At 38.5% G+C, this 144,179-nt stretch overlaps 2 pseudogenes; both read left to right on the top strand.

Annotated features, from left to right (window-relative positions):
* The first annotated feature begins 64,525 nt into the window (after window positions 1-64,525).
* Window positions 64,526-91,478, top strand: LOC117694645 (uncharacterized; annotated as a pseudogene).
* Window positions 91,479-116,789: 25,311 nt separating this feature from the next.
* LOC117694285 (iron-responsive element-binding protein 2 pseudogene) lies at window positions 116,790-126,758 on the top strand (annotated as a pseudogene).
* Window positions 126,759-144,179: the final 17,421 nt, after the last annotated feature.

The following is a 144,179-nucleotide window of genomic DNA, read 5'->3' as shown; positions in this document are numbered from 1 at the left end:
GAATCCCTTAAGTTTAGGTGGGTGATTTGGGTCACTTGATATGTTATGGTTATTTTCTAGCATGGTAAGATATTTTGTTTAATTGTTGTATATTGATAGAAAATTAAGGTAATTTTATCTAATTACTGTATACTGATAGAAATAAAAAGTTGTTTTGTATGAGTTATTGTATATTAAATTGAATTTAAGGTGTTTTAGTTACAATATATTAATAAAAAATTAAGTAGTTTTGTTTAAATCACTGCACATTAATTGAAATGTAAAGTTGTTTAGTTTGAATTATGGTAATTAATTAAAATTGAAGAGATTTGTTTGATTATTGTATATTAATAAAATTTAAAGTCATTTTGTTTCAATTAGTGTATATGCATAGTTTTTTGTTTAATTGTTGTAAATTAAATAAATTTAAAGTTGTTCTTTTAGAAGTATTCTCTGGTTTTAGAAAATTAAAGTTATTGTTTAGTTATTGTATATTAATAGAATGGTTTGTTTAAGGATTGTATATTGATAGAAATTTAAAGTCATTTTGTTTGAATTATTAAATAAATATTAATAGAAATTTAACTTTTTATTAATTATTTTACATATGAAGTGGAGAGTTCTAAGGTCTTTGGAATGACAAATGATAGTTTCTTGGGCACACAGGTGAAAGGATATTTTGATAAAGTAGCCAAATTAAGGAACCTTTCACTGAAGCAGGCACAGGTGGAAGGATATTGTGCTAAAGCAAAAAGTAAAAGGATGTGTGATGTTAAGAAGAATATAACAGATGCTGGACTATTCGGTGTGGTATTAGTATGCCTTGACATTTCTTAATGGTCATAAGTTCTTCTGACCTTATAGATAGAAACATACACACACAAGCACACAAATCTTCTAGTGGAGATTCAGTGGACTTCTTGTAGCTCCCACATACTTGGGCCATTTGTCAGAGTGATGTCAGCTGATACAGACTCACATGGAATTTGGCTAAGACAGACTCACTTGGTATTTGGTTGAGGAGAGACACATGGGAAGACACATGGTGTTTAGAGAGAGTATAAATATGACTCAACTGACAGTGATGGTGGCTTGCATACCTAGATTTACAACACCCCCTTGGTCTCACATCTTTTTCACTGATCTTCACTTTATTGAGATAGGCATTGCAGACAACTTCTCCTTGCATTCCTGCTGCTGTAGGTTAATCCTGATGACATGTGCCAATTCAGCGGGAGCCTGGAAGCTTTTACTGGCTCTTGTCACATCTGCTGATTTCTATTAGCTATCCTGACACTACTAACTGTATTATTGGGATATATCTGGGCAATGCAGATTAGATTTGCTTGCTGAACAGGTGCAATTCTCCCATATCAAATAACATCTTGTTTCCACTACCTCTGGTGGTTGGTGAGATAAAAGGAAGGTTAAAGCATTTAAGAACCCTTATTAAAAGTAGGTTTTGAAAAATGTAAGATAAAAGGACATCATCAGAAAATTGTATCCAAGGCTGGATACATGCAGGTAAGCCTGGCAGGGTGATGCAATCACTGGAAGAAAAAGAACTATAAGGCTCATTTTACTGATGAGCATTCTGTCCACCAACAACAAAGACTGGGAGTGTAGAGATGACAAAGGAAGTTGAGGGATAGAAAAACAATTGAGTATGTTTGGTGCAGAAGCTGCAAGAAAGGACCTAGGACTAGGATAATGTGCATGGTATGATAAGTAGTGGTTTTGGGGAGGAGTTTGGACAAAGATTTTGAGAAAAACCTGTATCCAGAGTAGGCCCTTAGCATGCTGAGAGAATTCTGCATGCAAAATTAAGACTTACTGTGTATGTGGTGATATCTGTAACTGTTTCTTCCAGTATTAAAGAGAGATAATGCAGGTTCAGAGTGTCAAGAAATATTCTGAACAATGATGATGGCACCTGAAGGGCCTGAAGGGGTGGTTCTGTTGTACGCACCAACTAGAGACAGTGGCTGGTCTTTTTCTCCCCACATATTTGTAACAGTACTGTTGTACTTAATTTGGGAAAAATATTATAGTGAGAGGGCAAGATCTTACTATCCATTGCTTAGGTAACACAAGTCATGTATCAAGGAAGATACCTGGAAGCAAGAATTGAAATAGATACAACTAAGGAATTCTACATATTGCTTTGCACTCCATGGGTATCCCAGCTTGCCTTCTTGTACAAGAACCACCATCCACAAATCAACAAATCACACTGATCGCTCCACAATGGGAGCTCTCAATAGAATTTTCAATAGACCTTTTCATGGACTTCTCAATGAAGTTTCTTTCTTCTCAGATGAATCTTGATCATGTGCTGTTTACTTAACACCAACAATAATTGTGATGCTCTATCAAACCAGGCAGAAAAATTATATAGAATGGTACACATGGCATTAAATCTGACAAAAATGATGTAAGATTTCAGGATTAATAGCATCCTGAGAAACAGTCTGAGAGGCTGCAACCTCTGCAATCTGGGTTATAACTGGAAGTCCAGAATATGCTTCTAAAGAACTGCAGTCTGGGAGTGTATACACAGAAGAAATATGCTTCCATTTGGGAATACTAAACAGGGAAGTCCAGTGGCAAGTGCTCTGTGACCAGGTAGAGGTCTGGGAATATGAGAAGGCATTGAAGGGCAGGGTTAAGACTTGCCCACAAATGACAACCATGTGCAATCTGTGCATACTTAGATAGGCCATGACCCATGGGTACTACAATTGTAGACTCACTACTGGGGGAACTTCCCAGGAAATTGGTTGCAGAGCCTTGACCCTAGAACAAAGATGGAAGTGTGAGAAGGGCACTAGAATGCAAATTTCTCTACATATCATCATACAAACCAAGTACATGGCTTGTCTACCAGGGAAATGACTGGAACTGTAGAGTTGGTGAAGTAAGCTGGGAGTTAGAGAATATATTGAAGAACTTAGAAGCAGAATCTCAATGACTGGAAAGAGCCTTGGGGTTTTATACATGGATATGGATAGGAGAGACTCATGGAATACAGACAAAAATATTAAGAGAATTCTGTATGCAGAGTTGGGACATAGCATGTGAGAGTTGAAAGGTTATGTTGGTTCTTCAGGAATTCAACAGAGATAGTACATAAGCTGTGTGACCAGAACTATCCTGGCTCTGTGACAATGACACAGGAAAGAAAGCTGTAGGAGAATCCAGAAATAATAGCCAAGGGCTGTTCTGTATGTCTCTCCATAATGGGAACATCACAGTTGGACTTGGTTCTGGGAAAACTTATGATAGTAAGCAGGAGACAAGCTTCACTGCCAATCTCTGCATGAACAGAATTAAGGAATCACCAAGAAACTTAGAGGCAAGTGCAGAAGTACATACAACTAGGCAATACTACATAATGTTTTGCCATCAAGAGGTATCTTTTTCATGTTTTTATTGGATATTTTCTTTATTTACATTCAAATGTCATCCCCTTTCCCAGTTTATATATATATATATATATATATATATATATATATATATATATATATGGGTCTGGGAATAGGAGAAGGCACTGGAGGGCAAAGGTCAGGCTTGCTCACAGAATACCCATGTGAAATCTGTACATATTAGGCTCCTGCCAATCAGACTTTGGGTACACACTAATCAGGTAACTCACAAGAAAATTGGGAGCAGAGCTGGGTGCCTGAAGCCAAGCATGCTTGGTTGAGCAGGAAATTGAAAGGCAAATTCTGTAGATTGTTTCATGCAAGACTGAAAGTGAAGAGATGGCAAAGGAACCTGGAGGCTACAGATAAAGTGAGGAAGTTAGATGCAAAAGTTGCATGATAGGAGATATGGCTGGGGTTATGTGCACTGTATGGACAGCAGAGTTTTGGGGAAGCTATTCAGTCAAAGGTGTCGAGAGAAATTTGTATAGATACTCAGTCTTTAGAATGTGTGGGAGGAGTAGCTATCATGTTTCTTCAGGAATTTAACAGAGACAGTGCAGGATATGTTTGATCAGAACTATCCTGGCACAGTGATACTGGCACTGGAAGGGGACCTTATTGAGAGGTCAACAAGAGTGGACAATGGTTGAGCTGTCAGACTTTCAATATTGAAAACAGCACAATAGATCTTAATTCTGGGAAAATGTATAATAGTATGCAAGGTAGGACCTTTACTATCACTGATAAACCCAAGGAAAGGAGTCAAGAAAGAAACCTAGAAGCAAGAACTGAAAGACATACCATCAAGGAACATTATATAATGCTTTCTACACTGTAAGTATCTCTACTTGAGTTCTTGTAGAACTCAGAACTAACTACTAAAGCTGAGAAACACACACAAGAGACTACATCCCCATAGAAATCATTGCTCAAGGGAGCTCTCAGAGCAACTTTACAGATTGCTTCATGGACAAATGTTTTCAAGTGACATTCCTGCTTTTCATATGATGCTTGATTATGTCAAGATAACACAGTACGCACCAGCATGGTGAGGATGTATGATAAATGTCAGAAGTATGTGGCACCATGATCCACATAGTCAATCTGATGAAAAATGATATAAGATACCAATGTAAGTAGAATCCTGACCAACAGTCTGAGACACTCAAGTTCAGGCAAGGTGTGACAGAACTGGAAGTCCAGCAGATAGTATACAGAAGCACGGTCTTGAAATGTACACACAACAGATCTGGACCTGGATTTGAGAATACAATACAGGGAAGACTTGTACAGGTGTTCTATGACATAGGGATGGCATGAGAATAGGAGATGGCACTGGATGACAAGGTTCAGGCTTGCCCAGAAATTACACCTTATGTACAGTCTGCACAGACTTAGCTAGGCCTCTTTTTATCAAGAATACTGTTGTGAACAGACTTATTGGTAAAAATCTCCTGGAATTTGGGTGGAGAGCTGAGTGCCCTGGCAAAAGCACAGATGAATTAGGAAGGCACAGGAATGAAAGGTCTGTAGATCCAATAATACATAACTGGTACAGGCATTGTCTATGTGTCTGTGCACATGTACATAGAATCTGTACAAATATATCACATTCCCTATCTTTCTTTGAAAAAAAACTTCAAATTACTAGAAAGATAAAAATATACAAATTTTTTGGAGACTGGATTTGTGAGCATGTTACTGAGTATTTTTACATCAATACCAATGACAGCAATTTGTCTAAACTTCTCTTTCTTTTTGAGTCTTCCTATATTTTCTATACCAGGGAAACAGAGAATTTGGCAGTGTTTTTTTTTTTTTTATTTCTGTTTTCAGTAGTTATTTGAGGACTAATGGTATTAGGTCTTCTTTTAAAATCTGATAGATTTCAATGCTAAAACCTTGTCTGATCATATTTTGGTTGGGAGATTTTGATGACTTCTATTTCATTAGAGGTTATAGAACTATTTAAATAGTTTTTCTAATATTGACTTAACTTTTGCAAGTTATATCTAACAAGAAAATTGTCTATTTTTAAAGTTTTACATTATTGTGTATTAAACATTTTGAAGCATGAACTTATAATTCATTGAATGATGTCAGTGTCTGTTGTTTTATCCTACTTTTCATTTATGATTTTGTTAGTTTGACTATTGTCTCTCTGCTTTTGAGTTTGCTTGGATAAGATTATAGGCATACATTTTTCCTACCTACTGGAATACAGATTAAAACTCTCCTCTATTCCTCCACCCTTTAGAGGTTGTGGAAGAGAAAAGTTATTAGGATTTAGGGATTACTGGACCTGCTTGTCAATAGTCATTTGGGTGCAAACTCAATCTTCTTTTCAGAAGTTAATTCCTGTATCAAACACCAAACATAAATCAACATCTACCTTTCAAATGTCTCGGCAAACACATACCTGACACAAGGCAGCAGTTGTAGTTCAATTATGAAGAAAGTACAAGATCCCCAACCTGCCTGAAAGGGGAATCAGAGAATTGGCAAGATACCACAGGAATTCCAGGTGAAATTCTTTGGTTAATTTCTCTCAATTGCTGTGTTACAAGAAAAGGAGCTCAACAATACTATATAAGGCATAAAAATACATGCATATTTTTAGCAAAGAATAGTGAGGTGGAGCAACCCAAACCAATGTTTCAGCTCCCACAGTGTTGGGGGGAGGGTCATATTTATACTCCTGAACCTTGTACTCTTTCATGTGTTAGCTATAGCAAAACATCCCTTCCCCTGTATCTTATTTAGGAAATCATACCTTTACCTGTGTGCTTTAGCAAGACATCCTTTTACATGTTTGTCCCAGGAAAACATCATTTGGCATATCTGACTTTTAAAGAAAGCTGAAGGTTTCCACTTCATAAGGGTACTTATATTTTGTTGTTTTTCTTAATAAAACAACTGTGTTTTCTTGATTTTGAATACTCATCTCTGTTTCTATTTTGTTGATTTCAGACATCAGTTTCATTGCTTACTGCCATCTACTCCTCTTCCTTGTTTTTAAATTTCTTATTCTTCTAGAGTTTTCAAGTATGCTGTTAAGTTCATCATAATATGAGATTTCTAGAATTTGTTTATGAAGAAATTCTCTTAGTGCTATAACCTTACTCTAAGCACAGCTTTGTGTTCCATAGGTTTGTGTATGTTGTGTCTTCATTTTCATAGAATTCTCAGAAGTCTTTCATTTATTTTTTCCCTGACCCACTGATCATTGAGTAGAGAGTTGTTAACTTTCCATGATTATATGAGCAGTCTGTAGTTTCTGTTGTTGTTGAAGTCTAGCTTTAGTCCATGGTGATCAGATAGGATAAAAGAAGTTTTATCAATTTTCTTGTATCTGCCGAGGCCAGGTTTGTGACAAATTATATAGTGAATTTTAGAGAAGATTCTTGGATGTGCTGAAAAAAGCTATAATCTTGCCTGATAGAGTGAAATATTTTGTAGATATTTTTAGATCCATTTATGTTATATCCTTTGTTAGTTTCATTATTTCTTCATTTAATTTGTGTATGTATGACCTTTCCAATTTAAAGTTTTGTGTATTGAAGTCTTACAAAATTAATGTGTGGAGTTCATGTGTGATTTAAGCTTTAGTAATGTTTTTTTTTTTTTTTTTTTTTTTTTTTTTTTTTTTTTTTTTTTTTTTTTTTCAAACATGGGTGCCTTTGAATTTTGGGTATAGAAGTAAAAATTAAGATGTTATCTTTGTAAATTTTTCCTTTGATGATTAAGAAGTGTTCTTTTATATTTCTTTGGTTATTTTTGGTTTAAAGACTGACTGTTTTGTTAGATATTACCAGCTTTAATTTTATTATTGATTTTAAGTCCCAATCACTACCCTAACTCTAGGGGACCCCACACACAATGCCTCACACCTTCCTTTGCCTCTTCTCTGCAGAAAGGTTAGAAGTCAACTATCATTATCCCTCCCACCCTGAAACAACAAGTCTCTGCAAGGTTAGGTGCATTCTTTCCTTTTTTTTGAGACAGGGTTTCTCTGTGTAGCCCTGGCTGACCTGGAACTCACTTTGTAGACCAGGCTGGCCTTGAACTCAGAAATCCGCCTGCCAGGTTCATTCTTTCCGAATGAAACCAAAAAGGGAAGCTCAGCGAAAGGAACATTTCCAAAAGACAGGCAAGAAATATTGGAATAGCCACCCCTTGAGTTGTTCATGGCCCACTTAAAGACTGAGCTGCATATCAGCCATATATGTGTGGGGAATCTAGAGCCTATATATATGCAATTTGGTTGGTGGGTCAGAATTTGAAAGCACCGACCCAGTGGGTCTGCACCCTTGTGGAAACCATATCCTGAGACATCCCAGAGAGGCCAGTGTCCTTAGAAAGGCAGGTAAGGTCAGTCACACAATGCCCTAATACCCAGAGCCACAACTGAGAGCAGAAAACTCTCAGGACCCCCTTTCCCAGGCACCCAAACCCTGCCCCTGCAGAATACCACTCCTCTTCTGCCCCCTCTCTGGATCCGGTGGCTGGAGCAGACACCCAGTGGGTCTGCACCCTTGTGAAAACCATGTCCTGAGACATCCCAGAGAGGCCAGTGTCCTCAGAGAGGCAGACACCCAGTGGGTCTGCACAACTGTGGAAACCATATCCTGAGACATCCTAGAGGGGCCCCCAACCTCAGAGCAGGGGACACCATACCCAGAGACATAGTAGAGGCGCCATGGAACTCAGAGCAGCAGACACCATATCCTGAGATATTTTAGAGGAATCACTGCACTCAGAGCAGTGAACACCTAGCTGGTCTGCTCTCATGAAGACACCTTACCCTGAGACATCCTAGAGGAGACACTGCACTCAGAGAAGCTGGAGCTCAGGATCACAGGATCACAGAGACATCTGGATCCTGAGGAGTGCTGACACAAGCAAGATAACTGGAAAGTCAGTCTCCAGTGAGAACCAGTGAGTGATGGTAGCACTAGAGTTAACCAAATGTTGAAAGGCAAGCAAAATAACGTAAATAACAAAAACCAAATTTACTTGGCATCACCAGAACCCAGTTCTCAAACCATAGCAAACCCTAAACACCATATCACACGAGAAAAGCAGGATACAGAATTAAAATCACTTCTCATGATGATGTTAGAGGTCTTTAAAAAGATCATAAATAACATTCTCAAAGAATTTGAGGAGAATACAGGTAAACAGATAGAAACCCTTAAAGAGGAAATACAAAAATCCCTTAAAGAATTGCAAGAAAACACAACCAAACAGGTAAGGAATTAAACAAAATGGTCCAGGATTTAAAAATGGAATACAAACAATAAACAAATCGAAAAGGGAGACTACCCTGGAGATAGAATACTGAAGAAATAGACCAGGAGTCATAGATGCAAGCATAATGAACAGAATACAAGAGATAGAAGAGAGAATCTCATGTGCAGAAGATACCATAGAAAACATTGACACAACTATGAAAGAAAATGCAAAATGCAAAAAGCTCCTAACTTAAAACATCCAGGAAATCCAGGACACAATGAGAAGGCCAAACCTAAGAATAATAGGTATAGATGAGGGTAAAGACTCCCAAATTAAAGGGCCTGTAAATATCTCCAACAAAATTATAGAGGAAAACTTCCCTAACTTAAAGAAAGAGATGTGCTTAAATATATAAGAAGCCTACAGAATCCCAAATAGACTAGAACAGAAAATAAATACCTCCCATCACATAATAATCAAAACATCAAATATACAAAACAAAGAGAAGATACTAAAAGCAGTAAGGGAAAAAGGCAAAGTAACATATAAAGGCAGACCTATAAGAATTACACCAGACTTCTCACCAGAGACTATAAAAGCCAGAAGATCCTGGACTGATATCATACAGACCTTAAGAGAACATAAATGCCAGCCCAGACTACTATAACCCACAAAACTCTCAATCAATATTGATGGAGAAGCTAAGATATTCCATGACAAAACCAAATTTACACAATATCTTCCCACATATCCAGCCCTTCAAAGGATAATTGGTGGAAAACTCCAACAGAAGGAGGGAAATTACAATGTAGAAAAAACAAGAAAATAATCTTCCAACAAACCCAAAAGAAGATAGTTTCACCAACATAATTCCACCTCCAATAACAAAAGTGACAGGAAGCAACAATCATTTTCCTTAATATCTCTTAATATCAATGGACTCAATTCTCCAATAAAAAGACTATGCTAGCAGACTGGATACATAAACAAGACCCAGAATTTTGCTACATACAGAAAACACACCTCTGTGACAAAGACAAACACTACCTCAGAGTAAAATGATGGAAAACAATCTTCCAAGCAAATGGTCCCAAGAACCAAGATGTAGTAGCATTCTAATATCAAATAAAATTGATTTTAAACCAAACATAATCAAAAAAGATAAGAAAGGACACTTTATACTCATCTAAGGAAAAATGTACCAAGATGACCTTTCAATTCTGAACATCTATGCCCCAAAAGCAAGGGCAACCACATACATAAAAGAAACTTTGCTAAAGGTAAAAGCATACATCACACCTCACACCACAATAGTGGGGGATTTCAACACCCCACTCTCAGCAATAGAGAAATCAAGGAACCAGAAACTAAATAGAGACACAATCAAACTAACAGAGGTTATGAACTCTCAGCACCTCATGGTACCTTCTCCAAAATATACCATAAAATTGGTCACAAAACATGCCTCAACAGATACAAAAATATTGAAATGGTCCCTTGTACCCTATCAGACCACCGTGGACTAAGGCTGGTCTTTAATAATGACAAAAACAATAGGAACCCACATACACATGGAAAGTGATAAACGCTCTACTCAAGGATGACTTGGTCAAGGAAGAGGAGGACACATCATACCAAAACTTGTGGGACTCCATGAAAGCAGTACTACGAGGATAACTCATAGCTATAAGTAACTACAAAAAGAAACTGGAAAGAGCATACACTAACAACTTGACCGCACACCTGAAAGTGTTAGAACTAAAAGAAGCTAATATACCCAAGACAAATAGACAACAGGAAATAATCAAGCTCAGAGCTGAAATCAACCAAGTAGAAACAGAAAGAACTATATGAAATATCTACCAAACCAGGACTTGCTTCTTTGAGAAAATCAAGAAATAGGTAAACCCTTAGCCAGACTAAACAATTTGCACAGAGACAGTATCCAAATTAATAAAATCTGAACTGAAAAGGGAGACATAGCAACAGAAATTGAGGAAATTTAAAAAATCACCAGATCATACTACAAAGGCCCCCCACCAAAAAAGTCCAGGACTGGATGGTTTTAGTGCAGAATTCTATCAGACCTTCCAGCAAAACCTAATACCAATTCTCTTTAAACTATTCCACAGAATAGAAACTGAAGGAACGATACCCAATTTGTTCTATGAAGCTAGGACTACACTCATACATAAACCACAGAAAGACCGAACAAAGTAAGAGAACTACAGACCAATCTCTCTTATGAATATTGATGCAAGAACAAGTCAAAACAATCATCCATCATGATTAAGTAGGCTTTACCCAGGAATGCAGGGATGGTTCAATATTCAGAAATCCATGGTGAATTGATCATAATGGATGATTGTTTTGATTTGTTATTGGATTTTGTTTGAAAGAATTTTATTGACTTTTTGTGCATCAATATTTATAAGAGAGATTGGTCTGTAGTCCTCTTTCTTTGTTGGGTCTTTGTGAGGTATGAGCATAATTGTAGCTTCATAGAACTAATTGGGTATTGTTCCTTCTGTTTCTATTCTGTGGAATAATTTGAAGAGAATGGGTATTAGGTCTTCCTGGAAGGTCTGATAGAATTCTGCACTAAAACCATCTAGTCCCAGACTTTTTGGTGGGGAGACTTTTAATGACTGCTTCTATTTCTTTAGGGGTTATGGGTCTGTTTAGATGGTTTAGCTGCTCCTGATTTAATTTTGATACTTGGTATCTGTCTAGGAAATTGTCCATTTCATCCAGATTTTCCAATTTTGTTGAGTATACGCCTTTGTAGTAGGATATGATGATTTTTTTTAATTTCCTCAGTTTCTGTTGTTATGTCTCCATTTTCAGTTCTGATTTTATTAATTCAAATACTGTCTCTGTGCCCTTTGGTTAGTCTGGCTAAGGGTTTATCTACCTTGTTGATTTTTTCAAAGAACCAGCTCCTGGTTTTGTTGGTATTTTGTATAGTTCTTTATGTTTCTACTTGGTTGATTTCAGCCCTGAGTTTGATTATTTCCTGTTGTCTACTCCTCTTGGGTATATTAGCTTCTTTTTGTTCTAACATTTTCAGGTGTGCTGTCAAGTTGTTAGTGTATGCTCTTTCCAGTTTCTTTTTGTGGGCACTTAGAGCTATGAGTTTTCCCCGTAGTACTGCTTTCATGGAGACCCACAAGTTTTGATATGATGTGTCCTCATTTTCATTAAATTCTAAAAAGTCTCTAATTTCTTTCTTATTTCTTCCTTGACCAAGTCATCATTGAGTAGAGCATTGTTCAGTTTCCATGTTTATGTGGGCTTCCCATTGTTTTTGTCATTACTAAAGACCAGCCTTAGTCCACGGTGGTCTGAGAGGGTACTAGGAATTATTTCAATTTTTTGGTATCTGTTGAGGCCTGTTTTGTGACCAGTTATATGGTCTATTTTGGAGAAGGTACCATGAGGTGCTGAGAAAAAGGTATATTCTTTTGTTTTAGGATGAAATGTTCTATAGATATCAGTTAAGTCCAATTGGTTCATAACTTCTGTTAATTTCATTTTGTCTCTGTTTACTTTTTGCTTCCATGACCTATTAATTGCTGACAGTGGGGTGTTGAAATCTCCCACTTTTATTGTGTGAGGTGCAATGTTTGCTTCAAGCTTTAGTGAAGTTTCTTTTATGTATGTGGGTGCTCTTGCATTTGGGGCATTGATGTTCAGAATTGAGAGTTCATCTTAGTACATTTTTCCTTTGATGAATATGAAAGTGTCCTTCCCTATCTTTTTTGATTACTTTTGGTTGAAAAATCCAATTTATTTGATATTAGAATAACTACTCCAGCTTGTTTCTTGGGACCATTTGCTTGGAAGACTGTTTTCCATCCTTTTACTCTGAGGTAGTGTCTGTCTTTTTCACTGAGGTGTGTTTCCTGTATAAAGCAAAATGCTGGGTCCTTTTTATGTATCCAGTCTGATAGTCTATGTCTTTTTATTGGAAAGATAATTCCATTGATATTAAGAGATATTAAGGAAAAATGATTGTTGCTTCCTGTCACTTTTGTTATTGGTGGTGGAATTATGTTTGTGTAATTATCTTCTTTGGGGGTTGTTGGAAGATTACTTTCTTCATTTTTATAGGTTATAGTATCCCTCCCTTTGTTGGAGTTTTCTGGCAGTTATCCTTTGAAGTGCTGGATTAGTGGTAAGATATTGTCTAAATTTGGTTTTTTCATGGAATATCTTGGTATCTCCATCAATTTGATTGAGAATTTTTCTGGGTATAGTAATCTGGGCTGGAATTATGTTCTCTTATGGTCTGTATGATATCACACAAGGATCTTCTGGCTTTTATAGTCTCTGGTGAGAAGTCTGGTGTAATTCTTATAGGTCTGCCTTTATATGTTACTTTACCTTTTTCCCTTACTGATTTTAGTATTTTTTCTTTGTTTTGTACATTTAATGTTTTGATTATTATGTGGAGGGGGGCATTTCTTTTGTAGTCTAGGCTATTTGGAGTTCTGTAGGCTTCTTGTATATTTAAGCACATATCTTTCTGTAGGTTAAGAAAGTTTTCCTATATAATTTTGTTGAAGATATTTACTGGTCATTTAGATTAAGAGTATTCACCCTCATCTATACCTATTATCCTTAGATTTGGCCTTCTCATTGTGTCCTGGATTTCCTGGATGTTTTGGGTTTGTAAATTTTTGAATTTTTCATTTTCTTTGACAGTTGTGTCAATGTTTTCCATGCTATCCTCTGCTCATCAGATTCTCTCTTCTATCTCGTGTATTCTATTGGTGATACTTGTGTCTATGACTCCTGATCTTTTTCCAAGGTTTTCTATCTCCAGGGTATTGTCCCTTTGTGATTTCTTTATTGTTTCTACTTCCATTTTTAGATCCTGGATGGTTTTGTTTAATACTTTCACCTGTTTGGTTGTGTTTTCTTGCAATTCTTTAAGAAATTTTTGTATTTCCTCTTTAAGGGCTTCTACCTTTTTACCTGTGTTCTCCTGTACTTCTTTGAGAGTGTTATTTATGTCCTTCTTAAAGTCCTCTATCATCATCATGAGAAGTGAGTTTAATTCTGAATCCTGCTTTTTGGGTGTGATGTGGGTGTTCAGGGCTTGCTATGATGGGACAACTGGATTCTGATGATGCCATGTGACTTTGGATTCTGTTGCTTATATTCTTGCACTTGCCTTTTACCATCTGGTTAACTCTAGTGCTACCTGCACTCACTATCTCTGACTGGAGCCTGCCTTCCCAGTTATCTTGCTTGTGTCTGAACTCCTCAGGGTCCAGATGTCTCTGTGATCTTTTAATTCTGAGCTCCAGTTGCTCTGAGTACAGTGGCTTCTCTATGATGTCTCAGGATATGGTGTCTCCATGGTGGAAGACCAGCTAGGCGTCTGCTTCTCTGGGACACAGTGTCTCCTCTAGGATGTCTCAGTATCTGATGTCCACACAGGAACAGTTCAAGCAGGTGTCTGCCACTCTGGGTTCAGTGGTCCCTCTAGGATGTCTTGGGATCTGGTGTCCACACAGGGGCAGACCAGATGGGTGTCTCCTCCAGGCAGCAGGCCCAGGCAAAGAGTGGAAGTGGAGTGGTATTCCACAGGGGCAGGGTTTGGGTGTCCGCTGCTCTGGGTTCAGTGGTCCCTCTAGGATGTCTTGGGATCCCACAATTCTTTCTTTAGGCAACTATTATGCTTATACCTAAACAACACAAAGACCCAACAAAAAAGGGTACTGCAGATGAATTTCCCTTAGCAATATGAATGTAAAAATACTCACTAAAATTCTCTTAAATAGAATCCAAAAACAATTAAAATAATCATCCAACATGATCAAGGAGGCATCATTTCTGGGATGCTTCATTATATAAAAATTCATAAAAATAATCCACTCAATAAGCTAACTCAAATTTTAAAAAAACATAATCAACTCATTAGATGCTGAGAAAGCATTTGACAAAATTCAACACCCATTCATGATAGAAGTCTTGGAAAGATCAGGAATTAAAGGTCCATACCTAAACACAGTAAAACTAATATACAGCAAATTAGTAGCCAACATCAAACTAACTAGAGAGAAACTTGAAGCAATCCCACTAAAATTAGGGACTAAATAGGCTGCCCACTCTCTCCCTGTATTTCAATACAGTTCTCTAATTCCTAGCCACAGCAATTAGACAACAAATGGAGGTCATAGAAAAAATTGAAAAGGAAAAAATCAAAATATCACTATTTGCAGATGATATGATAATATAATTAATTGACTTCAAAATTGATTTTCTAACAAAGAACACCTAAACCTGATAAACAACCTCAGCAAAGTAGCAGGTTATAAAATTAACTCAAACAAATGAGTAGCCTTCCTATGCTAAAAGGACAAACAGAGTGAGAAAGAAATTTGGGAAACAGCAACCTTCACAAAAATCTCAAATAATATAAAAAACTTGATGTCACTCTAATCAAGAAAGTGAAAGATTTGTATGACAAAAACTTTGTGTCTCTGAAGAAGAAAATTGAAGATCTTAGTAGATGGAAAGTCCTCAAATACTCATGGATTGGCAGGATTAATATATTAAAAATGGCAATCTTGCTGAAAGCAATCCACCGATTCAATGCAATCCCCATCAAAATACACACTCAATTCTTCATAGAGTTAGAAAGAGCAATTCTCAAATTCATTTGGAATAACAAAAATCTCAGGGTCACAAAAATTATTCTCCACAATTAATGAAGTTATAGGGATATTACCGTCACTGACCTCAAGTTGCATTACAGAGAAGTAGTGATAAAAATAAAACTGTATGGTATTGGTACAGAGACAGGCAGGTATATGAATGGAATAGAAATGAAGACCCAGAAATGAACCCACACACCTATGGTCACTTGATCTTTGGCAAAGAATCTAACACCATCCAGTGGAAAAAAGACAGCATTATAAACAAATGATGCTGGTTCAACTGGCAGTTATCATGTACAAAGATTCAAATCAATGCATTCTTATCTCCTTGTCCAAAGTTCAAGTCCAAGTGGATTTAGGAACTGCACATAAAATCAGATACTAGTAGAAGAGAAAGTGGGGAAGAACCTTGAACACATGAGCACAGGAGAAAAGTTCTTGAAGAGAATACCAATGGCTTGTGCTGTAAGATTAAGAACTGACAAATGGGACCTCGTAAAATTGCAAATCTTCTGTAAGGGAATGACACTGTCAATAGGACAAAAGAGCATTCAACAGTTTGGGAAAAAGTATTTACAAATCCTACATCTGATAGAAGGCTAATTTTCAATATATGCAATGAACCCAAAAAGCTGGACTCCAGAGAATCAAATAACCCTATTAAAAAATAGAGTGCAGAGCTAAAAAAATTCTCAATTTGGGAATACTGAATGGCCAAGAAGCACCTAAAGAAATGTTTAACATCCTTAGTCATCAGGGAAATGAAAACCAAAACAACACTGAGATTCCACCTCACACAGTGAGAATGGCTAAGATAAAAAACTCAGGTGACATCAGATGCTGGTGAGGATATAGAGAAAGAGGAACAATGGTACAGCCACTCTAAAAATTAGTCTGGTAGTTCCTCAGGAAAAATGGACCAACATTGTATTAACTGAAAACTCAGCTATATCATTCCTGGGCATATGCCCAAATTGCCTCAATATATAACAAGGACACATGCTATACTATGTTCATAGCAGCCTTATTTATAATAGCCAGAAGCTGGAAAAACACAGATATCTTTCAAAAGAGGAATGGATACAGAAAATATGGTATATTTCACAATGGATTATTAATCAGCTATTAAAAACAATGATTTCATAAAATTCTTAGGCAAAAGCCTTAAACTAGGAAATATAATCCTGAGTGAGGTATACCAATCACAGAAGAACACACATGGTATCAACTCCCTGAGAAGTGGATATTACCCAAAAGCACAAAATACCCATGATACAATTTACAGATTACATGAACTTATAGAAGAAGGAATACCAAAGTGTGGGACCTTCAGACCTTCTTATTAGGGTGGACAAAATACTCACAGGAGAAAATATAGAGATAAAGTATCTAGCAAAGACTTAAGGAAAGACCACTCAGAAACCTGCCAACCTGGGGATCTATTGCATACACAGTCACTGATCCAAGACATTATTGTTGATGCCAAGAAATACATGATGACAGGAGCCTGATATACCTGTGTCCTGAGAGGCTCTGCCAGAACCTTACAAATACAGAGGCAAATGCACACAGCCAACCATTGGACTTATCATGGGGTATCCAAAAAAGGATTTAAAGAAAGGACTGAAGGAGCTAAAATTATTTGCAACCACAAAGGAAGAACAAGAATATTAACCACTCAGAAACCCCAGAGCTTTCAGGGAATAAACCACCAACAAAACAGTACATATGGAGAGGCTCATAGCTCTATCCAGATATATAGCTGAGAATGTCCTTTTCACTCATCAGTGCAAGGAGAGGCCCTTGATACTGTGAAGGCTCCATGCCCAGTATAGGGGAATACCAGTGCTAGAAGGCTGGAATGTGTGGGTGGGTGGGTGGGGGAACACCATCATAGAAGCAGGAAGAAGGGAATGGCATAGGAGGTCTCTGAGTGAAATACCCTTTCTTTTCTTTACATTTAAAATGTAAATAAAAGAAATATCTAAGAAAGAAAGAAAGAAAGAAAGAAAGAAAGAAAGAAAGAAAGAAAGAAAGAAAGAAAGGAAGGAAGGAAGAAAGAAAGAAAGAAAGAAAGAAAGAAAGAAAGAAAGAAAGAAAGAAGAAAAAAGAAGGAAGGAAGAAAGGAAGGAAGGAAGGAGAGAAAATTAGAAAGAAAAAGCTCATGAAGGAATAGCATGGCAAGTCCTAGCCTTGGGAATAATGGGTTGGCATTCAGGGAAGTCTTCCAGAGAATGTCACCATGTAAATCTGGTGCCAGGTCAACACACCAAGAGGTACCGATTGATAGTGAGATAGACCAGGTGGAATTATCTCTTGATGCTCTCCCCATAGAACACAGAGTACCACAGTGCTGTAGAACAATGACCAGAGTGGTCTTGGTATATTCTAAATTAGATTGTAGGATCAAATTCTGGAATGATTGGCCAGTAGCACTGGTGTGCATTATGACTATGCAGTACTCTTAATGTCTGTAGAAAGCAATGGAGGAAAATGATCTGGGAGATTCTTTCCAGATATATTCATCCAACCTAGGACTGGACAGTGTACAGAAGGTCCAGATTGGCTTTTGGGTAGACGATTAAGAGGAAAACAAGGTAGAGTTGGTGCAGGATTAGAAATTACCCTCATATTATACTGTACACACTGGCTTGGTTTTCAAGGGATCAACAAAGAATTCCACTAAAAGAGATCATAGAAAGGAGGCTACATGTGGGAATGTGAGAATGATGGGAGCAGCTAATGCTCTTAAGAGTATTTCAGTGGAAAAGAATTCTGATCCCTGCTGGCAGTCCTAGGCACTGGATAGCAGAGATGAACAGATACATGTGGTGCTGTGGCACTAGCCAGGCAAAGCATCTCTGTGACAACAGATACACCTGGAAGACAAGGAATTTTTCTGAGAGAAAACAACATACAAAATTCATTAATACAATGTGCTGAATGATAGTTGACTATGGAATTAGCTGTATGAGTGTAGTTACCCTGGCACAGGAGATTTCTTTAGCACCTCAATAATTAAGTCCAGTAAAGATGTTATATCATCAGAGCAATATGGCCATGGAACTGGCAGCAGAGGATTTGAGGACAATCATCATACCAATGTATTTTCTGTGTCTACAGTTATGAGTTGACAGTGAAGCAATGGCCCAGGTAGGCATGGTTCCGGACATGACCAGGGAATGAATGTTACCACAGTTGATGAGTGACCATGAGATTTAATCCCTGGACAATGTGAACATCTGTGTCTAGTTAGGTTAGGATCATTCCATCTGACACATCTGATGGGAGGTCTGTGCATAGACAGCCAGGCTTGGAGAGAGAGTGCACATTGTACAGGAAGGATTATATCTCGGGAATTCAACATGGAAAGCCAGCTATGGTGGTGTGAAGGAGGTTAGTCTTAGTAGGCTCATAGACTTGAATTCTAGGTAACAAGAATTTGGCACTGTTAGAAAGGGTGTCATTCTTGGAGGAATTTTGGACTTGTTAGAGAAAGTGGATCATTTTGAGATGGATATTGAGGTCTCACATGCTCAAGCTATGCCTACTGTGGCTCATAATTTCCTGCTTCTGCCTGAGGATCCAAATAAACACTCACACCTACTTCTCAAGCATTACTTCTGCCCACAGAACACACCCTTCTGTCCATGAGGAACTAGACTAAATATATGAACTTAAAGGCAGGTGAAATTAAATGTTTTTCTTTCTAAGGGTTGATGTATTTCAAGAACTCTCTACCAGCTCTAGAACTGCCGACAGGTTTTGCTCTAAGTTTGGCTCTTTCTCATTGCCTCTCATTTGCTAAAGCATTAAATTACATTCTGAAAGCAAATTTCCAATGTCTGGTCTCTTATATGGATAATGGATTGCTCCTAGGAGTGGTTACCAAAGTCCAACCTCAAAAATAACAAGGTCCTGTGTGTTTCCTTATATGCACTTAGAGCATTCTTGGTAGATTCTTGGGCATACCTGAAAATGCTCTCTGTGAATCCAGAGATAGTCACTGGACATTGGAGATGTTACAGTTGTGCTTGGCTCAGGAGCTCACTAGGAAAGTCTGCACAAGATTCATGGACATAGCTTTGCCTGGGAGTATACAGATGTTGCTGGCACATAGGTCTTAGAGCTCGCAGAATTCAAAACAGTACTAGAAATATGCAACAACAGCTAGAAGCTGACAAGTTGAGATGGAGTTGGCAGGCTTTGGTTTTATAATAACATCTTGAAAATTGTGGTAGTAGCTTAGTGACCAGCTGTAAGTCGGGTAGAATGTAGTTATGAGACTGTAATAGGACATTATGGGCAGACACATAGGTATAGCCAGAATATCATATGGCATCTGATTGGAAATGCTTCAGAAATTTCTTGACTGAGCTAGGTCTGGGAGGATGAGGAAGGTTGTCCCACAATTCCTTGAAGCTCATATGGCAAATATGGCAAGAAAGGTGTTCATTCAGAAGTGAATGTGGGAATAGACAGATGGTGCACACAATCTATATTTAGGCAGTATGGAACAGAAATGCAAAGGTAGGACTTTTACAGAAAAGGTAGCTTAAGGACAATAAGGACGGTAAAATTGCCCTGGATTTCACAAGGTAAAAATTCTGTAGGCTTTGATCATCTGAAGCTGAACATTGGAGCATCTGAAGCATGGACTGAAGCTGGAGGGTGTTTTCATGTCTTGTCATCCATCAAAATGGCTATGCAACCTGTGAATACAGATTAAGAACATGAGTGGTTGAGATGGTGACAATTTGCTTGTTTCTTGGTGAACGGGCTTCAGAAGCTTTACAGAAGATTTATGACTGGAGTTAGGGCTGGTATTTAGTGGTACCCAAGCTCTAAAAGAATGCCTCTAAGAAAAGCCAATCTTTCTTCAGAACATCTTGATCTAAACCTAGACTTTGTCAATGGTGCATGAGAGCTCTTCTTAGTGTTTCTGTCATAGAAAATTTTTACCTGTGTTAATCTGAGGAATTGACCAGGAAAATCTGAATGCTTACAAGTAATTGGCTTGAAAAATAGCCCTGACGTGTGGTTGTGGTTCTTGCAGAACCTTCCAAGAAAATTTGCTTTAGGGTCTACTTGACATTAGACAACCATGCAATGATGGTTCTGAGTCATTGGAGCTCAACACATAAGACCCAAGTAGTATACCCATGAAAAGAGAGCTAGACTTTGAGTATAAAATTGTCACAAGCAGGCTTGGTCATGGAAGAAATACCCAAATAAATCCAGGCTACATTTTATGTGACAGGAGTTACAGACTTGACACAAAGGAACTACACTTTAAACAAAGACTATGATGACAACAAAATGAAGCATATGCATGTTCGGAAAGAAGAATGCACAGAGCATAAGTTGGTGAGTATTAGTCAATAATAAACAGAGAAATGCAGTGCAGGTGCTCTAGGACCTAGGGAAGGCTGGTCATAGGACATGTCACTTGGGGGACACTTTCAAACTTGCTCACAGAGGAACCCCATGTGTAATCTGCACAGACTTAACTAGAACTTTTTCCATTAAAACTGGACAAACTTCTGCTCAAACTCACCAGGAAATTGGGTAAAATGCTGGGTTCCTGAAGCCAAGCTCAATAGGGAGAAGAAGACACTGGCACCAAAGGTTGTAGATCTGTTCATGCAAACCTGGTACACACACTATCCATAAAAACAGGACTGAAATGTTAGAATGGCACAGGAAGCTGGGGAAAAGAGAACCAAATGAAGTACTTAGATGCAAAAGCTACATAATAGAACATAGGCCTGGGACTGTGTGCATGGTATGGATGGGAGAGATTCAGGAAAGCTACTCAGGTAACAATGTTGAGAGTAATCCACATCCACAATTAGGCTTTATCTTGTTGGGGTTGAAAGGACATCTTGGATCTCCAGAAATTCAAGAGGCAATAGAAAATGTGTGTGTGACCAGAACTAACGTGGAACAGTGATGATGGCACTGGAAAGTAAGGTTTGTGTGAGCACACCAACAAGGGATAATGCATGAGATAAATATATATGCACTTATTGGGAATAGCACAGTTGTACTTAATTCGGGGAAACTTACCATATTAAGCACATTTCATCACTGAGAGAACAAATTTGGGGAGTCAAGGAAGAAACCTATAGGCAAAAAGAAAAGCACATAACACTAAGGAATACTCCATAATGCTTTGCCCACAACAGGTACCTCAGTTTGGCACTTGTACAACACAGAACTACTTCTGAAAGGTGGCAACACTCCAAGAGGCCTCCAAACTACCTTAAGAATCATTACTCAAGGAACTGTCAAAAGACTCTTGTACAAATCATTTTGTAGGCAAGTGGTTTAAATTGAGGTTCCTTCTCAAATGATTCTAGATTGTGTCATGTTACCAAAAGACAGACAATCATTGTGAAGCTTTATCACACCTGGAAGAAGAATGTGGCAGCATGGTCCACAAGGTCCTGAATCTGATGAAAAAAAAGAGGCAAGATTCCAGTGGTAATAGAATAAAAATATTCTCAGATTCTCAAAGCCAGGTAATCTTTGTCATAAATGGTGATCTAGCAGATAGTTCTGGAGAAGCACTGTCTGGGAAGATGGAAATAGCAGAATTGAGGTTTTATTTGGGAATTCTAAACAGGGAAGTACAGGGCAGCTGCTTTGTGACCATGGTGATGCCCAGAAATAGAAGACACTCGAGGGCATAGTTCAGATATGCCAACATAGGAAACTCATGTGTAATCAGTAAATGCTTAGCTAGGCATGTACCAATGTAGACTACAATTGTGAACTCACTACTTACTGAACTCACCAGGAAATTGGATCCACATATGGACAAGGAAAGCCAAGTATGGAAGGGCAAGGAGGGCAGTAGAAGTCCAATGTCTGTAGATCTCATCATGGGTAGAGTGTATGTACCCTGTCCATCATAAATGGGACAGAAAATGTAGAATCTATCTAAAGAAACAACAAAAGATGTTAGATGCTAAAGCTACACAATCTCTTCTATACCTGGTGTTGTTTTCATGGTGTGGACAGGAGAGATTCAGTGAAACTATTCAGGCAAAGATGTTTATACAAATGTGTATCCAGTGTTAGGTCTCACAGTGTGTGGATGGAATGGTTACTTTTGTTCTCCAGGAATTCAAAAGAGATAACACAGAATCTGCATGACCAGAAGTATCCTGGCACAGTGAAGATGCCACAGGAAGGGAAACTTCTGGAGAGTACACCAACAATGAACAATTATTGAGCTGTGTTTCTCCCAATATAGTGAGGAACTGTGGGACTTCATTCTGGAAAACCTTACCATAGTAATCAGGGCAAAACCTTTACTGTTCATTACTGTGAGTACACAGATCAGGAATCAAGTAAGAAATCTATAGGCAAAAACAAATGAAGATGCCACTAAGAAATACTACATAATGCTTTGCACTCAATAGGTAACTTGTCTTCCCTTCATCTACAACACAGAACTACCTCCTACATCTTGGAAACACCCATAGTGTGCTCCACAGTACCATGACAATCATGACAATCCAGTTAGCTGTCAAAATGCTTTTTACATACTGTTTCATGGAAGAATGTTCACAGATGACTCTAGATTATGTCACATTAATACATAACAAGCCATCTTGGAGAGGCTCTATCACATCTAGTAGAGGAATGTGGCAACACGTTCAACATGAGATGATTCTGATGAAAAATAATGCAAGATTTCAAGGTTAATAGAATGAAGAAAAACATTCTGAGAGTCTCAAAATCAGGCAATTTGTGTCATAACTGGTAGCCCATCAAATGGGTCTAAAGAACCATGATCTGGAGTTGTACACACAGAACAGTTTTTTTTTTTTTTTTGAGGAACACTAAAGAGGGAAGACCAGAACAGATTTTATGTGACCTGCAGGAGGCCTATGAGTAGAAGATAACGCTGTAGGGCAAGTTTCAGTCCTTCCCACAAAGGAACAACTGAACCTTTTTTATGTATCACCTTGTTCCCATGTATCATCTCCACAAACTTTGCTAGACTTGACCAATGGTGCTTACACTTGTGTACCTATAACTGAATTACTACAGCTGATACAGACTCACATTGAGTTTTGATATGATAGATTCACATGGTGTTTTTCTGAGGAAAAAAACAATGGAGAACATGTGCTTTTTCCAGGGAGTATAAATACAACTTAATTGACAGTGACAGGGGCCTGCATATCTAGCTTTACAACACCCAATTCATCTTGCACAATTTGGAAAACAAAGGATTACACCACATACCATTTACACACACTCAGGATTTCAATGGGCACCTGGTTTTAAGTTCTGAAAGGCTGATTTTTAATAACACGTTTATTGGAAATGATGTCAATTAGGGAGAAATCTGAACAAATTAAAGTTGATAATGCTTCCACATATGTACCCAATAACATGACATGATTCTTTGCATATTATAAGATAAAGCATGTTACTCCTAAAACACACAATCCCACAAGACAAGCAGTTATAGAAAGAGCCAATAATACATTAGAGGAAATGCTGACTAAACTACAAGAGAGAATAAAACCCTCTGGAACATACTAAATAATGTTTATTTAGTTTAAATAATGTTTATTTAAATAATAAATTTTCCTAATTTTAATGAAAAACAAAACAGCTGCTGAGAGACATATGGTTATCAAAACCATAGAGGAAATAAACCAACCTATATACTGTAATACTGTAAGGATATTTTGACATTAAAATGGAAACCAGCAATTTTTTAAGGTGGGGATGTGATGTAGTTATGTTTATATATCTAGAGGGAATAAAAAATATGTTTAGCAACAAAACATGTAAAGATTATATCTGACCAATGAATTGTCTTACCAGCTGGGACAGGAATGTCTTCTCAAAGAACATAGCCCACGTAATTGAAAGACTGTCTCAGTTACTGATTTATCCAAAGTTTGCATGCAAATTAACTTCAAATGGGCTAGCCCTAATGATTAATCCCACAGAGACTGGATAAACACAGAGACTGGACAATAAATGCAACAGTTACTTTTTTTCAGACTAACCATCATTTTCCTTGGAAACCAAAAATGGGAATTTCTTGCCCCAATTCATCAGGAAGCAAATATATATATATAAGAATGCCATCATCCCAAATACTTAAGTTGGGGTGAGTGATTTAGGTGACTTGATATGTTATGTTTGTTATCATCTAGGGTGGTGGTTTGTTTTGCTTAATTATTGTATATTGATATAAATTTAAGGTCTTTTGCTCAATTAGAATATATTAACATAAATTTAAGGTATTTTAATTATTGTGTATTAGTAGAACATGAAAATTGTTTTTTTGAAATATCATATATTAACAGAAATGTAAGCTTATTGTTTACTTGTAGAATATTGATAGAAATGTAAGGTTTTTGTTTACTGTACATTAATTGAAAATTTAGGTTTTTGTTTAACTATTGGATATTAATAGAAGTTTAATGTCATTTTGTTTGAGTAATTCCAAATTTATAGAAAATTAACTTTGTTTTGTTTAGTTATTGCATAGTAATAAAAATTTAAAGATGTTCTGTTTGAATTAATTTATATTAAGAAAAATTTAGTGTTTTTGTTTAATTATATATTGATAGGAATTTAAATTCTTTTTGAGTTAGTATATATTCGTTGAAATTTAAAGATTTACTTTCATTATTGTATATTAAAATATATTTAGGTTGCTTTGTTTAAATTATTGTTACTAACAGAAATTTAGGTTTTAAACGTATATTAATAAATTTACATTCATTTTGTTTAAATTGTATGTTAATAGAAATTTAAAGTCTTTTTAAAATTAGTGTATATTAATAGAAACAAGTTTTTTGTTTAAGTACTGTATATTTATAGATCTTTTATTGTTTTGTTTAATTGTTGTATATTGATAGATATTTAAAGGTGTTTTGTTTTACTGCATAGTAAAAGAAATTGACAGCTTTTACATAATATTGTATGTTAACAGAAATTTAAAGTCATTTTGTTTGAATTTTTGTGTATTAATAGAAATTTAAATTCATTTTGTTGGAAGCATTATATATTAGTTGAAATTTAAGGGTTTACTTAAATTATTGTATATTTGTAGAAATTTGTTTTTTTAATTATTTTATATTAATAGAACTTTAAATCATTTTGAATTATACTATGTTAGCAGCAATTTATTGTTTATTTATTATATGATAGAAAATTAAAGTTGATTTGTTTTATGGTGTATTAATAGAAATTTATAGCTTTGTTTAATTTGCATATTCATAAAAATTTAAAAACATTGTTTGAATTATTGTTTATTAAAAGAAGTTTAAAGTCATTTTGTTTAAATTATTGTATATTAAAAATTTAATATTTTTGTTGAAGGATGGTATATTTATAGGAATTTTATGTTTTTGTTTAATTATTGTATATTAATGGAAATTTAAAGTCATTTTTTAAATACAGTATATTAATAGAAGCTTTAGGTTTTTGTTTAAATATTGTATACTTACAGATATTTTATGTATTTAATTATTGAATATTGATAGAATTTTAAAATCAATTTATTTGAATTAGAGTACATTAATAAAAAAATTAGTGTTTTTTTATTACTGTTTATTGCCGAAAATTTAATTTTGTTTTGTTTTATTTTGTATAAATATGGATTTACAGCATTTGTTTAATATTGTATATTAAGTTATTTATTAAGTCATTTTGTTTGAATTATTGTATATTAATACAAATTTACGGTTTATGTTTATTTAAGTATGGTATATTTATAGGAATTTTATGTTTTTGCTTAATTATTGTATATTAATGGAAATTTAGAGTCAGTTTATGTAAATTATAGTATATTAATAACAATTTAGTATTTTTTAATTACTGTTTATTGACTGAAATTTAAATTTGTTTTGTTTTATTGCATATTAATTGAAATTTACAGCTTTTGTTTAATATTGTATATTATGAGATATTTATAAAGTCATTTTGTTTTAATTATTTTATATTAATAAAAATTTAAGGTTTATGTTTGTTTAAGTATGGTATATTTATAGGAATTTTATGTTTTTTTAAATTATTGTATATTAATGGAAATTTAGAGTCAGTTTATGTAAATTATAGTATATTAATAACAATTTAGTATTTTTTAATTACTGTTTATTGCCTGAAATTTAAATTTGTTTCATTTTATTGCATATTAATTGAAATTTACAGCTTTTGTTTAATATTGTATATTACAAGATATTTATAAAATTATTTCATTTGAATTATTGTATATTAATGAAAATTTACATTTTATGTTTAAGTATGGTATATTTATAGGAATTTTATGTTTTTGTTTAATTATTGTATATTAATGAAAATTTAAAGTCAGGTTATGTAAATTATAGTATATTAATAACAATTTAGTATTTTTAATTAATGTTTATTGCCTAAAATTTAAATTTGTTTTGTTTTATTGCATATTAATTGAAATTTACAGCTTTTGTTTAATATTGTATATTATAAGATATTTATAAAATTATTTCATTTGAATTATTGTATATTAATAAAAATTTACATTTTCTGTATATGTATGGTATATTTATAGGAATTTTATGTTTTTGTTTAATTATTGTATATTAATGGAAATTTAAAGTCTGTTTATTTAAATTATAGTATATTAATAAAATTTAGTATTTTTTTAAATTACTGTTTATTGCCTGAAATTAAAATTTGTTTTATTGCATCTTAATATAAATTTACAGCTTTTGTTTAATATTGCATATTATGAGATATTTATAAAGTCATTTTGTTTGAATTATTTTATATTAATAAAAATTTAAGGTTTATGATTAAGTATGGTATATTTATAGGAATTTTATGTTTTTGTTTAATTATTGTATATTGATAGAAATTTAAATTCAGTTTATTTAAATTATAGTATATTAATAAGAATTTAGTATTTTTAATTAACGTTTATTGCCTGAAATTAAAATTTATTTTGTTTTATTGCATATTAATTGAAATTTACAACTTTTGCTTAATATTGTATATTATGCAATATTTATAATTTATTTTATTTAAATTATTGTATATTAATAAAAATTTACATTTTCTGTATAAGTATGGTATATTTATAGGAATTTTATGTTTTTGTTTAATTATTGTATATTAATGGAAATTTAAAGTCCATTTATTTAAATTATAGTATATTAATAAAACTTAGTGTTTTTTAAATTACTGTTATTGCCTGAAATTAAAATTTGTTTTATTGCATCTTAATATAAATTTACAGCTTCTGTTTAATATTGTATATTATGCAATATTTATAATTTATTTTATTTGAATTATTGTATATTAATAAAAATTTATATTTTATGTCTAAATCTGGTATATTTGTGGAAATTTTATTTTTTTGTTTAATATTGTACATTGATAAAAATTTAAAGTCATTTTATTGGAACTATTGTTTCTTAAAAGTAGTTTAAAGTCATTTTGTTTAAATGATTGCTTATTAATAGAAATTTAAGGGTTTTGTTGAAGTATAGTGTATTTATAGAAATTTTATGTTTTTGTTTAATTATTTTATATTAATAGAAATTTAATTCAGTTTTTTTAATTATACTATGTCAGTAGAAACATTAGGTTTTTGTTTAAATATTGTTTATTTATATAAATTTTATGCATTTGTTTTATTTTTGTATATTGGTAGAAATTTGAAGTTAATTTATTTGAATTAGAGTATGTTAATAAAAATTTAGTGTTTTTTTAATTACTGTTTATTGCTTGAAATTTAAATTTGTTTTGTTTTATTGCATATTAATTGAAATTTACAACTTTTTAAATATTGATATTAATAGATATTTATGAAGTCATTTTGTTTGAATTATTGTATATTAATAAAAATTTAAGTTTTATGTTTAAGTATAGTATGTTTATAGGAATTTTATGTTTTTGTTTAATTATTTTATATTAATGGAAATTTAAAGTCAGTTTATGTAAATTATAGTATATTAATAACATTTTAGTATTTTTAATTACTGTTTATTGCCTGAAATTAAAATTTGTTTTGTTTTATTGCATATTAATATAAATTTACAGCTTTTGTTTAATATTATATATTAATAGATACCTCTACACTCATTTTGTTTGAATTATTGTGCATTAATAAAAATTTAAGGTTTAAGTATTGTATATACATAGAAATTTTATGTTTTGTTTAATTATTGTACATTAATAGAAATTTAGTCATTTTTTTGAATTAGAATATATTAATAGTATTTTAATAGCTTTATTTATTTTGTATTGATAGAATTTTAAACTTGTTTTTTGTTGCATATTAATAAACATTTATTGTTTTTGATCTATTTGAACTATTATATGTCAGTAGAAATTTAATTTCCTTTTTTAAAATTATTGTATATTAATAGCAATTTTAGGATTTTTAAAATTATTGTATATTAAAATTTTTTATTTGTTTTGTTATTTATGTTGTTCGAAACAAAAAAATCAGTTTGTTTGAATTTCTGTACATTAATATAAATTTAAAGTTCTTGTTGAATTACTGTATGTTAATAGAAATCAAAAGGTTATATTTAATTGTTATATATTGAGAGAAATTTAATGTTTTGTTAGACTGCTTTTAACAATATTGTACATAAGCTATTTATTTAAAAAGTGAAAGTTTTTATATTTTTTTTCTATTAAGTATAGATCATTCATGTTAGAGAAAAAGAAAATTCTTTAACATAAAGGAGCATATTAAGTGGAAACTTGTGGGTTCTTTGAAAAGTCACTTATGGCAAATAATGATTGGATGGGTTACACATGTTGCTAAAACAAACATGTGAAAGTACACATGATGTTAAGATGAACCAATGAGATGGTAGATGATGGTGGATGGTTTTGCTTTGCATTGCCATTCCTTAATGGCCACCATTTTTGTGATGTTATAAAAGGAAAACACAGAAAAAAATTTTGGCAATATTATAAAGACTTCTTGCTGCTTTCACATACTCAGACCAATTGTCAGAGTGATGTCAGACTCACATGGAGTTTTGCTAAGACAGGCTTACATGGTGTTTTGCTGAGCAAAAACCCATGGGACGATATATGATACTTGGAGGAACAATAAATACTACTCAACTGACAGTGAAAAGGCCCTTTACAACACTGTTGGGCTCACATCTTCTTCACAGCTTTTCACTTCCTAGAGACAGGCATGGTAGAAAACTTCTGGCATCCCTGCTGGGCCTGGTCACTCCTGCTGACTCATACCCACTTGGAAGATGCCTAGATGTTTCTAATGGATTGTGACTCCAATGCTAGTTGGTACCTGCAGTGACAGAAGGCGGGGTGAGGTGATCACTGTAAAGAAAAGAATATTTAAGTCTCATCATATACAACTGATGAGTACTTTGTCCATCAGAAAAAGAACTGGGAGTGTAGAGATGACAAAGAAAAGTAGGGTCTAGAAAAACAATTGAGGACCTTAAATGAAGAAGCTGAAAGATAAGACCTAGGCATGAGATTGTATACATGGTAAGGAAAGGAGAGATTCACTGAAGTCATTTAGACAAAGATGTTGAGAGGAATATGCATTCATAGTTAATCATGAGTGTATGAAGTGGAAAGGGTATCTTGGTCTCCAGGAATTCAACAAAGGTAGTGCAGGATATGTCTGAATAGAAGAATCCTGGCACAGTCATGATGGCACTGGAAGTGGAGCTTCTGGAGAGCACACCAATAAGGGACAATGGCTGGTCTGATTGTCTCCCTATGTAGGGAACAGTACAGTTGGGCTTAGGTCTGGGGAAACTTACCTTATTAAGTAAGGCAAGAGATTCATTTTCCATCACTAAGGGAACACAAGTAAGGAATCAAAAAGGAAACCAAGGGGCAAGAACTGGAAGAGACTCCACTGTGGAATACTACACAATACATTAGACTACCTCAATATCTATGCCCTCGTCTGGTACAACCAGAGTAACCCAAAGTTTGGCAACACCCATATAGGGATCCACACTATCCTAAGAGTCATTCATCAAGGAGATCTCAAAGGGATCTTCTACACACCATTTCATGGAGAAATAGGCTAAATTGAGGTTACATCTTCTCAGGTGACTAGAGAATGTGACAAGATAACACAGCACAAACCATCATGGTGAGGCTCTATCACAAGTGGCAGAAGTATGTGACAGCATGGTCCACATAGCACTGAATCTGTTGAAAAAATGATGCAAGATTACATGGTTAATAGAATTCTGAGAAAAGGTGTTAAAGGATCAAAGCCTGGCAATGTGTGTCAGTGCTGGAAATACAGTCAAAGGGCCTAGAGATATATGATCTGGGAGTAAGCACAGAGCTCAATGGGTTAGTATTTGGGAATACTAAACAAGTAGCCCAGTGCTGGGTTTCTGGAACATAAGATAGTCCTGATAATAGGACAGAGACTGGAAGACAAGTTTCATTCTTGCCCACCAAGGACACCCATGTAAAACCTAGACATACTTAGATAGAACTCCTACAATTGTGGTTGTACTTGTGGACTCACTATTGGAGAAAACTCATCAGGAAATTGGTTGTAGAGCTGAGTGCTTCAATCCAAGCATGTTATGGTGAGCAGGAAACTGGGATACATCTTCTCTAGATCTCTTCATGAAAGTCTGGTATGTAACCTGTCCATAAGAAACAGGAATGGTAGTGCACACATGACAAGGTAAGCAGGAGGCTAGAGAAATTATTGAGAAAGTTAGATGAGGAAGCTGCATGATAGGTAGGAAAGATGCCTTAGGTAGTATGGAAGGTGTGGACAGGACTGATCCAGGGAAGCTGTTCAGGCAAAGGTGTTAAGAGACATCTGCATTGGAAGTTAGTACTTAGTGTGTGGGAGTATAAGGGATATCTTAGATCTCTAGGATAGCAACAGAAATAGTGTAGGATCTATGTGACCAGAACTATCCTGGCACAGTGAAGATGCCTGTGACAGATAGCTTTTTGAGAGTTCACCAATAAGGGACAATAACTGAATTTTATATCTACACACACTGGGAGTATCACAGTTGGGCTTAGTTCTGTAATAGCATACCATAGTAGCAGGAGAGTAGCTTGATTGTTGATTTGAGAAGCTTTTAAGTAGCTTGATTGTGAGAGAATAGAGGTCAGGAATCAAGTAAGAAATCTAGGGGCAGGAAAAGAATTGGATAACATTAAGGTGAACTGCATATTACTTGGCACTCCATTGGTATTTCAATTTGACTTGTTGAACAAGCCCAAATGACCTCTGATGTATGGCAACACCCAAAAATGTCTGCACACTACCATAAGAGTCATAGCTCAAGAGAGCTCTCAACAGGCTTTTCTACATACCATTTCAAGGAGGCATGTTGTCAATTGAAGTTCCTTCTTCTCAGATGAATCTACATTATGTCACATTATTATAACACAAACCATCATGGTGAGGCCCTAACATTCCAGCAGCAGAAGGTGACAGCGTGTTTCCTATGGGATTGAATCTGATGAAAAAATGATGCAAGATTGCAGGGTTAATACAATCCTGAAAAACAGTCTAAGAGGCTCAAACCCAGGCAGTCTAGATCAGAAATCCAGTAAATGGGTCTAGAGCAGCAAGGTCTAGGAGATTGTACAGAGTAGAATTAGGGTTGTATTTGGGAATAATAAATAAGGAATGCCAGTTCAAGTGCTCTGTCACCTGGCGGAGGCCTGGTAATAGGAAATGGGACTGGAGGGCAGGGTTCAGACTTGCCAAAAATGGAAGCCAATGAGAATCTTGGACATACTTAGGAGGCCCCCTGCCATTGAGACTCTACTTGAGAATGTACTACTGGAAAAACTTACCAGGAAGTTGTATGCAGAGCATTTTGACTGAAGACAAGCATGGAAAAATGAGCAAGAAACTGGAAGGCAAGGGTCTGTAGATCTGGTCTGGAAATCAGGTATGTGCCCTGTCAATCTTGAAAAGGACGGGAAGCACAGAAATCACAAACATATCTGGGGTCTAGCAGACCAAGTGAAGAAGTTAGATGCAGAATTTACAGGACAGGCCCTAGGCATTTGTATGTGTGGTATGCACAGGAGAGATTCGGGGAAGGTATTCAGACAAAGAATATTTTTGGAAGAAATCTGCATGTTTAAGCATTATCTTGGGTAGTGGAATAGGTAACTTCAGTCTCCAGAAATTCAAAAGAAATACTGCAATATCAGTGTGACAAGGACTATCCAGGGACATGGAAGGAGAGCTTCTGGAAAGTTCACTATCAAGATAAATCGCCTAAGCTGTGAGTCACCACATATTAATAACATCACTGTTGGTTTAATTCGGGGAAAACTTACCATAGAAGGCAAAAAAGGAGATTCACTTCCATCAGTAAGAGAACAGAGGTCAATAACCAAAGAAGAATCCTAGAGGCAAAACTGAATTAGATACCACTAAAAAAATGATACACAATTTTTTACACTCCATAGGTACAATGGAATGCCTTCTTATAAAATGCAAAACCACTTCCCAAAGTTTAGCAACAACCACAGAGGGATCCACACTTCTTGAAGAATCCCTACAAATGGGTGCTTTAAACAGGCTTTTCTACAGGCAATTTCATGGAGGAATGTTCTCAATCAGGGTACCTTCTTCTCAGATAACTCTCGATTCTATAAAGGGGACACAACACAAAGAAAATGGTGAGGCTCTATAACACCTGACAAAAGAATATGGTAGGATGGTCTACATGGTACTAAATCTGATGAAACAATGATGAAAGATTACAGTGTTAATAGTATCCTCACAAACAGTCTGAGATCCTCAAACCTTAGCTATCTCTGTCAAAGATGAAAGTTCAGGAAATGTTTCTAGAAAAGCTTGGTCTGAAAGTATGAACAGAGCAGAAATGGAGTTTTATCTGGGAATACTAAAAAGGGTAGGCCAGTACTAGTGTGATGTGATCAGCTGGAGGCCTGGGAAAAGGATGTGGCACTGGAGGGCAAGTTTCAGACTTGCCAATGTAGGAAACCTATTTGTAATTTGAACATATTTACCTATACCCCTTCTCATGAGTGCTACAATTGTGGACTCTCTACTGGGGAAACAAAACTTTGAGTTGGGTATAGGGTGTGGTAATTGTAGTGAAGCTAAAGAGTAGCCTTGGTTGTGATGGTAAAGGTGTGTATACCAGATATATATCAGATACATCATCATCATTCATACCAGATACCTTCCTGTCCATCAGAAACCATATTGGGAGTGTAGAGTTTGCAAAAGAAACAGGGAACTAGAGGACAAGTGGACATAAGAAAATATATGATAGACATAGTCCTATGTTTTTGTTCATGGTGTAGACAGGAGAGATTCAGGGAATCTAATCAGGGAGATATATTGAGTAAAATATGCATTCACAAGTAGTCTTTAGTATGTGGGGGTAGAATATAACAACACATATAGTATAGTATCTGTTTGACCAGAACTATCCTGGAATATTGACAATGGCATTGGAAGGGGAATTTCTGAAGACTTCACCAACAAGAGACAGATCTGTAAGACTCCACATTTGAGAACAACACAAAGAAGTTGACATTTAAGTATCTTACCATAGCAAGCAGGAAGCTTCATGGTCCATCATTCAGAGAACAAAAGTCAGTCATCAGGGACAAACCTAGAGATGAGAATTGAAGCAGATACTTCTTTTTTATTTTTTTATTTTTATTGGATATTTTATTTACATTTCAGATGCCATCTCCTTTCCCCAATTCCCCTCCCTAGAAAACCCCTATCACTTGCCCCCTTTTCCTTTTTGCTTTTATACAATTTTTAAACATGTTAATCAAAGGCATTATAAGTTTGATAATGCTCAATCAGAAGTGTAACCCAACACCCAACCTAGATATATCAACTATCTTTGACTGGTAGAGACATGTGAACGGAAGCAGATACTTCTAAGGAATAGTAAATAATGCTTTGCATTCCATAGATACCTAGGCTTGCCTTCTTCTACAACCATGAACCTCTTCTGAAAATTTACAATACCTACAGAGGGCCAACAGGCTTTTCTACAGACCAATTAAAAAGGAGTTTTCTCATTTGAGGCTCCTTCTTCTCACATAACTCTAGATTTTGTCATGTTAATACAACACAAACACCATAGTGGCACACTATCACACGGTGTAGAGAAATGTAGCAACAACATATACTTAGTACTGAATCTGATGAAAAAATGATGCAAGATTTAATAGAATCCTTACAATGTGAGAGCCTCAAAGCCAGGCAATCTGTTTCAGAACTAGAAGTACAGACAATATGTCTAAGGAAGCATGATCTGCAAGTTTACACACAGCAAAATTGGAGTTGTATTTGAAATACTAAATAGGGAAGCCCCAGTGCAAGTGATGTGTGAGCTGATGGAGGGCTAGGAAAGGAGATAGCACTGGAGGAAAAAGTTGAGTCTTGTGCACAATGGACACCCATGTGTAATCTGCTCATACTTAGCTAGGCAACCTCCACACCAGATTCCAATTCTGATCTCACTACTGCAGGAACTCACCATGAAATTAAGTGAGGAACTCACCAGGAGCCAATCAAAAAAGGGAAAGCCATGGACTGAAATGCAGAGGTCTGTAGATCACATCATTCAAACCTGGCTTTTGCTGTGTGCATCAGAAATAGGAATGGGTGTGTAGAGATTGAAAAGGTAGCTGGGAGGTAGAGTACCAACTTAGGGAGTGATATGCAGAGGCTGCATGATGCGACAAAGGTCTTATATTATGGCCATGGTGTAGACTGCAGGGATGCAGGGAAGCTATCAAGGGAAAAACAATAAACAAAGACTCTACCCAGACTTACATCTTAGAGTACAGGGGTAAATTGTGTATCTTGGTTATCTAGGAATTCAACAGAGATATTGCACATCTGTGTGACTAAAACTACCCTGGCACAGTGAAGATGGCACTAGAAGGGGAGGTTCTGAAAATCTCACCAAAAAAGACTCAATGGCTGAACTCTAGGGCTCCAATTATTTAGATCCTTATAGTTTGGCTTTATTATGAGAAAATTTATCATACAGTAAGCAGAGCAGGAACTTCACTTACCATCACAGAGAAAGCACAGGTCCAAAAACAGGAAAAAATCTAGAGGCAAGAACTGAAAGAGATACTACTATGTAAAACTACACAGTGTCCATAGATAGCTCCAGTTGCCTTATTGGCCAATGAAAACCACCTCTCAAAGATGGAAAACACCCACATTGTTCTCTACACTGATATAGGTATCATTACTCATCAGAGGAACTAACAGACATTTTTATACTCACTAGTAGGGGAGGTTCTGAAGATTTCACCAAAAACACTTAATGGTTGAGCTGTAGGCCTCCAATTATTTAGATCCTTACAGTTTGGCTTCATTTTGGGAAAGTGTATCATAGTAAGCAGAGCAGAAACTTCACTTACTGTCACAGAGAGAGCCCAGATCTAGAAAAAAGGAAGGAATATAGAGAGAAGAACTGAAAGAGATACCACTACATAATACTACACAGTACTTTATACTCCACTGGTAACTACACTTGACTTATTGTACAATGATGGGAAACTTCCACAAAGGTCTCTACACTGCCATACTTACCATTACTCACCAGAGCTAACAACAGGCATTTATACAGTCCACTTCATAGAAAAATATTCTCAATTGAGGTTCCTCCTTCTCATATGAGTCTACATTGTGTTAAGTTAACACAATAGAAATTGTGTTGGTGATGGTTTATTATACCTGGAAGAAGAATGTGGCAGGATGGTAATGAAAATAAGATGCAAGAGGACAGAGTTGATAGATTGTTAACAAATAGTTTGAGAGCTTGAAAGCCAAGAAATCTTTGTAAAAACTGCAAGACCAACAAAAGGGTCTAGATAGGATTATCTGGGAGGGATCACAGAGAAGATATAGGTTTGTCTTTGAAAATAAAAAACAGGAAGGCCTAGTGGAGGTGCTGTGTGACAAGGAGGAGGCCTGGGAATAGGCAAAGGCACTGAAAAGCAAATTTACATTTGCACACAAAGATGTCCATGTGTAATCTGGACATAATTAGTTAGTATTCCTCCACACACCACTCTTAGGGCCTCACTACTGGGGAATATCAGTGAAACACCAGTGAAAAGCTGGCTGTTGGAGAAGAACATTATAGATTAAAACAGCACTGGAAGGAAAGGTCTACATGTATCATAACATGCATACTTGGTATGCTCCCTCTTGATCAGAAATGGGAATGGAAATATCAACTTGGCAAAAGAAACTTGGGCTAGATAACCAAATAAGGAATTCTGATGGAGAAGTTGAATGATAGAACTATGCCTCAGGTTTTATTCATAGTGTGGACAGAAGAGATTCAGGGAAGCTCTTCAGGCATAAATGTTGAGAGAAATCTACATCCAGACTGAGTCATTCATGTGTGGGGATGCAATGGGTCTCTTGATTCCCCAGGATTTCAACAGAGAAAGTATAGGATTTGTGTGTCTAGAACTATCCTGGAAGAGTAACAAAGACTACTAGAAGGAGTGCTTCTGGAGAGCTTACCAACAGGAGACAATGGCTGAGAAGTATGTCTCTACATATTAGGAACAGCACAGTTGGACTTAATTCTGGGCAAACTTACCATATTAAGAAGGGCAGGATCATCATTGACCATTAATCAGAGAATGTAGGTCAGGAATTAAGAAAGAAATCTAAAGGCCTGAAGATGTTTCCAATAATGAATACTACATACTGTTTTGCATTCCATAGATACCTCAGCTTGTCTGCTTGTAGAACCCAGAAACACCTCCCAAATTTTGACAACACCTAATGAAATCTCCACACTACCATAAGAATCTTTACTGAAGAGAAGAACCCAATAGGCTTTTCTACATACTGTTTCATGGAGGAATGCTATCAATAGTGGTTCCTTCTCAAATAACTCTAGAACATGTCAAGATAGCAAAACATACATGAACATGGTGAGGCTTTACCATACCTGGCAGATGTATATGGCAAAATGGTTAACAGTACTGATTCTACTGGAAAAAAAAATGCAAGATTAGAAAGGTAATAGAATCCTTAGAAAGTGAATTGAAGGCTCAAACCAAGGCAATTGGTGTTCATGCTGGAAACTGAGTAAATAAGCCTAGAGAAGCATGGTTTGTGAGTAAGCCAACAGCTCAGTAATGTAGTATATAGGAATACTATACAGCAAGCCTAGTGCAGGTGTGCTGCAACCTAAGGGAGACCTGAGAGTTGGAGAAGGGACAGGGGGAAAAGGTTCAGACTTGCCCACCAAAGACACCTATGTGAAATGTGGACATAGTCAGGTAGGAATCCTGCCACTGTGACTATACTTGTGGACTCACTATTGGAGCAAACTCACCAGGAAATTGTGTACAGAGCTGAGTTCTTGGATCCAAGCATGAAATGGTGAGCAGGAAACTGTCAAACTACTTCTGTAGATCACTTCCTTCAAGCCTGTAATGTGACCTGTCCATAAGAAACAGGAATGGCAGTGCACACATGACAAAGTAAGCTGGAGGGTAAAGGAATATTTGAGAAAGTTAGATGAGAAAGCTGCATGAAAGGTAGGACAGATGCCTCAGGTTGTGCAAAAGGTGTGGACAGGACTGTTTTAAGAAAGTTGTTTTGGCAAAGGTGTTAAGAGTCTCTGAATAGGGAGTTAGAACTTAGAGTGTGGTAGCATAGGGATATCGTAGTTCTCCTGTATAGCAACAGAAACAGTGCAGAATCTGTGTGACCAGAACTATCCTGGCAGAGTAAAGCTATCATAGAAAGAAGTCTTCCAGAGAGCTCACCAACAAGGAAGTGACAATGACTGAATTTTATGTTTACACACATTGGGAACATCACAGCATCACAGGTAGGCTTCATTCTGGAGGAACACACAATAGTAGCAGAGCAGTAGTGTAACTGTCCATCTGTAAGAGAACATAGGTCAGGAATGAAGTAAGAAATCTAGAGGCAGGAACACAAGTGGATACCATTAAGAAGTACTGCATAATGTTTTGCACTCCCTTGGTATTTTAGCTTGCCTTCTTGAACAACCCTGAACTGCCTCCAAAACCATGGCAACACCCACAGATGACTGTACACTACCATAAGAATCATAGCTCAAGGGAGCTCTAAACAAGCATTTATACAGACCATTTCATGAAGGAATATTCTCAACTGAGGTTCCTTCTTCTCAGAAGAATCTAGATTGTGTCATGTTAATTTAAAACAATCCATCATGATGAGGCTCTAACATTCCATGTAGCGAAGAATGAGGCATCATGGTCCATATGGTACTGATTCTTCTGACAAAAATGATACAAGATTTCAGGGTTAGTATAATCCTGAGAAACATCCTTAGAAGAGACTCAAAGTCAGGCAATCAGAGTCAAACCGAATATACAGCAAAAGGGACTAGAGAAGCAATGTCTCAGATTGGTACAGAGAAGAATTGGGGTTGTCTTGGGTAATACTAAACAGTGAAGCCCACTCCATGTGTTTTATGACATGGGGGAGGCCTGGTAATAGAAGAAAAAAATGGAAAACAGGGCTCAGACTTGACAAAAAAAAGCTCATGAGCCATCTGAACATACTTAGGAAGGCCTCCTGCCATTAGGACTGTACATGAGGACTCACTACTGGAGGGAATCTCACAAGGAAGTTGTGTGCTGAGCATTTTGCCTGAAGAGAAGCATGGAAGAGTGAGTGAGACACTGGAATGAAAATGTCTATATATCTGGTCTACAAACCAGTATAAGCTCTGTCTATCACAGAATGGACTGAGAGTGTAGAATTCATAAACAAATATTATATATGCCAAAACAATTGAGGAAGTAAGATGCTGAATCTACAAGATAGTACCTAGGCCTGTGGTCATATTCAAGGAATGGACAGGAGAGATTCAGGGAAGATATCCTTACAAAGAACATTGTTGGATGAAATTTCCATTCATGTTAAGGCATTAACATGAGCTATGGAACAGGTTCTTTCAATCTCCAGAAATTCAAAGATACAGTGTGGTATGATTGTGACCAGTACTATCCAGGCACACATAATGGGAGCTAGTGAAAGCCCACCAACAAGGCAAAATGGGTAAGCTGTGAGTTACCACTTATTCAGAATGTAACACCATCCAGACTCCTGAGAGCTCCCTGGGACTAAACTACAAATGAAAAAATACAAGGCAAGACCCATGGCTGCAATTGCATATATAGCAGAGGAAGGCCTTATCTTACATCATTGTGAGGAGAGGCCTTTGTTCCTGTTAAGGCTCAATTCTCCAATGTAGGGGAATGCCAGGGTGGTGAATTGAGAGTAGGTAGGTGGTTAGGGGAGCACCCTTAGAGAAGGATAGGGAGGGAAGATGAGATAGGAGGTTTACAAAGGTTAAACTGAAATGGAAATAAATAAAATATCCAATAAATGGTATCAAAAATAAACATAAAAACGTCCCTACTCACAGGAGATTTCAACAGATTTCTAAAGACTGTTTCATGGGGGATTTTTCTAAATTAGGGTTCTTTCTTCTCAGATGACTCTCGATTGTATAAAGGTAACATAACACGAACAATCATGGTGAGGCTCTACTACACATGACAGAAGAATGTGGCTGTATAGTCCATGTGCTACTAAAACTGATGTAAGATTACAGTGATAATAGTATCCTAAAAAACAGTCTCAGGTCCTCAAAGCGAGGCAATCTATGTCAGAGCTGGAAGTCGAGCAAATGGATCTAGAGAAGCATGGTCTAGAAGTATGTCCAGAGCAAAACTTAATTTGGATCTGGGAGGAGTAGCAAACAAGGAAGCCCAGAGCTGGTGCTATGTGACATCATGGAGGCCAGGGAATAGAATATGATACTGGAGGGTATGTTTCAGACTTAGAAACCCATTTGAAATCTCCACATATGTACCTACACCTCTTCTCATGAATGCCACAATTGTGGACTCACTACTACTAGAACACAACTTCAAATTGGGTGTAGGGATGGGTGCCTACATTCAAGCAAAGAGTTACCCTTGGTTGTGCTGGCAAAGGTGTGTGTGTCTCATCCTGCATATCAGGTACATGTCCTTTCAGAAACAGGTTTGGGACTGTAAGGTTGGCAACAGAACTTAGGGACCAGAAAAACAATGGAAGAATTTAAATACAGAAGCTGCATGACAAACCAAGGCATGAGTTTTGGGCATGGTGTGGACAGGAGAGATTCAGAAAATCTATTCAGGGAAATGAGTTGATAAAATCTGGATCCAGATGTAGGCCTTAGTATGTCAGGGTGGACTGGTTACCCTGCTTGTCCAGAACATCAACACATTTAGCATATGATCAGTTTGACCAGAAATATCCAGGCAGAGTGACAATGGCACTGGAATGGGAGCTTCTGGAAAACTCACCAACAAGATGCAATGGCTGTTCTGTACACCTCAAATTACTTACCACAGCAGAGTTGGGCTTCATTCTGAGAAAACTTACCAGAGTAAGCAGGGCAGGTGCTTTACTTTCCATCTCTAACAGAACACAAGTCAGTAAACAAGGAAAATATCTAGATGCAAGAAATGAAAAGAGAAACGACTAAGGGATACAACATAGTACTTTTTACTTCATAGGTAATTCCACTTGACTTATTGTACAACCCAAAAACACCTCCCTAAATAGGGAAAAACCCACAGAGGTCTCCACACTCCCATACTTATCATTACTCAATGCAGTTCTTAACAGGCAGTTATGAGGTCCATTTCATGGGAGAATGTTCTCAACTGAGGTGATTTCTTCTCATATGGCTCTAGGTTATTTCAAAATAATACAACACAAACCATCATGGTGAAGTTCTGTCACACCTGATTGACAAATGTGGTAGCATGGTCCACATGGTACTGAACCTGATAAAAATTAATGCAAGATTACTGTTTTTTATTTTATTTTATATTATTTACAATATATTTACATTTCAGATTTTATTCCCTTACCCTATTCCCCCCTCCACCCAGTAACCCCTTATCCCATCCCCCCTCCTCCTGCTTCTATGAGGGTGTGCCCCCACCTGCCCCCCAATCCCACCTCCCCACCCTAGAATTCCTCCCCGATTGGTGTTTAGCCTTCATGGGACCAAGGATCTCCTCTCCCACCTATGCCCTACAAGGCCATTCTCACCTACATATATAGCTGGAGTCATGGGTCCCTCCCTATGTGCTGCCAGGCTGGTGGTTTAGATACTGGAGAGCACTGGTTGGTTGGAATTGTTGTTCTCCTCTTGGTGCCACCTACTCTTTCAGCTCCTTCAGTCTTCTAATTCTCTTTTGGGAACCTTTGATCAGATCAATGGTTAGCTATGAGCATCTGCCTCTGGATATGTCAGACTCTGGTAGACCACTGAGGAAATAGCTATATCAGGCTCCTGTCAGCCTGCACTTCCTGACATACATATCAGCATCTATCTTTGGTGACTGTACCTGGGATGGCTACCAAGGTAGAATGGTCTCTAGATGGCCCCTCCTTGAGTTTCTGTACCACACTTTGTCTTGATATTTGCTCCCTTGAGTATTTTGTTACTCCTTCTAAGTAGGACCAATGCATCCACACTTGGTTCTTCCTTCTTCATGAGCTTCATGTAGTCTGTTAGTTGAATCTTGGCTATTTCAAGCTTTTGGTCTGATATCTGCTTATTAGGGAGTAAATACCATGTGTGTTCTTTTGTGATTGGGTTACCTCACTCAGGATGATATTTTCTAGTTCCATCCATTTACCTAAGAATCTCTCGAATTCATTATTTTTAAAGCTGAGTAATACTCCATTGGGTAAATGTACCACATTTTTTGTATCCATTCCTCTGTTGAATGACATCTGGGTTCTTTCCAGCTTCTGGCTACTATAAATAAGGCTGCTATGAACATAGTGGAGCATATGTGCTTCTTATATGTTTGAGCATCTTCTGGTTATATGTCCAGGAGTGGTATAGCTGGGTCCTCAGGTAGTACTATGTCCAATTTTCTGAGAAACCACCAGACTGATTTCCAGAGTGGTTGTACCAGCTTGCAATCCCACCAACAATGGAGGCGTGTTCCTCTTTCTCTACATCCTTGCCAGCATCTACCATCACTTGAGTTTTTTTATCTTAGCCATTCTGACTGGTGTGAGGTGGTATCTCAGGGTTGTTTTGATTTGCATTTCCCTGATGGGTAAGGATGCTGAGCATTTCTTAAGGTGCTTCTCAGCCATTTGAATTTCCTCAGTTGAGAATTCTCTGTTTAGCTCTGTACCCCATTTTAATGGGGTTATTTTGTTGTCTGGTGTCTAATTTCTTGAGTTCATTGTATATATTCGATATTAGCCCTCTATCGAATGTAGGATTAGTAATGATCTTTTCCCAATCTGTTGGTTGCCATTTTGGCCTATTGACAGTGCCCTTTGCCTTACAGAAGCTTTGGAATTTGATGAAGTCCCATTTGTCAATTGTTGATCTTAGAGCATAAGCCATTGGTGTTTTCTTCAGGAAATTTTCCACTGTGCTTAGGTATTCTAGGGTCTTCCCTGCCTTCTATTCTATTAGTTTCAGTATATCTGGTTTTATGTTCAGGTCCTTGATCCACTTGGACTTGAGCTTTGTACAAGGAGATAAGAATGGATTGATTTGCATCATTCTACATGTTGACCTCCAGTTGAACCAGCACCGTTTGCTGAAAATGCTGTCATTTTTCCACTGGATGGTTTTAGCTCCTTTATCAAAGATCAAATGACCATAGTTGTGTGGGTTCATTTCTGGATCTTCAATTCTATTCCATTGATCTTCCTGTCTGTCTCTGTACCAATACCATGCAGTTTTTATCACTACTGCTCTGTAGTACAGTTTGAGATCAGGGATGGTGATTCCCCCAGAAGTTCTTTTATTGTTGAGTATGGTTCTCGCTATCCTAGGATTTTTGTTATTCCAAATGAATTTGTGAATTGCCCTTTCTATCTCTATGAAGAATTGATTTGGAATTTTGATGGGGATTGCATTGAACCTGCAGTTTGCTTTTGGCAAGATGGACATTTTTACTAGGTTAATCCTGCCAATCCAGGAGCATAGGAGATCTTTCCATCCTCTAAGATCTTCTTCTATTTCTTTTCTTCAGAGACATAAATTTCTTGTCATGCAGATATTTCACTTGCTTGGTTAGATTCACTTCAAGATATTTTATATTATTTGTAATTACTGTGAAGGGTGTTATTTCCCTAATTTCTTTTTCAGCCTGTTTATCCTTTGAATAGAGGAAGGCTACTGATTTGTTTGAGTTGATTTCATATCCAGCCACCTTGCTAAAGTTTTTTTTTAATCAGGTTTAGCAGTTCTCTGGTGGAAGTTTTAGGGTCACTTAAGTATACTATCATATCATGTGCAAATAGTGAAATTTTGACTTCTTCCTTTTCTATTTGTATCCCTTTGACTTCCTTTTGTTGCCTAATTGCTCTGGTTAGGAGTTCCAGTACTATATTGAATAGGTAGTGTGAGAGTGGGCAGCCTTGTCTAGTCCCTGATCTTAGTATGATTGCTTCAAGTTTCTTTACATTTAGTTTGATGTTGGCTACTGTCTTGCTGTATATTGCTTTTACTATGTTTAGGTATGGTCCTTGAATTTCTTGTTCTTTTCAAGACTTTTAACATGAAGGGATGTTAAATTTTGTCAAATGCTTTCGAAGCATCTAGTGAGATGATCATGTAGGTTTTTTTTTTTAGTTTATTTATGTAGTGGATTACATTGATAAATTCCCGAATGTTAAACCATCCCTGCGTTCCTGAGATCAAGTCTACTTGATCATGGTGGATGATGGTTTTGATATGTTCGTGGGTTCGTTTTGCATGAATTTTAAAGAGTATTTTTGCATCAATATTCATAACAGAGATTAGTCTGTATCTTTCTTTGTTGAGTCTTTGTGAAGTTTAGGTATGAGTATAATTGTAGATTCATAGAACAAATTGGGTAGTGTTCCTTCTGCTTCTATTCTGTGTAATAGTTTTAAAAGAATTGGTATTAGGTCTTTCTTGAAGGTCTGATAGAATTCTGCACTACAATGATCTGGTCCAGATTTTTTTTTTTTTTGGAGGGGAGACTTTTAATGACTGTTTCTATTTTTTTAGGAGTTATGGGACTGTTTAAATGGTTTCTCTGTTCCTCCTTTAACTTTGGTACCAGGTATCTGTCTAGAAAATTGTCCATTTCATCCAGATTATCCAAATTTTTTAAATATAGGCCTTTGCCATAGGATCTGATGATATTTTTAATTTTTTCAGTTTCTGTTGTTATGACTTCCTTTTCAGTTCTGATTTTAATTTGGATACTGTCTCTGTGCCCTTTGGTTAGTCAGGTTAAGGGTTTATCTATCTTGTTAATTTTCTCAAAAAACCAGCTCCTGGTTTTGTTTAAATTTTGTATAGTTTTTCTGTTTCTACATGGTTGCTTTCAGCTCTGAGTTTTATTTATTTCCTGCAGTGTACTACTCTTGGGTATATTAGCTTCTTTTTGTTCTAATGCTTTCAGGTGTGCTGTCAAGTTATTAGTGTATGGTCTCTCCAGTTTCTTTTTATAGGCACTTAGAGCTATCAGTTTTCCTCTTAGTACTGCTTTCATGGATTCCCACAAGTTTTGACATGATGTGTCCTCATTTTCATTAAATTCTAAAAGTCTTTAATTTCTTTCTTTACTTCTTCCTTGACCAAGTCATCCTTGAGTAAAGCGTTGTACAGTTTCCAAATGTATGTGGGCTTTCCATTTGTTTCATTATTAAAGACCAGCCTTAGCCCATGGTAGTCTGATAGGGTACAAGGGATTATTTCAATCTTTTTGTATCTGTTGAGGCCTTTTTTTGACCAATTATATGGTCACTTTTGGAGAAGGTACCATGAGGTGCTGAGAAAAAGGTATATTCTTTGGTTTTAGGATGGAATGTTCTATGGATATCAGTTAAATCTATTTGGTTCATAACTTCTGTTAATTTCATTGTATCTCTCTTTACTTTCTGTTTCCATGATATGTTCATTGCTGAGAGTGGGGTGTAGAAATCCCCCACTATTATTGTGTGAGGTGCAATGTACCCTTTGACCTTAAGTAAAGTTTCTTTTTTGTATGTGGGTGCCCTTGCATTTGGGGCATATATGTTGAGAATTGAGAGTTCATCTTGGTACATTTTTCTTTTGAGGAGTATGAAGTGTCCTTCCTTAGGTTTTTTGATTATGTTTGGATGAAAATCAATTTTATTTGATATTAGAATTGCTACTCCAGCTTGTTTCTTGGGGCCATTTTCTATTGAAGTTTGTTTTCCATTATTTTACTTTGAGGTTGTGTCTGTCTTTGTCACAGAGGTGTGTTTCCTGTATGCAGCAACATCCTGGGTCCTCTTTATGTATCCAGTCTGATAGTCTATGTCTTTTTATTGGAGAATTGAGTCCATTGATATTAAGAGATATTAAGGAAAAATGGATGTTGCTTCCTATTATTTTTGTTATTGGAGTTGGAATTGTGTTTGTGTAACTTCTTTTGGGGTTGTTGGAAGACTACTTTCTTGCTTTCTCTAGGTTGTAGTTTCCCTCCTTGTGTTGGAGTTTTCCATCCATTATCCTTTGAAGTGCTGGATTTGTGGGAGGATAGTGTGTAAATTTGGTTTTGCCATGGAATATCTTGGTTTCTCCTTTAATAGTGATTGTGAGTTTTGCTGGGTATAGTAGTCTGGGCTGGCATTTATGTTCTCTTAGGGTCTGTATGACATCAGTCCAGGATCTTCTGGCTTTTATATTCTCTTGTGTGAAGTCTTGTGTAATTCTTATAGGTCTGCCTTTATAGGTTACTTTGCCTTTTTCCCTTACTACTTTTATTGTTTTTTCTTAGTTTTGTATATTTGATGTTTTGATTATTATGTAATGGGAGGTATTTCTTTTTGGTATAGTCTATTCGGGGTTCTGTAGGCTTCTTATATATTTAAGGACATTTCTTTCTTTAGGTTAGGGAAGTTTTCCTCTATAATTTTGTTGAAGATAACTACTGGTCCTTTAATTTGGGAGTCTGCCCCCTCATCTATACCTATTATCCTTAGGTTTGGTCTTCTCATTGTGTCTTGGATTTCCTGGATGTTTTGGGTTAGGAGCTTTTTGCATTTCACATTTTCTTTGACAGCTGTGTCAATGTTTTCCATGGTATCTTCTGCACATGGGATTCTCTCTTCTATCTCTTATATTCTGTTGGTGATGTTTGTGTTTATGACTCCTGATCTCTTTTCTAGGTTTTCTATCTCCAGAGTAGTCTCCCTTTGAGATTTGTTTATTGTTTCTACTTCTATTTTTAGATCCTGGATGGTTTTGTGTAATTCCTTCACCAGTTTGTGTTTTCTTGCAATTCTTTAAGACCTTCTACCTGTTTACCTGTGTTCCTCTCAAATTCTTTGAGAGTGTTATTTACGTCCATTTTAAAGTCCTCTATCATCATCATGAGAAGTAACTTTAATTCTGAATCCTGCTTTTCAGTTGTGATGTGGTATTCAGGACTTCCTTTGGTAGGAGAACTGGATTCTGGTGATGCCAAGTAATTTTTGTTTCTGTTGTTTACATTCTTGTGCTTGCCTTTTGCCATCTGGTTAGCTCTAGTGCTACCTGCACTCACTGGTTCTGACTGGAGCCTTTCCAGTTATCTTGGTTGTGTCAGAACTCCTCAGGGTCTAGATGTCTGTGTGATCCTGTGATCCTGAGCTCCATCTGCTCTAGGTACAGTGGTTCCTCTAGGATATCTCAGGATATGGTGTCTCCACAGTAGCAGACCAGCTAGGTGTCTGCTTCTCTAAATGCAGCATCTCCTCCACAATGTCTCTGGATAAGATGTCTTCATGCGAGCAGACTGGCTAGGTGTTCACTGTTCTGAGTGTAGTCACTCCTCTAGGATGTCTCAGGATATGGTGTCTGCTGCTCTGAGTTCAGTGGCTCCTCTAGGGTGCCTTGGGATGTGGTGTCCCCTGCTCTGCTGCTCTGAGGTCAGTGGCTTCTTTAGGATGCCTTGGTTTCTACAGGGGAGCAGACCAGCTGGGTGTCTGCTACAGCCACAGAGATCCAGGCAAGGGGCAGAAGGGAGTGGTGTTCTGCAGGGGAGGTATTTGGGTGCCTGACAGGCCCTGTGGGATCCATGCTCCCAGATGTAGCTCTGGGTTGTAGAGCAGTGAGCAACTGATCTTACCTGCTGCTCTGAGGTCACTGGCCTCCCTAGGATGTCTCTGGATGCAGTTTCCACAGGGGAGCAGACCAGCTGGATGTCTGCTCCAGCCACAGGGATCTGGGCAAGGGGCAGAAAGGGAGTGGTGTTCCACAGGGGAGGGGTTTGGGTGCCTGGTGGGCCCAGTGGGCTCCCTGCTCCCAGATGTAGCTCTGAGTTGTAGGGCAGCAGGCTACTGATCTTACCTGATACTCTGAGGTCACTGGCCTCTCTAGGATGTCTTGGGTTCCACAGGGGAGCAGACCAGATGGGTGTTTGCTCCAGCCACAGGGATCTGGGCAAGGGGCAGAAGGGGAGTGGTGTTCCACAGGGGAAGGGTTTGGGTGCCTGGTGGGCCCTTTGGGCTCCCTGCTCCCAGATGTATCTCTGGGTTGTAGGGTGGTGGGTGACTGATCTTACCTGCTGCTCTGAGGTCACTGGCCTCTCTAGGATGTCTCTGGATGTGGTTTCCAAAGGTGAGCAGACCAATTGAGTATCTGCTCCAGACTCAGGGATCCAGGTGAGGGGTTGAAGGGGAGTGGTGTTCTGCAGGGGTGGTGTTTGGGTCCCTGGTGGGCCCAGTGGGCTCCCTGCTCCCAGATGTAGCTCTGAGTTGTAGGGCAGCTGGTGACTGATCTTACCTGCTGCTTTGAGGTCATTGGCCTCCCTAGGATGTCTCTGGATGCAGTTTCCACAGGGGAGCAGACCAGCTGGATGTCTGCTACAGCCACAGGGATCTGGGCAAGGGACAGAAAGGGAGTGGTGTTCCACGGGGGAAGGGTTTGGGTGCCTGGTGGGCCCAGTGGGCTCCCTGCTCCCAGATGTAGCTCTGAGTTGTAGGGCAGCAGGCAACTGATCTTACCTGATGCTCTGAGGTCACTGGCCTCTCTAGGATGTCTCAGTTTCCACAGGGGAGCAGACCAGCTGGGTGTCTGCTCCAGCCACAGGGATCTGGATGAGGGGCAGAAGGGGAGTGGTGTTCTGCAGGGGAGGGTTTAGTGCCTGGTGGGCCCTGTGGGCTCCCTGTTCCCAGATGTATCTCTGGGTTGTAGGGTGGTGGGTGACTGATCTTACCTGCTGCTCTGAGGTCAGTGGCATCTCTAGGATGTCTCTGGATGCGGTTTCCAAAGGTGAGCAGACCAGTTAGGTGTCTGCTCCAGACTCAGGGATACAGGTGAGGGGTGAAAGGAGAGTGGTGTTCTGCATGGGTGGGGTTTGGGTGCCTGGCAGACCCTGTGGGCTCCCTGCACCCAGATGTAGCTCTGGGTTGTAGGGCAGTGGGTGACTGATCTTACCTGAGGCTCTGAGGTCACTGGCCTCTCTAGGAAGTCTCGGTTTCCACAGGGGAGCAAAGCAGCTGGGTGTCTGCTCCAGACTCAGGGATCCCAGTGAGGGGTGGAAAGGGGAAGATTACTGTTTTATTAGAATCCTTAAATACAGCATTAGAACCTATAAGGCTAATCAATCTGTCAGGACTGGAAGTCTTTCAAAGACATACATGAAGCTGGGGAAGAATATTGTATGCTGAAGCCTGTATAACAATTTGTTCAAGATGCTAGACACTTGAGGTACCTGTTAAAACTCTATATATTTTGCCTTCTCCCTGAAATAAAGCTTTAAAATTTGAAATATCTTGGGAGTATTAACAATTATGAACAATCTTAGGATAAACTGATATCGCATTTTGAAGTTGGCTTCATCCTATGTGGAGACAAGCTAGAATATTGTACCTTAAAGGGGATATGTTTGTGGTTTATGAAAAGGCTCATTCGGTAATGGTCACTGTCAGACATAATGATGTGATTTTGATCTCAATGATGGACATGATGAAACCTAAAATCTAATTCTGACATGCTGTCATCTCCTACATTCAATTTGGGTGACCAAAGAACACTGCCACACCTGGACATTCGTAATATTGACAATATTGGGAATCGTCAATGGCTGCTGCCTTCTGGAAAAGACAGGGCACAGAGAGTATCCTTAGTGCATAGAATTGCCTTCCTACTCCAAGAAAACAGCACACATTATTGGCAGTGTCAAGGCCAAGACATACAGTCCTTTCATCCTGAGACATGAGGACTTAAGTGTCTATACCATAAGGGAGTGACTTTTCACATTTGAAGTGTCATCTTACTTACAAACCTTCTCCCACTTTGTGTTTGTCACATTTGTGCAACTTTCAGTTTGCCTGTACTATTGCCTACCCCTTCTTTTCAGCAGTTTCTGAACACATGAACATAGCCTGCAGAGTTTATGATGTGAAAACAAAGAAAGGATATATATTAGCACATCTCACATTACTGACACTCCAATGAAACCCATACCATCATGATCCTCATTTTATACATAGGGAAACAGCACTAAGGGAATAATTTGTATACTCAGTTTCAGTAAGATACAAGGATATAAATCACCACAGCCACCACAGTGCAGTCACCACAGCCCTCACATATTGGGCTTCCAGCATTTATGATTTTCAGAAAGAATTATTCACATAAAAAGTGCTGGTAATCAAGCAATCTCTACTGATACCCCTGTGTGGAAATGATGGGACCATCAGACAACCCCCAAACAACTAGACATGTCATCATTAGCTGCCCTGAGGCATACAATCCCATTGTCATCTCTGTCATTTGTTGCCCTGGGCCTATGGCACAGTTCCTATAAAGAACCAAGGTTTCCCTCCCTACACACACTCCTACCTCATTCCCTTAGGCAGTCTCTGGGTTCCCTTTAACCCTCCCTTTTATTTAGACTCCTATGTAAAACTTGTCAGTAACTGCCACCTAGATCCATCAGAATGTATGTGAACAAATATCTAATCATATACCCATGGACTTTGTCCTTCCATTTCCTGTGAAATTGAACGTAATTATTTAATCAAAACCTCATAGAAAATATCCCATACTTGCCTTTATCTTTTCTAAGAAGACCAAATGTTAATGACTGCCAAGCTAAGACAAGTGACTCTAAAAATTCTGGTGTTTCCATAGCTACCAAACTGAATGTGAGATTATGAGCTAAGAACCAGTGTTAAGACATAATGGACCAGAATATTTAATGTCCCTTGATTGTGTTAAAAGTCCCTAAAAACTAAGTTACTTTTGAAAGCATGCATCAAATAATCACTATAAATTTTTAGGGCCATAAGAAGCAAAATTGTAAAAATAAAATAAAAAATTAAGTAACTCAATAGAATAAAAGTTTATGTTTCACTCTAAAAAAAAGTGTGTTTACTGGAGATTTTGATGTCACCTCACTCTTAAACAGAGATGTCCCTTAAACACAAATGTAAATTATGTAGTGACCAACTGTCATCACTAAGACACTAAAAACTATTTTGTTTTTGGTTTCTGTGATGTGTATTCCTGATTGTCAAATTAAATACAAAAGGAATAAAATACAATCCTGAAATGGCAGGTACACCAGTTGTCCAGTGCTTAAGGCTGGAAGATAGACTTCTGACCAAAATCTTGACAAAGGATTACACATGATTTTGATCCAGATATTGAGGCACAGTGGCCATGAAAATATTAGACCCAAAATGTATAGTACATGCCTATATTCCCAGAAAATGAAGCAAAGAGATCTCTGAGTTCAAGGCCATCCTGGGACAGAGCAAGTTCCAAATACAGACATGGTGTTACACACCTTTAATCTGGCCCATATCTTCTGCTGGAGGCTTACATAAGTGTAGGACCCTTGTTCTGGAGAGTGTCCCATGATGATCTCTCGACTGGGGACAGGGTGAGAGCAGGGAGGACTCACTACTGTCTCTGCACTGCCTCCGGCCTGCGTTTCTGCTGTCTGTAGATCTCCGTCCTGGCCTGATATGGGGGCCAAGGCCAAAGGACACAGAGTGCGAGTGGGAGGGGAGATTGCATGCCCCTGCAGCTGCCTCTGGCGCCCTGTCACTGACCGGTCTCTCCCAGGTGTTGCCCCTGTCTCCGAGCTGAACTGGTCCAGGCCCGGGCTAGGCTGATAAGGAGCCGACTAGCTGGCAAAGAGGCAGCCTTGTGTCCCAGGCAGGTTCCGAGAGAGCCAGCGGGTTCTGAAGTGTTATAGCTCTTTGCTAAGCCAGGAAGTGCCGGCTAGGTAGCGGGGAGAGAGGAGCACTCCAAAGGTGCTCTTGGAGAGCCTGCAGGTTCTGAAGTGTTACAGCTCTTTGCTAAGCTGGGAAGTGCTGGCTAGGTAGCAGGGAAAGAGGGTAGATCCCTTGCCCAGTGTTAACAGCTCTGGAGCTGGCTAGCTGGCAAAGAGGAAAGGGTCCACGACGGAAGCTCTTAGACAACAGGATGATTCTTGTGCGAGCTTTACTTCTCAATTAAGCTCAATATATACAGTTTGGGGTGGGTGAAGGTTTTAGCAGCAGGTAACCCCATTGGCTTTGGAGGTTTTGAGGTTTTGGAGGATGCCTCATATGCATGTGAGGAGAGCCTGGGGCACCATTCCTACATGACCCAATGGTCATAGACCTCTCAACCTCTCTATGGGAGGGGCTGTGAAGGGCAGAAGCTGAGAGAGCCAGGGGGCCAGGAACAGAGCTGAACTCCTGCCATCCCTAAAGGGTTTCCAGGGTTCAGAAGCTCGTTCGACCAGACACCTGGTTGTCTCTCAGCTCAGTGCCCCACACATAAGGACAATGGAAGAAGGAAGACTCACTCTTATCTGCCTGCTTGCTCTTACTGAGCAGCACATCTTTTGAAACCTACTTCTTCAGGATTCCAGCTTGTACTGACTGACTTTGTGTGTCAACTTGTCACAAGCTGGAGTTATCATACAGAAAGGAGCCTCCCTTGAGGAAATGCCTTCATAAGATCCAGATGTAAGGCATTTTCTCAATTAGTGACCAAGGTTTCCAGGGCCCATTATGGACAGTGTCATCCCTGGAATGTTAGTCCTGTGTTCTGTAAGAAATCAAGCTGAGTAAGTTCAAGGAAGCAAGCTTGTAAGTCACATCCCTCCATGGCCTCTGAATCAGATCCTGCTTCATGAACTGCTTGAGATCCAGTCCAGATTTCCTTTGGTGATGAACAGCAATTTGGAAGTGTAAGCTAAATAAATCCTTTCATCCCCAACTTGCTTCTTGGTCATGATGTTCGTGCAGGAATAAAAACCCTGACTGAGACATAGCATATACAGAAGACCAGCTGAAACAATTAGCCTAGTGAAGACTGAGCAACTACTAGATTCTTGGACTTCCTATTCACAGCTGCCCATTCTTGGGATAATAGGAACTAAGTCATTACAATAAATTTGCTTAATTTATAGAGACATTCCAGAAGTTTTGTGACTCTAGAGAACTCTACCTAATACAGTTATGAACAAATCCACAGTATTTCCTTCTCTATTTTACTTTCAACATGACAGTAATGGTGTATTGAATACATGGACCCTTATAGTTAGGGGTTTTTGAATGTTTGGCCAGAGAAAGTGGGAACTATTAAAAAGAAGTGGCCTTCTTGAAATAGGCATGTCCTTGTGGAAGGAATTGTCTCACTGTAGGGGCAGGATTTGAGGTCTCCTATTCTCAAGCTAAGCCCAGTGTGGCCCACACTCTCCTTCAGCTGTCTGCTGATCAAAATACAGAACTCTCTGTCATTCTTCCTAACAAAATGATAATGGACTTAACCTCTGAAACTGTTGATTAATCCCAAATAAATATCTTCTTTTATAAGAGTCATAGTAATCATGATTTCTCTTCATAGCAATAAATCCCTAATACACTTGACTATAAAGGTTATAAATTTTACTTCTTAACATTGATAAAAAAAAACTTAAGAATTTAAGTTCTATCTATGGTATTTAACTATGCCATATAAATATAGTTAAAGTTACCCAGAAAGTTAAACTTATCAGAGAGACAAGTGTCTATATTATATTCTTCTGTGGTTTCTCTTTTGGTACTTCACATTTTATTTCAGGCATAATATTCCAGTAAAATTCACAAATCATTATTGGTTAAAAAACCAATGGAACAATAAAGAAGCAATTGAAAAAAAATAGATACAGCTTTAAATTGGAGTATTAGAAAAGAAAATATTAAGACCTTCAGAGACTCTGACGTCACCACCCCTCATAGATTCTGCTTAAATGATGTTGACTGTGCCTCCCATTTTCATGACATAGGCTATTGACTTGTAGATTCCCATTAGGCTTCTCAATAATATTCCATATAAATTGTATTTTATTTCTATTCTGCTTAGACTTTGTTGCCAAGGTGTAAAATTGTTTTATCACCAGGTTTCATGATCCATCCTAAAAGTAACCCAAGTTGTTATGGAATTCAATAGTTTAGAGTAGGAACAAATGTTCAACAGTAAGATAGTCACTGTGAGGGTCTTTGCATCATTTATTACCTGTGTTCATGCTCTTGGTACAGGTGAATTTGGGGTGCTACAAATTTCATCAAGATTTTGTTTCTGTCTAATATGATAAATGTAGAGTCACTGAAGTATTGGTAGACTCTATAGCCTGCTTTACATTCTCTGATACATGGTTGGACTGCCTTTCTTTGCAAGTTTACCAGAGAGATAATGACTACCAATCACATAGCTACTAATGTTGTATCATGTTTCAGTAATGGTAACGGCAATGTTGTCCTTTATATATAATCATCCCAGAAGTGGCACTATTAGAGGATGTGTCCCTCTTGGAGTAGGTATGTCATTGTAGGTATGGGCTTTATGACTCTCATTCTAGCTGCCTGGAAGGCAATATTCTGCTAGCATCCTTAAGATGAATACTTAGAACTCTCAGCACTGTCTGCACCATGCCTGCCTGGATGCTGCCATGCTCCCACCTTGATGACAATGGACAAAACCCATAAGCCAGCCCAAATTAAATGTTGTCCTTATGAGAATTTCCTTGGTCATTGTATCTGTTACCAGCAGTAAAACCCTAAGACAGGCATCTCCAGCACTTCTACCAGAGAGAGACTACAATGAAAGAATGGATATAGACCAAAAGAAGCCTGCTGAAACTGGGGCACAGAAGCAGGTGCTCCTTGAATGACATTTGTTGCTCTGAAGCTGGCAGAATATTGACTGAACACTGCTGCGGTTACTTAGCCCCATGGAGGCAGACTTACAGGTAGTTATGTGAAGCCTGGTGTGATTGCTGGAGAGAGGTAGCTGAGTAGTTAGGAGAATATACTGCTACTGCAGAGACCCTTAGTTGTGTTCTCACCAACTTTCAGTGACTCCTGGTGGCCAGACTAAGATTGTGCATAGTACCCCTGTGCCCTGCTGTGTAGATTCTTAATATATGGCAGGGCATAAAGCAGAAACACTCCTGTTACTCAGAATTACCCTTGCCTACCAGACAAAACCTACAAGTGTTAAGCTTAAAACTCAATGAGTTTTCACACTGACAATCCTGAAACAAATAAAAATTCCAAGACATAACATCTTTCTGTCAGTCATAGAGATGTGGTTTTGCCCTTTGTGAACAGGGGTTTAGATTCTATCCCCAAACACACACACACACACACACACACACAGACAGACACACACACAAACAAGCACACACACAAACACATACACCACACACATGAGTTCCTCCATGCACAAATAAAAATACACGCATGATCACACACAAACATACATGCACACATGTAGACACATGTCTATTTAGAGGACTGAGAGGTGTCTATGTCAGTAAGAGAATGTAATGCTGTTTCAGAGGGCCCTAATTTGGTAACCAGCACTAATATCAGGCTGCTCAAACACCTGTAAGTCCAGCTCCACGGGACCTACAACCATTTCTGGCTTTAATGCAGTTGAAGATGTGGATTGGGAAATGAGTTCTCAGATATCTGAAGGATGTATAAAGTGATGTATCTTTTTGAAGGAGGATATGATAATATCTATTAAATTTATAATATTTGTAGCTACTAAAGACTGTTCAGAATTTATACTATACAAATATTTATCCAGGCTCACCAGGATAAGTACAAAAAAATGCTTTAATGCTAGTAAAGAAAATGAAAGAAATAGGAAATGAAAGGGAGGAAAAAGAGAATAAATGTTTCTAAACCATTTGTATTAGTCAGGGTTGTCTAAAGAACAGAACTGATTGAGCATGTATTTATGTATACATGTATATACGAACAGCCCTTATCATATTAGCTGACAAAATATAGTTTCAGTAATTCAACAAAACTTGTCTCATGCTGGAGAGGGAGAGAATCTGGTAATTGCTTATTCCAAAAGGCTGGATGTCTCAGCAGTCCCAATATGACACTGAAGACCCCGAAGATTGCTGGAGACCTGTTGGTCTTCCTTCTACTTTGGAACACCAATGAAGCTTGTTTTAACATAAAAAAATAGAATGTTGCAGCAATAGAATAGGGGGAATTTCCAGTGAGAAGCAAGAAACAGGCAAAAGACAAAGTTTCTTCTACATCCTTTTATCTGTATTGTCACCAGAATGTGCCACTCACTCTTAGGATGGGTGTTCTTGCTTCAAAGAATCTGATCAAAAAAGTTGGGGCAGAAGAGCTGGGTCAGCAGAAATGAGTCCTGGATGATCTTCTAGAAGACCAGGTTCCATTTGAAACACCCACAAAGCAGCTCACAGTTATCTGTACCTCTAGACCTAGGGAATTTGATATCTTTCTTTGGCTTCTGCAGGCACTGCATGCACACACCCTCAGGTAAAGCATCCATATACATAATATAAAAATAAAGACTATTTTTATTGACAAAGCCTCATCCAGGGATAGTGGCAACTATAATCCCAGCACACAGAAAAATGAGGAAGGAAGATCCCCGAGTTTGAGGCCAACCTGGTCTACATAGTCTGTTCTAGTACAGCCAGGGATACACAGAGAAACCTGTCTTGATGAAAAAAAGAAAGGAGGGACAAGAATGGAGAGAGAGAGAGAGAGAGAGAGAGAGAGAGAGAGAGAGAGAGAGATATTTTCACAGAAAAGAAATGCACAATAACATACATTTTAATTAATTCCTTATCCAGTCAACTTGACAGATCTTGTTAATTCATCAACTAAATGTTTGTAATAATAAAGAAGCTGAAGTATAGGTTTTAAAAACAAAGAATCAAGTATCACAATAAGATCCAATGTTTTCATCTTAATAGAAGAAAAACTGTTTTCTTAGAGTATTGCAGAGCCTTGTTCCGAGAATTCTCTCTAATAAGTACATGATATTATTAAATTAATCATATGGCTCAACAAAATTATATGTTGACTTTTTCTTTCACTCCCTCCTTTATTTCTTTTGTTCTTTCTTACTTTTTCTTCCTTCTTTCCTTCTTTCTTTTCTTTCTTTCTTCCTACCTACTTTCCTCCCTTCCTTCTTATATCCCCAAGAAATAGTCATTCTGTGTAGGCCTGGCTAGCCTCAAATACATAATCCTCTGGATAAAGACTAAACATGCTAGGATAGCAGACATGAGCTTCCAGTCCTGGAGTCCCTTTTGTTCTGCTTTCATTATTTCTTTAAATTTCATGTAATGAGCATGTACTGATTTAGAATATTCAACCTAAGTGAGAATGCTTGTATCTCATTTAGAAGGGGGAGTAAAATAGTCATATTGTTTTAATTATTATGTGGTTAGGAGACTATTTTTCTGGTTCAATCTATGTAGTATTTAATAAGCTCCTTGTACCTTAATAGTCATATCCTAAAAAAAAATTCTTCTACAATATTCTTAAAAATACTTTCTGAGACTTCTTCCTTCAAGCCTGCAACTATACCCAGGGCATATAGGGTGACCTAGCCCACCACCCACTCTCAGAAATGACCTGATTCCCAGGAAGTCTGTTATAAAGAGGACCCAAGCCGAGACTCTCCCATCCCAATACCTGCCCTTGCTGAGACCACCATGGAGTCCAGTGGACACATGACATACATGCGCTGCCAGAGATATATCTTCCTTCCAGTTTGCAAATCTTCCTTGGGCAGATTGGGTGCTCCAGCTACCTTCCTACACCCAGAGACTGTCAGGAGCCATAATGGGATAAGCTAATGATTAGCAGGTGATCTTCATGAAATGGCTTGCCTAAGATTATTATATAATCTGTGACAAGTGAGGTCTTATTCAGCAAGGCTGTAATGGACTTATTTTAAGAAAGATTCCTGCTATTAATATGCTTTTCCTATTATTATTATTATTATTATTATTAAACAAATAGAACAATCACTAAGCAATAGCACACCCCTTTGGAGCAGATCTCTGCAGATTCACAAAGATGTACAGTCTTGTAGTGGTGCTATATATACAAATAGATGACTTCCTAAGTCTTAATCCTATAAGAATTATTAAAATTATATCAATTATTATTAAGCTCTTCTGTAGTGGGACTGATATTAGGTCTCTTTTTGATAGTCAAAACTGCAATGAGAATACTGCCAGTCTCCCAAGTGTCATCAGATAATGGCTGTTAGATAGTAACCAGACTTTCTCCTACTCAGAGCACATTCCAAGAGGTTGTAAAACAATTAACCAAAGGTCACTTAAAGGGAAATAATGATTTATTATAGGCGCTAGGACCGAAAATAAAATATTGCCTGAGTTTATCCATACAAAACTTCACTAAGTTTTTAGTTATAGTTTTAAACCTTCAATAAACCTGTGGAGCTAGACAGGTGATGGATGTTTAGCCAGATAATTACTCCTAATGGATATGCATGTAAACATTCTCTGTTGTAAACTTCTATTTTTATTTATAATTTAATTTTTGATGTGAACTTGTGATGAACTTTGTAACATGTGATCATGTATTCTGAAAGATGTATAAGTACTGAGGACAAAGAAATGAGAGTTAGTTAGAATAGGCAGTTAGAATAGAGAGTTAAAATAGAGAGATAGAATCAAGATAGAATAGTTTTTTTTTTTCCTTTTCCAAATTAGAGTAATATGTAGAATAGAACTTTTCCCTTTTCCCAGATAGAATAAAACTTTTCCTTTTCCCCACTTAGGACCTTTCTGCTTTACCCTTACATAGCTTTCACAGGAAACTTTTAACTACTTAGTAATAAATGCTACAACCACATCTCTAAGTGTCTTTCTTCCTGTGACCTCAGAACTAGCAGGCATAAATTAAAGCCCAGTAGTTACTGCTGAGAGACTAAAAAGCTACTTACTTGATTCTTTGCTGTTTTGAGGCTGGGGTGCTAAGTGCAAGAAACTGCAGTTTCTGGCCAGAGGATCACAGATAGCTGGTCAGCTACAGTAACATAGTAAGTAGACTTTTCTAGCATAGATAAGTAAACTTTTAATATACAGCAACCCTAAATATCTCTTAAGACCAAAGTCTTACCCAAATCTCATAAGACCAAAATCTTACACCCCATTGACACTCTTTCCCCTCTACTGCCTCAAAAAGAACCAATAAGAAGAAGAAAAGAAGAGGACCTTCCTCCACGCACACTGGGGCTGGACACAAGCAAGAGACAGCCTGACTCCTGGGAAGTCTGTTATAACCAGGGTCACTGGTGAGAAAATCCACCCCAACTCTTGCCCTAGCAGGGACTACCAAAGAGGACAGCTGTAGCAAGAACTATCCACTCTACTGATAGAGATTCATCTTTTTTTCTGGTCTGCAACTCTATCCAAATAAGATTGGGTGCTCCAGCTTTTTTCCCACAACCCAAGACAATCTGTGTCCCTGGAAGTCTCCTGAAACCAGGGTCACAGGAGATTGTACATAACCAGTGACACAGAAGGCCTTTCCTAACTAGGGAAATGGGAGGGTTCCCTTACCAGAGATAGCATGGTGTGCCTCCCAGAACACCTGCTTGAACCCACCTCACAGAGCTCCAACTGCCTACAAAAAAGTATAGGCTCCAGTCGAAGATCCAAGGCCAGTTAATATGAGAGGTAGCAAAATGGCACAAGGCAAGCAAAAAAGCATACACAACAGAAACAAATGCCACTTGGCACCATCAGAATCCAGTTCTCCCACCACAGCAAGCCCTGGATATCCTAAAACACCTGAAAAGCAAGAATCTGACCTAAAATCCCATCTCATGAAGATAATAGTGTTCAGGAATACATATGTAACTCACTTAAACACATACAGGAGGATATAGGGAATAAGGTAGAAGCTCTTAAAGTGGAAACATACAAATCCCTTAAAGTAATACAGGAGAACACAACCAGCAGGTGAAGGAATGAAATAAAATCATCCAGGATCTATGAGTGAAAATTGAAAAAATAAGGAAATCTCAAAAGTAGGCAAAGCTGTAGATCGAAAACTTTAGAAAGAGATCAGGAGTGTCCGATACAAGAATCAACAACAGAATACAGGAGATAGAAGACAGAGTCTCATGCCTAGAAGATGACATTGATACTGACACAACAGTTGCTAGGGTTTGAATATGCTTGGCCCAGTGAGTGGCACTATTTGGAGGTGTGGTCTTGTTGGAGTAGGTGTATCACTGTGAGTGTGGGCTTAAAAACCTCACCCTAGTTGCCTGGGAATCAATATTTCTCTAGCAGCCTTTAGATGAAGATGTAGAACTCTCAGCTCTGCCTGCACCATGCCTGCCTAAATGCAGCTCTACTCCAACCTTAATGATAATGGACTGAACCTCTGAACCTGGAAGCAATCCCCAATGAAATGTTATCCTTTGTAAGTCTTCCCTTGGTCATGACATTTGTTCACATCATTAAAACCCTAACCAAGACAACAAAGAAAATACAAAGTACAAAACTGCTAACCCAAAACATCCAAGAAATTCATGACATAATAAAAAGACTATACAAATTATAGAAATGGACTTAACAGATATCTACAGAACATTTAACCCTAAAATAAAAAAACATACCTTCTTTTCAGCACTGATACCTTCTCCTGAATTGACCAAATAATTGATGCAAAACCAGACTCAGCAGACACAAGAAGATTAAAATAATCCCATGCATTCTATGAGATCACCAAGGAATAAGGCTGTCTTCCATAACCAAAAGAAAAAGAAATAACACATACTCACAGAAACTAAACAACTGTCTATGTAATGATAACATAGCCATGATGGAAGTAATAAAGAATGAAATTAGTGACTTTCTTGAATTAAAGGAAAATAAAGGCATAATGTATCCAAACTAATGGGATACAATGAAAGCAGTGTTAACAGAAAAATTCATAGCATTAATTGCCTTCATCCTGAGTGAGTTAACACAATCACAAAAGAACACACATTGGTGTACTCACTGATAAGTAGATATTAGCCAAAAATTTGAGAATAATCAGGATACAATTCAGAAACCACATGAAGCTCAATACAAAAAATGACCAATATGTGGGTGCTTCAGAATTCTTAGAAGGGGAAACAATATATACAAGGGAGAAAATACAGAGACAATGTGTAGAGCAGAGACTGAAGGAAAGGCCATCCATAGATGGTCCCACGTGGGGGTCCATCCCTTATACAATCACCAAAAGCAGACACTATTGTGGATGCCAAGAATGACATGCAAAGAGAAACCTGATGTAGCTGTCTCCTGAGAGGCTCTTCAAGATTCTGACAAATAGAAAAGGTGTATTCTCACAGCCAACTATTGGACTGAGCATGGGATCCCCAATGGAGGAGTTAGAGAATGGACTGAAGGAGTTGAAGGAGTTTGCAACCCCATAGGAAGAACAACAATATCAACCAACCAAAATCCCCAGAGCTTCCAGGGACTAAACCAACAACCAAAGATTACACATGGAGGGAACCATGGCTCCAGACTCATATGGAGCAGAGGATGGCCTTGATGGGCATTAATGGGAGAAGAGGCCTTTGGTTCTGTGAAAACTCAATGCCTAAGTGTAGAAGAATTTGAGAGAGGATAGACAGCAGTGGGTGGGTGAGTAGATGAACAACCTCATACAAGCAAGTGGGAGGAGGATGGGATGGGGGTTCTGGAGGGGACTAAAAAGGTGATAACATTTGAAATATAAATATAGAAAATAAACAATAATAAAGGTAATTGGACAGATCCTAAAACAGCAACTTAATATCACATCTGAAATGTCTAGAACAAAAATAAGCAAACACACCCATGAGGAGTAGATGGCAGGAAATAATCGAACTCAGGGCTGCAATCAACCAAGTATACACAAAGAGACCAAAACAAATAATAAAAAAAAAAACTAAAGTTGGTTATTTGAGGAAACACAACAAAATAGATACACTCTTAGCCAAACTACCTAAAGGCCACAGAGACATGCAAATTACAAAAAGGTGAAATTAAAAGGGAAACATAACAACAAATACTGAGAAAATTCAAAAATCATCAGATCCTGCTACAGTCTGTATTCTACAAAACTGAAATATCTAAATAGAATGAATGATTTTGAGACAGATACCAGGTACCAAGTTAAAACAAGATATCTAAAGAGTTCCATAACCCCTAAGGAAATAGAAGCAGTTATTAAATAACTCTCAACACCCCCCCCCCAACAAAAAGCTCAGGGCCAGATTGATTTAGTGAGTAATGTTACCAGACCTTCAATGGAGAGCTAATACCAATATTTCTCAAAATATTCCATAAAATGGAAACTAAAAGAACACTACCTAATTCATTATATGAAGCCAAAATTACATTGATACCTCATACACACAAATACCCAACAAAGAAAGAGAACTTCAGACCAATTTCCCTTATGAATATCAATGAAAATATGCAATAAAATTCTCGCAAACTGAATCCAAGAACTTGTCAAAACCATCATTCACCACAGTCAAGAAGGCTTCATTCTAGCAATATATGGATGGTACAATATATGGAAATCCATCAAAGTAATCCAATGAAAGTAATCCCCTAGGTAACAAACTCAAAAAAATCACATGATCATCTCATTAGATACTGAAAAGCATTGGACAAAATACAACACCCTTTCATGTTAAAAGTTTAGAAAGATCACAAATTCAATGCACAAACATAATAAAGCATAATAAAAGCAATATACAGTAAATTAGCAACCAACATCAAATTAAATGAATAAAAACTTGAAGCAATCCCAACAAAATGAAGAATAAGGCCAGGCTCCCCAGTCTTTCCCTATTTATTCAATATAGTACTTGAAGGTCTATCTACAGCTATAAGAAAAAAAATGGAGATCAAAGGGATACACACTGGAAAGAAAGAATTCAAGGCATCAATATTTATAGACAATATGATGATATACATATGGAACAACAAAGTATCTACCTGAGAATTCTTACAGCTGATAAACAATTTCAGCAAAGTGGCTGGATATAAAAGTATCTCAAACATATCAGTACACTTCCTCTACACAAAGTATAACAGGGTTGAAAGAGAATTAGAAAAATGACACCCTTCACAATAGTCACAAATGATATAACATATTTTGGTGTAACTCCAACCAAACAAGTGAAAGATCTGTATCACAAGAGCTTCGTGTCCCTGGGAGAGAAATCAAAGAAGCCCTGAGAAGATGAAAAGACCTCCCATGTTCATATATTCATAGGATTAGCATAATAAAATGGCCATATTACAAAAATCAATGTACATGTTGAATGCAATTGTTTTAAAATTCCAACTCAATTCTTTCCAGAGAGAAAGAGAAATTCTGAACATCATATGGAATAACACAAAAACCAGGATTGGGAAACCATATTTTTCAATAATGAATAAAATTCTAGAGGAATCACAATCCCTGACTTCAAACTGTACTACACAGCAATAGTAATTAAAAACAAATGGAACTGGTACAGAGACAGAGACATACAAGTTGATGAATGGAATAGAATTGAAACCCAGAAATAAATGCATAAAACTATGGTCATTTGATCTTTGACAAAGAAGCCAAAAAAGAAAACTTCTTCAACAATTGGTGTGGGTCTATCTGGTGGTCAACATGTAGAAGAATGCAAAGTGATCCATTTTTATCTCCTCATACAAAGTTCAGGTCAAAATGGATCAAGGACCCCCACATAAAACCAGATACACTGAGTCTAACAGATGAGAAAATGGAAAATAGACACACACAATGGCACACATGAAAATTTCTTGAACAAAACTACAGTGGCTCATGGTTTTAAAATTAACAGTTAACAAATATGACTTCATAAAACTGAAAACTTCTGTAATGCAAATGGAAGTATCAATAGGATGAAATAGCAACCTACAGATTGGGAAAACATCTTTAGCAATCCAACATCTAATAGATAACTAATATCCAATATATATATCAAGAGGTTAGACTCCAGGGAATGAAACAATCCAACTAAAACATAGGCTACTGAGGAAAACATAATTCTCTTTTTATTTAAGGTTGTCTGCTTTTAATTATTTTTATTGGAAATTTTCTTCATTTACATTTCAAATATTATCCCTTTTCCTGGCTTTGCCCCTCAGAAACCCCCTATACCATCACTCCTCTCCCAGCTTCTATGAGTGTGTTTACTCACATATCTACCTGCTCCTACCTTCCCTCCCTCAAATTCCCCTACACTGGGGCATTGAGCCTTCATAGGACATAGTGCTTCTCCTCCCATTGATGCCCAACAAGGACATACTCTGCTACATATGCATCTAGGACCATGAATCCTTCCATGTGTACTTCTTATTAGAAAGTTCTAGTTGATTGATATTGTGGTTCTTCCTATGTGGTTGCAATCCCCTTCTGTTGGGCCTAACACGAGGTCTAATCTCCATTCCACCTTCACCCTTCAGTCACACACACAGGTGGAGGGCATGATCCAGGCCCTAGAGAGATTTACATACTAATAAGGTACCCAAAGGCCAGAGGGTGGAGCTGATTAAACATTCCTCCCCAGCCCCTCCCCCTCCTCCCTTCCTTATTTAACTCAGGTTTACCCTGGGTTTTATGGGGTATGCATCCAGATCCATCTACCATCTGCCATGTCAATAAACCGGTTTTGGAAACCCAAGGGCTTCCTCATGTGTTGGGGCCATGCCGTGAGGAGCCATGAGGAACCATGAGGAACCATGGAGAGGCTTTTAGTTAATGAGCAGCTGGGCCCAACTTCCAGCTGGAGGAACCCAAGGTGTTCCCAGCTGACTGCCCACAGCATGGCAGGAGGAACCCTGGGTTCCCCAGTCATACTTTTCCTACAGCTGGCACCACAAATGTTGGGCTCGGACAGCCATGCAGCCACAGGAACTGATACCATGGGAAGGTGAGTCCCTCAACTCTAGAAACAAGCAACCTGTTTTTTCCTCCTGTGTTTTCAGTCAGAGCCATCTCAAGGATTTAAATAAGCTGAAGGAACAACTGATACCTCCTGGCCAGAGCACTCTCTGGTGTTGGTTGAAGGTTCCTCTGGTCTCTGCTTAAATCCCAACAGCCTGTGACAGGCGTTGGCAAAGACTATCTATCTAAACTCTGTTTAAAACAAAAAAAAAACCTGTATATCCAATAAAACAGGGGGAAAAATAGAAAAGCAGTTAGAACCAACATTCTTAATAAAATGTCAGCCCTCTTAAAAAAAAAAACTATCTTGATACTAAAATTTGTTTTGAGAATTGTATATTGCAGAATGATCAGCCTTGGTATATCTACTCAACAAGCAAGCTGGGCAGACCTGCTCAAACCTCTGAGGTCCGGGAATTCCATGTGGAGGCAGCGAAGACACAGCATCAGAGGATTGTCAATTTGCTCTTCCCCCCACTCTTCTTCTAATATCTCAACGCCCATAATCAGCTTGAAGAAGCTAATGAAGAGTCAGCGCCCCTATTCCCTGGGCTTGGGGACTAAGGTGGTAAATGTTGGACTGTCTTTCTAGGGAAAAGTAGTGGTTTTGTTGGAACAGGGAGGATTAGCTAGGGGTTAATTGCATAGCCATAACCTATTAGTAGAAATCTGTATAATTAATATCAAGATGAAGATATAAATACTTAAATGGCACCAATTTGCTTTGATTACAAATTTTAAGGTTTTCATTGGCATGAGCTTCTTAGTGATATAAGAGTGAGATGAACATTGTTACTCTCATAGGCATTGTACCAGTATAACACATTTAGGAATACAAAGCTTAGACCCAGTCCTTCTTTAACTTTTTTTAACTGATTTGATATGGTCAGCCTGTGAGTTAAGGGACTATAGCAAACTCATGACTTGGAGTTTATTATAAGGGTGTTCTCTATGTTTTATTTAGAAATAGCTGAGTGGAGTTAACAGGCAACAGTCCAGATTACCTTACATGGATAGTTGGTTTTCAAAACATCAGAAATCCTTAGAATTGACATGACAAACATTTCAGTATTAATGTTCATTTTCATTAGAGACCTGTCTGCTCCAGACAGCTTCCTATATTGAATTCTAAGAAGAAATTGAGCATCCTTGGAGTTACTCCAGTTGTGGTGAGACAGCCACTAGGCAAGAATTGCCATTTTCCTTCTACAGACAAATTACTGTCCAGAAAAGGACACACTTGCAGAATAGTCAACTGATTATATCTCCCTAGACAGAGTAATCAGCCCTTAATAATTCTGCAGCACTAAGGTCTGTCAGATGATCCTGGGCCAGAAGGCAGAAGAACAGATGCTCCAACGTTTTGAAGTAGAGCGAGTGTCCAGGTGTTCAGAGGTCTCTATAAATTGGCTAAGTTTTAGAAGCTATGCTTTGTGCTTCCCACAATTATAGTTAACTCAGTCATTCTGGATTTCAGATGGGGTTGAAAACTTATAGCTATTTACCTTGAGAGAAAAGATTTGAGTGGATGGTCGCCAGCTGACACTAATCCTAAAGCCAGGTTCAGAACTAAATGTTTTAGTTAGGATAGATGACAGAGGTGCTGGTTAGTCAACAAAAGGATGGACTGGGTATTAGGACTATCTTGTACCTCACTGGTACAAATTGGCATAATTATGCTCTAATTGTATTTTGAGAGAAAAGTTTCATTTTAACAGGAAGGGTGATGTGTAGGAGGAGCTAAGGTAGGAGGAGTACTGAGAGGAAGAAAAGGAGTAAGAAGAGGAGAAGAAGAAGGAGAGGAGAAGCTAGGTGATGAAAGAGAGAAAGAGGGGGGAGACAGGAAGGCAGATGTTCATGTATCTCCACCACTCAAAGATAATTGTTATATCTAAGTTGGTTAGTGGGTTACACCTCTGATTGAACAATTCCAAACTTATAAAGCCTTTGATTAACATTTTTTAAAAAAAATGTATAAATGCAAAAAGGAAAAGGGGGCATGGGATAGGGGTTTTCTAGGGGGGGGAATGGGGAAAGGGGTTGGCATCTGAAGTGTAAATAAAATATCTAAAAAAAAAAAAAAGAAAGAAAGAAAAAACCTGGTAACACAGCAGCCATTTAAAAGCCACAGGGCGGGTGCCAGTCCTTAAATCTGCAGGAAAGCTTGGCTCTCTTGGACCATTGTGGAATCCCCCAAAGCCAATAGGCCAAGGGAACGTTTCCAGTGGACAAAGCATTTCTCCTCTTTCCTATCATGGGGAACTCCACCTCATGTAATAAACCACCCCAGGCCAGGCAAATATATGCCCTACTAAAGACCCACGGAATAAAAATTGGCAAAAAAACAAGCCTCCTTGTTTTGGGAGAAAGTCCTTTAGATAGCACCATGCATGCTAGAGGATAATGTTTACAGTCCAGACTCATGGAGCAAAGTAGCTTCCCTTATCAAAAACATAGATTAAAAAAATCCCTTGTGAGTTTTTGCCGATCTTAGCTGCAATTCAGCAATGTATAAGACCATCTAAAATTGAACAGAGAACAACACAGCTCCTGGGCTCCCTCAGTCAAATGAACCCAAAATCAAGGTCCCAAAAATCACCTTGTTTCAGACCTCAAGACCCTTACCCAACTAATAAGAGAGATAAAATCCATATACCCACCCCTCCCCCCTTATGCCTTGGAGGAAATGCCAATTAAACTATCTGCTCCTTTTGCCCCTCCATTCCCCACCCAAAGGCAAGGCTCCATTAAAATGCTAAAGGAACTCTTGCCTGACCCTCACCTTACTCCACCAACTCCCGTTCAACCAAAAAGAGATAAATCCTCTCCCCCTTCTCCAAGCAGACCTTCAAAATCTGTAGATAAAACCCTGCCAAATCCTATAGTCCCTCATACTCAACCATCAACCACTCAACAACTCTGCAATTTCAGCAACTCTCATTCAAAAACTAACCCAGCTTCCCATGATACTCAAGAGTCTGATACAGAACTTGAAATGCAAACTGCTCGAGCATTCCCAGTTAATAACCACCCCACTCAAACTAAACCACTTAATTGGTACCCACTCCAAGCCTCCAACCTAAAAGAACTCAGGCAGACGTGAAGGAAGACAGCATTCACGAACCATGGACAAAATCTCTCCTACAGAGTCATATTGCCAATTTAAACACCTCTCAAGATTGGAGAGATATTTGCCATTCTGCTCTTCCTGGTCCAATGTTTCTAGAGTGGGAAGCCTACTATCGTGATGAGTGTCTTCAACAAGTCAGGCAAAACCAGGAGAGGGGTGATGCCACTCCATGGGGTTTTAAAGAACTCTTTGGCCAGGAAGATTTCTCTACTGGGGCACAGTAGGCAAATCAGCCAGCAGGGTACTATGAACAGGTCTGCCTCTGTGCCATTCAAGCCTGGAACAGGCTCATTCCACCTTCAGGGTCACAAGACCCTGCTCACTCCCTGCTCTCCCTTTATCAGAAGCCTCGAGAATCCCTATCTGATTTTATTCTCAGAACTAAAATGAGCTTAGAAAGAAAAATCTCCAACTCCACAGCTAGAGACCTTCTTCTTAAAAACATTGTTTGGGAAGGCATGACTTCTGAGTCTAGGATAGCTTGCCAGGGTCTCTAGGAAGAGCATCATGATAGGTGGATTGCAGCAACCAGAGAAATAGGAACCCCATCAAACCAGGTCACATCCATAGCTCAGGCATTTGTGGCAGCAGTAAAAACAGAAGGAATCTGCTTCAAATGTGGAGAGGCAGGACATTGGAAGGATGAATGCCCTACAACTTGCCATTTTCAGGGCCAGGAGACACAGCGAGACTACGAGCACGCCTGTCCCCTGTCCTCGAGCCTCATGAGCGAGGCGGGCAGGGCCACCACATTCGGCACCATGCTCCCGCAGGCCGCAGTGTCCCCGGACCCTGCGCCTAAGAGCCCTGTGGCAAGCAGTGCACCCCAGGCCCCAGTGCCCGCCACGCTGCTCATAGGGAGCCTACTATCTAGAGAAAAAGAGATAATGGTGCACACAAGAAGGGAGAACTATACTCCCCAGAAAGCAAAGGATTTACCAGGCTAAATACACAGATGGACTCTTAAGATATGAGAGCAACCAAGCAGCCAAGAGACTTAAAGCGTATAAGGGACTTTAGGTTTTGAGCCAGAGAAATAATAAGACTTAGAGTAAATAAGAAATACCTAGGAGAAAACAGCCTAAAATAGGGACCTTCCCGAGGTTTCAAGTGTCCTAGGTAATTAGATCAGAGAGCAGTTTTAAGGTAAGTCAGGAATTGTCAGAGATATTAGAAGATCCACTGTTTATACTGTCTCCAAAACTCAGGACAGGTAGAGAGAATATACAGAACCCTAAAATTAAACTACCCTTGGGAACTGGCGCTGGCTAGAGTGTCCCTTGTCCTTGTTCCATACCCAGAATGTCCCTTTTGTGTGAGAAATGATTTTTCAGGCTGCTAAGAGACTTCCTGGTGCTGCTGACCATCTGACCTCCTTGAAATCCACCAACAAGTGTGTCTGAACATCCAGACGCCAGAGCAACCTCCTGCTGTTTAGCTCAAGGTCGTCTGCTATTCTACAAGGCTAAAGAACTGCAGGCCTTGACTCCTGAGACATCCCACCCTAGAGGCAAGGGGGTAATGCTGCCTTAGAGGATAGGGCTTAGGGTGTATACACCCAAGGTTAAATGACAGCTTGTGATAACAAGATTGAAGTTGAAATGTGAATCTAGAGTTATATAAATTTGTTCCTTTTGCAATTTCTCTTTATTATATATGTGATTTTATGTATATGTAGACAGCTATGTGCCACAAAATGTGGAAAAGTCAGAAGACAACTTTGAAAGTGTGTTACAAAGAAAAGGAAATGTTTTGAAACCCCTAGTCAATAGAATAGAGCCCAAGAACCCCTGCTAACAGATACTTAGTGCCTAAAATTGATAAATGGTAGACTTACAGCTCCGGGCTAACACCATGTGTTTCCACTGCTATCTTTGATGAGAACAAAGATTATTATATACTTGTCCAGCTAGTTCCCGCAGGTACTCTTGAACTGAGTTTGAGATACACCCTAGATGATTCTGCAGAGAGCCTATTTTCCTTGACTCTAGCTGTTACATTGTGACTAGGAGTGGCCATAGGTATAGAGACAGGTGTGGCTACATTAATACAGACACCTCATTATTTTCATCAGCTGAGAGCTGCCACTGATGTAGATTTGACCCCTTGTGATTTTACTTTTGCTTTTAACCATAGGCCCCTACATTTTAAATAGATTAGTAACTTTTGTTAGAGAAAGGATAAATGCTGTTCAGCTTTTTGTGTTGTGCCACCAATATAGGACTTTGGGTCAAGAAAATGGTAATTATGATGACACTGGGGTTTAAACTTTTCTAAAGATCCTAATTGGAAGAAGTGGGGTGAGAATAGATTTATTAATAATTGAGTTTTTATGATTAAAAACAACCAAATTGGAAGAAGTGGGGATGTAGAGTGAAAAATTATAAAGGCCATTTTATGAAATATGTGTAGATTTTTCGCCTTACAGAACTCAGAACTGAAAATAAGATTTCAGGCCTTCACACTCCAGGTGAAGGACACTTGCTGGATTACATTCCCCAAGCCTCGCCCAAGGCAGGAAGGTATTCCTGACTACAGATAAAGATGCTACCACCTAGGTGGGGCTATAGCCCTATAGCCGGGAAAAAGTAAAGATAGTAATCTGAAATGGCAGGATAGGACACAATAGCATGGTGAAAACCACATTTTTGAGAAGAATGAGTATGCAGAGTGATCTCACATGACTCTAGATCATTTGGGCTAGATTCTCTGAAATGTTCCACTGTTCTTGGTTACCCCTCCCTTGGTCTTCCCAGTGCTATGTTCAAAACTTGTAAAACAACCTATCATGTGTAAGCACACAAAAATGCAACCATTTATGTGTAAGCGCGCGAAAATGCCTTCCTCCCCCCACCCCATGCTATAAAAGACCCTTTAACCCACCACTCGGGGCCAAAACCCTGCTCTTGGAGCTAAAGAGCTTGTCATTTTGACCGCCGGCTCCTCCCCTAATAAACCTCTGCTGATTGCATCCAGGTATGGTTTCTTGTGATTCTTGGGTGGCCGCAATGTCCTAAGACTTGAGGAAGGGTCTCCAGAGTTTGGAGCTCTTCAGGTTCAATGTCAGAAATGGATATGGATTTATAAACCGAAATGACACCAAAGAAGATGTGTTTGTACACCAGACTGCCATCAAGAAGAATAATCCAAGCAAGTATCTGCACAGTGTGGGGGATGGAAAAACTGTAGAGTTTGATGTGGTTGCAGAAAAAAAGGGTGCTGAAGCAGCTAATGTGACTGGCACAGATGGAGTTCCTGTAGAAGGGAGTCCCTATGCTGCTGATGGGTGCTGGTACAGATGCGGCTACTATGGCAGGCGCCATGGACCTCCCCATAAAAATCAGCAAATGGCCAAAGGTCCAAATGAGCCATCTGCCTGCCATGGATTCTGATGCCCCTACAACTATAGGCGCCACCACCCCCTTTCCTCAATGCTGTTTCACAAGATGGCAAAGAGGCCATGGCAGATAAAGCACCAACTGAGAACCCCTCTCCAGCCAGGGAACAAAGCCAGTCCTAGACCCTGCTTGCTCCCCTCCCCACCTCCGCCTTTCTTCCTCTCAACTAAAAACACCAGGCTGGGCCTGGTTGCCACGTGTCTCTCCCATAGACACAGCCTTTCACTCTCTCTGACTCTTGGCTCTCCTATCAAGCCTATATGTCTCTTCTTCTAAACTTTCTTCAAAGTTAGCCTTTTGATCCTTCTCGACATTTAAGATTTCTAAGAAAAAGAAAGGGGGAATATAGGTCCTCTCTGCCAGAGCACCCAGACGCCACATGGCAGAGCAAGGCCCTCTCCCCACTGCTTCTAAACCCACCATTACTGCTTCTCCACAACAGGAAGACCTACAACACCGATCCTGTTTTTCAAGCAAATTTTTTAAAGGTTTCTTTTTCTCCCTAACAGGAACACCTACAGCAACAATGTCTGTGCTTCTCAACCAAAAATTTTCTTGTTTTTTGTTTAAACTTCCACAGGTTAAATCAACATGCTGATCACCAGTTTCAGCTTTTAATTAACAACTAGTTTCTTTTTACAGACAAACTGTTGCTGCCTACACCAGATACATAATTAACATGATGTTTTTCTTCCTCAGCCATCCAAAGCAGACTCAAAGGTGCCTTCTAAGACTAAATTTCCTCAAACACCTTTGCTTTTCTAGGATCTCAATGACAGACTATGACATGCTTGCTCCCAAGTAGCCTAATGCTTGCTACATACCCTTTGCAGACATCCCCCTGCCAGGGTACTGTTTCCCTGTTGTGATTATCCTATAGGTGCTCCCACAAGTCCAGCAGAGACAACACCATCTCCTGGAACCTGCCTGCAACGCAGCCTTCTTCCAGCCACCTCTTCTGACTGAAGTCCCCAGAGATGCATGTTGAGACCCAGACATGCATGCAGAGATCCAGAGACACACACTGAAGACACCAGGGATACATGCCAGACCTGGAGACAGTACAGAAGACAGATCCAGACCTTCCAGCTACAGATGATCTCTTTTGCCAAAGTCACACAGCTAAAGTTACATGTTTGTAAGGAAAACATAATATCTATCTAAATTAATCAGATGTACCCTCAAACTGTACCACCTGTGTTCAATTGTTTCAATGATCCCTTGCCTTCCTAATCCCCACCCCCAGCTTCCCCTACCCTGTGGTTTAATTGTGCCATACCCTATGGCCTTCATAGTGTTTTATTTTAACCCCTTCATCCAAAATTTTCACTAAAAAGAGTGAGATTTGGGCCATAAAGAGAAGGTTTGGTCTCCCCGGTAGAGCTCTGGGTTCGAGATAGCCGGGGACCCAACAGGACATTGCCTCTAAGGGATGGCATATATCTCCCCATGCTCCCGGATTCCAGACTACTCCATGTGGTCCACATCTCTCATTAACACAGACTTGCCCCTCCTTTTATGAAAGAAAAGAGAGTGTGATGTCAGGCCTAACAGGAGGTCTAATCTCTATTCCACCTTCACCCTTCAGTCACATACTCAAGTGGAAGGCATGATCCAGGCCCTAGGGAGATTTACATACTAATAAGGTACCTGAAGGCCAGAGGGTGGAGCTGATTAAACATTCCTCCCCAGCCCCTCCCCTTCCTCCATTCCCTATTTAACTCAGGTTCACCCTGGGTTTTATGGGGTATGCATCCAGATCCATCCACCATCTGCCATGTCAATAAACCGGTTTTGGAAACCCAAGGGCTTCCTCATGTGTTGGGGCCATGCCGTGAGGAGCCATGAGGAACCATGGAGAGGCTTTTAGTTAATGAGCAGCCAGGCCCAACTTCCAGCTGGAGGAACCCAAGGTGTTCCCAGCTGACTGCCCACAGCATGGCAGGAGGAACCCTGGGTCCCCCAGTCATATTTTTCCTACACCCTTCAGCTACTTTAGTCCTTTCTCTAATTCTATTATTGAATACCTGGTGATCAGTCCAATGGTTGGCTGTGAGTATCCCCCTCTGTAGTTGCCAGGCTGTTGCAGAGCCTCTCAGTAGACAGCAATATCAGGCTCCTGTCAGCATGCAAAATATCGTCTGTATTTTGTGAAGGTATATGGTATAGATCTTCAGGTTGGGCAGTCTCTGGATGGCCATTCCTTCAGGCTCTGCCCAAAGCATTGTCTACATATCTGCTACTTTGAGTATTATGTTCCCGTTTCTAAGAAGGATTGACACACCCAGAATTTGATCTTTCTTCTTGAGCTTCATGAGGTTTATGAACTCTATCTTGACTATTGCTAGATTTTAGGCTAATATCAACTTATCAATTAGTGCATACCATGTGTGTTCTTTGTGACTGGGTTGCTCACTAAGAATAATAATCTCTAGTTCCACCCATTTGCCTAAGAATTTCATGAAGTCATTGTTTTAAATAGCTGAGTAGTACTCCATTGTGTAAATGTACCACAATTTCTGTATCCAGTCCTCTGTTGAAAGACATCTGGGTTCTTTCCAGTTTCTGGCTATTATAAATAAGGCTGCTATGAACATACTGGAGCATGTATTCTTGTTATATGTTGTGTTCGGATTACATGTTGCAGAATATTTTGGGTGTGTGCCAAGGAGTGGTACAGCTGGGCCCACAGGTAATATTATGTCCAATTTTCTGAGAAACTACCATACTAATTTCCAGAATGGTTGGACCAGCTTGCAATACCATCAACAATGGGGGAGTGTTCCTCTTTCTCCCCATCCTCACCAACATCTGCTGTCACCTGAGTTTTTTACCTTAGCCATTCTGACAGGTTTCAGGTGGAATCTCAGGGTTGTTTTGATTTGTATTTCCCTTATGATTAAGGATGTTGTACATTTCTTTAGGTGCTCCTCAGCCATTCAATATTCCTATGTAAAAAATTTGGGTTTAGCTCTGTACCCAATTTTAATAAGGTTATTTGATTCTCAGGAGTCTAACTTCAGGAATTCTTTTATATATTGGATATTAGTCCTCTATCAGATATAGGATTGGTAAAGATCATTCCCCAATCTGTTGCTTGCTGTTTTGTCTTATTGACAGCATCCTTTAACTTATAGAACCTTTGCAATTTTATGAGGTCCCATTTGTCTATTGTTAATCTTAAAGCATAAGCCATTGTTGTTCTCTTCAGAAAATTTTGCACTGAGACCATGTTTTCAAGGATATTCCCCATTTCTTCCTCTATTAGTTTCAGTGTATCTGATTTTATGTGGAGGTCCTTGATCCACTTGCATTTGAGCTTTGTACAAGGAGAAAAGAATGGACCAATTGTTCCTTTTTTTCCACATCCGTGCCAGCATCTGCTGTCATCTGAGTTTTTAATCTTCGACATTGTGACTGATGTGAGGCAGAATCTAATGGTTGTTTTGATTTGCAGTTCTCTATGTTATGTTAGCAAGAGATAAAGTTTGGGCAGGATCTGGACTTCAAATAGGTGTTAGCACATTGTTGAGGCTCTGTTAATTGTCAAGTTAAAAATCCTTTTGTTTCTTCTACAGTATTTACTATAAGTTGCATTGAATGTACACCTTCTAATTGTGTATGTATTTTGAAATCCAGCATGTCAGTTATGGAGGTCTATCAAAGAGTTTTGTTTTAGTTTCCTGAGTATCACAGAACCTTGGTATTCTAAAAATAGCTTGCAAGTACTGGAAGAATGTAGTCAGGCTTTGAGCAAAAGCAAAAAAGTAGTGGGCTTGTTTATTGCTGGTATAACAGCTTTATTTACATTTAGTGCTAGCAGCACTGCTTCTGCAGTTCCTGTGACACAAAAAGTTAAGTCAGCTAATTTTGTTAATCATTTAGCAAAAAATGTTACTAACATGTTGAATATGCAAGAGGATTTAGATAGGTATTTGGAAGAATGGATTGATGCTCTTATCCTCTTGACATTTCTGGAAAAGGTTCAGAATTTAAGGATAAGGAGCCATCCTGAGTGTCATGCCAAATACCATTAGATTCATGTTAGTTCTAAAATTTACAGTAGTAGTCGTTATAATTTGGAAGATGTTTAATGACAGTTGCAGTGTATTTGGCACAATTCTAAAACCTCTGGGGATGTTTGAACAATACATAAGGAGCTTATGAATTTCAAGAATGCTGCTCTGCTGAGCATTGATTTGGTTATATACTACAGATAAAATTTCCCATGGCCTGAGTTCAGTATTTCTATTTTGGTCAAGCTTCAAAAATGGCATATATAGTTTGATCATGCTAGCCCTTTTTTCCTGGGAATACTTTTATTCCTACTCATTGTGCTAAAGCTTTTTATTAACAATCTCAACATGTTGGCAGCCAAAGTACATGACGTGTACCTGAAAATGGACCCCCAGTCAGAGTTATTAAATTAACAGGCTGGCAAGCCAAAAATGGGTAAGATTCTGCATGGAGCCTTACCAAGCAAAGACAGAAATGCATTGCTTTGGATAATGCATATTCCAGGATGTGTAAGGAAGGAATTCTTGGCAGAACAACGTAACACAGGCTTAGTCTTATTGATTAAATAAAAAGGGGGGACAGGCCGAGAGCATTTGGGGCTGCTTGGCAAAAATTTGACATGGGGCTAAGACAAGGAAACGGTGGAAGGAATATGACATTGTCCAAGGACAAGGAAGTAGGTTTCAGGCAGGAATCTAACATTAGGCTGTATCAAAGAAGGAATTTCAGGTAGGAATCTAAATCTTAAGCTAGAACAAAGAAGTAATCTCAGGCAGAAATCTAAATTTTAGACTAGAACAAGAAAGTAGTCTTCAGACATGAAAATGACCTTGGACTAGGACAGGGATGTAGTCTCAGATACTTTGGTCATCCTGTTAATCCCTTAGAAACAGTAATCACAGGAATGTTCACATAATTGGGTTTAATGCCTTGCTTTTTCTTTGACTATCTGTGTTTATTTTCTTGCTTATTTCTTGACTAATTGCATCTATTTTATTGCTAGACCATCAACCTAGAACTGACTTTAATACATGCATGTAATTAAAATGGTATAAAAGCATCAAGGAGGAAGGGAGATGGGATAGGGGGTTCTACAGAGGGGAAATGGGGAAAAGAGATGACATCTGTATTGTAAATAAATAAAATATCCAGTAAAAAAAATTAAAAGAAAAAAGAGTGGACCAATTTGCATTCTTCTACATTCTGACCTCCATTAGAACCATAACCATGTGTTGAAAATGTTCTCCCCCCCCCAACTGAATGGTTTTAGCTCCTTTGTAAAAGAACAAGTGACCATAGGTGTATGGGTTCATTTCAGGGTCTTCAATTCTATTCCATTGATCTTCCTGCCTGTCTATGTACCAACACCAAAAAGGTTTTTATCCACGTTGCTCTGTAATACAGCTTGAGGTCAGGGATGGCGATTCCCCCAGAAGTTCTTTTATTGTTGAGAATAGTTTTCACTATCCTGGGTTGTTTTTTTTTTGTTTTGTTTTGTTTTGTTTTGTTTTGTTTTGTTTTTGAAATCCAACTAAATTTGCAAAATATTCTTCCTAACTCTATGAAGAACTGAGTTGGAATTTTGATGGTGATTGCATTCAATCTTTAGATTGCTTTCGGCAAGATGCCCATTTTTACTATATTAACCCTGCCAATGCATGAACATGAGAGATTTTTACATTTTCTGACATGGTCATTTTCTTTCTTCAGAGACTTGACATTCTTCTCATACAGATCATTTACCTGCTTGGTTAGAGTCACACAAAGATATTTTATATTATTTGTGACTATTGTGAAGGATTTGGTTTCCCTAATTTCTTTCATGGCCTGTTTATTCTTTGAGAATAGGAAAGTTACTGATTTGTTTCAGTTACTTTTATATTCTGCAACTTTTCTGAAGTTGTTTATCAGGAATAGGACTTCTCTGGTGGAATTTTGGGGGTCACATAAGTATACTATCATATCAACTGCAAATAGTGATATTTTGACCAATTCCTTTCTAATTGTATCCCTTGACCTCCTTTTGTTGCTTAATTACACTAGCTATATCTTCAAGAACTATATTAAATAGATAGGAAGACAGTGGGCAGCCTGTCTAGTCCATGATTTTAGAAAGATTGTTTAAAGTTTCCTCCAATTAGTTTGATGTTGGCTTCTGGTTTGATATATATTGATTTTAATAGGTTTATGTAAGGGCCTTGAATTTCTGATCTTTGTAAGTCTTTTAACATGAAGGGTTGTGGAACATTCTCAAATGCTTTCTTGGCATTTTATGAAATGATCATATGGTTTTTGTCTTTGAGTTTGTTTATGTAGTAGATTACATTAATGCATTTCCATATATTGAACCATCCTTGTATTTCTGGGATGAAGCTTACATGATATGGTTGAATGATAATTTTTATGTATTCTTGGATTCTGTTTGTGAGAATTTTACTCAGTATTTTTGCATCAATGTTCATAAGGAAAATTGGTCTTTTATAACTTTTATAAGGTTACTTAATTGGGGCAGGCATGCAGGTTTAGAGTTTCAGGCCATTATCATCAAGGCAAAAGCAGGGCATCATTCAGGTGGATGAGGGCTTGACAAGTTTAAAGTTCTACATCTTATTTCAAAGGCAGACAGGAGAATAATTGCTTCCAGCAAATAAGACATGGGTTTTAAATGCCACACCCAAAGTTACACACTTCTTCCAACAAGGCCACAACTTCAAATAGTACCACTTCCTCATCCAAGCATATTAAAATCACCACATTTGACCCCTATAGTTTTTGTCAAATATATAAGGCAATGGTGGACATACATAAACAAAGCATAACGCAAAGTATATTTAAACCACGTTCCAAAGTTGCTGTAGTCTAAAAAGGTCTCAACAATGTTAAAAGTCCTAAGTTCAAAGTCTCTTCTGAAACAAATCAAATTACTTTACTGTTATCATCAGAGCAAGACAGAAAACCAGCTGCATAAACTCCAAACTCTGCATCTCCATGTCTTATATCAATGCAGTGTTTAGATGTCCAAATGCTTTTTTCATCTTTGTAGACTACAACAAACTTCCTTCTCCTCTACTGGTTCCACTCCCTGTTAGCAGCTTTTCTAGACAGGTATCCTATATCTCTCACGTCTTTAACATCTTGGGGTCTGTTGGGGGCCGACTTTTAGCAGAAAGCGGCTATCAGCTTTGCAGCCATGACATGAGATTTAAATTACAATAGCCTACAACAGCTGAGAACACTCCGATAATCTTGGTTTAGATACCTTGAGATTAAAGGTGTGTGAGATTAAAGGTATGTGACTTAATATTATACTTATAAGTATAGAGATCAGAGTTAGAGACAAGACCTAAGGGCATGATTAAAGGTGTAACTTAGAGGCGTGGCTTAGAAGTAAGACATATAAAATGCAGAGGCAGACAGTAGGATTCAGACATTAGGGAGACACAGCAGAGAGAAGACATTAGGGAGACATCAGACGAGAGAGAGAGATTCATACACATCAGACATTAGGTAGAATCTGCCCTCACCCTCGCTCTTGCTGAAACCCGACCTGCAGACCAGAGCAGCAGCTTGGGCTGGGATACAGTGGCCACCCAAACGTGGGTCGGCCCAGGCCTCAACATTTTGCCTGGGCTGCAATATTTATTTTGGCCGCCCCAACTTGGGGCTAGTGCGGTCTCCAACATTATTTTGACGCCCAAACAGGGACAGCAAGAACGAGAGACCCAGTGAAGGACCTTATTGGAAGAAGGATCTGTTGATTGTCCCAGGAATCTGCCGCGTTGAGAAAGGTAAGGAAATGAGACAAGAAATTAGTCAACCTGAATCCAACTCTCTGTTTTGGTTTGCTTCGAGAAAAGTAATAAAAATGGGACAAGAAATTAGTCAGCCTGAATTCAACTCTCTCTTTTGGTTTTGTTATTTGCTGCTCACATGTGTTAATTTTCTGCTTTTGTTCTTGAATGCTGTCTTTTTTGTTCAAAATAAAAGGAAGCGTAAGTTAGAATCCAAAATACAACCAAAGATTGTTGACAATTTGTCAGAGCCAGATTGTGCTGACCAAGAGAAAGAGGAAGTCAAATTTTATGACGCTGAAATGCCCCCTCCCTATGTGTCTCCACCTCCAAGTGCTCCCCCAATGGAGATGGTGGTTATAGATCCCATAAGGGAATTACAGGAAAAAATATCTGTTCTTAAACAACAAATAGAGTTAGAAAAAGAGTATCAGAATTTAATTAATCAGCTACAAAAATTAAAGACAGGAAAGATGTCTCAAGAGGTAAACTGTGAAAATCCCCTGGCTCCTTGCATTCCTCAACCAGGAATCCAAATGCCGTCCCTATCACCTAGCTTAAGATTAGCCACAGATCAGCCAGAGGAGGGAAAGGCTGAGGCTTTCCCTGTATTTGAGACTAGAGACAATCAAGGAGTTGCTTGGAGACATCACACAGGTTTTAATTTTCAAATTATTAAGGAATTAAAAAATGCAGTATCTCAATACGGTGCCACTGCTCCTTTTACTCTTGCAATTTTAGACTCTGCCGCAGAGGAGTGGCTAACTCCTAGTGATTGGAATACGTTAGCGAGAGCAGTTCTTACTGGTGGAGACTATTTATTTTGGAAATCAGAGTATCATGAGAATTGCAAAGAGACAGCTAGTAGAAACATTCAGGCAGGCAATGGTTGGTCCTTTGATGCCTTAGTAGGAGAAGGGCAATTTGCTTCTAGTGATAACCAGATGCAATATGACCCAGGTTTATTTGCTCAAATTCAAAATGCAGCCATGAAGGCTTGGCGTAAACTTCAAGTAAAGGGAGACCCTGGTGCGTCTTTAACAACAGTCAGGCAAGGGCCTGATGAGCGATTTTCTGACTTTGTTCATAGATTAATGACAACAGCAGGAAGGATTTTTGGTAATGCAGAGGCAGGTGTAGATTATGTGAAACAACTTGCATATGAAAATGCTAATCCTGCCTGCCAAGCGGCCATTAGACCTTACAGGAAAAAGACAGATCTTACAGGGTATATCAGACTCTGTTCTGACATAGGTCCTTCTTATCAACAGGGCTTAGCGATGGCGGCTGCCATGCAAGGAAAATCAGTAAGAGATTTTTTGGCAAGTAAAGACAGAAAGGCATGTTTTAAATGTGGTAAGCCTGGACACTTTGCAAGAGATTGCAAAGTAGAAAATGAGTTAAGCCAGAGACAGCCCAGAAAACAGCCTGGGCTCTGCCCAATTTGCAAATGTGGAAGGCATTGGGCTAGTGATTGTAGGTCTAAACAAGATGCACAAGGTAATACCATTTCCCATAATCAGGGAAATGGGAACAGGGGCCAGCTCCAGGCCCCGAACTGACGCAAGCCAAAACAGGCTTATGGAGCAGTCAGTGTCCTACCAGTGAACACCAATCCCTTTCAGAACTTAGTGGAGCAACACCAGGAAGCACAGGACTAAACCCCAATTCTGCCACTCACACAGTATTAACCCCAGCAATGGGATCTCAGGCCTTCCCATTAATCTCTGGGGCAGAGATCTGTTATCCCAGTTGGGATTGATTATGTGCAGCCCTAATGAAGTAATCAAGGCTCAAATGATAAACTCTGGATTTCCCCCAGGGAAAGGATTAGGAAAAAGTGAATAAGGGATTATCTAACTTGGATCATCCAGGCAGTGGTGGCACAGGCCTTTAATCCCAGCACTTGGGAGGCAGAGGCTGGCAGATTTCTGAGTTCAAGGCCAGCCTTGTCTACAGAGTGAGTTCCAGGTTAGCCAGGACTACCAGGTCCTCTCTCTGAAGGAAATACCAAGGCAGAACTAGCTACTCGAATAGCTGCAGTTACTTTATCAGATCAGCAATCTAATTTGGATCAGGCCATAAAGGCTCATGAGTTACATCACCTTAATTCTAAAACTTTAAAAGGTATGTTTAAAATTACCAGAGAACAAGCTAGACAAATCATCAAACAATGTCAATCATGTGTTAAACTTTTACCAGTTCCTCATTTGGGTGTAAATCCAAAGGGACTGATACCAAACAGTATCTGGCAAATGGATGTTACTCATTATAATGAATTTGGCAAGCAAAAATATATACATGTATGTGTAGACACATACAGTGGTTTCATTTATGCAACATTACAAACTGGAGAAGCAAGCAAGCATGTGATTGCTCATTTGCTTGCTACAATCGCTGTATTGGGTGTGCCTAAACAGATAAAAACTGACAATGGCCCAGGTTATACAAGCTCCAGTTTCCACCAATTTTGTGAAAGATTGGGAATACTACATAAAATGGGTATTCCATATAATCCACAGGGCCAAGGTATAGTAGAAAGGGCATATCAAACCATTAAATGTCAATTTGAAAAAATTAAAAAGGGGGAATGGTACCCTACCAAGGGATCCCCCAGAAATATCCTTCATCATGCATTCTTCATTTTAAAATTTTTTAAATTTGGATTCTGAAGGAAAATCTGCTGCAGATAGATTCTGGCATCCTGATACCAAAAAGAATTTTGCAACAGTCCTCTGGAAAGACCCATTAACTGGAACCTGGAATGGGCCAGATCCAGTGCTTATCTGGGGAAGAGGTTCTGTTTGCATATATTCCCAAACTGCAGATGCTGCACGTTGGCTGCCAGAGAGACTGATTAAACAAATAGACAACAATAACAAATCCAGGGAGGAGAAACCCCTTGAGAAGCGTATTTTTTCTTCACAGGAAACATGAAGATGTTTCACAATTGCCTTCAAACTGGAACAGATCAACTAGTAAACCTGACCTGAGAAGTTATCAGTGCTGAAGAAGACATCACCACCCATATCTCCAGGGTGGCTCTATTGGACTTTTGATTCCCTGACTATGATTTAGTGGGGAACTAGATTGTTTTAGATTTAGTGGGAATTTAGATTGTTTAGAGCCAGGAGAAAACCCACTACCACAGTTACTATAGTTGTTTTTTGGGTTTGAGATTGACTAGAGCAGGAACAGGGATTTCCTTAGTTTTCTTTAGATCAAAGCTATGTATTTATATAGATTTAGATTCTGATATAAGACATTTATAAACAGAATAGAAGAGGCTTACACTTTTTACTCCTCTGATAGAGGGAGTTATATGTTGCCCTTAAAAAAGAGTGTTGCTGTCATACTAACTATTCAGGCGTTGTTAAGTCTCTTGTCTTTTGGGTCCATGTGGTTCAACAAACTGATGGCTTTTGTATGAGATGCTATTCAAATGAAACCCACACAGGTCCATTGTTACAGGCTGGAAGTAAGGGATTGTAAAACCTCTGTCATCAAGACTAATGAGGTGTATCCCCTAACTTACGCGCTAAGCCGGATAGTCAGTGATGGGTAAGAGAGCATACTGAGACCCTTGCCCCTAAAAGAAGGGAGGCCTCACCATCCTAAGACAGGAGCTCAACCAATGGCTGTTGAGTATCCAAGGACGGGAAAGGGAGGCTGGGGTCCTTTGCTCCAACCTAGGAAAGGCACGGTTTCCGTAAGTTTTCCCAGCCTTCCCTTTTAATAAAAAATTTAAAAAGGGGGACCTGTTGGGGGCTGACTTTTAGCAGAAAGCGGCTATCAGCTTTGCAGCCATCTTGAGCCATATACCCTGAAATGAGATTTAAATTACAATAGCCTACAACAGCTGAGAACACTCCGATAATCTTGGTTTAGATACCTTGAGATTAAAGGTGTGTGAGATTAAAGGTGTGTGACTTAATAGTATACTTATAAGTATAGAGATCAGAGTTAGAGACAAGACCTAAGGGCATGATTAAAGGTGTAACTTAGAGGCGTGGCTTAGAAGTAAGACATATAAAATGCAGAGGCAGACAGTAGGATTCAGACATTAGGGAGACACAGCAGAGAGAAGACATTAGGGAGACATCAGAGGAGAGAGAGAGATTCATACACATCAGACATTAGGTAGAATCTGCCCTCACCCTCGCTCTTGCTGAAACCCGACCTGCAGACCGAAGCAGCAGCTTGGGCCGGGATACAGTGGCCACCCAAACGTGGGTTGGCCCGGGCCTCAACATTTTGCCTGGGCTGCAACATTTATTTTGGCCTCCCCAACTTGGGGCTAGTGTGGACCCCAACATTATTTTGGCGCCCGAACAGGGACTTGAGCTTGGGCCCCAACATTATTTTGGCGCCCAACGTAGGGCTAGTGCGGTCCCCAACAGGGGTCTGCAAGGCAACTTCCACTTCACAGCTTCTTGATCCAGTGTCTGAGATCCACACATGATCTCCTGGGCTCCTCTAAAAGGCTTGCATCACTTCTTCAGCTCTGCCCTCTGTCACACTCTAGGATCTGGTTGATTACACTTCATTGCTGTGCTTTCTTGGTTGTCATCCCATGGTACTGCCATCTCCAATACACTGTGGTCTTCTGCTGCAACTGGCATTTATCAATATCCTCTAATAGGCTCACTTCATGGTGCCAAACCTCAAATTCTTGGCATAACCACTTTACTCCTGGGCCAACAACTGAGGCTTTATCTTCAACAATGGCCTTTCATGGTCTCTCTCAGTGCCAATACTCAGATTCCCTCAATGACCCCTTTATTCCTTCAAAACAAGCACTACCTAGGTGATTCTTACACACCAGCAAGTCCAGCTAAAGCAGGAAATACAGCCTTGGTTATCTATGAAACATGGCTTTGTTGTACTCTCAGAAAACACTTTCCAGATTTCACCTCAGTGAAGCTGGTCTCTCCTTAATCACTGCAAATTTCTTAGCTCCAGCTAAACAGCATCAATTGTGCCAGTAGTCCCTTCTATTCTTGCCTCTAAAGCCAGAATCACATGTCCATAGCTGCCATGTTCTTCTGCTTGCTGGGGCTGGAACATAGACCACCTTATTCTATTACTAGCTTTCTGTCTTTGATAAGTGATCAAATACGTGGATTAGTAGTTTGTCAACATGACATAAAATAGTGTCATCTGGAAAGAGGGAACCATAAAAAAGTTGTTTTGATCTAATTGGCCTATAAGACTGATTGAGGAGCATTTTCCTGATTAATAATTAGTATTGATGAGCTCAACCTACTAGTGGTGATATCACCTTTAGTCAGGGTCTAACAAATTATATAAAAAGGAAGAATAGAGACCAATAGGTAGAAATGTAAGGAACAGTGTTTCTCCATAAAATTCTGGTCAGTTAGAGCCTTTAGGCTTCTGCCTGGTGTGCAAAAGTTAAAGGTAGTATAAACCCATACTTTAAAAAAATTGTTGGTGGTTATATCATTTTATCACAATAATAAAGGAGATAGGATATGTACTGGTAGACAATTTTCTAGTGACCAGTATCAGAGAAACCTATCCAATACCTACAAGAATGTTTGAACCTGGAATGTGGTGGTGGCTCAGGTGGTATCAGCTCTGTGTTCCTGAACTTTGTTTCTGAGAATTTTACTGAGTATTTTTGTGTCTATGTTTATAAGCAAAGTTAGTGTGAAGTTTTGTTTCTTTATTGAGACTTTGTTTGGGTTAGTTATCAGGCTAATTGTGGACTCATTGAATGAATTAGTGTTCCTTATGTTTCTACCTTTTGGAATACATTGAGGAGTGTTGGTAGTATCTTTTTTAAGTGTGGTAAAATTCTGATCTAAATTCACCCCACACTGGGCATTCTTTGGTTGGGAGGCTTTTAATGGCTGCTTTCATTTTTATTAGAGTTTATAGAAATGTTTAGATATTTACTTGATTATGATTTAATTTTGGTATGGGTTTTCTCTCTAAAAAAATCCATATCATGGAGGCAGATGTTCACATGTCTCCACCAGTCAAAGATAGTTGATATATCTAGGTTGGGTATTGGGTTACACTTCTGATTGAGCATTACTAAACCTATAAAGCCTTTGATTAACATTTTAAAAAAATGTATAAAAGCAAAAATAAAAAGGGGGCATGGGATAGGGGTTTTCTAGGGAGGGGAAATGGGGAAAGGGGATGGCATCTGAAATGTAAATAAAATATCCAATAAAAAAATAAATAAAATGTGAAAAAATATTCATACCATCTAGATTTTCAAGTTTCTTAGAGCAGAGATTTTTGAAGTAGGGCCTATTTTTTAATTTATTCAGTTTCTCTTTTTATGTCTTCCTCTTCCATGATTAGTAGAGCTGCAAGCTCTCACATGGCATCAAGTACAGACCTTTCAGCAAGACATTTTCTTGGGGTAAAACATTCTCATAACAATAGCTCAATCTCTAGTAATTGAACCAAACAAAGGAAAAACTTTGGGGAAACATTTCACTTACCATCAGATGCAAAGACTTTGCTCTACATTTCATTTAAATGACAGACATAAAGGCTTTACAGCATATTTTATTTAAAATCAGACATAAAGGTTTCACTATACTCATAAATACACTCAAGACTTCCGTAGAAGTCCATGTGCATGAACCAATGTGTCTCTTAATCTGTTTCAGTCACTTGCATTGTGGAGATTCTCAAAAAACAATTATGCTATGCACCTGTCTGATGGATTTCAAAATATCATTAACAGTGTCAGGGATTGGATTTTGCCCATGGGATAGGTGTCCATTAGTGTCAGTTATTGGTTGTTCAGTTTCTCAGTTTCAAATCAATCTGTGTGCCTGAATTTCCTGTAGACATGACACATTTTGGGTGAAAGCTTTGTGGGTGGGTCAGTGTACTTATCCCTCCACTGAGGGCCTTGCATGTCTAGAGAAGGTGACCACTTTACAGTTGATATTTGCAGAGCTAAGATTCTGAGCTTAATTCAGTCTTGGGAGCCTCCCCAACCTCAAAACTATGGTGCTTACTTGAGGCTCTCTGGCACTCTCTCTCCTATATCTCCCTACATGTGATACAGAAATTTCCCCATTTCCTTTCCCAACCAATGTCCCATTCAATTCCTTCTCTGTATCTTCCTCCAATGACTATTCAATTCCCCCTTCTAAATTATGTGCAAGCATACTCACTTAGGCCTTTCTTCTTCTATAACTATTTTTGGCAATGAAGATTAGCTTGGGTATATTTTACTTTAAGCTAATATCCATTTTTACATTGAGTATGTGACATCCATGTCCTTTTGGGTCTTGGTTTAAACATGGCATGTTTTGTGTTACTGGTTTGGTTAGTAGATAATTATGTTTGTCATCAAACTAACACAAGTTTGAATGCATTGATTCAGAAGCTAAAACACAAAAAGCAAATTTGGAAAAACATTTTTCTGATGTTCACAACTCTTGTTCCATTGGAGCATATTAGAAGTACCTAGACATTTGTGATATTCACAAACAGGTAGATGGGAGATTCCCATTGACTAGTGTACAGAATAGAATTCTTGTTCTATTAAAACTGCCCTTATCCAAAGAACCAACACTATAAACTCCAGTTATATCTTCATCATCCATGAAAAGCTAAGAGTCTCTACAAAGGGATAGGGTTAACTTTCTTTGTTTATGTGTCAGTTACTTTATGGAATGCTTTAACATGCTGATAGTTTTGTTTATTTTTGAAACATGCATTATGCCAGTACATTTGCCTGCTACTTTATGTTGGAAAAATATAAACATGAGGTCTTGCCCTCTGCCATTCATGTAACTTATTAATATGAAAATCTCTTGAAGCTGAGGCCTGTAGTCACTCCCTTTACATGTGGAGGGGCTGGTAGGAGCATTGCCCTATAAGACTGAAAAGCGCTGATCAATGAATGTCTTAGACCACTTGTCAGGAGCCTGGAGTCTGGGAGCATGGTGAAATATATGCTGTCCCTTGCAGGGTCTCCAGCCATTTCTAGCCAGTGCTCTACCAGAAACCAAGTTATCCTTTTCAAGGTCCCACAGAGACCCTTTAGTAATATATCTGCATCTTCAACAATGGGTTTTCCATGCAAATGATCTTAATGGCCATTGCACTGAAAATCAGAACCACAGACTTTATCACAATGGCCTACACTTCAGGTACGGTATATCCTGCAAATCATTAGAAATGATACAAATTAAATCAATAAGGATGTACAGCAGCATCTTAGTTGAGATCCCTGAGAGGATAAATTCTCAAAGGTAATTAGTGTCTCATAGTCCAACAGAAACAACCTGCACAACAGTGTTGTCATATTCCCACATGCTCCCATCAAAAGCTGCTTAAAATGACTATTTCAAACACAAAAGATGATTAGATCCTGAGGAGATTGCTCAGCTTGTTGAGGCACACCTTCCTATTGGTTAATCTGAGGCTGACATGAATATACATTTAACCAAGTCCAAAGTGAATGTGGGAAAACAAAATAGATCAGTGTATATAGAACACTAAGCTCTTAAACCTTGTCTCTTCCGTTGAATAGTTGCACTTATGTAGTTGATGTGTTAGTGTTTAACATAGTACATGCAACAGTATAGGAGGCCTGGAAAAACATGACAATGAAAGGAATATTTACTGCAAGATGTTCTGAATAGCAATTTTGCTCTACTTATAAATATTAATGCTTGAAATTAATAGTGACAAACTGCAAAGTCATATAATAGGCTTATTTCAACAGTGTTTGTAATATATAAGTAGTGTTAATAATTTAAATAGTCATAATAAGAACAGATACTGTTCAAAATTATTGCCTTTCTAAATCATGTTAGTAGACAAATTGAGATAAACTAAACACGCATATAGTGTCTGCTGAAAAATCCAAGCAAGATGCAAAATCATTCACATACTACATACATTGACAAAAATTTTTTATGACTATATATATGTTTACTCATGTGTTTATGTGTGTATGATTTTCAATCATGTGTGACAAGCTAAATTCACTCCTCACTATCAAATAATTAAATTCTGTATGTAAAACATGGAATGATGGATATTTTCATCATTTCCAACAATATACTCAATGTTCCACCTCTTGGAAATTTGTTATATTTGGTTGAAATGTTTAAAGTATCATGACTACATTGTGTGAATAATTATATTCCTCAGGATATAACTGAAATTCCACTTATACTGTATATACAAAGTTATTTAGATCACTTTTCAGTTCATATCTTTGTTTATGGTATTAATGTTCAAGAAGCATATTCACTATTGGATACTAATGGTATTTGAAAAATAAAGAACACTAAAACTGTTAGAAAAGAGCATGGCTTCTGCTCATGTAAAAAAAAAATTAAAGGAACAAAAAACTGAATCTCTTAGCAGGACAACCTCCCTAACAGTTAGTTCTAAACTGCTCCACAATCTCTGTGAAATGTGCTTCCTATCTGAGAGAAGACAATAGCCATACCATTGGAAAGTTACATGAGCAAGCTAGAAACCATCAGTTTCCAAGTATGGTGACGTGTATAACATGCTGTCCATATCTTCCCCCTTTTCAATGGCAGGTCTGAGCCTGTGTTGGCACTGCTGGTTGATTTTAAAGGTCAACTGGAATCATGATGAAGAATGCTGTTGTGGCTGACAAATGAGGTATAACATGGAAAGATCTGGTTCTTCACATGTAAAATCCCATGGAGAAGATATATTTGTTTCAGAAACATTCAATTCATAGGCCCCCCATCTAATTTTTTAAGTTTTTACTTTATTTACCAGGGTGAAGAGATCCATTTGAAAGATACCTAGATCATATATATCTTCCAAATAGCAGAAAATGTTGACAAGCGATAAGAATCACACAGGTGTTGAATCGCATCCAGCAGCAGAAGTTCTTTTTGTCAAGTATTTCAGTTGAGAACAGTTTCTCCCCAATCATTCACAGTCTTACATGAACTTTTATTTTCGCCCTTATTCTGTGCTTAGATGCAACCTCATTTATACACTTCAGGGTTATAAGCCTTTCACATTCCTGACACTCCAATGAGATCCATACAATTATTATTGCCATTTTATACATATACAAACAACAGACAGACTAATTCAAATGCTCAACTTCAGGAAGCTACACAGGTATAATGGACAGTGAATTCTTCATAGCCCTGATAAGACACATTGTGCTTCCCAGCACATATGATAGTATTTAGAATTTAATCACTCTGGAAAGATTTCAAAAAATAGCCTAATATTATGTGAATGATATCTATAGTGTTAGAAATTAAAAACTATGTAAAAAATATAAAATTCTTGCATATTTGTGTCTTCTGTGTATCAAGAACAAATACTGGTGATTACCAAGTGTAAGTCTAAAAATTCTCATGTTTCTTTTGGGTAACAGAAACGAATTGCAAATTATGAGTGAAAGATCCTGAGTCAAGTCAAAAAGCTAGAAAATATCAGAGGAGGTTTTTATCCACTTTATATGTGATAAATCTCAGAGCTACAATTAAGATATTTCATTTATTACTTATAAATATTTCTTCATACAACAACTTTAATGAAGATTTTTTCCATCAACAACTTTCTCATTTCCATAGCTCCACACATATCTAGCAACCCATTTTCTGAATGTGTGCATGTTTGTGTGATTTTATGTTTGTATGTGTGTGTACAAAAAAATGTAAAACATACAAATTCTAGAAAGAAAAATAATACAGAAGAAACACAGGCTGTCAGTTCTGTATTGATCTCCAATTCCTGGCCATGGAACATTCCAATGAGTGTGCTGCACATGCCCAGTTTAATGACATTGTACAAATGTAAATATGTTTTGCACAGCAGGTATTAATTATAAATATCTTATTGAGTAGCTACTCTCTGTGTACTTTACCCTTTTACATACTGGCATATTGTCTGGTTTCATAAAGTAGAGGAATTGTGTGTACTGTCAAAGATGCTCTGAGCTCTTATGTGGTATCTGACCTATTGTCTTTGAAGGACACTGTTTCATAACTCACCCATGATCTCTGGTTTCTAGTCTTCCTCACTCATCTTTATAGATCCCCAAGTTTCAAAGGGACAGATTGATGAAGGCATCCCATTTAGAATTGAATACATCAATTTCTCTCACATTCTGCACACTGTCCTTTTGTGTGATGCTGTATTAATTACCATCAATTGCAGGAAAATGCTTCAATCATGTTTGTAGAGTGAAGTACTAATCTATGTGTATAGCAGTATTTCCTTGGGTTTCAATCATTTCATTTCAATGATCCTTTAGCAGAATAGTTGTAGAAGTTGTTACATGACCTATAAAATCTCAGGGTCTTTTGAATTTCAGCATTGTCTTCTATCAGCTGTCTCATGGAGTGGGCCTTAAATCCAACCAAGATGTGATTGTGGTTAATCACATAACATTTGAGACACTATTATAATAGTATATTTCCTGGCAGTTCACTGTTTTAATTCTCAGGATTTTAAGCAGATGAACCTCAAGTATTAGGATCCTCCTCTCATAATATGTAACGTCCAGTACCATGAAGTCTACTCATTAGGTGTGAATGATGTATTTGGATATAAGCTCTATTTTCTCAATGTTCAATACCATAAATAATAGTGCCTTTCGCATTAGTGCAAAAACATCATATTGTGCAGTTACTAATACCGTTGAAATAGCCTATGGTGGTTTATATTGTTGGTGGGACTCAGTGTATGAAAAAATTTGGCCACTAATTTAAAATGATGTAACTGAAAGTGTGGTCAGGCGGCTCGGCCTGAGCAGGGCTTTCCTTGCCAGTGGATTGTGTAGATTGTACAGCCAGTCTCTTGTCTTCTGTTCGACATAGCATCTTCTGATATTCAGATGAAAGAGCTGGAGAAGCGTGCTCCAGGCCAGGCTTTTGAGCTGATCCTCAACCCTCGTTCAAAAGAATCTGTCCCTGATTTTCCCCTTTCCCCCCAAAAGAAGAAGGATCTTTCCCCGGAGGAAATTCAGAAGAAATTAGAAGCTGCATAAGAAAGATGCAAGTCTCATGAAGCAGAAGTCTTGAAGCAGCTTGCTGAGAAGCGGGAGAATGAAAAAGAAGTGCTCCAGAAAGCCATTGAGGAGAACAACAACTTCAGCAAAATGGCAGAGGAGAAACTGACCCACAAAATGGAGGCTAACAAAGAGAACCAGGAGGCGCAAATGGCTTCCAAGCTGGAGCTTTTGCAAGAGAAGGACAAGCACATTGAAGAGGTGCGGAAGAACGAAGAATCCAAAGACCCTGAGGAAGAGACGGAGGCTGACTAAGTTGTTCCGAGAACTGACTTTCTCCCCGACCCCTTCCTAAATATCCAAAGACTGTACTGGCCAGTGTCATTTACTTTTTTCCCTCCTGACAGATATTCTAGAAGCTGATGAAGGACCATATAGGTAGATTCAGACCATGAGATGTTTTAGGGGCTCAAGGGGAGAAACTGAAAGTGTTTTACTCTTTTTTAAAGTGTTGGTCTTTCTAACGTAGCTATTTTTTTTTTCATTTCATCTTTTCACTTGGGCACAGTCGGTGTGCTGGGTTAATGGCTAGTACTGTATTGACTGTGGAAGATGTTTGTGAAGAGTATGTATTGTCTTCTTCCAACCCATTAGATGCTGAATATCTGTTCACTTTGCGATCCCAATTCTCTCCCAATCTCACCAGATGCTACTTGAATGGTTAATAAACTGCACAGTGCTGTTGGTAAAAAAAAAAAAAAATGATGTAACCTATTCCTGACACAGGAGTTTTATTGGTGACATAAAATGTCCTGTTAGGGAATTATTTCTCCCACTATATAGTTACTCCATGTAAATATCTTTTCATATATATATATATACATATTTAAGAAGCTTCTACATTAAAGGATTCCCATTAAGTTATTGATACTGCCTTCAGTGAGTTTGTGTGTGTCTCTATGTGTGTGTGTGGTGGAGGTGAGGGTGAGCGTGCATTTCCATATTCCTGCCTTTACTGTTCTCTCCCATTCCCATAATATTATACATTCCTGTTTTTCCACTAAAATACTATACTGTACTTCAGCTTCCTTGGATAATCATTCTAACTTGATTCTTTCTAGCTGCTTGAACTTTGCAGTAATTGGATTAAAACACACATATAGAAATTTCAAATCTAGCATTTACACACAAGACAACTTATATCATTTGGGGCCAGGCAGACTTCACTCGGGATGACTGTTATCTATCACATAGCTATGATAAACAAACATGAATTATTGTTAAAATGAGAGAGAAAATTTTCACTATACAAACTCAGTCTTTTTTCCTTGAAGCCTTTTGGTCCACATGGAATTTCATTAGTCTCTTCATTTTATACATCATTTCCCTTTTACATACTTGGTTATTCACAATTTATTGCCATAAGGAGAAAAACAATGCTACTAAATTATAACATCATTTAAGCCACCTAACAGGAACAATTTTAGAAAGCATAAATAGCTCACATTCAAAGTACTAGGACAGTACAGGTTTAAGGACTGAATAGGCCTTGTGATCTAAAACTAAAAACACTTGACTGAAGCATGCCTACTGGACCTGAACATAACTGAGGCACATGTCATTGGTTTGTGGATGTCCGAAGGCTACTCAAAATAATCTATTTTAAAAGGGTTTCTTCTCTATGTTGAAAAGGTAATATGCAGAGACAGCACTCAGGATGTCCAAGTGCATCACCAAGACATGCCTGAAGAATTTTCAGAAGTCTGGAATTCTACCTTCATTAAAATTCTAAATCTTCAAGATGAATGTTTCCCAACTCAAAACCATCAGAACAAAATTTGCCTTTTCTCCTATTTCTGCTTCCACATCACATTGAGGCCACCACCAGGGTGAAATTCTAAGAGCAACATTTGGAAATTGTGAGTGAATCAAAGATGAGATTAGAATGCTAAAGAAGACAATGATGTATCCTTACTACAGAAAGGAGGCTCTTGGTGTTTTTATGTATATGAACAAGGCAGAAATTTCTACAGCTTGAACAAGGCAGAAATTTCCACAGCTTGCAATCTTGGATAGAAGAATAAAATCCCCATTGGTTACTGAGTGACTCACTATAGAATCTAGTGCAAATGAATGTGCCTTGAGAAGCAAAATTCGAGTTCCCAGGGAATTGGCCCTGAACTGATCTACACAGCATGTTTCAGTTTGAGATCTCTGCTGAAAGTCTAAGTGATGATTATGAACACATCAGTTAAAATTGAATCAAAGCAATGGAACTTGGAAACAATGAACCTGAAATTAAGAACTGAATCCACCACACTCAAATATAAACAATCTCTTTGTCATTTTCTTAATTGTTTGATTTAAAGGCAGTCAGCTCACAACAGACAGTGCCAAATCTTCTTCAGGGTGTCCTGGGCTGTAAATGGTTAATTTGGTTGGTAGCCTACCCTTTAAAATAGAGCCATATATCCAACAGCAGTACAATAGGAACTCCATAAAATGTAGGAGAGAAATAAATGCTTTTTAAAAAAATCCTAGCATTTAGTGATGCAGAGAATTTAAAAGACATTTCTGTGACAAGCTTGGCTTTGAGTGAAGGGTTAGAGACAGCAACTTATCCACAAAACCTTAGAACAGATGTTCATCATGCCTGAAGGGTGTTCCAGAACAAGAGACTACCATAATCATCATAAGAGAGACCCAAGAATTCTAATTTTACAACTGATGGAGTCCGATCCAGAATCTCATAGCCAAATAATAGGTAGAGCTTAGGGCATCCTGTGGAGCAGGAAAAATGAGCAGAAGAATCACAGGAGTCTGAGACACCATAAGAACAGGGCCCACAAAATCAATGGACTGAAATTCATGAAGCCTTGCAGAGATTATAAAACCTGTTCTGGTCTCACCATTTTTTAGGAATTGTGAAGATGGCACAAGAAAGCCTGGTTCTCAGAAGAACCATGAAAACTTGATGTAGATACTAAAAGTGTTAGTTATACTTAATGAGGCTTTATTGATTGTCTGAAGGCACACAATAGCATCTTTGGGTGGTTGATGGCACAGTTCAACTTGAGCCTGTAACTGGTATTGTCCAGGTGAAGTGACTGAAAAATCTGTCTGAACAAATCTAGATTTAGGAATATGGGAATGATGATGAAGTGCACCGCTCAGTGGAGCTCACAAGACAGAGCACTTACGGGATCTGTGCATTATGAGGTAGACATCTAATGAAGGGATTATTAGGTTGATACTGGAATTGAAGTTCAGGGAAGCATCATCAGGCAAACCTAATGTGTAATCAGTGCACACAAAACTAGATCTTGGAGTATGAAGGTGGCACAAGTGGGCTTAGGTCTAGCATAAGTCACCTGGGAAAACTATGGCAGATCCAGCATATCCTGATCTAAGGTCAGGAGTGTTTGAAAGGCTCTGGAAGTAAGTTTCAGGGGAGTCTCACAAGCCCTAGCCAATCTTTAATCTATGCATCCAGATACAGGCCACTTTCTATGAAGATGGTAATTGTATTTTTGTATCATGAAGAACTACAATGGACAGGTGTTACTGGAGCAGGACAACAGGAAATAGCCATGGGAGTTAATGTAATATTCTGGTAGATGAAGACCTGGATAATAAGGAGAAAGATCTGGGGTGCATACAGAGATTCCTTTTTCATTAAGTTAGTATGTTCACTGGAGAACTCACCAGGAAAATCTACTGCAGCACTTGGGTGACTGGAGCAAGGCCTGAACATAATCAGTGACAGTGGCAGGAAAGTTTGCCAGTAGAATACTAGACAAAAGAAAGAACAGGAATCTGCTGAGAGCAGTTATGAGATTTGGTATCATAGTACAGTACAAAAAATCCAGTGCAGATTCTGTGACACATGAACAAGGTAATGGGGTTGAGGATAGTGCTGTGAAGCAAGGTCAGAGTTGGTAACAAAGTAAACACTTTGTGTGATTTAGAAATATTCAGCAAATTCTCTTACTATGGAAACAGCACATGCAGGTTCACTAATGAGGAAACTCACCAGATAATACACATAAACTGAGTTACTGAGCCAGAACTCACAGGATGGTAAGAGCCTTTGTGGGCCTAAGTCCACAAAACTAGACATTCCAATGATACATGATCTGTCATAAGACACTAGCAAGGGTATGTTGAGATGACACAACAAAACTTGGATCTGTGGATTCTACATAGTGAAAAGTAGGTATAGGCATTGCGTGGAGAGACCTTATTGTGGGACCATGTTCATGAGAGTCTTGAAAACACTCTCTGGGAAAACCTGGCATTCAGTTTGCATCCAGAGTTACACATTATAGTGTGCAGATAGTACTGATTTCTTGTTTCTGGGAGAAATACACAAGTGATAGTCAGTGCTGAATCTGTGTTCCTGGTCAACTCCTGTCACACTGTGGATGAGACTAGCAGGAACATTTCTAGAGATCTCATTGGGTAAAGACAATAACATCTATGGTGTGCTAAGCTTCATGTATGGAGACAGTGTAGTCAGGATTGATTCTGAGTTACCTCACCAGAGAAAATAGGCCAGGAGTGTAGCTGATATTTGCTACTTTGTGGTTTCTTCTTTCTTCCACCCTTTCCCTATGTTATCCATCCTTTTAATCCCCTAATACAGGATCAAAGAGCAAAAATGGATACAGGGGAAAGAAATGGACATTACTGAAGACTACTTCATGCTCATTAGGGACATCAATCTTTTTGTGCAACTTGTTTGCCATGAGGATGTTTAATTTCTTCTTTCTTCTTTGCTCCTGAGTACTGAACCAACTTCAAACAACGACAATGAACAGCAATAAACAGGAATCAAACAACACCCCACCCTGCTTCTCAGAGCCCTACAATTATTATACCCTCTGAAAAGCCACTAAAATTAAAAACATTAAAAACTCACAGAAACAATTAACAGTCGACAACATTACATCCCTGCTAGAGCATGATGCAAAGCATAGTTGCTGTAGATAATCAGAAGCAGCCATGTATCAGGCACCTGAGCATAAAATTAAAACATTAACTTATAATATTTCTGTATTTTTTAAAGAAACCAAAATTCCCAAATTGCCACTGTATAGGAGCTTCACAGCATGTTCCAGAAGGACCTTAAGCCAGGAATAAAAGCGGGACTCTCAAGCAAGTAATGAAGCAGAAACCATGAGGGAACACTGATTATGGTCTGATTCTTCAGAAGTACCACAGGTGGCATTGGTGGTTGTTTGAATATGCTTGGCCAAGGGAGTGGCACTGTTAAGAGGTGTGACCTTCTTGGAGTAGATAAGGCCTTGGTCCTAGCTGGAGAATATGTGTCACTGTCACTGTGGGATTTGAGACCCTGCACATAGCTGCCTTAAAGATAGCTCTCATGGGTGTAGTAAGGTAGAGATGCAAAATGCTCAGTGATTTTCTCAGCATCATGTCTGGATGGATGCTGCCATACTTCATGTGGTGACTAAATGTATAAAGGCCTAACCTCTGCACCTGTGAGCTAGCCCCTGATTTAGTGTTGTACTTTATAGATCTGCCATAGTCATGTTTCTCTTCACAGCAATGAAACAATCTAAGAAAGACTTCTTATAAACTCCAAGTCATCAGCCCAGGTTTGATATCATGCACAGTGAGCAGGGCTATCTTACATCAATCATTACTACTCACCACAAGCTACTTCCTCTAAAATCAATCATTAAACACAGCAATGTTGGACTGGTTTTCTTACAAGCCATAGTCCCAGGGGCATTTTCTTATTTGAGATTCCCTGTATTCATAAACATCTACACTTTTTTGAGTTACCTAAACCCTATAATCAAAATAACTATTCTCCACCAAACTTTGTCAAATAAATTGGCATGATGGTCCAAACAATGTTTAAATAGCAAAATTACAGTAGAACCATGGTAGAAGTTTTAAGAAGCTCTAAGGCCATGTAATGTGAGTCAGGAGTGGATATATAAAGAGAAGGTCTAGAGAGGGTCCTGAATGAAGCTATGAAATAAGTTTATGCTGTACTTGTGTAGCTAGGAGGTTGTAGAGTCCATGATGTCTTATGTCTGGTATAGAAAGTTACAAATGTATGGTAAGAAAATTCCATAACAAACACTTCAGCTCCAGCCAAAACAGCTGGAATGTCACCTCTCCATAAGCCCTTTGAAATGAAAATGACTGTATCATATTCCTAGATGACAGATCCAGCATTGCTAGATTCAGAGGTTGCACTCATAGATTTAGGTCTTCCTTCAAGATGATCTCTCCTTGGAGTTTGACTATTCCTCCATTTTCTGATGGTCACACTTACTCTGTACCTTTTATATGAGGAGTATGTAAGTTGTTTTAACTTTGTTCAGTGTGTCACAGTAGAACAGCTGTTCAGAGTACCAAAGAGACAGAATTTTTGAACCATCTTTGGACTGTTACAAACTCTGAATAATCTGAGGTTGGCTAATATTTATTTTGTATGATGCAGTTGACTTCAACTTAGAGAGAGAGTTGCAGGTGTATTATATCCTACAAATTATATGTTTGGGATTTGTGAAATGTCTCCCTGAGAGATGGTAATTAACGCCAAGCCTCTTGGCATGAGTATGAACTCTGTCATCAAACAAGGAAATCTATTGTGTTGAGCGGTCCTCTCATATACACAATATTTGGGTCACAGGGCACATCATAAATACCTGTGCATTTGTGGTATTTACAATCAGGGGAATAAAACATTTTTGCTGCATTATACCAGAGACATCATGCAGAAGGCAAAAGCATCCACAGTGTACAGCATACCTCCACAGTCCAAGATAGTATCCCACACTATCAGCATATTCAAAGCTAAGACATCCAACACCACCTACCAGAAATATGACTACTTATGTATCTCTACTATTAAATGTGATGATGGTTGTTTTCTATTGAAGTGTTAGCTTATATACAAACAGTCTTTCTTATTCTAGGCTTGGGTAGCACAGCAGACAAAGACATTATATGGCCATTGCACTCAAAGAAATGTGTGGACAGTATACAGAAGATTGAATGTTTTGCTCTAGAGACACAAAACAGGGGTATACAATTCAAAAAGTGAAAGACAGTATGTAGACATGGGGTTGTGGGAATTGAGGTAGCATGAAAAAATTATCTTGCAATTTTTGTACTACTAATAAAACAGAGATAGACCTGCAAGTGTGGGTGTGAACAAAGTAAACTGGGTTATCAGTAATGATAAATGAAAGCTCATGCAGGAATGGTGTGGCCGGTGTGAGCCTTTGGTGTTTTAGTTTGGCATTCATGGTGGTCTAACAGAGAATGTTACCAGGTAAATCTGGTGAAAGTTCAAAACATCAAGAGGTACACCTGATGGTGACATAGACCAGGCAGGATTATTTCCAGAGGCTGACCCCAGGAGAAACCTGTCCTTCAGAACAATGACCAGAAGCTTTGGGGTATTGTAAATGAGGCTGAAGGATCATATTCTGCAGTGATTAGCAGGGAAAACTTGTGTGCATTCTGACTATGCAGAAGTAGTTTTGATGTGTGTAGAAATCAGTGGAGGAAAATGACATGGATGATCATTCCCAGATACAGTCATTCAATCTAGGGATGAACCCCAGGTGGGGTTCTGTGTGGAGAATCAAGAAGAAAAGAAGGTACAGTTGGTGCAAGACTAGAACTTAACCTAATATTTATTATAAATAGTGTACTATCTGGCTTGGTTTTTAGGTAATCAAAAATGAATTTCTCTGCAAGAGATTATAGACAGGAGAATAAGTTTGAGAGTATGAGAATGGTGGTAGCAGACAATGTCTTTAAGGTTATCCCAGTAGAAAAGAAGTCTGATCTATGCTGGCAGACCCAGACACTGGATGGTAGATATGAACAGGTTTATGAATTGCTTGGCCACTAGCCAGACAAAGGTACTCTGTAATCACAGCTAAGCCTGGAAGAGTAGGAGATTCTCTGAGAGAAAATAATATTCCCAACTCATTAGCCCAATGTGCTGAATTATGGCAGTAGTTCTCAGAGTGTAGATACCTGGAAACTCAGGGAGTAGTTCTCAGAATGTAGATACCTGGGGAAGGTTTGTTCTGGAACTCCTCAACAAAGCAGTCCAGTAAAGATATTATGTCACTAGAGACAGGTCAAAGAATAGGGCCATAGACAAGGAAGAAGAAGTTTTCTGTAGAATCATCAAAAACCCAGTGTATTTTCTGGGCATACAGAGTTATAATGTGGCAGTGTAGCAATTGCCAAGATGGGCACAGTTCCAGACATGGCCAAGGAATAAACGATACTGAAGTTGCTGAGTTACCATGGGATTTAATCCTTAGGCAATGTGAAAATCTGTGTCTATTTAGACTAGTGTCAGTCCATTTGTCAGATCAGATGTGAGGTCTGTGCATAGACAGCCAGGCTTGTAGGGTTCTCGTGGTACAGGGAGGATTTTATCTGGAGAATTCAACAGGGAAAGCTATCTGTGGTGCTGTGAGGAAGGTGGGCTCATAGACTTGAATTCTAGGTCCCCAGGGGTGGGCACTATTAGGAGGGGTGTCATCATTCTTGGAGGATTTTGGACTTGTTGGAGGAAGTGTATCATTTTAAGGTGGGCTTTGAGGTCTTACATGCAAAAGCTATACCTATTGTGGCTCATAACCTCCTGCTTCTGCATTAGGATCCAGATTAATATTCTCACCTACTTCTCAAGAATCACATCTGCCCACACAGTACCTCCTTTCTTGCCAGGAGGAAATTGACTAAATTCCTGAACTTAAAGCACCTTCAATTAAAGATTTTTATTTAAAAGTGTTGATGTTGTTTAATTGCTCTGTAACAGCTCTAGAATTGCTGACAGGTTTTGCTCTTTCCCATTGGCTCTCACTTGGTAAATCATTAAATTATATTCCAAAGGAAAATCCCAATGTCTGATCTCTTATGTGTAAAAAGTCATGCTCCTAGGACTGCATACCAAGGTCCAACCTCAAAAATAAGGGCCTGTGTGTGTCTTTATGTGTAACAGTAGCATTCTTGGTTGTTTCTCAGGCATACATGAAACTGCTCACTGTGCATCCAGAGATATTCACACAGGACTAGAAATGGCATAGGTGTACTTACCTCAAAGAGCTCATCAGGAAAGTCTGCAGAAGTTTTGTGGACATACATATGCCTGGCAGTATACGGATGGTGCTGTCACATAGGACTTAGAGCACCCAGAATTCATCCACTACTAGAAATATGCAACAACAGCTAGAAGCTGACAAGTTGAGATAGTGTACATAGGTTTCATATTGTAATAACATAGTGAAAATTTCTACAGTAGCTTAGTGAACAAAGGAATGTCTGGAATTGTAGTTATGAGACTGTAGTGGTAAATTATTAAAAGATAAGTAGGTAAAGCCAGGATATCATCTGGAATCTGAAGGAAGGGGCTTCAGCAACTGCTTGACTTGGCTAGGTGAGGGAGGATGAGGAAGGTTGTTCCATAATTCCTTGAAACTCATAGGGCAAATATGGAAAGAAAGGTGTTCATTCAGAAGTGCATGTGGGAATAGAGAGATTCAACAGACAATCTATATTCAGTAAGTATGGAACAGAAAACACAAGAGTAGAAATTGCATACAAGTAGTAGATTGTGAACTATGAGGACAATGGTAAAATTACCATTTTACCATTTTACTCTGGACTTCACATGGTAAAATTTTTGTAGGCTGTGACCATCTGAATTTAGATGTTGGAGCATCTGAAGCTGGAAGATGAATTTCCAGTTCCTATAATCCATCAAAACATCTACACAACCTTTGAATCCAGATTAAGAACATGAGTGGTTGAGAAGGGGCCAATGTGTTTGTTTCTGGGAGACCCGACTTGATAAAGCATTACAGGAAATGAATGACTTGAGTTAGGGCTGGTAGTGAGAGGTACCAAATGTCCAGGAGAATGCCTTTGAGAAAAACCAATCTTTCATCAGAACATCGAGATCTAACCCTAGATGTTGTAAACGGTACATGGCTGCTTTTTTGGTATAACTATCATAGAAAAGCTTTGCCTGTGCTGCAGAACAGGATGTAAGCATGAGTGACCAGATGTGTATGGCAGTTAAGAATCTGAAGAACTAAAAAGGAAAATCAGAATGCTTACACAGCATTGGCTTGAAAAATAACCCTGACATGTGCTCTAGTTTCTTGCAAAACCTGCCATTAAAATATAGAGGCTCATTGACATTAGACAACCATGCAATGATGGTCCTGAATAAGTGGAGCTCAGTAGGTAAGGCTGGTGTAGTAGACCTGTGAAACCAGAGATAGAGTTTGGAGTATAAAATTGTCACAGTCAGGCTCTGTCAAGTTTGAAATCCCTAAGGAAAACCAGTGTAACAGTTCTGCGATTGGAATTAGAGACTGGAAACAAAGAGAATATAATTTCAACAAAGATTATGGTGACAAATAGATGAACCACATGCATGGGTAGGAAGAATACACAGAGCAGAGTTTGACTAGAATTAGATTCTTATAAACAGAGAAATACAATGCAGGTACTCTAGGATCTGAGGTTGAGCTGGTTATATGAGATGTCATTGGAGGTCCAGTTTCAAACTTGACCAAAAAGGACCCCCATGTATAATTTGCACATACTCAGGTAGAAATTCTTCCCTTAAGATTATGTTTGTGGACTAATTGCTGGGGGAACTCACTAGGAAATTGGGTATAATCAATGCTGGATGTCTGAAGACAAGCATAAAAATATAAAGAAGGCACTGGAATCTAAAGGCCTGTAGATCTCATGATGCAAACCTGGTACACACACTGTCAATTAAAAATAAGATAGGGGGTGTAGAGATGGCACAGGAAGCTGGGGGCAAGAGAACCAAATGAAGAACTTAAATGCAGAGGCTGCATAATAGAACATAAGCCTGAGATTGTGTGCATGGTATGGATGCAAGAGATTCAGGAACACTACTCAGGTAATAATGCTGAGAGTTATCCACATCTACAATTAGGCTTTAGCATGTGGGGTGGAAAGGATATCTTGGTTCTCCAGAAATTCAAGAGACTGTACAAAATGGGTGTGGTTAGAACAAGCCTGGGATAGTGATGATGGCACTGAAAAAGAAGATTCATGAGAGCCTAACAACACGAGGAAATGGATGAGTTTAATGTATCCATATATTGGGAATAGCACAGTTGAGCTTAATTTTGGAAACCTTACCATATTAAGCAAGGAAGGAACTTCACACTACAACACTGAGAGAAAAAATTTTGTGAGTCAAGGAAGAAATCTAAAGGCAAGAATAAAAGCACATAACACTAAGGAATACTGTATAATGGTTTTCCCTCAAATTGCAGTCTTGTACAACACAGAACTACTTCACAAATGTGGCAACACTCAGACAGACCTCCAAACTACCTTAAGAATCATTACTCAAGGGAGCTATCAAAAGGCTTTTGTACATATCCATTCATGGTCACATGGTTTAAACTGAGGTTCCTTCTTCACAAATGATTCCAGATTGTGTCAAATTACCAAAACAAAGGCTAGCATTGTGAGGCTCTATCATACCTAGAAGAAGAATGTGGTAGCATGGTCTATATGATACTGAATCTGATGAAAAAAGATGCAAGATTCCAAGCTTAAGAGAATCCATAAAAACATTCTGAGAGTCTCAAATCCAGGCAATCTTGTCCAGAATGGGAACTCCCACAGACCAGTCTGGTGAAGCATACATTCTGTTAAGGATGACCCAGGAAAATTGAGTTTTTATTTGGGAATTCTAAACAGGTAAGCCCAATGCAGCTGCTGTGTAACCATGGGGGTGCCTGGGAATACGAAATGACACTGTAAAACAATGTTTATAATTGCCAAAATAGGATATCCATGGGTTATCTGTAGATGTTTTCCTTGGGCCCCACCAATGGGGACTACTATTGTGGCCTAACTACTCATGAAAATCACCAGGAAATTGGGTCCAAGGATGAATGAGGGAAGCCAATGATAAAAGTATAAGGAGGGCCCTAGAAGTCCAAGATTTGTAGATATCATTATACATAGTGCATACACATATTGTTCATCAAAAATAGTACTGGGTATCTAGAACAGCAAATGAAGCAGGGTCTAGAGAACCAATTTAAAAGTTAGATACTAAAGCTCTATAATATGATCAATTCCTTGGGTTGTGGTCATGGTTTGGACAAGAAAGATTCAGATTCAGTGAAACTATTCAGGCAAAGATGTTTATAGAAATTTGCATCCAGTGTTACGCTTTACAGTTTGTGGGGGAATGGGGATTTTGGTTCTCCAGGAATTCAAAAGAGATAATGCTCCCTTGAGGTATGATTCTTGTGGTACTGTGCAGACATCTGTGGGTCTTGCAATGTTTTGGTGGTGGTTTGGGATTGTTCAAGAAGGCAACCTGAAATACCAGTGGAGTGCAAAGCACTATGTAGTACTCCTTAATGGTATCCACTTGTGATCCTGCCTCTAGATTTCTTACTTGATTCCTGACCTGTGTTCCCTTACAAGTGGACAGTGAAGCTACTGCACTGCTACCATGATATGTTTTTTCCAGAATTAAGTCTAATTGTAATGTTCTAAATGTTTATAGAAATAGAATGCAGTTACTGTCCCTTGTTGGTGAGCTTTCCAGAAACTGACTTTCCATGCCATCTTCACTGTGCCAAGATAGCTCTGGTCACACAAAACCTGCATTCTTTCTTTTGAATGCCTAGTGAATTAAGATATCCATTGTACTTCCACATTGTAAGTACTAACTGTGTATGCAGATTTCTCTTAAAAGTTTTGTCTGAATAACTTCCCTAGAAACCACCTGTCCACACCATCCATACAACCCGAGACATGGGTCCTATCATGCATCTTCCTCATCTATATTTTTCAATTTTTTTCTACAGCCTATACTTTCCTTTGCCATCCGTTCCCAAATGAGGGTCCTTCTCAGATGAGTCTACATTGTACAGGAAACCATGTAGAATCTGGAAATATCTAGATAGGCCTCCTGCCATTAGGACAATACTTGAGGACTCACTACTGGAGGGAACTCACCAGGAAGTTGCCTGCAGAGGTTTTTTTTGCCAGAAGACAAGAATGGAAGAATGAGCAAGACAGTGGAAAATCTATAGATCTGGCCTGTAAACAAAGTATGAGACTCATCCACCATGAAAGAACTGGGATTATAGAATCAAAAACAAATCTGGGGTCTAGCAGACCACCTGAAGAAGATAGATGCAGAATTTACATGATAGGCCATAGGCCTGTGGGTTTTTTTTTGCATGGTAGGGACCTGAGAGACAGAGGGAATATATTTGGCAATAGAAGGTGTTGAGGGAATTCTGCATCCAGAGATAGGCATTAGCTTCAGGGGTATAGGTGGAATAGGTATGTTTATTCTTCCGAAATTCAAGAGAATGTTGAAGTAAGAGTGTGACCAGAACTATCCTGGCACACTGAAGAAAACTTCTGGAGAGCTCACAAAAAAGAAAAATGTCTACACTGTGAGTTACCACATATTGTGAGCAACCCAGTTGGTCTTAATTCTGGGAAAACTTACCATAGAAGGCAGGAGCTTCACTGTCTATCAGTAAGAGAACAGAGGTTAGTAATCAAGGAAGAAACTTAGAGGCAAGAACTGGAGTAGATAGCACTCACAAATACTACATAACTCTTTGCAATCCATAGGTACTTTGATTTCCCTTGAAAAACTAAGATTGAAATCCCAAAGCTTGGCAACAACCACAGAGGGCTCCACACTTCTGTATGAATCCCTACTCACAAGAGTGGTCAATATATTTCTCTAAAGATCATTTTGGAGAAGAATGTTCCCAATTAGTGTTCCTTCTTCTAAGATGACTCTAGATTGTGTCAAGGAAATAAAACACAAACAATCATGAAGAGTCTGTTTCACACCTGGCAGAAAAATGTGACAGCATGGTCTACATGGTACTGAAACAGATTAAAAATGATGTAAGATTATAGTGTTAGTAGGACTTAAAAAAACAGTTTAAGATACTCAAGGCCAGTCACACTTTGTCAGAGCTGGAAGTCCTACAATTGGTTCTAGAAAAGCATGGTCTAGAACTATGCACAGAAAAGAACTGGAATTGTATCTGGGAGTACTAAATTGAGAAACCCAATGCTGGTGATATGTAACCTGGTGGTGTACTAAAGGGCTAATTTAAGAATTTTCAACATGGAAACCCCATTTGTAAGATATATATTTGCCTACACCTCTTCACATAAACGGTACTATTTTAAACACACTATTGGGGAAACACAACTTCAAATTGAGTGTAGGGCTAGGTTGCTGGAGTCAAGTAAAGAGTTAGCTTTGTTTGGGATGGCAAGTTGAATATATCTCAACATGCATACCAGATAAGTGTCTTGTCCTTGAGAAATGGGAATTGGAGTGTAGACTTTGCAAAAGAAACTGGGGACTAGACAAGCAATGGAATAATTTTAACACAGAAGCTGCATGATAGTTTTAGGTATGAGTTTTTCTGCAAGGTATAAACAGGAGTGATTCAGGGAATCTATACATTGAAATGTGTTGAGTGAACTCTTCATCCAGAGGCAGGCCTTCATATGTGGTGGTAGAATAGGTGCACTGCTTGTCCAGTATTATAACCACCCCCAACCCTTCTTTCCTCCCCTGGTCAGTCTCTGCATTTCCCCACCACTCCTTTTAATAAACCTCTTATGTGACATTTGTCAGAACCTTCACCTATATTCATCAGAAATTATGCAAACAACTGTGTCTCACTTTGTGTTTGTCATGTTTCTGCAACCTGCAGTTCACCTGTACTTTGGCCTGCTACTTCTTTTCAGCAGTATCTGAACACATGACAATGGTCTGCAGAGTTTATGATATGAAAATAAAGAAAAGAACACATTTGATATATATTAGCACTTCTTGATATTACTGACCCTCCAAGAAAAGCCATACAAATACTATCCTCATTTTATAACTAGGGAAACCACACAAAGAATAATTCATATAATCATTTTTAGAAAGAGTTAAGAATGTAAAACACAGTGGACTCTTCACTGTCCTCACAGATTGTGTTTCAAGCAGGTATGATTTTCAGAAAGATTTACTCACATAGAAAATATTAGCTTCAGAAAACCTCCACTGCAAGCCCCACCTGGTAATAATGATGGAACCATCAGACAATCCAAAAACAACTAGACATGTCATCATCAACTGCCAAGAGGCAATACATTGTAACGTCTGTTGCATGACCCCTGTGCATAAGCCACAGTCCCTATAAAGAACCAAGATTTTCCTCCCAAGCCCCAACATTTTTCCTCCCCAGGAAGTCTCTGCATCCTCCTCATCAATCCTTTTAATAAACATTCTGTGAGACTTATTAGAATCTGGCACCTAGTTCCATCAGAAAGCATGTGAACAAATGGATAATCAATCATATATCAGTGGTTGCTGTACTTCTAATTCCTATGATACTGAAATAGATTAGTTAATAGAAACCTCATGGAAACTATCAAATTCTAGCCTCTGTCTTTTCTAAGGAGACCAAAAGTTAATGACTGAAAAGTTAAGAGAAGTTACTCTAAAATTCTGATGTTTCCACAGGTACCAAACTGAAAAAGTGATTATAAACAATGGACCAGTGTAAACACATAATGAACCAGAGTATTTAATGTCCCTTGGATTTGTGAAACATCTCTAAAACTGAATTAATTTTGAAGGCATTCATCAAACTATTACTGTAATTTTTGAGGGATATAAGGAGAATAATATAAAAAATAAAATAAATCAAGTATATAATTAAATAGAAAGGATACGTTTCACTCTAAAAGGAAGTGAGTTTATTGGACTTTGGTGTCACCTGTCCCTTAAACATAGATATAAATTAGATAGTGTGGTAGCATACACCAGTTGGGCCGTGTAAGGTATCTTAGTTCTTGGGTGGGCATGGGCCGGGAACCCCAAGACTCCAAGGTAGAAATGGCAGGTGTTCAGCCACATCCCCAGAACCCAGGTTCCTGACATGTGGTCTAATCTCCATTAAACCTACATCTTTCAGTCACATAGGATACTGCTCCTCCCAAAGTACACACGTGGAGGTCATGACTACTGTCCTCAGCCTCAAGAGATTTACATATTAATGAGATACCTGAAGGCCAGAAGGTGTAGCCAATTAAGCATTCTTCCCCAGCCTCTCCCTCCCTATTTAACTCAGGTCTGCCCTGAGTTTCACAGGGGGTGCACCCAGACCATCTACATTCACCATCAACAACAAACTCTTGGAAACCCATGGACTTTCTCATGACTATTGGAGCCTGCCACCATGTGACCGTGGAGGATCTCACTTTGAACTCAGCTATCAGTCCATTGTGGCTTTTTCCCATATCTGGTGACCAACATGAGCTCGAACAACAACATGGCTGCAAGAACCAGGCTGCCTGAGTCTGCTAAGAAAATATACTTCCCCCGAGGCACGGTACCTGAGCTCTCTCTGTTCCCCTTTCCCCTCTCAATGCACCACACACTCACTGTCTCTGTTTTGCCTGGCGTCCTGAGACCCTCAGAATGGTGACCAATCTTGGCACATGAGCCTCATGTGTCCCATCTCTATTTTGCTGTGCCCCGCCCCACCCAGTTGTGTCTGGGAGCTCCAAATGGAGACATTGATCCCCAAGTCCATTTGAGAGTTCTACCTGACCTTTCGGAACAAGACAGAGTGAAAATTCCCCATGCTGGGTGGGGTGCCACCACGCTTACCCAGTTCTGTGAGAAACCAACTCAGCCAAGATTCCACTATTCTCCCATGCTGAGCTGCAATTCCAGCTGGCTGAGCTGCATGGACCACCAATACAACAGAGATCCACGCTCACATGGAACACATGGGCCTACATTGCTTTCCACAGGTGGTAGAGGAAGCTTACAAAGCCAGCTCCAAGAGCACTCCCTCCTGGCACACAAGAACCTCTACATGAGACAGTGAGTAACCCCCAGGCTGGTTCAAAGGACTTAGGCCTCTCCCTGTCTCTCTCTCTTTCTCTCTGTCTCTCTGTCTTTCTGTCTCTCTTTCTCCCTCCACATGTTATCCAGCTCAATGGCAAGATGGCAATGGCTCTCTAGCCCCCCACTCTTCCCATCCATCCAGCTCCACAGAGGGCTCCTTCACAGCTAACAGCTGTCCTTCAAGCCATAGCACCTGCTGTGACCCTCATTCTAATATTCATTTCCTTGGTTGAGAGACTTCTTCTAGTGGCTGAAACTGTTCTCTCTCTCTCTCTCTCTCTCTCTCTCTCTCTCTCTCTCTCTCTCTCTCTGGAGTGCTGGCTCTGAACTCTAGTCCCCAGCACCCCTCCACCAGGGGTCAGTCTTTCACTTCCTCTCTTCAGTCATTTTCGACTGACTAGAGGTACTGACCCCAGCTGGTTTGCCTGATGTGGAGGGTCTAAAAACCTGCATGTACCCTTCATCCCTGTGTTCCTCACATTTTCTTTCTTTTTGTGGCTAAAAATTCTGGGCTGAGCCCAGAAAAATGGCACCACCTGCAAGCTTCCCCCAGGCCAGTCTCGCCCCCCCCCCATGGCTCAGTTTTACTCAGGCTTTCACTCCTTCTGACTCTGACTCTCCTATCAAACACCTATATTTCTTGCTTTGAGCCTTTCTTCAAGGTTGACCTTTCCTCTCCTTCTCTACATTTAAATTTTCCCAGCTTAAAAAAAAGAACAGGGAATAAGGGAGCCTCTCTGCTGAAACAACCAGTCACCACATGGCAGAACAGCAACCACATGGCAGAGCAACTCCCTCACTCCCACTGCTTCTAAACCCACAACTAATGCTTTTTTTGTCCCTAACAAGAACACCTAAGACAACAGTGTTTGTGCTTTTCAACCAAAAATTTTCTTGTTTTTGTTTATATATGTCCAACATTTTTTCCAATTTTTAAGACTTCTTCAAGGTTCAAAAGTCATTTAATCTACTTCCACAGGTCAAATCAACAATGCTGATCACCATGTTTCAATCCTTAATTAACAACTAGTGTTTTTTTCACAGACAAACTGCTGCTGCCTATCCCAGATACACAATTAACATGATGTTGTTCTCCCTCAGCCATCCAAAAACAGACTCAAAGATACCTTCTAGGACTAAAATTTCCTCAAACACCTTTGCCTTTCCAGGATCTTATTGACAGAGCATAATGTGCTTGCTCCCAGGTGACTTAATGCTCAATATCCAGCCTTTACAGACATCTCCCTGCCTGAGATGCTGCTTCCCTGCTGTAATTATACTAGAGGTATACACAAAGACCCAAGAGAAACAACACCATCTTCTGGAACCTGCCTGAGATGCAAAGCTGCCTTCTCCCAGCCACCTCGACTGACTGAAGACCCAGAGACACATGACAGACTCCAGAGATGCACGTCAAAACCCAGAGACACTTACTAAGATGCAGAAATACATGCTGAGACAGAAGACAAATCCAGACCTTCCAGCTACAGATGAACACTTTTGCCAAAGTCAAATAGCTAAAGTTACATATTAGTGAGGAAAACATAATGTCTATCTAGCTGCCGGTCCTCTGCAGCATTTTTCCCACATACACCTTTAGACCCAGCACTCAGGAGACTGAAGCAGGTGTATTTATGTGAGTTTGAAGCAAGTCTGGTTTACAGAGCAAGTACCAGAATAGACTAGCCAACAGATAGAAACTCATGATTCAGAAAAAACTAAATTTTTACCAGACATTTCTTTAATACTTTTTGCCCTTGATTTCAAATTTTAAGAGAAAATATATGTTTTGTATACTTAAAAAATATAAATATTCTTAGCACACTTATTATGATTACAGATTTGCAAATTTAGTTATAATCCCAACTAATTTCAAGTGCACTATTAACACATTTATGTGGTGGCAAAACACATTATTTCCAATCACTGAGAATCAGGGCTCCCATGACAGGCACACATGGATGAATGACTATTACTGATGCTATGGTATGCTTACCATATGCTTACCATAGAGCCTAGCATGGCTGTCCTCTGAGAGGCCCAACAAACAGCTGACTGAGACATATGCAGATACTTTCACCCAACCGTCATACTAAAGTCAGAGAATCCTGAGATTGAATTAGGGAAAGGATGCAAGAAGCTGAGGAGGAGGGTGACTCCATATGTAGAACAGCAGTTGCAATTAACCCAGACTCCTAAGATTTCTCAGACATTGAGCCACTAACCAGACAGCATACACAAGGTAGTCCAAGGCCCCAGACACATATACTGCAGAGGACTGTCCAGTCTGGCCTTAGTGGGAGAAGTTAAGCCTAACCCTAAAGATACTTGCAGCCCTGGGGAGTCAGTTGGCCTGTTTGGTGCATCCTTCTGGAGACATGCAGGAAGAAAGATGAGATGTGGAACTGTGTGGGAGGGCAGACAAGGAGAGGGACAAATGAGTAAATTGTAAAAAAAAAAATTAATAAAAGTAATAATTTTTAAAAGAGGACATCATAAGTTTTGCAGATAAATGGATGGAACTAGAAAATATCATTCTGAGTGAGGTAACCCCGAGCCAAATAGACAATGATGGTATGCCCTCACTTATAAGTGGATATTAGCCATAAAGTAGAATAGCAATGCTACTCTCCAATAAACCAAAGATGCTAAACAGAAAAAAAAAAAAAACCAAAGAGAGTATGCTTGACTCTCAGTTAGAACAGGGAGTAAAATAGCCATAGTGTTCTAGTTATTATGTGTTGAAGTGACTATATTTCTGGTTCAATCTATGTTGTGTTCAATGATCTCCTTGTACCTTAATAGATATATCCTAAGACATTTTTCCTCTATGATTGTCTTAAAAATATTTTCTGGGACATCTTCCTTCCAATCTGCAACTCTGCCCAGGGTAGGTAGGGTGCTTCAGTCCACCTCCCACACAGAGACAGCCTGACTCCCACAAGGTCTAACATAAACAGGGTCACAGCTACCAAACCTCCAAAGAAGAGCTATTACCAACAATCCTCAAACTATTCAATAAAATAGAACCAGAAGGAATACTGCCTGAGTCACTCTATGAAACTTATAAGCTACCCTCATAAGTAAACCACACAAAGACCCAAGAAAAAATTTCAGAACAATTTCTCTTATGAATATCGATACAAAGGTACTCAAAATAATTCTCGTAAACCCCAAGAGAAGAAAAATTATATCAACCAACCAGACACCAAGGAGCTACAGGGTACTTAACCACCAATCAAGAAGACACATGGAGGGACCCAGGGCTCCATCTGCATGTGTAGCAGAGAATTGTCTTATCTGGCTTCAATGGGAGGGGGGCCCTTAGTTTTGTAAAGGCTTAATTCCCCAGCAAAGGAGAATGCTAGGGTTGTGAAGCAGAACTTGGTGGGGGGAGCATCTTCATAGAAACAGAGGGATGGATGGTAGGATAGTGGTTTTTTGGAATGGAAACTGGGAAGAGGGATAACATTTAAAATGTAAATTAAAAATAACCAATAAAATTTTTAAAATAATTTCTTGCAAACTGTATCCAAGAACCCATCAAAACAATCATTCACCACACACAACCAGTAGGCTTCATCCCATGGATATAGGCATGGTACAATATATGGAAATCCATTAAAGTAATCCCCTGAATAACAAATTAAAATTAAAATTTACAAGATCATCTCATGAGAAGCTGCAAAAACATTTAACAAAATACAACACTCCTTCATGTTAAATGATTGGAAAGATAAAGGATTTAAAGTACCCATCTAAGCATAATAAAAGCAATAAACAATTCATTAACAGCTAACATCAAACTAAGTGGAGAATAATTTGAATCAATCCCACTGAATTAAGGGACAAGATAATGCTGCACACTCTCTCCCTATTTATTCAATATAGTACTCGGCGTTCTAGCTACAGCTATTAGACAATAAAAGGAAGTCAAAATATACAGACTGGAAAGAAAGAACTCAAGGTATCACTATTTGCAGATGATATGATGAGATACATAAGTGACCACAAAAATTCTACCTGAGAATTCTTACAGCTTATAAACAATTTCAGAAAAGCCACTGGATATAAAAGTATCTCAGTCTTTCTTTACACGAAGAATAAATGGGTTGAGAGAGAAATTAACAATAGAACCCTTCACAATACTCACAAATAATATAAAATGTCTTGAGTAACTCTAACCAAGCAAGTAAAAGATGTGTATGACAAGAGCTTCAACTCCCTGTGAAGGAAATCAAAGAAAACCTGAGAATATGGAAAGATCTCCCATACTCATGGATTGGTAGGATTAACATAGTAGAGATGCTCATCTTAACAAAAAGCAATCTAAAGATTCAATGTAATCTTATTAAAATTCCACCTCAATTCTTCACAAATATAAAAAGAGCATTGCTCAACTTTATATGGAACAACAAAAAAGGATAGCTAAAACAGATCTCAAAATGAAAGAACTTGTGGGGAAATCACAATCCCTGACTTAAAGATGTATTACACAGCAATAGTGATTAAAACTAGACTGACTTGGTATAGAGACTGAGACAGAAACAGAAAAATTGATGAACGGAATAGAGTTGAAGACCCCGCAATAAACTAAAACAACTATGGTCACTTGATCTTTGACAAAGAAGCCAAAACCATACACTTGGAAAAAGTAAACCACTTCAACAATTGATGTGGGTCTTACTGGTTGTCTACATGTAGAAGAATGAAAAGTGATCCATTTTTTTTCTTTTTATACAAAGTTCAGGTCCAAGTAGATCAAGGACCTCTACATAAAACCAGATACACTGAATTTAAAAGAAGAGAAAATTGGAAACAGCCTTAAATACATGAGCAGAGTCAAAAATTTCCTCAAAAGAAATATAGTGGTGCTGCTCTAAGATTAACAGTTGAAAAATGTAACCCCATGAAACAGAAAAGCTTCTATAATCAAATGACACTGTCAGTATGACAAAATGGCAGATGACAGATTGGGAAATTTTTTTACTAAATGTAATAGAGGGCTAATATCCAAAATATATAAAGAACTCAACAAGTTAGATTTCAAAGAACCAAATAATCAAATTATACATGGGCTACTGAGGTAAACAGAATTCACAACTGAGAAACCTCAAATGGCTGAGAAGCACTTAAAGAAATGTTCAAAGTCCTTAGTCATCAGAACAATGAAACTCAAAATTACCCTTAGATTCTACCTTACACTAGTCATAATGGCTAATGTTAAAAAAAGAAAAGAAAAAAGGAAAAATTCAAGTGACTGCAGATGCTGCCGAGGATGTTTAGAAAGAGAAAAAATACTCCTTCATTACTAATGGGGATTGCAAGCTGTTACATCCTCATTGGAAATCTATCTGTTTTTTTTCTCAGAAAATTGAAAATTGTTCTACCTGAAGACCCAGCTATACTGCTCCTGGAAATATATCCAAAAGATGATCCACCATATCAAAAGAACAAAATGTTCTGCTATTTTCAAACCAGTGTAAAAGAGCCAGGAGGTAGAAACAACCCAAATGTCTCTCAATGGAAAAATGCATGAAGAAAATATGGCACATTTTCACAATATATTACTCAGCTTTTAAAAATGAGGATATCACAAAATTTGCAGGCAAATGGATGAATCTACAAAATACCCTGAGTGCCATAACCCAGAACAAAAAGGACATACATGGTGTGTACTCACTGATAAATATTACTCAAAAAGCTCAGAATACCCATGATACAACTTGCAGATCATAGGAAGCTTATTAAGAAGGAAGACCAAAGTATATATTTTTAATCCCGCTTACAAAGAGAAACAAAACAATCATGAGAGGAAGAGGGAGGAGGGACTTGGTGGAAAAGGAGAAGGAGAGGAATAAAGGGGGGAAGAATCAGGAATTGTAGAAGATGGGACATAAGAACAGAGGAACAGGAGAATGAATAGAAATATATAGCTGTGTGGGGTGACGAACAGTGGGAAGCACCAGAAAGACCCAGACAACAGGAATGCAAGAGTCTCAGTGGTCAATGGGGATGACATTAATATAAATGCCCAACTGTATGGAGATACAATCTTAAGACACTACTTCCACTATATAGATATGCACCCCAGTTGAAGGATGGGGACACACACCCATCTCAAATTTTTGAACTCAGAACTTTTCCTGTCTAAACATAACACAGTGACAAATCTTGGAGCAGAGACTAAACAAAAGGCCACCCAGAAATGAACACAATGGGATTTATACCATTCACAGACACCAATGGCCTACAGTATTGCTCGTGTCAGGCTGTGATTGAAGACAAGAACCAAGCACTGATATTCTCTTTTTTGTTATTGGATATTTTCTTTATTTACATTGCAAATGTTATCCCATTTCCTGGTTCCCATTCCAGAAAACATCCTATACCATCCCCCTCCCCCTGCTTCTATGAGGGTGTTCCTCCACCCACCCACCCCAGCTTGCCGATCTTTCCTCCACCTAGACTGAGACATCAAGCCTTCAAAGGACCAAGGGCCTCTTCTCCCAGTGATGGCCTACAACTTCCTCATCTGCTACATATGCAGGTGAAGCCATGGGGTCCCTTTATGTGTACTTTTTGGTTGCTGGTTTAGTTCCTGAGAGCTCTGGGGATTATTACTGTTTGATATTGTTGTTCTCTGAATGGCGTTGCAAACCCCTTCATTCCTTTCTCCAACTCCTCCACTGTGAACCATGTGCTCAAATAATATCAAAACAACCCTAAGATTTCAACTCATGCCAGTCAGAATGACTAAGATCAAAAACTCAGGTGCCACTAGATGCTGTCTAGGATGAGGAGAAAGAGGAACATTCCTTCATTGCTGGTGAGATTGTAAGCTGGTATAAACACTCTGGAAATCAGTCAGGCAGTTCCTCAGAAAATTGGACATTGTATTTTCTGATGAGCCAGCTATACCACTCCTGGGCATATGCCCAAATTGCCTCAATATATAACAAAAACACATGTTATACTATGTTCATAGCAGCCTTATTTATAATAGCCAGAAGCTGAAAAGAGCACAGATTATCCTTCAATAGAGGAATGGATACAGATACTGTTGTATATTTACACAATGTAGTACTGATCAGATATTAAAAACAATGATTTCATGAAATTCTTAGGCAAAAGTCTGTAACTAGAAAATATAATCCTGAGTGAGGTATACCAATCACAAAAAAACCCACATATGGTATGGAATTCTTGATAAGTGGATATTAACCACAAAGCCAGAAACACCATAATATAATTCACAGATCACATGAAGCTATAGAAGAAGGAAGACCAAAGTGTGGAACCTTCAGACATTCTTATTTAGGCAAACAAAATACTCACAGGAAAAAATATGGAGACAAAGTGTAGTGCAGAGACCTAAGGAAAGGCCACCTAGAGTTCTCCCAACCTGTGGATCTATCGCATATACAGTCACCCATCCCAGACACCATTGTAGATGTGAAGAAATAAATACATGATGACAGGAGCCTTATATACCTGTGTCCTGAGAGGCTCTGCCAGAAAGTTATAAATACAGAGGCAAATGCACACAGCCAACCGTTGGACTTATCACGGGGTATCCAAAAAAGGAATTAGAGAAGAGACTGAAGGAGCTGAAATTATTTGCAACCACAAAGGAAGAACAAAAATATTAACCAACTAGTAAGCTCAGAGCTTTCAAGGAATATACCACCAACAAAAAGTACACATGGAGAGACTTATAGCTCTATCCAGAAATATAGATGAGAATGTCATTTTCAGGCATCAGTGGGAGGAGATACTTGATACTGTAGGCTCCATGCCCATTATAGCAAATGCTAGTCAGGGAGTCTGGAGTAGGTGGGTGTGTGGGGGAACACTTTCATAGAAACAGGGTGAGGGCAATGCCATTGAGGGATGCTGAAGAAAAAGACAGAATAAAGTATATTATTTAAAATGTAAATGAAGGGAATATCTAATAAAATTAATAAAGAGAGAACAGAAGAAAGAAAGAAAAAGAGAGAAAGAAAGAAAGAAAGAAAGAAAGAAAGAAAAAGAAAATAAGCTCATGCAGGAATGGCATGGCAAGTCCTAGCCTTGGAGCCTTGGGCAAGTCCTAGCCTTGGAGCCTTGGGAATATTAGACTGGCATTCAGGCAGCTCTTCCAGAGAATGTCAACAGGCAAATCTGGTACAAGGTCAACACATCAAGAGGTACAACTGATAGTGTGATAGACCAGGTGGAGTTTTATCTCTGGATTCTCTCCCCATGGAGAAACCAATACAGCAGAACAATGACCAGAGTAGTTCTTGGAATGTTCTAAATGAGACTGAAGGATAACATTCCTAAATGATTAGCAGGGAACACTGGTTTGCATTATGACTATGCAGTACTCTTGATGTCTGTAGAAAGCACTGGAGAAAAATGATCTGGGAGATTCTTTCCAGATATATTCATCCAACCTAGGACTGTACAGTGAACAGAAGGTTCAGATTGGCTTTTTGGTAGACAATCAAGAGGAAAACAAGGTATAGATGGTGCAGGATTAGAAGTTAACCTCATATTATACTGTACACACTGGCTTGGTTTTCAAGGGATCAGCAAAGAATTCCACTAAAAGAGATCATAGATAGGAGGATATGTGTGAGAGTGTGAGGATGATGGTAGCATCTAATGTTCTTAAGGGTGTTCCAGTGAAAAGAAGTCTGATCTCTGCTGGCAGACCTAGGCACTGGATCACAGAGATGAACAGGTATATGTGGTGCTGGGGCACTAGCCAGGCAAAGCATCTTTCTGACAACAGATACACCCTGAAGACAAGAAATTTTTCTGGGAGAAAACAACATAAACAATTCACTAGTACAATGTGCTGAATAATGGTTGACTATGGAATTAGCTCTATGAGTATAGATACCCTGGGACAAGAGATTTCTGTAGCACCTCAAGAGGTAAGTCCAGTAAAGATTTTATGTCACCAGAGCAATGCCAAGGGATATATGGCCATGGAACTGGCAGCAGAGGTTTTGAGGACAATCATCATGCCAACCAATGTATTTCCTGTGCCCACAGAGTTATGAGTTGGCAGTGAAACAATGGCCCAGGTAGGCATGGTTCTGGACATGACCAGGGAATGAATGTTACCACAGTTGATGAGTGACCATGAGATTTAATCCCTGGACAATGAGAACAGCTCTGTCTTGTTAGGTTAGGATCAGTCCATGTGTCACATCTGATGGGAGTTCGGTGCATGGGCAAACAGGCTTGGAGAGTGCACTTGGTGCAGGGAGGATTGTATCTCTGTAATTCAAGATGGAAAGCCAGCTATGGTGGTGTGAAGAAGATTGGTCTCAGTAGGCTCATAGACTTGAATTCTAGTTAACCAAAATTTGGCACTGTTAGAAGGGGTGTCATTTTTGGAGGAGGTGCGGACTTGTTGGAGAAAGTGGATCATTTTGAGATGGATATTGAGGTCTGACATGCTCAAGGTATGACTTTTGTGGCTCATGATTTTCTGCTTTGTTGGGGTCCACACTAGCCCCATGTTGGGGCAGCCAAAAAACGTCTCAGCCCAGGCAAAATGTTGAGGCCCAGGCCGACCCACATTTGGGCGGCCACTGTATCCCCGCCCAAGCTGCTGCTCCAGTCTTCGGGTCGGGGTTCAGCAAGAGCGAGGGTGAGGGCAGACTCGAAGAATGGAGACCAGACAGGGTGTGATTCAATCCCGTTTATTCTTCAGTCTCTCTTCCTCTAAGTATCTCCTTCTCTGTCTCCTCTGTCTGCTGTGTCTGATTCTGTCTGGAGCCAAGTGTCTTCTACCTAATGTCTGATGTGTCTGATTCTCTGATCTCAGTCTGAATTCTGATCTGTTCTGTCTCTGCCTTTTATATGTCTCACTTCTAAGCCACGCCTCTAAGTTACACCTTTAATCATGCCCTTAGGTCTTGTCTCTAACTTTGATCTCTATACTTCTAAGTCATACTCTTAAGTCACACACCTTTAATCTCACACACCTTTAATCTCACACACCTTTAATCTCACACACCTTTAATCTCAAGGTATCTAAACCAAGATTATCGGAGTGTGCTCAGCTGTTGTAGGCTATTGTAATCCAAATCTCATGTCAGGGTGTATGGCTCAAGATGGCTGCAAAGCTGATAGCTGCTTTTTGCTAAAAGTCAGCCTCCAAGACTGCTTCTGCCTGAGGATCCAAATAAACACTCACACCTACTTCTCAAACATCATTTCTGCCCACAGAGCACTCCCTTCTAGCCATGAGAAAATAGACTAAATGTCTGAACTTAAAGAAAGCCAAAATTAATGATTTTCTTCATAAAGGTCGATGTGGTTCAAGAACTTTCTACCAGCTCTAGAACTGCCAACAGGTTTTGTCCTTTCCCATTGCCTCTCATTTGCTAAAGCATTAAATTACATTCTGAAAGCAAATTTCCAATGTCTGGTCTCTTATGTGGATAATGAATTGCTCCTAGAAGTGGTTACCAAGGTTCAACCTCAAAAATAACAAGTTCCTGTGTGTGTCCTTATGTGCACTTAGAGCATTCTTGGTAGATTCTTGGGCATACCTGAAAATGCTCTCTGTGCATCCAGAGATAGTCACTGGACATTGGAGATGTTACAGTTGTGCTTGGCTCGGGGAGTTCACCAGGAAAGTCTGCACAAGATTCATGAACATAGCTATGCCTGGGAGTATACAGATGTTGCTGGCACATAGGTCTTAGAGCACACAGAATTCAAAACAGTACTAGAAATATGCAACAACAGCTAGAAGCTGACAAGTTGAGATGGAGTTGACAGGCTTTGGTTTTGTAATAACATCTTGAAAATTGTGGCAGTAGATTAGTGACCAGCTGTATGTCTGGCAGAGTGTAGTTATGAGACTGTAATAGGACATTATGGGCAGATACATAGGTATAGCCAGAATATCATCTGGCATTTGATTGGAAGAGCTTCAGCAATTTCTTGACTGATCTAGGTCTGGGAGGATGAGGAAGGTTGTCCCACAATTTCTTGAAGCTCATAGGGAAAATATGGCAAGATAGGTGTTCATTCAGAAGTTTATGTGGGAATAGAGAGACGGCACAGACACTCTATAGTTAGGCAGTATTTAAGAGGCAGTATTAAAGTAGGACTTTTACAGAAGAGGTAGTTTAAAGACAATAAGGATGGTGGTAAAATTGCCCTGGATTTCACAAGGTAAAACTTCTGTAGTCTTTGATCATCTGAAGCTGAACATTGGAGCGTCTGAAGCATGGACTGAAGCTGGAAGGTTTTTCCAGGTCTTGTGATCCATCAAACTGGCTATGCAACCTGTGAATCCAGATTAAGAACATGAGCAGTTGAGATGGTGACAATTTGCTTGTTTCTTGGTGAACTGGCTTGAGAAGCTTTACAGAAGATTTATGACTGGAGTTAAGGCTGGTAGTGAGTGGTACCCAACCTCCAAAAGAATGCCTCTAACAAAAGCCAGTCTTTCTTCAGAATATCAAGATGTCAGCCTAGACTTTGTCAACGGTGCACGAGCAGTCTTCTTAGTGTTTCTGTCATAGAAAAATTATACCTGTGTTAATCTGAGGAATTGAAGAGGAAAATCAGAATGCTTACAAGGCATTGTCTTGAGAAATATCCCTTACGTGTGGTCGTGGTTCTTGCAGGACCTTCCAAAAAACTTTGCTTTAGGGGCTACTTGACATTAGACAACCATGCAATGATGGTCCTGAATCATTGGAGCTCAACAGGTAAGGCCCAAGTAGTACACCTATGAAAAGAGCACTAGATTTTAGAGTATAAAATTGTCACAATCAGGCTTGGTCAGGAAGAATTCCCAAATCCAGGGTACATCTTATGTGACATGAGTTACAGACTTGACACAAAGGAACTACACTTTCTACAAAGACTATGATAACAATCAAATGAAGCATATGCATGGTCAGAAAGAATGCACAGAACAGAAGTTTGTGAGTATTAGTCAATAATAAACAGAGAAATGCCGTATAGGTGCTTTAGGACCCAGGGAAGGCTGGTAATAGATGTCACTGGAGGGACACTTTCAAACTTGCCCACAAAGGAACCCCATGTGTAATCTGCACAGACTTAGCTAGAACTCCTTCCATTAAAAATGTGGACAACTACTGCTCAAACTCACCAGGAAATTGGGTACAATGCTGGGTTCCTGAAGCCAAGCTCAATAGGGAGAGCTTGTTTCTTGGTGAACTGGCTTGAGAAGACTTAACTCCAGTCATATTCATTGGCAGCAAAGGCTTGTAGATATGTTCATGCAAACCTGGTACACACACTATCCATAAAAACAGGACTGAAATGTTAGGAAGCTAGGGGCAAGAGAACCAAATGAAGTACTTAGATGTAAAAGCTACATAATATAACATAGGCCTGGGACTGTGTGCATGGTATGGATGGGAGAGATTCAGGAAAGCTACTCAGGTAACAATGTTGAGAGTAATCCACATCTACAATTAGGCTTTAACTTGTTGGGATTGAAAGGATATCTTGGATCTCGAGAAATTCAAGAGGCAATACAAAATGTGTGTGACCAGAACTAACGTGGAACAGTGATGATGGCACTGGAAAGTAAGGTTTGTGTGAGCACACCAACAAGGGAAAATGCATGAGATAAATATATATGCACTTATTGGGAATAGCACAGTTGTACTTAATTTGGGGAAACTTACCATATTAAGCACATTTCATCACTGAGAGAACAAATTTTAGGAGTCAAGGAAGAAACCTATAGGCAAAAAGAAAAGCACATAACACTACGGAATACTACACAATGCTTTGCCCACAACAGGTACATCAGCTGGGCACTTGTACAACACAGAACTACTTCTGAAAGGTGGCAACACTCCTAGAGGCCTCCAAACTACCTTATGAATCATTACTCAAGGAGTTGTCAAAAGACATTTATACAAATCATTTTGTAGGCAAGTGGTTTAAATTGAGGTTCCTTCTTTTCAAATGATTCTAGATTGTGTCATGTTACCAAAAGACAGGCCATCATTGTGAAGCTCTATCACACCTGGAAGAAGAATGTGGCAGCATGTTCTACATGGTACTGAATCTGATGGAAAAAAAAGAGGTAAGATTCCAATGGTAATAGAATAGAAATATTCTGAGACTCTCAAAGCCAGACAATCTTTTTCATAAATGGTGATCCAGCAGATAGTTCTGGAGAAGCACTGTCTGGGAATATGGACATTGCAGAATTGAGGTTTTATTTGGGAATTCTAAACAAGGAAGTCCAGTGTAGCTACTTTGTGACCATGGGAATGCCCAGGAATAGAAGACACTCGAGGGCATAGTTCAGATATGCCAACATGTATAATCAGTAAATGTTTAGCTATGCATGCACCAATGTAGACTACTATTGTAGACTCACTACTTACTGAACTCACCAAAAAACTGGATCCACAGATGGATGAGGGAAGCCAAGCATGGAAGGGTAAGGAGGGTAGTAGGAGTCCAATCTCTGTAGATCTCATCATGGGTACAGTGTATGTAGCCTGTCCATCATAAATGGGACAGAAAACATAGAATCTGAAAATGAAGCAGGATCTAGAAAAACAACAAAAGATGTTAGATGCTAAAGCTACATGATCTCTTCTATACCTGGTGTTATTTTCATGTGTGGACAGGTGTAGGAAGCCATTGTTAGCAGTGGCTACACATTTGCATTTCCAAGATGGCACTGGCCGCGTGTCTTCTCCAGATGTAAACAATTATCTGCGCAGTTGCTAGGCTGATAGGCGTGCCAAAGTCACTGACAATCCCGAGGCATAATATTGGGTGGTGAGCGAACAGCCAATCAGAAGTGAATACGTCACTCTAGACTGTACTTAAGCCGGACCCCTTCCTCAGCTCTCCCCTTCCGCGCCTCTCCGCGTTTCCCCATGTGTGTGAGAAAGATTAAAGCCTCGTTTTGCAGTAACTACCTGATCTCTGCGTCTCGTGCTTTCTTCCCCACAGATGCAAGGCTCGAGGGGGGCGCGTTAGAGACAGGAGAGATTCAGTGAAACTATTCAGGCAAAGATGTTTATACAAATGTGCATCCAGTGTTAGGCCTCACAGTGTGTGGATGGAATGGTTATTTTTGTTCTCCAGGAATTCAAAAGAGATAATACAGAATCTGCATGGCCAGATGTATCGTAGCACAGTGAAGATGCCACAGAAAGGAATACTTCTGGAGAGTTCACCAACAATGAACAATTACTGAGCTATGTGTCTCCCAATATAGTGAGGAACATTGGGGCTTCATTCTGGGAAACCTTACCATAGTAATCAGGGCAGAATCTTCCGTGTTTATTACTGTGAGTACACAGATCAGAAATCAAGTAAGAAATATAGAGGCAAAAATAAATGAAGATATCACTAAGGAATACTACATAATGCTTTGCACTCAATAGGTATCATGTCTTGCTTTCGTCTACTATACAGAACTACCTCTTGTGGGGCCTAACAGGAAGTCTAATCTCCATTCCACCTTCACCCTTCAGTCATATACACAGGTGGAGGGTGTGATAAGCAGGCCTAGGGCCTAGAGAGATTTACATACTAATAAGGTACCTGAAGGCCAGAGGGTAGAGCCAATTAAGCATTCCTCCCCAGCACCTCCCCCCTTCTCCCCTCCCTATTTAACTCAGGTCCTTCCTGGGTTTTGGGGGTGTGCATCCAGATCCATCCACCATCTGCCATGACAATAAACCAGTTTTGGAATCCCAAGGACTTCCTTGAGTGTTGGGGCCACGTACTGTGAGGAGCCATGGAGAGGCCTTTAGTCAGCAGCTGGGCCTAACTTCCAGTGGGAGGAACCCAGGGCATTCCCAGCCTACTACACACAGTGTGGCAGGAGGAAACCTGCACTTCCCCAGCCATTTTTTTACCTACAACCTCTTACATCTTGGAAACACACATAGTATGCTCCACACTACCATGACAATCATTACTCCAGTTAGCTGTCAAAATGCTTTTTACAGACCGTTTCATGGAAGAATGTTCACAGACGACTCTAGATTATGTCACATTAATACAAAACAAGCCATCTTGGAGAGGTTCTATCACATCTAGTAGAGGAATGTGGCAACATGTTCAACATGATATAATTCTGATATAAAATAATGCAAGATTACAAGGTTATTAGAATCCAGACAAACATTCTGAGTCTCAAAGTCTGGCAATCTGTGTCACAACTGGTAGTCCAGCAAATGAGTCTAGAAAACCATGATCTGGACATGTACCACAGAAGAGTTTTTTTGAGAAATACTAAAGACGGAAGACCAGAACAGATTCTATGTGACCTGCAGGAGGCCTATGAGTAGGAGATGACACTGTAGGGCAAGGTTCAGTCGTTCCCACAAATGAACAACTGAACCTTGTTTATGTATCATCTTGTTCCCATGTATCATCTCCACAAACTTTGCTAGACTTGACCAATGGTACATACACTTGTGTACCTATAGCTGGATTACTACAGCTGATACAGACTCACATTGAGTTTTGATATGATAGATTCACATGGTGTTTTTCTGAGGAAAAAAACGTTGGAGAACATGTGCTTTTTCCAGGGAGTATAAATACAACTTAATTGACAGTGACAGGGGCCTGCATATCTAGCTTTACAACACCCAATTCATCTTGCACAATTTGGAAAACAAAGGATTATACCACATACCATTTACATGCACTCAGGGTTTCAATGGGCACCTGGTTTTAAGTTCTGAAAGTCTGATTTTGTAATAACACGTTTACTGGAAATGATGTCAATTAGGGAGAAATCTGAACAAATTAAAGCTGATAATGCTTCCACATATGTACCCAATAACATGACACAATTCTTTGCATATTATAACATAAAGCATTTTACTCCTAAAACACACAATCCCACAAGACAAGCAGTTATAGAAAGAGCCAATAATACATTAAAGGAAACGCTTACTAAACTACAAGAGAGAATAAAACCCTCTGGAACATACTAAATAATGTTTTGTTAACACTAAATTTTCTTAATTTTAATTAAAAAAAAAACAGCTGCTGAGAGACATATGGTTATCAGAACCATAGAAGAAATAAACCAACCTATATACTGTAAGGATATTTTGACATTAAAATGGAAACCAGCAATTTTTTAAGGTGGGGATGGGATGTGGTTATGTTTATATGAATACAGGGAATGAAAAAGTATGTTTACCAACAAAAGTATAAAAATTATATCTAACCAATGAATTCTCTTATCAGCTGAGACAAGAATGTCTTCACAAAGAAAATAGCCCAAGTAATTGAAAGACTGTCTCAGTTACTGATTTACCCAAAAGTTTGCATGCAAATTAACTTCAAATGTGCTAGCCCTAATGATTAATCCCACAGAGAGTGGATAAACACAGAGATTGGACAATACGTAGGCAGGACTGGGAATACAGAGACTGGATAAACACAGAGCCTAGGCAATACATGCAACAGTTACCTTTATTTAGACTAACCATTGTTTTCCTTGGAAACCAAAAATGGGAATTCTTTGCCCCAATCCAGCAGAAAGCAATACATATAAGAATACCATCGTGCCCAACACTTAAGTTGGGGTGAGTGATTTAGGTCGCTTGATTTGTTATGTTTGTTATCAACTGGGGTGGTAGCTTGTTTTGCTTAATTATTGTATATTGATATAAATTTAAAGATTTTTGCTCAATTAGAGTATATTAGCAGAAATTTAAGGTTTTTTAATTATTGTATATTGGTAAAAGTGTAAAATCATATTCTTTTTGAAATATCATATATTAAGAGAAATGTAAGGTCTTTGTTTAATTATTGAACATTGTTAGAAATGTAATACTTTATATTAATATATATTTTATGGTTTTTTTTAACTATTGGATATTAATAGAAGTTTAATGTCATTTTGTTTGAATAATTCTATATTTATAGTAATTTCAGTTTGTTTTGTTTAATTATTGTATATTAACAGAAATTTATAGATTTTTTAAAATTATTGTATATTAAGAAAAAGTTAGTGTTTTGTTTAATTATTATATATTTATAGAAGTTTAAATTTATTTTAAGTTAGTATATGTTAACTGAAATTTAGAGGTTTACTTTAGTGTATATTGAAAGATATTTAAAGTTGTTTTAAAGGCTTCCAAGTTGCAGCAGAAAAACAAAGTGATACTGTCTCTGTTCATTATGATGGAAGTGAGTATAAGCTGTCCCATGGATCCGTGGTCATTGCTGCAGTTATCAGTTGTACCAATAATTGCAATCCATCTGTGATGCTTGCTGCAGGTCTTTTAGCTAAAAAGGCTGTTGAAACTGGTCTACGAGTTAAACCTTATATAAGAACAAATTTGTCTCCAGGCAGTGGGATGGTTACACATTACCTCAGTTCAAGTGGAGTGTTACCCTATCTTAGCAAGCTAGGGTTCGAAATAGTTGGCTATGGATGTTCAACATGTGTAGGAAATACAGCACCTTTATCAGAAGCAGTTCTGAATGCAGTAAAACAGGGTGATTTGGTTACCTGTGGAGTTTTATCTGGAAACAAACATTTCGAAGGCCGTCTTTGTGATTGTGTCCGTGCCAATTATCTTGCCTCTCCACCCTTAGTGGTGGCTTATGCCATAGCAGGCACAGTGAATATAGACTTCCAGACAGAGCCTTTAGGTACTGACTCTACGGGAAAGGAAATTTTCCTGCATGACATTTGGCCTAGCCGAGAAGAAGTTCATCAGATAGAAGAAGAACATGTTATATTGTCCATGTTTAAAGCACTAAAACAGAAAGTAGAGATGGGAAATAAACGGTGGAATTCCTTAGAAGCTCCTGACTCAGTGCTGTTTCCGTGGGATGTGAAGTCTACTTACATCAGATGCCCTTCATTTTTTGATAAACTTACCAAAGAGCCAGCTGCATTCCAGCCTATTGAAAATGACCATGTCCTATTGCATTTGGGAGACTCTGTCACTACAGATCATATATCACCTGCTGGAAGTATTGCCAGGAGTAGTGCTGCTGCTAAGTATTTGACAAACAGAGGCCTTACTCCGCGAGAGTTCAACTCTTATGGAGCCCGAAGAGGTAATGATGCTGTGATGACAAGAGGCACATTTGCAAACATCAAGCTTTTTAATAAGTTTATTGGGAAGCCAGCTCCCAAAACAATTCATTTTCCATCGGGACAGACGCTCGATGTATTTGAAGCTGCAGAACTGTACCAGAAAGAAGGTATCCCACTGATAATTTTAGCAGGAAAAAAATATGGTTCAGGAAATTCAAGATATTGGGCTGCCAAAGGACCCTATTTGCTGGGTGTAAAGGCTGTTTTGGCTGAAAGCTATGAAAAAAATACACAAAGATCATTTGATTGGAATTGGTATAGCGCCTCTTGAGTTCCTCCCAGGAGAAAGTGCAGATTCCTTGGGCCTCTCTGGTAGAGAAGTATTTTCTCTATCATTTCCTGAAGAACTATTTCCTGGAATTACATTAAATATAAAGACAAGTACTGGAAAAGAGTTCAGCGTGTTTGCATCATTTGAAAATGATGTGGAGATAACTTTGTATAAACATGGAGGCTTATTAAACTTTGTGGCCCGAAAATTCTTATAGTATCTACTCACTGTGGTATTGTTTGTGACTGGTAACTGCAAAGCCTTCTGTGCTGGACCCAGGAATAATTGCCGTGGAACTGCAGATAATTTCAGTATACTTATCTCATCCATGGATGTAAATGATAATGAATCAATGTAGTGACTAAAATGAAATCTTGATTTTAAATAATATATGAATGGTGCTATTAACATTGCTAAAATCAACGTGAGAAGTGTGTTGTGGAAGAGACCTGTAAGTATGTGGGGGGTATATTTTATGAGAACATTTTGTAAATAAAAATAGAATTTGAACTTGTGTTGAAGATTCATATGAATAGCCGTTCTAAAGCTGTTTGTTTTGTTTTGCACCTTTAAAACTGGACTACTGTTTGTTGGTTGAAGAATAGCAAGTTGAAATAGAAGAATCCAGACTAGACCCTATAATTGTGGAAATGGATACCTGATATATAAATGAATTTTAAGTGTTTTTCTTTCCAGAATTGAATTGGACACAGTTGGCATTCCCAGTTTGTGATGTAAGTCCGGTTTAGCCTTAGTCTCAGTATGTCTGCAAGGCGTAGAGCCTGCCCAGATCACAGTCCCTCTGACCAGTCCTGCCAAAATTTACTCCATGTCTGAAGATAAATGACTGCAAAATATAGCTGATTGTGTGGTACCATGTATTAGTAAAAATACATTTTCTAAATACAGTTCTGTAATTTTTTTCAGTGATTTGCCACTATGACCCTCTTGCAAGCCCAAATACTGGTGTATTAATTTGGACTAGATTTTGCTCATTTTACATGATACTGTAACTCCTGTAACCTCAATTAGGTATCACCAGCTGACATTCCACACTCCTTTTATGAATGCTGGAAACAATTTGAATCAAATTCTAGATTTTCTTTAGACTTATAAATTATCCATCCAAAATTATGGACATGTACACCTAAGGGTTTGTTTTATTTTTGTTTTTTGTTTTTTACAGTTCTTTAAGTTGACTTCTTGCTATTTGGGTCTTTATTTTATCTGGGATACATCACTGTTAATTTTATTATGATTTTTTTAAATCAAAATTGACCATAAAGATAAGACACTTGGGAGTCACTGCTGTTTGCGTGTCTGTCATGTGTTTGCAGTTGCATCTGTATCTGTTACACCACATCACATGCTTAGTCCATGTTTCACATCCTTTTAAAAGGTTGGAAATTTAATTTTAGAAACTCCTGTACTTCTTTTAACAAGTTAAACTTAGCAGCAAAACATTAAATGTAGTTGTTTTAATTTTTTATTTGATCTGTTCTTGTACATTATACAAAATGAAAAAAGTCCTTGTTTATGCTAAACTTAGGAACTACCGAACTAGTGGGTGAAGAGTGCTGAGAACATCACACATGATCAGTTGGACAGTCCTCTGAAAGTAGTTTTCAGCTGTAGACTGAGTTGGACTAGCCTCTTTAGTAAATGCTTTCTTTGCTAATTTGAAACCATACTGTGTTCTGGTAGATGCCATGTGTCTGTCTGTGCGTGTGTGTGAATCTGTGGAAGCCTGAATCAAGAATGGAGAATTATAAGTTGAATATTAAAATATTGATACATGCTTTGAAAAAAATGGGAATTCCAAATGTATATATGGAAAAAAATTCTGTCATATTTTAAAGGTATATGAGCTACAGGTCTGGACATAAATGCCTAAAAAATGGTAAACCCGCTATGAATCAAACATTAATTATTATTCAAACATTTCCAGTATAGTAATGGTATAGAAGTTGCATTTCAGGAACAAATTGAAGGTTATTTTAATCTCTCACCTAGAAACAGTGAACTAAACTCTGGATAAGCATGGTTTTAAATGTGGGAGTGAAATTAAGCACATGTCCCATTGTGTGTATCTTGTGATTCTCTGCCTCCAGCCAAATAATGCAAAAGTGTGGTACCTGTTTTTATTGTGTTACTTTCTTTGTTGACTCTTTTTAGTTATTTTCTAAAACTTACCAATATTTGGAGAAAGTGAACACAAAAAGCAAATCAGTATTTTGAATGTAGCACAGTTACTGACAGCAACATTTTAGTCTGTTAAGAACGTTGTGCTCCATGCTGCCGTGTGCCTTAGTTGAGCTGCTCATACAAATGAAGGAAAGGAAAGGCCTCCAGTCACTGAACTGCCATTGTTAGTTATTCCTTCATGGTTCCCAAGATGGCAGGCACCTCTGTTAGTACACGGATGAGAGCACAGCATCTCCCTACCACACTGCTTGGATTTTCACTGGGATTGTACTAAAAGTGTAAAGCTAAGAAGAGCTCAGTCAGAGTTGGTTATTTGCTTATATGGTAACAATGTGGTGTTTATTCCTCTTCTCCATGTTAAGTAACAGGGTGAGAAAAGCTGACAGTTTTCAGCACCTTTTTACTCTGAGTCTAGAGAGAAGATGCTGAGCCACTATATTTGATTTGGGGAGTAAAACACAGAGAAGGAACTGAATGTTGGCTTTTTTCAGTGGGGTGTTTTCCCCTTCAAGGTGACTGTGCTGATTTGTTTTGGTTTTGTTTGTTTTACCAACGTTATGCATAGTATGTGAGTAAAATCATATATATCTCTTCAGTAACTATGAATCATTGTTATTTAAAGCCAACAAAATAGCATAACAGTTTGAAGTTCAATAATGTTAAGTACTGTATAGAAATATATTGGAGGTAAATTTCAGTTATGAAATTGTGTATATGTTATTGATGCTATAAATTATTTTTAATAAATAAAATTGTATTATCAAAAAAATAAATAAAGTTGTTTTGTTTGAACTATTGTATATTAATAGAAATTTATGTTTTTAATTGTATATTAATAGACATTTACATTCATTTTTGAATTATTAAATATTAATAGAAATTTAAAGTCTTTTTTGAATTACTGTATATTAATGGAAATTTAAGGTTTTTAAGTACTATATATTAATATATCTTTATGTTTTTATTTAATTATTGTATAGTGATAGATCTTTAAAGGTGTTCTGATTTATTATATATTAATAGAAATTTACAGCTTTTGTATAATATTTTATGTTAACAAATATTTAAAGTCATTTTGTTTGAATTATTGTGTCATAATAGAAATGTATAATAATTTTGTTTGAATTATTATATATTAATAATTCTAGACCTGAGCTGTTAGAAACTTCAGTCATAAGGACGTAGGTCGTATAACTCATGAATAATGATATACTTATTGCTATACTTATTTCTTTGGTAATTACCAACTTATTATTTGTGTACTGACATTGATAGAGGCAATGCATAGGAAATGTGGCAATACGTTGTTGTTACAATAGCTTTAGCATTGGTGATAATATATTGTTTCCTGTGCATTATAAAAGAGCAATTAAATATAAAAAAACAAAAAAGAATTTTGTTTAAGTATTGTATACTTATAAAATTTCATTTTTAATTATTGTATATTGATACAAATTTAAAATGAGTTTTGAATTATAATATATTAACAGAAATGTAGTGTTTTGTAATTATTGTATAATGATAAAAAATTAAAGTTGATTTCTTTTATTGTGTATTAATAGAAACTTACAGCTTTTGTTTAATATTGTATACTAATAGAAATTGTAGTCATTTTGTTTGGATTATTGTATATTAATAGAAATTTAAAGCTTTCATTGAAATATTGTATATTTATAGAAATTTTATTTTTTTGTATAACTAAGTTTAATAGAAATTTAGTCATTTTGATTGAATTATTGTATATTAATAAAAGTTTAAGGTTTTTGTTTAAGTGTTGTACCTATAGAAATTTTGTTTTTGTTTAATTATTGTATATTGATAGAAATTAAAGTCATTTTATTTGAATTATAGTATATTAATAAAAGTTTAGTGTTTTTTAACTACTGTTTATTGTCAAATTTTTTTTATTTTATATTTTATTTACATTTCAGATGCCATCCCCTTTCCCCATTTCCCCTCCCTAGAAAACCCCTATCCCATGCCCCCTTTTCCTTTTTGATTTTATAGAATTTTTTTAAATGTTAATCAAAGGCTTCATAAGTTTGGTAATGCTCAGTCAGAAGTGTAACCCAATACCCAACCTAGATATATAAACTAACTTTGACTGGTGGAGACACATGAACATCTGCCTCCATGCCCCCCTCTCTTTCTCTCTCTCTCTCTCTCTTTCTCTCTCTTATCACCTAGCTTCTCCTCTCCTTCATCTTCTCCTCTCCTTCATCTTTTCCTCTCCTTACTCCATCTCTTCCTCTCAGTACTCCTTCCCCCTTAACTCCTCCTACATATCACCCTTCCTGTTAAAATAAAACTTTTCTCTCAAAATACAATTAGAGCATAATTATTCCTAATTGTACCAGTGAGGTACAAGATAGTCCTAATACCCAGTCCATCATTTTGTTGACTAACAAGAACCTCTGTCATCTCTCCTAACTAAAACACTTAGATTTGAACCTGGATTTTTCTTGGCTTTAGAATGAATGTCAGCTGATGACCAGACACTCAAATCTTTTCTCTCAAAGTAAATGGACAGGATTGGTTATGAGACTATAGGTTTTCAACCCTGTCAGAAATCCAGAATGACTGCTGAGTTAACTGAAATTACGGGAAGCACAAAGCACAGCTTCTAAAACTTAGCCAATTTATAGAGATAGTTGAACCCCTGGAAAGCCCCTATACTACCGAATGTTGGAGCATCAAATCTTCAGCCTTCTGGCCCAGGATCATCTGACAGACCTTAGTGCTGCAGAATTATTAAGGGCTGATTACTCTGTCTAGGCAGATATAATCAGTCGACTATTCTGCAACTGTGTCTTTTTCTGGACAGTAATTTGTCTGTAGATGAAAAGAGACAATTCTTGCCTAGTGGCTGTCACCGCACAACTGGAGTAACTCCAAGGATGCTCAATTTCTTCTTAGAATCCACAACAGGAAGCTGTTAGGAGCAGACAGGTCTCTAATCAAAATGAACATTAATATAGAAATATTTGTAACATCAATTCTATGAACTTCTGATGTTTTGAAAACCAACTATCCATGTAAGGTAAACTGGACTGTTGTCTGTTAACTCCTCTCAGCTATTTCTAAATAAAATATGGAAAATACCCTAACAATAAACTCAAAGCCCTGAATTTTCTATAGTCCCTTAACTCATAGGCTAACCATCCCATATCAGTTAAAAAAGTTAAAGAAGGACTGGGTCTAAGCCTTGTACTCCTAAATGTGTTATACAGGCACAATGCACATGAGAGTATCAATATTCATCTCACTTTTATATTAATAAGAAGCTAGTACCAATGAAAACCTTAAATTTGAAATCAAAGTAAATTTTGTACCATTTAAGAAATTATAACTTCATCTTGATATTAATTATACAGATTTCTACCAATAGGTTATGGCTATGCAATAAGTCCTAGCTAATCCTCCCTGTTCCAACAAAACCACTACTTTTCCCTAGAAAGACAGACCAATATTAACCACCTTAGTCCCCAAGCCCAGGGAATATAGGGGGCTGACTCTTCTTTAACTTTTTCAAGCTGATTACAGGCATTGAGATATTAGAAGAGGAGTGGGGGGAAGAATAAATTGATAAGCCTCTGATGCTGTGCCTTCACTGCATCCAGATGGAATTCCAGGATATCGGAGGTTTGGGCAGGTCTGCACAGTATGATTGATGAGTAGATACAACAAGGCTGTTTATTCTGCAATATACAATTCTCAGAACAAGTTTTAGTATCAAGAAAAATTTTTTTCCTGGAGGGCTGACATTTTTAAAGATGTTGGTTCTAACAACTTTTCTTTTTTTCCCTTTTTAAAATTGATTGTAATATTTACATTTCAAATTTTATCCCCTTATCCCATTCCCCACATCACCCAGGAACCTCTTATCCCATCCCCCCTCCTTGTGCTTCTATGAGGGTGTGATTTTCTAGTTTCTATGATGCTGTTTCCATTAACATAAACTGCCTCCTAAATTTCTAAATCCTTCCCTTTGTGTTATTAAATCTCCTATTTTTCTTTTTTTCTTTTTTCTCTTTTTTTCTCTTTTTTCTTTTTTTTTCCTTTTTTCCTTCTTTTTTTTAAATTGGGATGACAGGGCCATCCTCCCCTACATATACTGCTGGAGTCATGGGTCCCTTCCTATGTGCTCCCAGGCTGGTGGTTTAGACCCTGAGGGACTCTGGTTGTTAGGTATTGATGCTTTCCCCCTGGGGTCACAAACCCTTTCTTCTTCTTCAGTCTTCTCTCTAAGTTTTTTTCTCTTATTTTCACCTTTTTTTCCTTTTTTCATTTTTTTTTAATTCTGTCCATGGGTTTTGTGGGAGAAAAAGTTTTGTTGTTTACTTTGTATTTCTATAATTATGAGGTAAAGTTGGCGTTGCTACATGTATTTCTTCTTTTTTTTAATTGGGTATTATATTTACCTTTCAGAATTTATCCCCTTATCCCACTTCCTCCCACCACCCAGAAACCTCCTATCCCACCCCCTCCTCATGCTTCTATGAGGCTGTTCTTGCACCTACCCCCCACCCCCACTACCCAATCCCCACCCTCACAATCCCCCCTACTCTGTGTTCATTTTTCATGGAACCAAGAATCTCCTCTCCCACCTATGGCTGACAAGGCCATCCTCCCCTTCATATACTGCTGGAGTCATGGGTCCCTCCCTATGGGCTCCCAGGCTAGTGGTTTAGACCCTGGAGTGCTCTGGTTGTTTGGTATTGTTGCTTTCCTCCTGGGTTCACAAACTCTTTCTGCTCCTTCAGTCTTCTCTCTAAGTTCTTTATTGGGAAACCCTTGATCATATCAGTGGTTAACTGTGAGCATCGTCCTCTGAATGTGTTAGTCTTTGGAAGACCTCAAAGGAGACAGCTATATCATGTTCTTGACAGCATGCACTTCCAGCCATTCATATCAGTGTCTAGCTTAGGTGACAGTACATGGGATGGATACCCAGGTGAAATGGTCTCCTGATGTCCCCTCCTTCAGTTTCTGTCCCACATTTTGTTTCCATATTTGCTCCCTTGAGTATTTTTGTTACTCGTTCTAGGTAGAACTGAGGCATCCCCTCTTGGTCTTCCTTCTTCATGAGCTTCATGTGGTCTGTGTGTTGAGTCTTGGCTATTCTAAGCTTTTGGGCTAACATCCACTTAACAGTGAGTAAATACCATGTGTGTTCTTTTGTGACTGGGTTAACTCACTCAGGATGATAATTTCTAGATCCATCTATTTACCTAAGAATTTCTCAAATTCATTGTTTTTAATAGTTGAGTAATACTCCATTGTGTAGCTGTACCATATTTTTTGTATCCATTACACTGTTGAGGGACATCTTGGTTCTTTCCAGCTTCTGGCTATTATAAATAAGGCTGCTATGAACAAAGTGGAGTATATATGTCCTTATTATATGTTGGAACATCTTCCAGGTATATGTCCAGGAGTGGTATAGCTGGATCCTCAGGTAATGCTATGTCCAGTTTTCTGAGTAACTGCCAGACTGATTTCCAGAGTGGTTTTACCAGCTTGCAATCCCACCAAAAATGGAGGAGTGTTCCTCTTTCTCCTCATCCTCGCCAGCATCTACTATCACCTGCGTATTTGATCTTAGCCATACTGATTGGTGTGAGGTGATACCTCAGGGTTGTTTTGATTTGCATTTCCCTGGTGACTAAGCATGTTGAGCATTTCTTAAGGTGCTTCTAGGCCATTCGAGTTTCCTCTGTTGAGAATTCTTTGTTTAGCTCTGTACCCCATTTTAATAGAGTTATATGGTTGTCTGGAGTCTGATTTCTTGAGTTCTTTGTATATCTTGGATATTAGCCCTCTATCAGATGTAGGATTGGTTAAGATCTTTCCCCAATCTGTTGGTTGCCTTTTTGTCTTATTGCCAATGTCCTTTGCCTTACATAAGCTTTGCAATTTGATGAGGTCCCATTTGTCAATTCTTGATCTTAGAGCATAAGCCATTGGTGTTCTGTTCAGAAACTTTTGCCCTGTGCCTAGGTATTCGAGGGTCTTTCCCACCTTCTCTTCCATTAGTTTCAGTGTATCTGGTTTTATGTGAAGGTCTTTTATCCACTTGGATTTGACCTTTGTACAAGGAGATATGAATGGATTGATTTGCATCCTTCTATATGCTGACCTCCAGTTGAACCAGCACCATTTGCTGAAAATGCTGCCCTTTTTCCACTGGATGGTTTTAGCTCCTTTGTCAAAGATTAAGTGACCATAGGTATGTGGGCTCATTTCTAGATCTTCAATTCTATTCCACTGATCTTCCTGCCTGTCTCTGTACCAATACCATGCAGTTTTTATTACTATTGCCCTGTAATATAGCTTGAGGTCAGGGACAGTGATTCCCCCAGAAGTTCTTTTATAGTTGGGAATAGTTCTAGCTATCCTGGGTTTTTTGTCATTCCAAATAAATTTGCAAATTGCTCTTTCTATCTCTGTGAAGAATTGATTTGGAATTTTGATGGGGATTGCATTGAATCTGTAGATTGCTTTTGGCAAGATGGCCATTTTTACTAAATTAATCCTGCCAATCAAGGAGCATGGAATATCTTTCCATCTTCTGAGATCTTCTTCATTTCTTTCTTCAGAGACTTGAAGTTATTGTCATATAGATCTTTCACTTCCTTAGTTATATTCACTCCAAGATATTTTATATTATTTGTAGATATTGTGAAGGGTGTCATTTTCCAATTTCTTTCTCAGCCTGTTTATCTTTTGAGTATAGGATGGCTACTGATTTGTTTGAGTTGAATTTATATCCAGCCACTTTACTGAAGTTGTTTATCAGGTTTAGGAGTTCTCTGGTAGAAGTTTTAGGGTCAGTTAAGTATACTATCATATCATCTGCAAATAGTGAAATTTTGACTTCTTCCTTTCCTATTTGTATCCCTTTGACTTCCATTTGTTGTTTAATTGCTCTGGCAAGAACTTCCAGTACTATATTAAATAGGTAGGGAGAGAGTGGGCAGCCTTGTCTAGTCCCTGATCTTAGTGGGATTGCTTCAAGTTTCTCTCCATTTAGTTTGATGTTGGCTACTGGTTTGCTGTATATTGCTTTTACTATGTTTAGGTATGGACTTTGAAATCCTAATCTTTCCAAGACTTTTAACATGAAGGGACGTTAAACTTTGTCAAATGCTTTCTCAACATGTAGGGAGATGATCATGTGTTTTTTTTCCTTTGAGTTTATTTATGTAGTGGATTACATTGATGGATTTCCGAATATTGAACCATCCCTGCATTCCTGGGATAAAGCCTACTTGATCATGAGGGATGATTGCTTTGATGTGTTCTTGGATTCGGTTTGCAAGAATTTTATTGAGTATTTCTGCATCAATATTCATAAGAGAGATTGATCTGTAGTTCTCTTTCTTTGTTGGGTCTTTCTGTGGTTTAGGTATGAGCATAATTGTAGCTTCATAGAACAAATTGGATATTTGATATTGTCCCTTATGTTTCTATTCTGTGGAATAGTTTGAAGAGTATTGGTATAAGGTCTTCCTGGAAGGTCTGATAGACTTCTGCACTAAAACCATCTGGCCCCAGAATTTTTGGTGGGGAGATTTTTAATGACTGCTTCTATTTCTTTAGGGGTTATGTGACTGTTTAGATGGTTTATCTGCTCCTTGTTTAACTTTGGTACCTGGTATCTATCTAGAAAATTGTCCATTTCCTCCAGATTTTCCAATTTTGCTGAGTATAGGCCTTTGTAGTAGAATCTGATGATTTTTTTAATTTCCTCTGTTTCTGTTGCTATGTCTCCCCTTTCAGTTCTGATTTTATTAATTTGAGTACTGTCTCTGCGCCTATTGGTTAGTCTGGCTAAAGGTTTGTCTATCTTGTTGATTTTTCTCAAAGAAATAGCTCCTGGTTTTGATGATATTTTGTATAGTTCTTTCTGTTTCTACTTGGTTGATTTCAGCACTGAGTTTGATTATTTCCTGCCGTCTACTCCTCTTGGGTATATTAGCTTTTTTGTTCTAAAGCTTTCAGGTGTGCTATCAAGTTATTAATGTATGCTCTTTCCATTTTCTTTTTGTGGGCACTTACAGCTATGATTTTTCCTCTTAGTACTGCTTTCATGGAGTCCCACAAATTTTGAAATGATGTGTCCTCATTCTCATTTAAATCTAAAAAGTCTTTAATTTCTTTCTTTATTTCTTCCTTGACCAAGTTATCATTGAGTAGAGCATTGTTCAGTTTCCACATATATGTGGGCTTCCCATTGTTTTTATCCATGTCAAAGACAAGCCTTGTCCATGCTTGTCTGATAGGGTACAAGGGATTACTTCAATCTTTTTGTACCTTTTGAGGCCTGTTTTGTGACCAATTATATGGTCTATTTCAGAGAAGGTACCATGAGGTGCTGAGAAAAAGGTATATTCTTTTGTTTTAGGATGAAATGTTCTATAAACGTCAGTTAGGTCCAATTGGTTCATAACTTCTGTTAGTTTCATTGTGTCTCGGTTTAGTTTTTTCCATGATCTATCCATAGCTGAGAGTGGGCTGTTGAAATCTCCCACTAGCTCTGCCCAGCCTGCTGGTGAGTGCACCCCGGACCCCACCAGAGACATTATGGGGGCTCCACAGATCCCACAGCCAGCACTAGCACTCCCCTTCCGCCGCTTGCCCCCTTCCGGTCTGAGGCCTGGACCAGACCTCTGCCCGGCCTGCTGGTGAGTGCACCCTGGATCCCACTGGAGACATTCTGGGGGCTCCACAGATCTCAAAGCCAGCACTAGCACTCCCCCTTTCCCCCTCGCCCCTATTCAGGTCTGAGGCCTGGACCAGACCTCTGCCTGGCCTGTTGGTGAGTGCACCCTGGATCCTGCCGGTGATATTCTGGGGGCTCCAAGGATCCCACAGCCAGATTTGGGTAGGAAAACCCACATACTGCCCTGAGCTCACAGCTGGGTGCCCTGAGTGCTCAGATTCCAGCAGATACCCACCCACCCCGCCAGCCAACACCCCCCTTCTGCCCATCTCCCTGGTCTGAGGCCTGGACCAGACCTCTGCCAGGTCTGCTGTTGTGTGGACCCCGGATTCTGCCTGAGACATACTGGAAGGTCCACTCAACCCAGAGCCACAGAGGAACAACTGAACTCAGAGCTTCAGACAACATATCCTGAGATATTCTAGAAGAGACACTGCACCCAGAACAGCAGACACCTAGCTGGACTGCTACCTTGGAGGCACCATATCCTGAGGCATCCTAGAGGTACCACTGTAATCAGTGCAGCTGGAAAAGATCACAGAGACATCTGGACCCCTAGAAGACCAAACACAAGAGAGACAACTGGAAAGGCAGGCTTCAATCAGAGACAGAAGTACAGGTAGCACTAGATTTAACCAGATGGCAAAAGGCAGGCACAAGAACGTAAGCAACAGAAACCAAAGTTACATGGCATCATCACAACCCAGTTCCCCCATCATAGCAATCCCTGAACACCCCATCACACCAGAAAAGCAGGATTCAGAATTAAAATCACTTCTCATGATGATGATAGAGGACTTTAAGAAAGACATAAATAACACTCTCAAAGAACAGATAGAAACCATTAAGAGGAAACACAAAAATCCCTTAAGGAATTGCAAGAAAATGCAACCAAACGGGAAAAGGAATTAAACAGAACCATTCAGGATCTAGAAATGGAAGTAGAAACAATAAAGAAATCACAAAGGGACAATACCCTGGAGATAGAAAACTTAAAAAATTGATCAGGAGTCATAGACACAAGTATTACAAACAGAATACAAGAGATGGAAGAGAGAATCTCATGTGCAGAAGATACCATGGAAAACAGTGACACAACTGTCAAAGAAAATGCAAAATACAAAAAGCTACTAACCCAAAATATACAAGAAATCCAAGACACAATGAGAAGGACAAACCTAAGGATAATAGGAATAGATGAGGGGGAAGACTCCCAACATAAAGGACCAGTAAATATCCTCAACAAAATTATAGAGGAAAACTTCCCTAACCTAAAGAAAGAGATGTCCATAAATATACAAGAAGCCTACAGAACTCCAAATAGTATAGACCAGAAAAGAAATACTTCCCGCCACATAATAGTCAAAACATCAAATGTACAAAACAAAGAAAAAATACTAAAAGCAGTAAGGGAAAAAGGCAAAGTAACATATAAAGGCAGACCTATAAGAATTACACCAGACTTCTCACCAGAGACCATAAAAGTCAGAAGATCCTAAAAGAACATAAATGCCAGCCCAGACTACTATACCCAGCAAAACACTCAATCATTATTGATGGAGAAACCAAAATATTCCATGACAAATCCAAATTTGCACAGTATCTCAACACAAACCCAGCACTTCAAAGGATAATTGTTAGAAAACTCCATCACAAAGAGGGAAACTACAACCTAGAAAAAGCAGAAAAGTAATCTTCCAAAAACCGTAAAAGAAGGTAGCTACACAAACATATCTCCACTGCCAATAACAAAAATAACAGGAAACAACAGTCATTTTTCCTTAATATCTCTTAATATCAATGGACTCAATTCTCCAGTAAAAAGACATAGACTATCAGACTGGATACGTAAACAGGAGCCAACATTTTGCTGCAATCAGGAAATGCACCTCTGTGGAAAGGACAGACATTACCTCAGAGTAAAAGGTTGGAAAACAATCTTCCAAGCAAATGGTCCCAAGAAACAAGCTAGAGTAGAGATTCTAATATCAAATAAAATCAGTTTTCGACCAGAAGTAATCAAAAAAGATAAAGAAGGACACTTCATATTCATCAAAGGAAAAATGTACAAAGAGGAACTTGCAATTCACAACATCTATGCCCCAAATGTAAGGGCACCCACATACATAAGACAAACTTTACTAAAGCTTAAAGCATACATTGCACCCTACACAATAATAGTGGGAGATTTCAACACCCCACTCTCAGCTATGGACAGATCATGGAAACAGAAACTAAACCGAGACACAATGAAACTAACAGAAGTTATGAACCAATTGGACTTAACTAACATCTATAGAACATTTCATCCTAAAAAAAAGAATATACATTCTTCTCAGCACCTCATGGTACATTCTCCAAAATAGACCATATAATTGGGCACAAAACAGGCCTCAACAGATACAAAAAGATTTAAATAATCCCTAGTACCTTATCAGACCACCATGGACTAAGACTTGTCTTTGACATGGACAAAAACAACAGAAAGCCCACATAAGCATGGAAACTGAACTCTACTCAATGATAACTTGGTCAAGAAAGAAATTAAAGACTTTTTAGATTTAAATGAAAATTAGGACACATCATATCAAAACATATGGGACTCATTGAAAGCAGTACTAAGGGGAAAAATCATAGCTCTAAGTGCTCACAAAAAGAAAGTGGAAAAATCATACATTAACAACTTGACAGCAAACCTGAAAGCATTAGAACAAAAAGAAGTTAGTATACCCAAGAGGAGTAGACAGCAGGAAATAATCAAACTCAGGGCTGAAATCAACCAAGTCGAAACAAAAAGAACTATACAAAATATCAACAAAACCAGGAGCTGGTTCTTTGAGAAAATCAACAAGATAGACAAACCCTTAGCCAGACTAACCAAAGGGCGCAGAGACAGCATTCAAATTAATAAAATCAGAACTGAAAAGGGAGACATAACAACAGAAACAGAGGAAATTAAAAAAATTATCAGATCCTACTACAAAGGCCTATACTCAACAAAATTGGAAAATCTGGAGGAAATGGACAATTTTCTAGACAGATACCAGGTACCAAAGTTAAACGAGGAGCAGATAAACCATCTAAACAGTCGCATAACCCCTAAAGAAATAGACACAGTCATTAAAAATCTTCCCACCAAAAAATGTCCGGGGCCAGATGGTTTCAGTGCAGAATTCTTTCAGACCTTCAAGGAAGACCTAATATCAATCCTCTTCAAGCTATTCCATCGAATAGAAACAGAAGGAACACTACCCAATTCGTTCTATGAAGCTACCATTACATTCATACCTAAACCACAGAAAGACCCAACAAAGAAAGAGAACTACAGATCAATCTCTCTTATGAATATTGATGCAAAAATACTCAATAACATTCTCGCAAACCATATCCAACAACACATCAAAATAATTACCCATCAAGATCAAGTAGGCTTTATCCCAGGAATGCAGGGATGGTTCAATATTCGGAAATCCATCAATGTAATCCACTACATAAATAAACTCAAAGAAAAAAACCACATGGTCATCTCACTAGACGCTGAGAAAGCATTTGACAAAATTCAACATCCCTTCATGTTAAAAGTCTTGGAAAGATCAGGAATTCAAGGCCCATATCTAAACATAGTAAAAGCAATATACAGCAAGCCAGTAGCCAACATCAAACTAAATGGAGAGAAACTTGAAGCAATCCCACTAAGATCAGGGACTAGACAAGGCTGCCCACTCTGACCTTACCTATTCAATATAGTACTGGAAGTCTTAGCTAGAGCAATTAGACAACAAAAGGAAGTCAAAGGGATACAGATAGGAAAGGAAGAAGTCAAAATTTCACTATTTGCAGATGATATGATAGTATACTTAAGTGAACCTAAAACTTTCACCAGAGAACTCCTAAACCTGATAAACAACTTTAGCAATGTTGCTGGATATAAAATCACCTCAAACAAATCAGTAGCCTTCCTCTATTCAAAGGATAAGCAGGCTAAGAAAGAAATTAGGGAAATGACACCCTTCACAATAGCCACAAATAAAATAAAATATCTTGGAGTGAATCTAAACAAGCAAGTGAAAGATCTGTATGACAAGAACTTCAAGTCTCTGAAGAAAGAAATTGAAGAAGATCTCAGAAGATGGAAAGATCTCCCATGTTCCTGGATTGGCAGTATTAACTTAGTAAAAATGGCTATCCTGCCAAAAGCAATCTACATAATCAATGCAATACCCATCAAAATTCCAAATCAATTCTTCATAGAGATAGAAAGACCAATTTACAAATTCATTTGGAATAACAAAAAACCTAGGATAGCAAGAACTATTCTCAACAATAAAAGAACCTCTAGGGGAATCACCATTCCAGACCTCAAACTGTACTACAGAGCAGTAGTGATAAAAACTGCATGGTATTGGTACAGAGACAGACAGGATGATCAATGGAATAGAATTGAAGGCCCAGAAACTAACCTGCACACCTATGGCCATTTGATCTTTGACAAGGGAGCTAAATCCATCCAGTGAAAAAAGGACAGCATTTTCAACAAGTGGTGCTGGCTCAACTGGAGGTCAACATGTAGAAGAATGCAAATTAATCCATTCTTATCCCCTTGTACAAAGCTCAACTCCAAGTGGATAAAGGACCTTCACATAAAGCCACATACACTGAAACTAATAGAAGAGAAGGTGGGGAAGACCCTCGAATACCTAGGCACAGGGGAAAAATTCCTGAACAGAACACCTATGGCTTATGCTCTAAGATCAAGAATCGACAAATGGAACCTCATCAAATTGCAAAGCTTCTGTAAGGCAAAGGACACTGTCAACAAGACAAAACGGCAACCAACAGATTTGGAAAAGATCATTACCAATCCTACATGCTATAGAGGGCTAATATCAAATATATACAAAGAACTCAAGAAATTAGACGCCAAACAACAAAATAACCCCATTAAAAAATGGGGTACAGAGCTAAAAAAAGAATTCTCAAATGAGGAAACTCAAATGGCTGAGAAGCACCTTAAGAAATGCTCAACATCCTTAGTCATCAGGGAAATTCAAATCAAGACAACACTGAGATAGCACCTGACACCAGTCAGAATGGCTAAGATAAAAAACTCAGTTGAGAGTAGATGCTGGTGAGGATGTGAAGAAAGAGGAACACTCCTGCATTGTTGGTGGGGTTGCAAGGTGGTACAACCACTCTGGAAATCAGTCTGGCGGTTCCTCAGAAAATTGGATATAGCACTACCTGAGGACCCAGCTATACCACTCCTGGGCATATACCCAGAAAATGTCCCAACAAATAACAAAGACATATGTTCCACTATGTTCATAGCAGCCTTATTTATAATAGCCAGAAGCTGGAAAGAACCCAGATGCCCTTCAACAGAGGAACGGATACAAAAAAATGTGGTACATTTACACAATGGAAGATTACTCAGCTATTAAAAATAATGAATTAGAGAAATTCTTAGGTAAATGGATGGAACTAGAAAATATCATCCTGAGTGAGGTAACCCAATCACAAAAGAACACACATGGTATTTACTCACTGATAAGCAGAGATTAGCCCAAAAATTTGAAACAACAAAGATTCAACTACCAGACGACATGAAGCTCATGAAGAAGAAAGAACAAGTGAAGATGCCTAGGTCTTTCTTAGAAGGAGTAACTAAATACCCAAGGGAGCAAATATGGACACAAAGTGTGGGACAGAATCTGAAGGGGGGTTGTAGGGAGACCATTCCATCTGGGTATTCATTCCATGGGCAGTCACCAAAAATAGATGCTGATAGGGATGTCAGGATGGATAGGCTGACAGCAGCCAGATAAGGCTATCTCCTTAGAGGTCCCCCAGAGTCCAACATACCCAGAGACAGATACTCACAGCTATCCATTAATCTGATCAATGGTTCCCAATGGAGGAGTTGGAGAGTAAACTGAAGAAACCTTAAAGGCTGGTGGCCCCATGAGGAGAGCAACAATACCAACCAGCCAGAGCTCCCCAGGGTCTAAACCACCAGCCTAGGAGCACATATGGAGGGACACATGACTCCAGCTGTATATGTAGGGGAGGATGGCCTTGTTGGGCATAGATGGGAGACAAGGTCATTGGTACCCTGAAGGCTGAGCACTGAGGGGGGGGGAATCTGAGGGTGGGGAGGGGGCTGGGGGTAGGTGGGTAAACACCTTCATAGAAGCAGGAGGAGGGGGGATGGGATACGGGGTTCCTGGGTGGTGGGAGAAATGCGGTAAGGAGATAAAATTTGAAATGTAAATATTATATCCAATAAAAGAGGGGAAAAAATAGAAAAGCGGTTAGAACCAACATTCGTAATAAAATGTCAGCCCTCTTTAAAAAAAAAAAATTATCTTGATACTAAAAGTTGTTTTGAGAATTGTATATTGCAGAATGATCAGCCTTGGTGTATCTACTCAACAAGCAAGCTGGGCAGACCTGATCAAACCTCTGAGGTCCGGGAATTCCATCTGGAGGCAGCGAAGACACAGCATCAGAGGATTGTCAACTGGCTCTCCCCCCCCCACTCCTCTTCTAATATCTCAAAGCCCATAATCAGCTTGAAGAAGCTAATGATGAGTCAGCGCCCCTATTCCCTGGGCTTGGGGACTAAGGTGGTAAATGTTGGGCTGTCTCTCTAGGGAAAAGTAGTGGTTTTGTCCGAATAGAGAGGATTAGCTAGGGTTTATTGCATAGCCATAACCTATTAGTAGAAATCTGTATAATTAATATCAAGATGAAGATATAAATTCTTTAATGGCATCAATTTACTTTGATTACAAATTTTAAGGTTTTCATTGTCATGAGCTTCTTAGTGATTTAAGAGTGAGATGAATATTGTTACTCTCATAGGCACTGTACCAGTATACCACATTTAGGAATACAAAGCTTAGACCCAGTCCTTCTTTAACTTTTTTAAC

This window comes from Arvicanthis niloticus, chromosome X (genome assembly GCF_011762505.2).
Source record: "Arvicanthis niloticus isolate mArvNil1 chromosome X, mArvNil1.pat.X, whole genome shotgun sequence".
NCBI lineage: Eukaryota > Metazoa > Chordata > Mammalia > Rodentia > Muridae > Arvicanthis > Arvicanthis niloticus.
The sequence above is the reverse complement of the archived record's forward strand: the minus strand, read 5'-3'. Positions and strand labels throughout refer to the sequence as shown.